A 144179-nucleotide genomic window follows, 5' to 3' on the forward strand; every position below is an offset into this window, starting at 1 on the left:
GCAGGAGATTTTGAGGGGAAATGGTGGCCTCCTTCAAGGCTGTCCCTTAAGCGCATTTTTTACTCAAAAGCTGCTTCAAGACACCATCCTGTCGGTATGGAATGAAAAAGATTCAGGCCTTATTGGTTTCCAATACGCTTGGCTCCCGACATAGGTCAGAGCCTAAATTGATGGTTGTTATCCAGCAAAAGGGAAAATCTTTATACTGAAAGGTGTTAATAGATACCAGCCTTCTAGGCTGGGGAGCAGCCCTGGAAGAAGGTTCTGTCCAGGGGAGATGGTGCAGGTTACAGGACCTTGCCCATCACCTTTTTTTGAACGTTTCGGGCAGTACATCTGGCCCTAGAATCTTGGCGGTCAGACTATGGGACTGTCCTGACAGGATTCAGTCTGACAAGGCCACGGCGTTGGCTTGCATCAATCACCAGGGGGGCACGAGAGGTCATGCAGCCCAAAAAAAGGGGTGAACATTGTTCTAGCTTGGGCAGAACACAACACTCCTTGCCTATTGCCAATTCTAATTTTTCAGGCATACTACTTGAGTCGCCAACAATTATTTCTGGGAGGATGCTCTCTTCACCCCGACATTTTCCTTATATGTCAAAAAATGGGATATGTCAGAAGATGGGGTATTCCATAGATGGAGCTATTCGCATAAAGATTGATTAAAAAAATCGACAACTTTGTCGAACAAGGGGTCTGCTAGGCTAAACATGCATTCGTTTTTCCATGGGATCAGTTTTCACTGATCTATGCACTTCCTCCAGTTCTGCTACTTCCGCGCCTTCTCTGCAGGATTAAGCAGGAACAAAAGGAGGTGATTCTGGCAGCCCCAGCGGGTCCCAGAAGATCTTGGTTTACTGAGATCATAAGGATGTCAGGAGTCCTTCGGACTCTGCCATTATAACCAGACCTTCTTGCACAAGGTCCGGTATTTCATCCTACCTTACGGACGAAAAGTTTAACAGGTTTCACCGTTGAATCCCACTCTCTAAAAGATTGTGGGTGATCTCCTTCGGTAGTGTCTACTTTGACTAATGCCAGGAAGCCAGCTTCCAGAATCACTTACTTTAGAGTCTGGAAAGCATAGGTTTCTTGGTGTGGATCCAGGGGTTGGCACCCCAGGAAGTATAGGCAGGATTCCTGATTTCAGATCCCATATGCAGGAAATAAAGCTGGCCTTGACTTCTATCATGAGCCAGATCCTGGCCTTTGTCAGGGTTTTTCCTATGGCCTCTTGCTTCCCACTCTTGGTGCATATCTTATTCAGGGGGTAACAGTTTATTCTCCCTATCAAGGCACCATTAAATCCTTGGGATTTAAAATTGTTCTTATCGGCTTTTCTGAATCGGCCATTTGAACCTTTACGAGTAATTTCCCTCGTTCTTTTGGCAAGAAAGAGATCATCTTTTCTGGTTGCCGTTTCTTTTGCTAGAGTTTTGGTATTAGCGGCTCTCTTGTAAGAGCCATATTTCATCATGCATAAGGATGAAGTGGTTTCATGTCCTCATCCTGAATTCCTACCAAAATGGTAACAGATTTTCATTTAAACCAAGATATTCTTCCTCCTTTCTCCCAGAGCCTTAATCTGGGGAAGAGAAAGCACTACATTCTTTTGATGTAGTAAGAGCTATCAGTCTATTTAAGGGTGACCGCACAGGTTTGCAAAACTCGGGTTTTGTTCTGCCAGAGGGTCCAAGATGTGGACAGGCTGCGTCAAGATCCACTGTTTTCCAAATGAATGTCAAGTGATCAAGCTTCAGCTTCAAAGAAGAAAATTCTTCCTTCTCAGATTAAGAGCACACTCATCCAGGGCGATTAGTGCCTCTTGGGTGGTGCATAATCAGGCCTTTATGGCTCAGATCTGTAAGGCCATGACTTGGTCTTCGGTTCATACATTTTATCAGATTTTATCAAATCGATATTAAAGGTCAGGAGGATATTGCCTTTGGGCGCAGTAGACTGCAGTATGAGTCCTCTGGCCTCTTTCAGTTGCCATTGCTATGGGACATCCCACATATATACAGATATAATACACACACATCTACCCCTGATGAAGCGAGCATGGTCAAAACATGTAGGATCACTTCCTTTGTCTGTGTATATTGCTATGTACATTTATGTTGCTATACATGTAATACTATTTTACACTGTATGTATCAGCTGATTGGCTTGGTAATCCTTTTTTTTTGTTCATGTATGCATGACAATTTTTATAAACTTTGATGCTGTATTTCCCAGGTACAATGCTCTCCTCCCTCTAGTTTAGATCTCTCCCCTACCCCCCCCCCCCCAGCTTTACTTAAAAACTCTCTCCCAACAACCCAACAACTAGAAAATAAGTGCAGAAGAGCAGCCTCGACTCACATGTCCATGCGGCTGCCAGTCTCTGGAGGAGCTTCCCACCTGTGTGTATGCCCCACCCCCTCCCTCCTCTGTGGAGCCAGGAGCAGTCTGAACAGCTGCACAGAGAGGAGCGCTGTCACTTGTAAATACAGATGCAGCGCTCCTCTCCCAGACAGCAGCGAGCAGCCAGCAAGACTAGTGCTAGAGGTGACGGAACTCCGGCCCCCGACTGTCAGCAGCGTGGGCTCAAGGGGCAGTTGCTTTGGGCCCTCCAACCAATGACAGGGCCCAGGGCTTCTGCCCCTTTTGCACTGCGTTAAAGACTGACCTGACAATTGCAATACAATTCAAGAGGAATCGGAGGTCCCATCTAGTTAGAGATGCAATCTAGATATATAGTATATATAATTATACAGTATCTCACAAAAGTGAGTACAGCCCTCCCATTTTTGTAAATATTGTATCTTTTCATGTGACAACACCCTAAGTGAAAATGTCCAAATTGGGCCTAAAGTGTCAATATTTTGTGTGGCCACCATTATTTTCTAGCACTGCCTTAACCCTCTTGGACATGGCATTCACCAGAGCTTTACAGGTTGCCACTGGAGTCTTCTTCCACTCCTCCATGAGGACATCACGGAGCTGGTGGCTGTATGAAACCTTGTACTCCTCCTCCACCTTCCGTTTGAGGATGCCCCACAGATACTCAATAGGGTTTAAGTCTGGAGACATGCTTGGCCAGTCCATCACTTTTACCCTCCGCTTCCTTAGCAAGGTGTGTTTGGGGTTGTTATCATCTTGGAATACTGCCTGTGACCCAATCTCCGAAGGGAGGAAGTCATGCTCTGCTTCAGTATGTCACAGTACGTGTTGGCATTCATGGTTCCCTTAATGAACTGTCGCTCCCCAGTGCAGGTAGCATTCATGCAGCCCCAGACCATGACACTCCCATCACCATGCTTGAATATAAGCAAGACACACTTGTCTTTGTACTCCTCACCTAGATGCCACCATATATGCTTGACAGCATCTGAACCAAATAAGTTTATTTTGGTCTCGTCAGACCAGAGGATGTGGTTCCAGTCATACATGTCCTTAGTCTGCTTGTCTTCAGCAAACTATTTGCAGGCTTTCTGGTGCATCATCTTTTAGAAGAGGCTTTCTTCTGGGACGACAGTGCTCAGACCATATGCCACACACTGCATCAAATTGGTCTGCATGGCTAACCGGCTGACCCCCCCCCCCCCCCACCCCTTCAACCTCTGCAGCAATGCTGACAACACTCATACGTTTATTTCACAAAGACAACCTCTGGATATGATGCTGAGCACGTAATCTCAACTTCTTTGGTTGACCATGGCGAGGCCTGTTCTGAGCGGAAACTGTCCGGTTAAACCGCTGTATGGTCTTGACCACCATGCTGCAGCTCAGTTTCAGGGTCTTGGCAATCTTCTTATAGCCTAGGCCATCTTTATGTAGAGCAACAATTTTTTTTTTTTTTTTTTTTTTTTTTTTTTCAGATCCTCAGTTATTTGCCATGAGGTGCCATGTTGAACTTCCAGTGGCCAGTATGAGAGAGAGAGATGACACCAAATTTCACACACCTACGACCTTGTAACGCTAATGAATCGCATGATACTGGGGAGGGAAATTGGGCCCAATTTGGACATTTTCACTTGGGGTGTATTCACTCTTGTTAGATGTGGAAGGTAAGTGCAGCGTTAATAATCTCAGAATGAACTGAGAAAAAATATATGTATAAATCACAGTGCACAAATATAACATACCCTTGAAAGGACAATGATAAACCAAATATGATGATAAAGTGCAAGTGTCCAAAAGAATAAATGGTGTAAAAGAATGTCCAAAAGGACAAATCACTAATACTTGAAACGGTGAAGGTGAGCCGAAAAATTGTGATAGAAATATCCAAAACGTGATTTGACATAATTGAAGAGTAGACAGTGTGATGGACAACAAAATGTTTGCAAACTTGCTGATTTGTGGTCCACCACCAGAGAGTCAAAAGGCTTGCCGGAGAGATTGAACCCGAAATAGGTATACACCTAATGAGTCAATTAGGCTTATGGTACAACACACCCAGGAAACACTGCCTCAGCAGACAATCACTTTTGTTGCCAGCGGTTTAGACAATAATGGCTGTGTAAGTTATTTTGAGGGGACAGCAAATTTACACTGTTATACAAGCTGTACACTTGCTACTTTGTTGTAGCAAAGTGTAATTTCGTCAGTGTTGTCAAATGAAAAGATATAATAATATATTCACAAAAATGTGAGGTATACTCACTTTTGTAAGATGCTGTGTATGTGGAGAGGGTTTGAGAGAGAGATTGATTTGCTTTGTTAGTCCAATGTATGCGATTCACTAATTAGCGGTGAATGCTTCTTACACCAGCACAGCACATCGCGTATCTGAGCTTACATATGATTGAGCTTACACACAATTGGTTTCATCAAGAGTTTCCTTGTTCTCTCCTTCCCACCAGATGGCCATTCATGTCCATTACCTACGTGCTAGATGTAGTCCAAATCGTGGTGGAGACACTTGTTACAATGTGTCTTCCTGTTTAGCACTTTGGCGGAAGGAAAGTGCATTATGGCCTTGACAGTGGGAAGGAGAGAAATTCACTTAAAAATTTTTTTCTATCCTTGGTTTGCTTTCCTTTCATATTTCTTTCTTTTGGTTTTACTGTTTCCCTTGCCAGCTATAGACTGTTCAAGCCTTGGCCAGTTCAGCAAGGATTTGAACCATGTATGGGTATGCTGATTGTACCCAAGTTGATAGGCTGATTTTTCATGCGATTCTTGCCAGCAGCTGTAGCCGATGACCACAATCACTGGCTTTAGTGTATTCATTTACATTTTTTTCCCTGCGCCCCCCCCCCCAACCCAAAGCACCTTGTCCCCATGTTGAGCACACGAACCTCTTCCCGACAAGCCTTGCTGGTGGTTGTCAGGGTCTGCGGGTGGGGGGGCTTATCAGAATCTGGGAAGACCCCTTTAACAAGAGAACCCCCAGATCTTGGCCCCCCCACCCTATGTGAATGAGCATGGGGTACATTGTATATTAATATATTAATAGTAAAAAGGTCAAGCCTGAGCATGTAGGCCCTTTACAAAATATCTAGAGTGGGTGCCTGGGGACAAAGAGAAGGCTAATTTATTAAATACTTTCTTCAGCTCTGTGTACACAAAAGAGCATGGGGGAGCTCATGTCCATAATGGGGGTGGTAGTGACACAGCCCCAAATGATCCACAATGGCTCAAAAGTGATATGGTCCAGAAATATTTAGACGGAATAAAGGTGGCTAAAGCACCTGGCCCTGATGGCATCCACCCACAGATCCTAAAAGAATTTGAGCTCTATAATTTCAGAGCCATTGTATCAAATTTTTAGGGACTCGTTAATGACGGAATAGTCCCACTGGATTGGCGCAGGGCCAATGTGATGCCTATATTTAAAAAGGGATCAAAGTCTTTACCAAGTACAGTAACTATAGACCTGTTAGCTTAACTTCTATAGCTGAGAAGATACTGGAGCATTTAATAAAAGACCACATCGACGAGTTCTTGCTGAACAAAAACACTTTAAGCAACAGACAGCATGGATTCATGAAAGACAGAAGTTGTCAGACAAATCTAATTTCTTTTTATGAGGAGGTAAGCAAAACCTTGGACAGAGGGGTGGCGGTGGACGTGGTATACTTGGATTTTGCGAAAGCGCTCGATACAGTTCCGCACACAGGGCTCATGTGTAAGGTAAAATCTACAGGTTTGGAAATATCAGTTTGTAAATGGATAGAAAATTGGCTAAAAGACAGAATTCAGAGAGTAGTGATGAATGATTCTTACTCTGAATGGTCTAAGGTTATCAGTGGTGTACCCCAAGGTTCAGTGCTGGGACCCTTACTTTTTAACATCTTTATAAATGATATTGGGTCTGGGATCAAAAGTAACATTTCTGTCTTTGCAGATGACACCAAGATATGCAGTGGAATAACGTCCTTACAGGATGTCTCCAATTTACAAGCCAACCACAATGCTCTAATTGGGTGACTGTGGCAGATGAGGTTTAAAGCTGATAAATGTAAAGTTATGCACTTGGGGGCTAAGAATATGCATGCATCATACATGCTAGGGGGAGTACAACTGGGGGAATCCATAGTGGAGAAGGATCTGGGGGTTTTGGTAGATAATAAGCTCAATAACAATATGCAATGCCAAGCTGCTGTTTCCAAAGCGAGCAAAGTCCTTTCTTGTATTGAGAGGTATGGACTCGAGAGAGAGATATAATTTTACCCCTGTACAAATCATTAGTAAGACCTCACCTAGGAATATGCAGTTCAGTTTTGGGCACCAGTTCTCAAAAAGGATATCGGGGAACTGGAGAAAGTGCAGAGAAGGGCAACCAAACTGATGAGAGGCATGGAGGAGCTCAGCTATGAGGAGAGATTAGAGGAACTAAATTTATTCACTCTTGAGAAGAGGAGAATAAGAGGGGATATGATCAACATGTTCAAATATATTAGGGGTCCATATAGTGAACTTGGTGTTGTTGTTCTCTGTACGGTCAACCCAAAGGACACGGGGGCACTCTTTACGTCTAGAGGAAAAGAGATTTCATCTGTAAGTATGGAAAGGTTTCTTCACAGAGCTGTGAAAATGTGGAATAGACTCCCGCCAGAGGTGGTTCTGGCCAGCGCAGTAGATTGCTTTAACCACTTGCTTACTGGGCACTTAAACCCCCCTCAGTCCCAGACCAATTTTCAGCTTTCAGCGCTGATGCACTTTGAATGACAATTGCACGGGCATACAACACTGTACCCAAATGAAATTTTTATCATTTTTTTCCCACAATTAGAGCTTTCTTTTGGTGGTATTTAGTTACAGCTCAGAGTTTTATTTTTTGCTAAACAAACAAAAAAAGATGCAAAAAAAAATCATGTTTTAAGTTTGTTATAAAATTTTGCAAACGGGTCATTTTTCTCCTTCATTGAAGTGCGCTGATTAGGCGGCACTGATGGGCTGCATTGGTGGGCACTGATGGGCTGCATTGGTGGGCAATGGTGGGCACTGATAGGCATAGTCTCGGCCGCCGGTGATCGGCTTTTTTTTTTTTCTAGCCGATTACCGGCTCCGTTATGTCACCTGATCAGCTGTCATTGGCTGACAGCTGATCACGTGATAAGGGGTCGGGATCGACCCCTTGCACGGATCGGTGATCAGGCGAGTCTCATGGACTCGCCGATCAGAGCGCGCCGCGCGCGCCCCTCAGGGCGCGCGCAGGCCGCTCGTACACGGGACGACGTCAATAGACGTCGTCCCGGAAAAGGAGATCCGCGCTGTAGCCGTCAATTGACTATAGCGCGGATCTCAAGTGGTTAAGAAAGGCCTGGATACTTTCCTGAATGTACATAATATAACTGGGTACTAACATAGGTAAAGTTGATCCAGGGAAAATCCGATTGCCTCTTGGGGGATCAGGAAGGAATTTTTTTTCCCCCTGCTGTAGCAAATTGGAGCATGCTCTGGTGGGGTTTATTTCGCCTTCCTCTGGATCAATTATGGGCATAAAATTGGGTATATTGGATTGTACGATTATTTTTTATTTATTTGTTTTTGAGGTTGAACTGGATGGACTTGTGTCTTTTTTCAACCTGACTAACTATGTAACTATGTAACCTTACCCCCACTGCACCCCCCCATGGTATGAGGCAATATAGCACCGCAGCACGGAAACACTGGGTGTGGTCAGATTGCATTAGCAGTGGGAGGAGCTTAAGTGGCCAAATGCTTTAATGACTGTGCCACAAGCGAGTATGTAACAGACAGTACGAACCTTAGTATTAGCATCTTAATAAAATAAAACTGTTCTATTGCATGTCCTTTACTACACACAGCTGACCTTTAAAGTGATATGAAAGTCTTGCTTGTTTAAAAAAAAAATCACCTACTTTGTAATGCTTTTGCAGATTAATGGCCACCTGGATGGCAGCTCTCCTCTCCTTGATCCGACTCGGTTGATCGACTGACCTTCATAAAGATGAATCAGTCTTCTGGGTGCCACCACCAGTGGCTAAGGCCCAATTTTTCAGCCCCTGTTTAACAAGGACGTGTAATTACAATTTTTGATGCAATATTTTGCAGGAGGGTTCATTGCTGCGCTCCACTACAATATTTGAGTAGTTGCAGTGTTGTGGCACCAGTGCCTAAGGCCCAATTTTTAAGCCCTTGTTTAACAGGGGCATATAATTATAATTTTTGATGCAATACTTTGCAGCAGGGCTCATTCCTGCTCTTCAACTAGAGTTTTTGAGGTGTTGCAGTGTTGTGGCACCAGTGCCTAAGGCCCAATTTTTCAGCCCCTGTTTAACAGGTGCATGTAATTACAATTCTTGATATATTTCACAACAGGGCCTGTTCCAGCGCCCACCGAGAGTAACTGTGGCACCACCACAACAACCAAAGGCCCAATTTTTCTACCACTGTTCACCAATTGCATATAATTACAATTCTTGATATAATAGTTTGCAGCAGGGCATTCCAGCGCCCACCAAGAGTCACTTTGAGGGCTTACAGTGTTGTGGCAATGCCAACACCTTAGGTCCAAATTTCTGCAGAGCATATAGGGCAAACCCCTACTTTTAAACATCCAACTTACAAACAGAAGGAGACAACAGGAAGTGAGATGAAAAAAGACGGACGGCAAAAAGCTTAAAAATTAAATTTTTGACTGGAGCTACACTTTAAAAATGTACCAGTTCAAATTACAAACAGTTTATACTTAACACAACAAACCTACATAGTCCGTCTGTTTGCACAGCCTGTATACTGCTGTTCTGAGTATATAGGGCCTGGGGGCCCCACGCCTTTTCTTTTTTTAATTTGAGTACGGGGTCCCCCTTAACATCCGTACAAGACCCAAAGGGGCTGGTAATGGGCGGGGGGGGGGGCTACCCATGCCATTTTTCTCAATGATTTTCATCCATATTGCCGGAACCAGATATTACATTAAAACTGCAAGCAGTTTTAAATGACTTTTTTTCCGTTTGAAATGTAGTTTTGTGCAGGGACTGTTCTAAACACGGGAAATGCGCCACTTCACAGGCATACTATAGACACCTCCTAGGCACGATATTTAACCACTTCAGCCCCGGACCAATAAACACCTTAAGGACCAGAGGTCTTTTTCCAATTTCGCACTGCGCTGCTTTAACTGGTAATTGCGCGGTCATGCAATATTGCACCCAAACGAAATTTGCGTCCTTTTCTTCCCACAAATAGAGCTTTCTTTTGATGGTATTTGATTGCCTCTGCGATTTTTATTTTTTGCGATATAAATGGAAAAAGAGTGAAAATTTTGAAAAAAAAAAGATATTTTCTTCTTTTTGTTATAAGAAAAATCGAATAAACAAAATTTTAGTCATATATTGAGGGCAAAATGTATTCAGCCACATGTCTTTAGTAAAAAAAATTTCAATAAGCGTATATTTTTTGGTTTGCGCAAAAGTTATAGCGTCTACAAACTAGAGTGCATTTTCTGGAATTTACACAGCTTTTAATTTATGACTGCCTATCAATTCTTGAGGTGCTAAAATGGCAGGGCAGTACAAACCCCCCCCCCCAAATGACCCCATTTTGGAAAGTAGACACCCCAAGGAAATTGCTGATGGGTATGTTGAGCCCATTGAATATTTATTTTTTTTGTCCTAAGGGATTGAATTATGACGAAAAAAAATAAAAATTTTACAAAAAGTTGTCACTAAATGATATATTGCTCACACATGCTATGGGCATATGTGAAATGACACCCCAACATACATTCTTCTGCTTCTCCTGAGTACAGGGATACCACATGTGGGGGACTTTTTGGGAGCCTAGCCACGTACGGGACCCCAAAATCCAAGCACCGCCTTCAGGATTTCTAAGGGCATACATTTTTTATTTTACTCCTCACTACCTATCACAGTTTTGAAGGCCATAAAATGCCAAGATGGCACAAACCCCCCCCAAATGACCCCATTTTGTAAAGTAGACACCCCAAGCTATTTGCTGAGGGCCATGTTGAGACCATTGAATATTTTTTTTTTTGTCCCAAGAGATTGAATGACAAAAAATATAATTTTTTTTTTTTTTACAAAAAGTTGTCACTAAATGATATATTGCTCACACATGCCATGGTTATATGTGGAATTGTACCCCAAAATATTACGCTACTTCTCCCGAGTATGGGGATACCACATGTGTGTGGGACTTTTTGGGAGTCTAGTCGCGCACGGCACCCCGAAAACCAATCACCACCTTCAGGATTTCTAAGGGTGCAAATTTTTGATTTCACTCCTCACTACCTATCAGTTTCGAAGGCCATAAAATGCCAAAATAGCACAAAACCCCCCAAAATGACCCCATTTTGGAAAGTAGACACCCCAAGCTATTTACTGAGAGGCATGTTGAGTCCATGGAATATTTTATATTTTGCCACAAGTTGCGGGAATATTACAAACTTTTTTTTTTTTTGCACAAAGTTGTCACTAAATGATATATTGCTCACACATGCTATAAGCATAAGTCAAATTACACCCCAAAATAAATTCTGCTGCTTCTCCCGAGTACAGGGATACCACATATGGGGGACTTTTTGGGAGCCTAGCCACGTACGGGACCCCAAAAACCAAGCACTGCCTTCCGGATTTAAATATAAAATGCTACCAAAAGAACTGTTAGCGATTGCAGGAATCAGGCCTGACTCTGCGATCACTGCAGTTATGTGTTTAGTGTTTTGTAAGTGACAGTGATTGATCGATACTGCACTTGGGTGGGCTGGGCAGAGGGGCAAAACGCAGGTGCTAGCAGGTATCTGGGCTGATCCCGCTAACAATGCGTTTTTTTGGAACCCTAAACTGCTGGGGACGCTAGTATAGATCTGATCAGATATTGATCTGTTCAGATTCTATACCACTACGGGAGGTTTATGCTTTGCGTGTGGGTGTTAGCGGTACTGGCACTAACTTAGTGCTGCCTGGGGCGACGCAGACCCTGACCCTAAAACCTAATTGATATCACCCGCCGGGTGATCAGGGGGTTAAACCTTTATTGGGTAATAAATGGTGGGTGCCCTGATGCTATAAAAAGCAAACTAACCAGAGTCACCCGTAACACTTATACGGTGATCACTGGTGAAAGGGTTAACTAGGGGCAATCAGGGGGTTCAAATTTTTATTAGGTAGTATATGGGGGTCCCTGGCGCTATATAAAAACCTGACGGGGAACCTAAATAACTAACTGGCTAACCAGCGTCATCAGTGACACTTGTACTGTGATCGCTGGTGAAAGGGTTAACTAGGGGCAATTAGGGGGTTAAAACCATTATTGGGTAGTATATCGGGGTACCTAGCGCTATAAAAACCTGGCGGTGAACCTAAAAAAAACTAGCTACCTAGCGACAGTAGCGACACTAATGCAGCGATCAGAAAAATGATCTCTTAGTGACACTTGCAAAAGGGGGTGAAAGGGTTAACTAGGGGCAATCAGGGGGTTAAAACCATTATTGGGTAGTATATCCGGGTACCTAGCGATATAAAAACCTGGCGGTGAACCTAAAAAAAAAACTAGCTACCTAGCGACAGTAGCGACACTAATGCAGCGATCAGAAAAATGATTGCTTAGTGACACTGGCAAAAGGGGGTGAAAGGGTTAACTCTAGGGGCAATCAGGGGTTAAACCTAACACTAACTGCCCTGACAGTTTTTACTGTTACAGCTGACACTGAATGCAATGATCAGTAAATAAATAATCAATGCAATCAGTGACACTGTGGCTGGGGGGGGGGGGGGATCGGGGGGAAATCGGGGGGGGGGGGGTTTGTGTACCTATGTGTCAGTGTAGTGTTTTGGTGCACTTACTTTTAGTCTTCTCCTTGTAGTCCGGTCAAAAAGACCGCCCCGAGGAGAATGACATCACTTCCTCCTTCCTGTGTATACAATACACAGTGGGAGGAAGCTTCTCATTGGCCAGGAGCGATCCAGAGGGGGTGGCCAGAAACCAACGGCCATCCCCTCATCACGGATCGCTCCTGAAGTGAACCGGACCGCCGTATCCAGCGGGAGGGGGTCCGATCGGACCCCCCACCCGCTGGAAGGCAGGCACGTACATGTACGTGCTTGTGCCTGCCTGTGCCATTACGATGACGTACAATGGCAATACGGCGGTCCTTAAGTGGTTAAAGGAATATTTCACTTTTTCTTTTCACTTTAAGCGTCATTAAAATCAGTGCTCCTGCAAAAACTGCAGTTTTTCAAACTTTTTTTTGCATTGATACATGTCCCCTGGGGCAGGAGCTGGGTACTAACATAGGTAAAGGACAATAACTTGCATATTGGCCTTTAAAATTAGCACTTCGAGTCACATAGACTTTAATGGGGTTCTAAAGTTCGCGCAAATTTTCTGGTCCGTTCACAGGTTCTGGTGCGAACCGAACTGGAGATTGTTTGGCTCATCCCTAACCACCAGAATTGTAGTAGAAATTGTACACACTTAGATACTAGGGGTGCAACGGATCAAAAACTCTCACTGATCAGAGTCATGGATCGGATCATTTTTCAGATCAGCAAATATACATAAAATTGAATTTGCAAAAACCTGTGAAAATTCCACCACCTTATAGTCCCCACTGTAATATCAACGTAATCTCTCCCACTGTAATATTGGCTGGGTACGACTGAGTATCACCAAGTATGGCTGGTTATTACCGAGTATTGCAGTGTATGACTGGGCATTAGCTGTGACTGCAATTGTCAGAGCAGCGCTGTGGCCACTACAGATCCAGCCCACACTGCTGCTGCCATCTGATCTCTCCCCTCCACTCTACAGATCAGTACATAGAGGGGAGAGAGGACGGAGCGATCACATTGTAAACTGCCACCGGGTGTACAAAGATGGCCGGCGCTCCGGAGCTAGGCCAAAGCCGAGGCAGCAGAGCGCGGCGTGTCCGGATCCGAACAGGGTGACCCGTTCGGATGACGGATCGGTGAGGATCCGTTGCACCCCTATTAGATACTGTGTACACCGCCTGAACTGTATTAGAAACTGTACTAATGCACTGTATTATGTACACTACCAGAAGTATAGTAGAAACTGTACATACTGTGTACACCACCAGCAAAGTAGTAGAAACTGCACTATGGCTGCGCTGTTCTGTGTACACCATCAGAAGTGTAGTAGAAACTGTATACACTGTATTAAATACTGTGTAAGGCCCGTAGCGAGTGTAATGAAATCAAAAGGATAGTGAAGGAACAGCATGACAGGGTGATAAGGCTTGGCAACTGTAGGGTTAAGGAAGTGTGAGTGAAAAAGTTGGTATGGGGAGGGGTAGGGGTAGTTTATGTAAGAGGGAGATGGGGTTCTCCAAGGCATCAGTGGAGGGACAGGTGATAAGGCAGGCAGTTTCCACGCTGCTGCTTGTCGCATACCAGAGGGCATGGCAGACATTGACCGGCTCCTGGTCCAGCTACGGCAGCTGCAAGGCCAGGTCGCAGCTTTGTTGGAGGACCAGACATCTGGATCAGCTGCAGGGGGGCGGCAGTGCACATCTCACACGCGTGGTGGTGTAGGCCGCCAGAGCATTTCTCACCCACGTCGTCCCCCTGAGCTTTGTGCCATGTTAGGCGCCCCTCAGGGGACCCGTCAGGCAAACCCAGGGCTCATACATGGGCTTCCGTGGTTGGCAGAGTGGTATAGAATCCTCAGCAGAGGCAGCGAGTGGGGAGGCAGGTACAGTGCGCAAGCCTCCTCTGCCCTCCCAGCATCACCGGACTCCTCCCCCCTCACATGGTCCAGGATTGAGAGCCTTGGTGAAGGAAAAGCAACACCATTGCTGCCGGGCCGTCGCCTCACGAGGCCAGCAGTTCTGAGGAGAGCGCGGAGATGTCTGCCAGGAAGGACAAAGGGGGGAAATGCAGTAAGAGAGGCGAGACCACGACAAGGGAGCAGCACTGGGAGGCGGAGCCAAACACGGCAGCCAGGCCTACATTACCTGTGCTGCTACAGGAGGAAGACCTGCAAATGCCATAGGAGGGTGAGCTGTCTTGGAGGAAGAGGAAGCTCAGTCAGCCAGCAACAAGGAATTTTGGAGCTGCGGCTGGCGGGACCACCCCAGGTCAGCCTGGTAAGTGTGCCAACTTATTGATGAATGCTGGCAATGTTTTGGGGAACTTTCTGGTAGTTGCAGGTGGGACCATTTTAGTGGCGGGGGAACCAATGAAGGTGGCGGTACGGATGCCCAAATAAGGGATTTGTTGAGGGGGGCTGCGGGACATAGTGCAGCACTTCGCCGGGGGCGAACACGGGGACAGCCCCACAAATGTCACCATGGGTCCAGTCGGGTAGTGGCGCTTTAGCGGGAGTTTCAAATATGGGGCCTGGGGTTCTACCCCCTCCCAGTAGTTACGGTGGGTTCCCCTACTACAACGGGCTCAGTGGTATCCCCAGCAGCTGAAGTAGCTGCAGTTGTGAAGTCAGGGGAGAAGGCCAGCTTGTTGCAGGAGGCTGTGAGAAAGGTGGATGCGGTGCTAATAGCCGACGCTGCAAAATGCAAGGTCTATGTGTTCATTTGAAACAGGATATTGGGAATAAGATTTGCAAATTGAGTATGGAAATCTTTTCCCTGCTGCCCCTGGAAAAGTTTAACCTGGATATGGGTTAAGTCGGATGACATGAAAAAAGAAGATGAAGAAAGGTGGCGGTACAAGTTGATCCCACGAACGTTCGCCAATTGGCTAAAGGCGTTTGCCTCTGGATGCGGCTCATGTCCTTAGCACGGCCCGAACCTTTTTTCCAGGAGGGACTGGTGGTTCTGCTTCCGAGGGACCACCGGCCGGTAAGAAGTGGGGTCTCTGTTGGCAGTATAAAGAGGGATCTTGTAAGTTTGGGGGTTCCTGCCGTTTTAAGCATGAGTGCTCCGGCTGCGGAGGTGACCATCCAGGTTCCCATTGTTTTAAGAAAGGTAAGGGCCAGTCCGGAGAGTCTGCAAATAAAAAGGAGGACGCCAGTGAGTGGGGAAAGGATGCAACCTTTCAGACAGGGAGGTCACACGGCTGCTGAGGGAGGGTTTTTTAGAGGGCTTTAGGATTTAATGTTCATTAGGTTTAGTGCCTCCTATGGTGCAGAACGTGTGCTCTGCGTTTCAACATCATGAGGGTAGTGTCTAAGAAGCTGGTTAAAGAAGTGGCTTTGGGTCAAATGGGGGGCCATTTACTGTCACGCCACTGCCATATTTAGTGATTTCACCGTTGGTGCCTAAGAAGAAAGGAATGTTGGGCCATTGATGTTGCGCAAGGGGTAGTGCCACATCCAGTATTAAAAGAAAAAAGGAAAGGATCCCCTATGTGGTGTGGATTTTAGTATGAGTATGTTTTATGGTCTCGAGCATTTATTTAGAAAATATATAGAAAAAGTGTGTATGTTTATATATGTGTGTATACATATATATGTATGTGTGTGTATATGTGTATATAAATATCCCCACCCTTCCCCTTGATCCTCAGTATTGAGTGGGTTTCTCACGAACACAACTTTTTTTTTTTTTTTTTTTTTTTTTTTGTAAGACCGGTCCCTGTTGAGACAGCTTTTAGGGAGGCTGGGGAGGGCTGAACTAACCTGCAGGCTTGTCCTCTCACAGGTTGCCCCCAAGTTAGCACCAGCGCTCTGGCCACAGGGAGTGCTCGTCATCGCTGAGGCTGTTTGAATCTCCACTGCCAGGCACACGCTCCTCATTGCCGAAGTTTCAGGAAGTCCTGTCTTCCAAGCCTCACTCTGAGGCACGTCCGCGCCAGCTGGAGTTGCAGCGCAACCCGGAGAAGTGTGAAGAGCGACGTGGAGAGCAGAGCAAGATGGTGAGATGCGGTCGGCTTGCTGTACTAGCCCCACCAGCGGTACCAGCAGCCCAGGGCCCTGCTAACCTCATGGAACAAGAGGAAGGGAAAGCAACTACTGCGGGCAGATCCAGGTCAGGTCCCAGTGAATACAACTCCCTTGGAAAGGGAGGTGGGGAAGGGGGTAAGAAAATCCAGATTCTTGGTGTCAAGAATCCTGGGAGAGTCAGGACAGGCTGAACTTTACCTTACCCTTCCTCCCTCCCCAGTACAAGCTTGCAGTCTGGGGGAAGACCTATAATGATATATATTATGTCTGTTATCTTGGAGAATCCCCCGGCAGAGCCCAAAAGGCCCCAGATAAACGCCCTCTTGCCGCTACAGGGCATAGCTCCTCAAAGTGTGGGTATTGTAAGGAAAAACTCCCCAAGTCTCACTCAAAGCCCTTCTGCTATAAATGCATAAATAAATTAGCAGGAAAATAGGCTTCGGCATTGATTAAAAATGTTCTCATCCATGCAAATGGATCGGCATTAACATGACGGTCTGATCACGTGATGAGGGGGAGGAGTCTCATTCGGGAGTGTGTCCACACCTAGTATGCACAGGTGTGGATCGGTTCTCCCCGCAGCAGCCGCTACGTCCAGCTTGATGTTGGCTCTGGCGTTTGTGCTGTAGCCGCTCCCCGCTCTCCCCATGCTGCCTACACATTGTGTCACATACCTCGGCCATCTCCTGGACGCCACACAGAGGCTCCGTACGGCCGTTGTAATCGCCGCCTGTGAGTCACACAGATGGAGCAGAGGTGAGCCTTGTATGCTGTCCCCTGTGAAAGGGGCGGTATCCAGAGAGGTATCCCGAGTGTGGTCAGAGATATTCGGATCTCTGGAGAACAGCGGCTCCAGGCGCCCTCCGGTGGTGAAAGGTGGGAATTGCGTAACTAGGAGAATGGCCTAGGAGATACAGAGTGCACAGTTGAAGACGCCAAAGCTCCACGAGGAATTACTATGTCGAATCAGACACAGCGGAAGACGCCCTGAGAGAAACCCCTGTGAGAGCTCAAAGAAGCGGTATGTTGATTTACACCATAAGGTACGGAAAATATTGGAAAATCCTTTTGATATTTTGAAAAATGGTCGCCAGAAGTCCTTCTAAGTTGTAGAAAGGAGGAAGGTGAAGGTGAAAAATTGTAGAGGAAAGTGCTGCTAATACCTCGCTGCTATTACCTCGCGGCGACTTAATGGAAAATATAAATGCACCACCTTTTAATACCAATATAAGAAATAAGAGAGACTCTGAGTGTTTAAAGTAATGGTATTTTGGTGCTTAATAGACATTTTCAAACAGACTAGCAGAAATCTAGTTTATCGGGGCGGCCCACAATACTAGACGGGGTTATAAGTGCTCAACTTTTAACAAATACTGTTTGCAAAAGGAAAAAAAGGAAAGGGGGGTTTGTTCTCCGGTTTTCCTATCCTTTCCCCTCTTGCATATGTAACAACTCGGTCATATGTGAACGTTTCCAATGGGAGTAAATGTACTGCAAAGACAAGGTGGTCCTTAAGGTTGGAGAAGGATACTGACTACCGGAATTGAATGTATGGTTTTTGTTTGCATTGCCTGCGTATATGGTCCTTGTGTATTGACTTGTATATTAAGAAGGGGAAGTATATACATATACAAACAAGCTATAATAATTTTAGATATAAGAAATTTGGAATATGCCCTTATGGGGTGGCGGAGGACCCTCCCTCTTTCCTTTACATCCTTTTTAGCTGGGATTTTAAACAGATGTACAAGATAGCTCCTGTCTATTGGAGGCTATTGACTCATCCAGGGACCTCAGTTTGTAATCCCCGTAGTGCTTACTTTATAATGGTTCATTGACTGTATTATGTTGATATGCTCGACTGTCAGCCTGCTTGGCAATTTCAGGACTACAAATATTTGTAATTTCGTGTTACCTCCTGATGTACTTCTGTCATCTACAGTGTTTCTGTTTCTTCTTCTTTATGCAAAATAAAATATATTGAAACAAAAAGAAATTTGGAATACGCCGTTATATCACCGTAGTATAAAAGTGTCCCCACTGAGAAATGGGAAAAGGGTTTTGGGGTGAAACCAGATACTATAAATAGACATTATAATAAAAAATTGAGAACAGAAATAGAGATATAACAGTGATACAACAGTGATTCTGGACTGAGTAAGGATACTCGGGCAAATGAAGGGAAAGACACCGAAGACAGGAGCAATCCCTAAATCACCCCGGCAGAGCCTGGTCTCTAGTCCTGGCCCAATGAATAAATATGTCACACAAACGGGGGGGAACAGAGAAACAACAAATAGAAAAGCAACAACAAACAAGAAGTTCCCAAGCTGAAAATAAAGATAAAAAGGAAAAGAGGGATAAAGAAAAAAAACAGACCAATTACTAGAACCAGTGTACGAAACAGAATGTATACAGACTTACCCGACTCAATATGAAAACCCCCTTATCTTTGCCTACAAAAAAAGAAATAATTTCTATGTTTGCAGCTCTGGAAAATTCCATGAAAACGGAAATGGAAAGAGCCCTCAAGAATCTCGCCCATATACTGGATCGGGTAGAAAATATGGGAATAAAAAGCGGAAAAAGAGGCAAACACAATAAAGAAATTAGAAGCAGAAATAGTCTCTCTAAAAAAAAAAATGCAACAAGAACAAGCATATAAAGTAGAGGACCAAGAAAACAGGGACAGGAGAAAAAACATAAGAATACGTGGAGTTCCGGATACTTTACAGCGTGAAGATCTAATAGATAGATATAATAAAAAAGATATGTAACCCATTGATGAATAAAGACATAACAAATCCAATAAATATTGAAAAGGTTCATCGCATAAGGAAACCCAAGGAACTGCCACGGGACACCCCACGGGATATAATAGTGCGCTCCCAAAATGAAGAAGACAAATACCAAATATGGAGAAATATGAGAGCAAATGCACCAATAGTATATGAAAGAAAAGACATATATTTCAGGACTTATCCCCAGATACCTTGAGGAGAAGAAGAGCTCTAAAACCGCTATTAGTAGTTTTGACTGAGAATGGCGTTCAATATAACTGGGGTTTCCCTGCATGCCTAATAGGCAGAAAGAATGGACGGATTGGAAGATTGAGACATATCGAAGATATAACAGAATTTTGCAAAAAAAATCGATATTCCAGTGCCTAGGATGTAGGCTTAGGGTGGGGGAGGGGGGATGGGGGGGAGACGGCCGGGGGAAGAGGTGCTAATGAGAGAGGGGACGGGTTTAAGCGACTGCAATTGGATGGCCGTATTGTTTTTTTTTTTCTCTTCTTTAATCCCCCGGGTCGTCTCCCCTCTCATCCTCCCTCTTGCGCCTCTCCTCCCCTGACGGGGGGGGGGGGGGGGAGACGAGGGGGAGGGGACGGGGCGGTTGTGGGGGGGGACAAGGTCCTCAGGGCATGTCAGGTAATCGTCTCGCAAGTAATAGGCGAGATGTATGGAGACACCGCCGAACAGAATTCCACCCTAGGGTATAGGGGCAAAAGGAACAACGAGGCCCCAGAAAAGTTATCCCAGACCAAGGGGTCAAAATTACAACAAATGATCGGGTAGGGAGGGAGGGAAATTGTGTTGGCCCGAATCCAGTAAGGGAAATAGGAAAGAATATAGATGTGTCGGATGCCAGAGATTAAGATAGTAACATATAATGTGAGAGGAATGAATTCTCCAAGCAAAAGGTTTAATATTTTCAAAGAGTTGGAGGGCTATCATGTGGATATTTTCTTATTACAGGAGACTCACCTAGCCCTGGACACCAATATCCGGATAGATACAGGAAAATATCCAACCTGGTATTATGCCGATTCCCCAATTAAGGGATCTAGGGGGGTAGCTATTGGGATTGCAAATGGTGTTGGGTGGAATCTAGAAGAGATGAAGGTAGACCCAGAGGGGAGGTTCTTACTTTTAAACGGTAACATATTAAGGCAAAAATATACACTAGTCAACATCTACTGCCCCAATAAGGGCCCAAAAAAATACCTAAATGGGATATTGAATACTATAGAGAAACATAAACGAGGTCATGTGATTGTAGCAGGGGACCTGAATTGTACTATGAATCCCGAAATGGATGGCACGTCAGTGGCTCCCCCCCCCCCAAGAAATTAAACAACACAGAATATTAAAAAGAAAATTGCACACACAACAGCTTGTGGATGCATGGAGAGTATGCAATCCGGGACAAAAGGACTATACATATTACTCTTTGGTACACGATGCATATGCAAGATTGGACTACATAATTGTAGATCACGAAACACTGGAAAATCTAGTAAAAGTTCAGATAGGTAATATAACTGTATCGGACCACGCCCCGGTGATAACTAAAATGAGGCAGTATGAAAAAGAGCCTAGAAAGGGGACCTGGAGACTTAACGAGGCACTGATCGAGGATGAGGAAGTTGAGAGCAACATAAAAATTGAGATAGAACAATATTTTTAAATAAATGACACCACAGAAGTCTCTAAAGCTACTTTATGGGAAGCGCATAAAGCCCTAATTCGAGGGAAATTAATTGGTATAGGCTCTGGCAAAAAAAAAGAAAGTGAAGTAAGATATGATAACTTAACCACTTTCAGACCGGACCATTTTGCTGGTCAATGACCAGAGGTCTTTTTACAATTTGGCACTGCGCTGCTTTAACTGGTAATTGCGCGGTCATGCAATGTTGTACCCAAACAAAATTTGCGTCCTTTTCTTCCCACAAATAGAGCTTTCTTTTGATGGTATTTGATTGCCTCTGCGATTTTTATTTTTTGCGATATAAACGTAAAAAGACCGCAAATTTTGAAAAAAAATGATATTTTCTACTTTTTGTTATTAGAAAAATCCAATAAACTCAATTTTAGTCATACATTTAGGCCAAAATGTATTCAGCCACATGTCTTTGGTAAAAAAAAAAGTCAATAACTGTATATTTATTGGTTTGCGCAAAAGTTGTCACATCTACAAACTAAGGTACGTTTTCTGGAATTTACGCAGCTTTTAGTTTACGACTGCCTATCTCATTTCTTGAGGTGCTAAAATGGCAGGGCAGTACATAACCCCCCCCAAATGACCCCATTTTGGAAAGTAGACCCCCTAAGGAAATTGATAAGTGGCATGTTGAGCCCATTGAATATTTTATTTTTTGCCTCAAGCGATTGAATAATGCCAAAAAAAAATTTTTTTTTTTTTTACACAAAGTTGTCACTAAATGAAATATTGCTCACACATGCCATGGGCATATGTGAAATGACACCCCAAAATAAATTCTGCTGCTTCTCCTGAGTACGGGGATACCACATGTGTGGGATTTTTTGGGAGCCTAGCCGCGTACGGGGCCCCGAAAGCCAAGAACCGCCTTCAGGTTTTCTAAGGGCGTAAATATTTGACTTCACTCCTCACTACCTATCACAGTTTTGAAGGCCATAAAATGCCAAGATGGCACAAAACCCCCACAAATGACCCCATTTTAGAAAGTAGACACCCCAAGCTATTTGCTGAGAGGCATGTTGAGTCCATGGAATATTTTATATTTTGCCACAAGTTGCGGGAAAATTACAAACTTTAATTTTTTTTATTTTTTTTTTCACAAAGTTGTCACTAAATGATATATTGCTCACGCATGCCATGGGCATATGTGAAATGACACCCCAAAATTCTGCTTCTTCTCCTGAGTACGGGGATACCACATATGTGGGACTTTTTGGGAGCCTAGCCGCGTACGGGGCCCGAAAACCAAGCACCGCCTTCAGGCTTTCTAAGGGCGTTACAGTTTTGAAGGCCATAAAATGCCAAGATGGCACAAACCCCCCCAAATGACCCCATTTTGGAAAGTAGACACCCCTAAATTTATGGGTACACTAGTGAGACTAGATAATAAATGGCGGGTGCCCTGAAACTATAAAAAAATAACTAACCAACCAGCGTCACCTGTAACAGTTATATGGTGATCACTGGTGAAAGGGTTAACTAGGGGGCAATCAGGGGGCTTTATGCGGTAGTATATGGGGGTCCCTGGCGCTATAAAAAGCTGCGGCGAACCTAAATACCTACCTGCCTAACTAGCGTCACCTGTGACACTAATACAGCGATCAGAAAAATGATCGCTTATTAGGCTGGGTTCACACTGGAGCGATGCGGGAACGCCACGAATCCGCGGCGGGTTCCCGCATCGCATGCCTCCCGGCGGCAGTTCACACTGCCCTATGCGAACTGCTGGGAGTGTCAGTGAAATGTTAATGACACCCCCAGATCAGTTCGCATATCGCAGTGCGATCTGCAAACTCGGATCGCATGGTGTGAACACCCATGCGATCCGATTCTGCTGCGGACCAAAAAAAGGGTCCCGTGCGAATTTGCGGCGGGTGCGGCGCGAATTCAGCCATACTATCTGTATGGCTGAACTCGAATCGCACAGAGATCGGATGTGATTTGCACTGCAGTGCGGTGCGAATCACATTCGTTCTCATAAACCGCTGCAATGTGAACCCAGCCTTAGTGACACTGGCGACGGGGGGTGATCACGGGGTTAAACCTTTATTGGGGGGGTTAGGGGGGTACATTAGAACTAAAGGGGCTAACCCTAACTGCCCAAACAGTTATTACAGTCACAAATGACACCAATGCAAAAAAATAAAAATGCAATTGGTGTCACTGTGACCGGGGGGGGCAGGGGTAATTGGGGGGGTGATCGGGGGGTGAAGGGGGGGGTGTGAGTGTGCCTGGCATGTTCTACTGTGTAGTGTCGTGTTGGTGCAACTCACCGATCCTCTCTCCTCGGTGCCGGAACGAAAAATACCGACACGGAGGAGAGATTACATCACTTCCTCTCCTGTATTTACATTACAGGAGAGGAAGTGATGTCACGGAGCATTTCCATTCGTCGGGAGTGATCGCGAGGGGGTGGCCATGAATGAATGGCCGCCCCCTCATCCCGGATCGCTCCCGAACGAATACCGACCGCCGCAGGCACCGGGGGGCCCGATCGGGCCCCCCACGCGCGGGAAGGCAGGGACGTATATATACGCCCATATGCCTGCCCGTGCCATTCTGTCGACGTATATCGTCGTGCGGCGGTCGGCAAGTGGTTAAAAAAGCACTTCACGAGTTAGAACAAAAGCATAAGAGACATTTAGATAAAAATCTATATAAGCAGATCATTCAAATACGCACACAATTAAACGACTTGATAGAACAAAAACAAAGAAATGTATATAAAAATGGAGCTAAAGAAAGATATGTGGGCGAAATAAGATGGGGAAACATCTGGCCAGAATAGTACGGGGAAAAAAAGCCTTAAATTATATCGAAAAGATCAAAGACGAGCATGGGGAAATGAAATTCAAAACATCGGAGATAGCAAAGGCCTTTAAAACAGCTTGAGCTTTATACTCAATAAGAAGCACTGAGACAGGGGCACAAAAGGAGATTAGGAAAACTAAAATTCAGGAATACCTAAGGGAAACAGCTTTACCTAAAATAACAGAAGAAATGGCCAAAAGTTTAGAGGAACCAATCAGGTTAGAAGAAATTTTATAAAGCACTAAATGAAACACCAAATGGAAAAAGTCCAGGCCCCTATGGCTTTACAATTGGGTACTATAAGAAATTTAAACACCAATTGGTCCCTGAATTATGTAAATATTGGAACAGTCTGGGTGAAGACGAGATCATGAGGAAAGAGTCTCTAATGGCAAATATAACACTAATACCAAAACCAGGTAAGGATAAATCCATCTGTTCCAATTACCGGCCTATAGCTCTGTTGAATACCGACACAAAGCTATATGCAAAGGTATTAGCAACAAGAATAAAAAATCTGATGCCGGAATTAATCAACAGGGACCAGGTAGGATTCATCCCAGGCAGGGAGGGTAGAGACAATAGTCTGAGGACTCTGCTTCTTATAGGTAACGATAGGGAAAATAAACCCCCAATGGTATTTCTATCGATGCCGAAAAGGCATTCGATAGAATAGATTGGTGTTTCATAACAGAAACTCTTCGGAATATAGGCCTAGGTCCAAAGATGCTTAAGTGGATAAATAATTTATATACACAACCAACAGTTAGAGTGGGGGTAAATGGGAGTATGTCATCCACTTTTGAAATGCTAAATGGGACAAGGCAGGGATGCCCACTTTCACCCCTGCTATACGTGATTGCCCTGGAACCATTTTTGGCAAAGTTTTGAAATAATGTAAATATAAGTGGGGTCAAATGGGGGGGAGAAGATCATAAAGTGGCAGCTTACGCGGATGACATACTCCTATTTATAACCAAACCGAGACTGTCCCTACCTAGCTTAATAAATGAAATAAAAGAATATGACGCTCTTTCAAATTTTAAAATAAACCCAATAAAAACTGTTATATTGAATATAGGCTTAGCTAATAAGGAAGAGATGTTATTACAACAAGAGTACCCCTTTACGTGGGGAAAAAAGAGAAATAACATATGGGTATAATAATAACAGAGGGTCCAGGACCTATATCAAGCGAACTATATCCCATTAATAAATGAAATCAAAACAGTGTTAAGGAACATAAAGGGATCAATCTCATGGACGGGCAGAATTAACATTTTGAAAATGGTGGTCCTACCAAAAATGACCTATAAACTCCAAATGCTTCCAATTAATATTCCAAATACTTTTTTTTAATATAATAAAAACACTTTTTCTAAAATTTTATATGGCAAAACAAAAAACCCAGGATAAAGTATAATATATTAGGAAAGAAAAAAGTGGAGGGATGGCGCTACCAGATATTTATAGATATTATAGTGCAATCACATTGGCGAGAATGGTGGAATGGGCAAATGTAGACACTGATAAGAGGTGGGTAAAAATGGAAGAATCACTAATAGGCACACAATTACAAAAAATTATCTGGATCCCGCCAAAATTTAGAATAGTTAGTAATAAGGTTCACGAAATCACGTTAACGACATTAAAAATATGGGACGCACTACACCGGAGAAATGGGTATACAATTCTCCATTAATACCATTAGAGGGCACAGATTTTTTTATCCCAGGAAAGGGCATACAATTAGGTAAACAAATGAAAAACATACAATTAAAACATATCACTATTCGAGGTGATTTGATGTCAAAACAAGATATAATTAAGAAGCACTGTTGGCAAAATCTAAAAGAGTGGGAGTATTTGCAGATTAAACATTTTGTTGGTTCAATTCAAAAAACCCATAAGAGATGAGAACACTTTAACATCCGTAGAAAAGTTGTGTAACTCTAAAGCAAAAGTAAAGCATTGTATGTCTAGAGTTTATGAATTCCTTACGGAAATGGACGTACGAGATGATATACCAGCTATAGTAAAATGGGAACAGGATATGGGTATTAAAATAGAGGGGAGGCAGATGGAGTCAGTATCTAGGCAGGCGTCAGATACAACATCTAGGGAGGTTAATTATAAGTGTATGATGAGGTGGCATTTGACTCCGGATAGACTACATAAAATAGATCCCTCTAGATCCATACAGTGCTGGAGGGAGTGCAAATTACCTGGAACAGCATTCCACATATGGTGGGAATGTCCAGAGATAAAGCAATATTGGCATAAGATCTTGGCCTACATAGAAATAATAACAGGAGAAAAAATACCATGCCGCCCGTGGAATTGTCTGTTCTATGGTGTAGAAGAAAAAAGTGGTAACCCACAAATTTAAAAAAAAATAAAAAATAAACACGCTGGTACCATTTTTGCTTAATGCGGCAAAAGTTCTGATACCCATAAATTAGTTACAAGTTAAAAAACCTCCTATCAGAGAATGGGTACAGAGAATTGAATATATAAACAATATGGAATATTTAATTAAAATGGAGAATAACCAAATGAACAGATATCGGGCAACATGGAAAAAATGGAGATCTTTCAAAAAGACCGAAACCTACATCCAAGCATTAGCAGAATAAATAGGGGAGGATGGGCCAACAGATATTGGGGAGGTAGGGTGGGTGGGTATGGGATATACGGGACAGAGGTGGGGAGAGAAGATAAGATGTATGATGAAGGGAAATAAGTAAGATAAATGCCTTTGAATCATACTGTATTGGACAGTTGTTGGTTTTTCTTTTTCCTTTCTTTTGGCTACCCTGTTAATTTTGTAATCTCCCTGTCTGTTGTTTTAAAATGTGAAAAATAATAAAATTTAAATTATAAAAAAAAAAAATCCATGCAAATGGAAATGCTGGCAACTGTTAAAGCCTTCTGTGATGCTGCCGGGCAGGCAAGAGCTCACCCCTAGAGAGGGCACATCCTTCCAGGAAAGCCTCTCTGGAGGGGGACCTAGTGCCCTTATCCCATCCTTGTCCAGATAGATGAGGAAGAGGCGGATGGGGGGATATGGATAGCCAGGCTAGATCTGAACACTGCTAAAAAATGTTTTGCCCTGGCTTTTCCCTTTGAAAAAGGTTGGGTCCCAGGAGAGGTGTGTGTAAGCTGGTGCAGTGTGAATCAGTCTCTTTGCAGCTCTCCAGATGGGACAACAACTTGGAAGGTGGTGATTTTGAGCACTATTCTCCTCCTTCAGTGTGTCCTGAGGTTGGAAAAGCAAGCCCTGTGGCTGTGGCAAAAAAGGAGAAAGACAACAAAGCAATGAGTACTTCCCTTTGCCTTGGGAGCTTAGCAACAGAATCAATAATAAAAGCCAGGTGGGTTTGGGGTTGAGATAGGACTCCCTCCCTCAATCCAGGGTGCTACTATCCTTTCCCTTGCATCTGTGAACAAATAGCCCAGAAGCTTCAGCTGGACCAATGTACACAGTTTCCTTGTAAATCAGATGCTGTGGTTATTGCAAAACTAGCTTACCAGCCTACCACTATAAACCCTAATATAGTACATCAATATGGTTGAATCTAGTGAAGAGGTGTGATCTGTTAGGCACAGTCACTTACAAGCTGTTCCTGCCACTAAACATTCCTAAACAGTTAATGGGCAGGTTGTGAGGTGGTTTACAGGAACCAGGAATAACAGGTTTCCCCTGGTCAGCAAATGCACACCAGGTAATCTAAATCTAGGCCAGCTGCTATGAATCTAGCAGGTGGCTCCACAATGGTGTATTTAGAGTTTTTTTGGCTCCTAAAAGCCTGCCCCCTAATTTTTTACCCTTTGGGTAGGGGGGGGGGCACCCTTGTGAACATCTCATGTTCCAACCTATTATTTCCTCTACACTGCTGTATCTATCAGTGTGCTAATCAAGCCCTCTTGGGGTTTGGGCTACAGCTCACCTGTGAGCTGTACGAGAAGCATAAAATGCTATCCTGCAACCCTTAATTGATGGGTTCCTGGTGCAAACCTCTATGCTAAAGCTACATAAACTAGCCTGTATCTAGTGTGAAGTCATACAGGTGTCTGATTACCTCCAGGCTAAGATTGTGATCATCTCTTCCTGAGAATGACTTAATTGATTTCTGGGTCTGTGCTCCTTAAGACCTTAGATGCTTTGGAGGCTTGAACTCACTCCCACCTGTGAGTGGGTTAGCTACACCTACTCAGACTTATGCAGTAGTAGGGTAACTACCACTACTGTGGTACAGTCTCACACCTCAGACCTCCATTATTTGGAACTACCATGCTCTTTCACTGGTGAAGAATTGGTATCGGAAGTTCAGGCTATGCCTAAGATAGATTGTCTGACCGCACATCAGAAATGCACACCATGGGAAGTTGTGTCTTTTCTGTTATATAACTATCTTATGGCTCAATAGAAATGCATAATAATTATGTAACTATACACTGTTGCTTATCTGAAACGCATAACATTGAATGGTTAGTGACACTTCTGTTATATAACCGTACACTATTTCCATCAGAAAGGTACAACATAGAATTGTCAGCGACATTTCTGTTATACGTCTGTACAAGTTGCTATTCAGAAACACACAGCATTGAGTTTGTTGCTAGTGACATTTCTGTTATGGGCCTGTTCAGTGTTGCTAATCAGAAATGCACAACATTGAATTATTGTTCGTGACATTTCTGTTGGTTCTTTGACCAATATACCCTGTTAATCAGGAGTGAGTTGGTGTCACTCTGCTGATTATGACTGCACGTGGTCCAGCACCAGCAGTACACAACTGTAGGTCGCAGGTGTCTTGTCTGTCTTGTCTGTTATCATACTGGGCTGGCTATGCAAACACCACATTTGCATTTGGTAGTGTCCTTTCTGTTACATATATGACCTTACCTTGTTGAGCATCAGAAGCACGCATTTGAAGTTTGTGTCCTTTCTCTGTGCTTAAAGTGGAAGTAAACCCACCTGTCTTTTTCCGCCAAAGAAGCTGCCATCTTGGCCTCTGTTTAATCTATAACTGCAATGATGCAGCACATGTGATCAGTTAAGGCACTAGCCATTGGACGATTTGACTGTTTGGTTGAAAGCACAACCAATGGGAGTGTCACATTTCCGTCATGTGCCAGAAATGTAACTTGTGTGGATGGGTTTACTTGCACTTTAAGTTATATGATGGTATCTTGATACACATTTTATGTTTGTGTCTTCTCTGTTCTACATGTGACTGTACATCAGAAAATGCAACAGTGAAGGCTGGGTGTGTCTTCCTGTTTTTGTATTCCATATAAAGCTTGAGCTGGCTACCCTTCAGAAATGCACGGTTTATGGTCTGTAGATCTGTGATGTTATATAATTCTCACTTTTATTCCAGACCTTATTTTCCATGCACATGGAAGGAACAGATGTTCTGACTGCCTGGTTAGTGAGCCCCAGATACTAAAGAGCAAGGACTGCTCGGAGAGTGTAATACCCTCTTCATGGGTAGAAAACCAGTGACTGACTTAAAGGGATTGTGAAGTGTTTTTTTTTTTTTTTAAATAACAAACATGTTATACTTGCCTCCACTGTGCAGCTCGTTTTGCACAGAGTGGCCCTGAACCTGGTCTTCTGGGGTCCCTCGGTGGCTGTCTCTGCTTCCTCCCGCAGGTGCTTCTCACGTTCATGCGAGCTCCCTCGCATGGTGAGAAGCATCTGCGGGCGCGCTCCCGTGATACAGCCGGCGGCTATAGCCTCTCGCTGTATCTCACTGCCCCGCCCCCCCCAGCGCTCCGCGTCAGTGGATGTGATTGACAGCAGTGTGAGCCAATGGCTGCGCTGCTTTCCATCCATCCACTCCAGCCAATCAGCGGCCAGGCTGAATGGTGGAAAGGACGACGGGGGCGAGCGTGGGATTTTCGAGGGTTGAGGGAAGTACAATGGGGGGCTCAGGGCACAGGCACTGTCAGATGTTTTTTCACCTTAATGCATTCTATGCATTAAGGTGAAAAAACAACATTTACCTTTACAACCCCTTTAAAAAGTTTATTCTAAAGTGTGGAAGACCTTCTGTTCCAAGAGTAAAGAAAGGCAGATAACCTCCCCCACTGTTCCAGTTATCCTGGGGTTTCTTCAGGATGGAGTAGACTTAGGCCTACCCTTCGGGTTCAGATAGCGGCCCTCTCGGTCTACCTCGATGTAAAGTTGGCAAAAGAAAACCTTATCTAACGTTTTCTGTTGGCCAGGGAAAGGATTCCTCCTGTCGTCAAAAGTAGTTTCTCTCCATAGGACCCAACGAGGGTATTAGAGGCGTTATCTAAACACCCTTTTGAACCTATAGAAGAGGTTCCCTTTAAGTTTTGTTATGACTGATTTCTGATTGGGACTCTAAAACAAAGTTAATACTGCAGCTGCAGGAACAGATTCACAGGACTCAATCACTGTTTAAAATGTCCGTTCGGTGTCAAAATTTGTTATTACATGTTATTTTATACATAGATAAGAAAGGGGTGGTGTGAGATATTAAAAGCTAACAAATAGAAATATATTATTAAAAGCTAGCGAATAGAACAATTGCAAAAGTAAAACATTGAGAAGGGAGTGGGGAGTAGAGAGTGTTTAGTAGGAGATGTTTCTGTGTGTTAGGTGAATGTTACAGAACACATTTCAGCAGTGAGAACAAAATGGAGTCTCTTGTGCTTAAACGAACAGTACAGTGAATGTTCATGTCATTTCCCTCCTTTTGTTTGACGCCATTCTTCTCCGCGTTATATTCAGCCGATTGCTGGTAACTCCTGTTACATTGGTGCAGAGAGACGGCGTCCTGTTCAGCTCTCTCCTAACTTTCTCACAATAATGGGTTCATCAGGGCTGGTGGACCATTTGTCGGTACAGCGGGTAGTCACACAGAGGCACAGCCTGATGAGGAAGTAAATAACAAATATGAGAAATGGGAACATCACAATGTAAGCGCCTAGTATCTGTAACCATGTTGCTATGCCATATAAAAAGTCACCAAAACCTCCTAAAGCCTTAAAGGGGTTCCATCCATCTTTAGCAATATCTCTGGCCTTATTCTGTAGTTCACTTATCTTAGCAAGATGTCCTTTAATACTGTCCTCATTATCAGAAATGTATATACAACAGTCAGTGCAAAATAACTTACACATCCCACCTTGAGCTGCAGTGAGAAAATTCAGCGTTAATCTTTTCATTGCTTCAATTCCCCATCCTGTCCAGGAAGGGAACCATGACCATGCCATGTCACCTTCAGTGAACAGCTCTCTTCTGAACACTAAAGGGTATTCTGGACTTTGATCTGCTTGCACTGTATCTTTGCGAACAGCCAAAGCAGGTGCTAACTTCCCAATAAAACATGTACCTGTAACATTAGTAGGAAGCCAGGCATAAGCTTTATTTCCACATATATAATATAACCCTCTACGTATGGACGGTATGACTGGGCCTAAAAAACTGGAAGCAATAACATGGAATCTCAGGTAACCAATATTTTCACATGTTGGGAACTGTGAGCAATTTGTACTATAAAGGGTTCTAGTTAGTTCTGGAACTGGGATATAATATTGACCATGGTTTCCTCCATAAACTGTAATCTTTGCTCCGGTGCAATCTGAATTGCCCCACCGTGTACATTTAGTGTTAAACGGCCATGTAATGTTTAAACAAATCTGTGGAGTGCCTATCTGTTTTGAAACCGTCAAAGTTACTGATCTGTGCTCATTGGCTGTGAAGATGACGTATGAGCCATTTATTCTGGTCCTGTTTAGATCAGTGAATTTGAGAGGCATTGCTATCATGGGTATTGTTCCTGTTTGGGGATGTAAGTGAGAACACACCCAGCAGTCACTAGCATTGCTATGGGTTGCATACAATTTTAACATTTGGATGAAAGGGTTACCGTATATACTCGAGTATAGGCCGACCCGAATATAAGCCGAGGCCCCCAATTTACCCCCAAAAAAACTGGCAAACTTATTGACTCGTGTATAAGCCGAGGGTAAGACATGCCTGTCCATCCCTGTGTGTGTGTCCGTCCATCCCTGTGTGTCCGTCCATCCCTGTGTGTCCGTCCATCCCTGTGTGTCCGTCCATCCCTGTGTGTGTGTGTCTCCATCCATCCATCCATCCCTGTGTGTGTGTGTGTATCCGTGTGTGTGTGTGTGTGTGTGTGTGTGTGTGTGTGTGTGTGTGTGTGTGTCCAGCCTACCTGTGTCCTGAGCCTTTGTCCCGAGCCTCCGTCCCGTGCCGAGCCTCCTTGCCTCCGTGCCTCGCCGCCGTGCCTCGCCGCCGTGCCTCGCCGCCGTGCCTTGCCTCCGGTCCCGTCCCGTCCCGTCCCGTGCCGTGCCGTCCTGTGCCTTGCCTCCGTCCCGTGCCCTCTTCGTTCGTCGGCGGCCATTGTAAAATTCAAAAGCTGCGCCGCCGCCTTCGCCTGTGATAGGCGGAACACTGAATTTCCCAGCAGCCTGTGTTCCGCCTATCACAGACGTCGTATCATCCTCGTCCGTAGTACGAGGATGATACGAAGTCCGTGATAGGCGGAACACAGGCTGCTGGGAAATTCAGTGTTCCGCCTATCACAGGCGAAGGGGGAGCCGGAGGCGCGGCTTTTGAATCAGAATGGCCGCTGTCTGTCTGCTCGACACGCTGATCGAGCGGGCAGACAGCGATGACTCGAGTATAAGCCGAGGGGGGCACTTTCAGCCTCAAAAAAGAGGCTGAAAATCTCGGCTTATACTCGAGTATATACGGTATGTTTCCATGTCTGTTCTCACAAACAAGAAAAAGAAAAGGAACAACATCATTTTTTTTCAAAGGATATCATCACTTCAGGATTTTCTTGCAGTGACTGGTGTGAATCCAGGAGGGCTTTCCTTCCAACTTGACAGCGGACCCGGTTGTCAAAAGCACCATATGTGGTCCGTAAACTTTTGGTTCTAGTGGCTTTCTGACGTGTCGCTTGCCCACCACCCAGTCACCTGATTGGATTCTGTGAATACCTGAAACAGAATCTGGGTCGGGGATAGATTTATGAACACCTTCATGTATTTTATTCAAAGTTCTTTGCAAAATTTGAACATATTCTAACAGACTAGTGAGAAGCCTGCAACTGTTGGGGAAAATATAGCCCTGTTTTGGGTGCCCCTCCAAATAAAAACTCATAGGGGGACAGCCCATGTGGTTGTTTAGGGGTAGTTCGTACAGAATATAGGGCTAATGGCAAAGCTTCCACCCATCCTTTTCCTGTATCTGCTTTAATTTTTGCACATCTGTTTTTCAAAATTCCATTAAGTCTCTCAACTTTACCACTACTTTGTGGATAAGGTGTATGGAAAGCTTGCTGTATGTGAAGGGCTCCCATTACCTCTTTCATTACTTCCCCAGTAAAATGGGTTCCTCTGTCACTCTCAATAGTTTCAGGAACTCCATATCTACAAACTATTTCATTCAAAATTTTCTTTGCTGTTGTTTTTGCATTTTCTTTGGCTATGGGCCAGCTTGAGAACATATCGATACAAACTAAAGCGAACTCATAGGTGCCTATTCTGGGCATCTGAATGTAGTCTATTTGAATTCTTTGTAAAGGGAAATCTGGCTTAGGGGAATGCTTTTGGGGAACATGGACAGGCCTCCCTGCATTGTACAGAGCACAAGTGAGACATGAAGCACAAAACCTGACTGCAAATGCACAAAATCCAGGTGCTATCCAATAGCAGTCAGTAAGTGCCACCATCGCGCCCTTAGCAAGATGACTGACGCCATGTGCCAGTTGTGCTAAAACTGGGTACAATCTCCTGGGTAGACACCACCTGTTAGCGCTCCACAGGCCCTGCTGATTTTGGATAGCATTACATTTGATCCACTAATCCTCAAATAGCCGCTCTATGAGTTTTGCATGTCTCACTGGCTTCCCTGCACTAGTCAGGAAATTCCGTGCTTTCCAAATAGGCCCAAAATCGTGAGCGATTCCAAACGAATATCTGCTGTCAGTGTAAATGTTTCCCCTTTGATTCTCTAGGAGATAACATGCTTTGACTACAGCACACAACTCCGCTTCCTGTGCTGACATCTGGGGTGCCAATGCCTCCTGGTGTAAAATGGTGTCTGTAGTGGTTACAGCAAAACCTGTGTGTGGCTGACCATCATCGGTGTAAAATCTGGAACCATCTACAAATAAGTGTGTGTCACAATCTGATAAAGGCTCATCTTTTGCTGGTGTTACAGAGGCCCTTTCTACCTCCATCAGAGCCATACAATCATGAGAAAAACGCTCTGATTCTACATCAGTACCATTTGTTGCATCTTCCTCATCAATTATAGGAAGAAGAGTAGCTGGATTTAAAGTACTGTATTTATCGGCGTATAACACGCACTTTTTCCCCCTTAAAATCAGGGAAAAATCGCGGGTGCGTGTTATACGCCCATACTCCGCGATTTCCACACAATTTTTTGGGCTCTCGGCCACTCTCGTACCTTCTCGGCGGCTTTCGGCCGCCTCGGCCCTTCTCTGAGGCTTTCGGCCGCTCTCGGACCTCGGCAGCGTCCGAGAGCGGCCGAAAGCTGCCGAGGTCCGAGAGCGGCCAAAAACCTCCGAGAAGGGCCGAGGCGGCCGAAAGCCGCCGAGAAGGTCCGAGAGCGGCAGAAAGCCGCCAAGAACTTCCGGGTGCCGCCGAGATACACGGGACATCTCTGCGACGCCATTTTTAAAAACCTAAGCGGACAATGCACTAAGGACAAGCTGCATGTCATGGCTGCAATGACGAGGCTGCAATGAGGTCAGGCTGCATGACAAGGCTGCAATGAGGACAGATTGCATGACAAGGCTGCAAATGACGATGACGAGGCTTCAGATGGACACTGATAAGGCTGCATTGATGGGCATTTAAATGTAAGTTTTTTTTTTTTTCCTTAAATTTCCCTCCTAAAAGTTTTTTCCACAAAATTCCCTCCTAAACTTGGGGTGCGTGTTATACGCCGGCGCGTGTTATGCACCGATAAATACGGTAACACACCGTTTGATTGTTAAATTCGATGGAGCAAAAAGAGCAGACTGGTACTTGTCAAATCTACTGGCAGACACATGTCTGGTATTTACTTGATTCACGATTTCCTGTACTGCATGTGGCACATACAGGATCAGAGCAGAATCTAGTACAAGCTCAGTTACTTTGTCTAGCAGCAAAATGCAGGCTGCTATGGCTCGCATACAACTGGGGGAGCCTTTGATGACAGGGTCTAATTAGGCTGATACATACATCACAGGCCTCTGTTTCTCTCCATGTAGCTGGGTGAGTACACCTGCAGCAAATCCATTGACTTCATGAGAGAACGAGAAAGTCTTAGTATAGTCAGGAAGTCCAATGGCGGGAGCTTCAGACATCATTTTAATAAGCTCCTTCATCTGCAATTCATTGTCCCATGTGAGGTTGAAAGGGATTCTAGTGGTAGCCTCATATAGAGGAGCCATAAATTCTGATGCATTTGGAATCCAGTCCCTACAATATCCCACTAACCCCAGGAAGGCACGCAGTTGCCGTACATTTCTTGGCTTTTCAAATTTTTGTAGAGTTTTAACTCTATCTGGGGTTAGGTGACTGATTCCATATGAAATGCAGTGACCCAGGAAGATCACTTTCTCTTGGCAACATTGTAGCTTATCTTTGCTAACTTTATTGTTACTGTTATAGAGAAACATGAGAAGGCTTACAAATGTCTTTTGTATCAGAACAAACAAATCATCTATGTACTGAAGCAAGACTGTGTTTGGGTGTGAGGGGGACCATTGGTCCAATACTTGCTTTAACGCAGTATTATATTCAGAGGGGCTACTCACACAGCCTTGGGGCAGTCTTGTCCATGCTAATTTTTGGGCATCATTGGTAAAAGAAGAAAGGTGCCAGCAATCTGGGTGCAGGGGCACTGAAAAAGCATTTGCAAGATCATTCGCTGTAAAGCAGGTGCTGGAGGCAGGTATTCCACTTAGTAAAGTGTGGGGATTGGGCACGATCGGGGTATCTGCCTCAATTATATTGTTAATGGCTCTCAAATCATGCACCATGGGGTATGTCACCTGCCCACCCTTCTTGTCTGGCTTCTTTGCAATTGGGAACAGGGGTGTATTGACTTGGGAGACTTAATTGGTACAACAACCCCTGCTGCTCTCAGTTGAGTGATTTGATCCTTTATCCCCTCAATCTGAGCAATAATCAGTGGGTACTGTTTAATCTGTGGGAGATGGGCTCCTGGTTTCATTTTTATCATGCCTGGGGTGCAATCCAGCAGACCTAGATCATATTTGCTGGTGGCCCATAATTTGGCAGGAATCACTTTCAATTCTGGTGGAAATGACGGAGTGGAGTCTTGAATTAAAAATACTCCACACGGAGTATTTAAAACTTCTCCTGACAGACTACTGACCACTTGGACTCCTGTAGGAGTTTAGTAAAGTTTGCTAAAATTTGATTCAAAATGTCAGCTCCCAAAAGATTGGTAGGAACTGTGTCTGAAACTAACACTTTAGTGACAATTTCTGTTTGCTGTCCTAGCCTGAGTTTAAGTGGCTTGGACTCAACCAAATCGGTAGATATCCCGGTTAGGCCAACACCAGAGATAACATTTGTAGATAATCCTGGAGGTAAGTTCTCTATATTAAAAACATTTGGCTTGCACCAGTATCTATTAAACAGGTTAATTCTGTTTCTCCTCCAGGATAGGGGAGTTCTTTTAAAAATACTTTTACTCTGGCCTCGGGACCATTGTCTCCCCTATTTAACATGACTGATACTGGCATGCCATTTTCCTATGCCTGATCCACTGCTTTTGGCAGAGAACTGGGATCAGCATGAGGTGCCTCTAAGCTCTTTTCCAGTCTACGGTCAGGAGGATGGCAGAATTTGGCTGTGTGTCCTTCCCCATCACAATTGTAGCATATGATTGGTCCCCGATTGCCACAATTTCTGAAATTGCCTTTGCCTATTCCTTTACCTCTCTGCTTCCCCGCGTACATAACCTTGGGTTTGCTGTCTTTTTGGTTAATCCTGTTTTCTATGGATAACCGGATAGGCAGGACGTCTCAAATAGACATATATTGTCTGCCTCAGGCCTTGCTGTGAACAACTTTTCTTTCAACTGGGGTCTTAAACCATCAATAAACCTTTTTCACCAGTTGTGTAGATGGACTTGCAGTTTCTCCTGCCTTCTCTTCCTCTATTTTAGTGCCTGCTTCCTCAGCCATATCACTTAACCTCCTCCAATAACCCCCTGATGCCTCCTCTTTCCCTTGCTTAGCATTCATAAATTCAACATGTCTGGTTTGTCCATATATTTGGGGCAATTTTTCCTTCAATTTCTCACAAACCTCCCGTCCACTAACCATCTTACCTAGATTTTTGACATCTACACCACATTCTTTAAGTATATAGCCAGACATGTTGCTTCCCACTGCTTTAATAAGAAGCTGATGAATGTCAGTAGCAGAAGCCTCATATACTTCCTGTGCAGTGCTAAGTTTGTTTGCAAACAAATTGGTTTTGCTTCTAGGATCTCCCAATCCCACTAATATGGATCTTATATCTTGGGGACTAAAAGGTACATGCCATTTAATTTGAGACTTGCTGTCAACAGCATTACCTTCAAAAAATAAATTGGGTTCTGACAGGATAAACTGCAACAGATTGCTCTGTGACCAGGGCAGAAGGGGTGACATCTCCCTTCTTTCTCTCTTCATCTTGCTGCCACAATTTGGAAATTATGGTTTGCTCCGGAAGTTCAGACTCTCTTTTTCTCTGGCCAAAGCTTTAAGTTCAGAGAGATCTAGTTTTGCATATGTGCTTTTGGATTTATGCCAATCATCTGTTTCTAGGATACGAGCCAAATCCCTCTTTGTAGGTTGATATGGGGCTGTTAAACCTCTGCTCTCTACTATATTGCCCAGCTCATCTTTTGTGTGTTCCATGTAATCTAATTCGTTTGCTTTTGTGCGTGGACCCCTTTAAAGCCAAACTGGCAGCCACATAAGGTAGGGGGTCCTCCTCTATAGAGTCTTCTGGCCAAACTTAGTAAATTTGTGCAGTACTTTTATTAAACGTCTCCATCAAGCCAGTTTGATTTGCTACTTTAGCTTCTGTCTCCCATGTGCAAGCTATTCTCCACGTTCCTTCACTGCACAGTAGTGGGCCATAATCGTGCAGAAAAGTTTGCCATACTTGTAAATCAAAAGTCCCTTCAGATTTTAAAGGTTTAGCTGTTCCCTTTGTCCATTCTACCCCTTTTATCTAGGGGCTCAGTATAGGCGGAACCGTACCTTCGGTTCATATATTCTCTAGCGCTCATATTGCGCTGGGCATTTTCTGAAGGCCTCTCTCCCTTCATTCCTTTAATTTAATGCCCATAATGACTGGCCAGTCTTCTCTACTTGTGCCTATACACTCTTGCCTCTAAAACAAATAGTACAGCAAATCTGCAGATTTACAAGAAAAGTCTCCACTTATCTACGTGGATAGAAGGGGTTTATGACAATAGACAAAACACTCATTAAGAGACCCTCCTCGTCTCTTCTCTTCTCCTTGAGTTTTATCTGACCCTACCATGTGCCTCTGACCCAGGTCGCCCACAAGGAGTCAACACAGGGAACTGCAGAGGATTCTCCCTATCCACACACAGTCCAAACCCGTGAAGGGGGACACAAACACATTCACGCACACACGCTACCCAACCAGGAAGGTCCGAGAGTGGTCTGGTTTCCTTGAGAACCGACAGATAGGATACATGGGAAAGGCAGAAATATAGCAAGCTTAAAGACAGCTTACCTATCCGGCATTTAGATGACTGCGTTCCCGATGATCCCGATCAAAGCGCGGTTCCTTCTGGAAACTCTGCCAACCTCCTGGCTGGCTCGCCAAATCTGTCATGACTGATTTCTGATTGGGACTCTAAAACAAAGTTAATACTGCAGCTACAGGAACAGATTCACAGGACTCAATCACTGTGTTTAAAATGTCCGTTCAGTCATATATATTAAACTCGTCTAAAATGTATACATTGTCAAATAAACATGCAAGAGTACTGATGCCTTCAAGTGCACACCCCAATGACCCCCAGTGGTATGAACGTGTGTAGATGTTCACAAATGTCGCATCGAGGAGGGAGCCCGCCGCTGGCCCAACACCCCCCGACCCCGGTAAAATCCGAGTATTGTTTGACTCCAGCTCACGGCATCAGGGGGTCTCATTAAATGATGTCCTAAAGGGACCAGATCTCAACAACACACTTCTTGGTGTTCTTATCAGATTCTGCAAAGAAGCAGTTGCCATAGTTGCAGACATTCAGAAAATGTTTCACAGCTTCCAAGTCAAGGAAGAACAGAGGAACTTCTTGAGATTCCTATGGTTGAAAGACAACGACCCTACTAAAAACATTACAGAATACTGCATGAAAGTGCAAGACGTTACACAGTTTGTTGAAAGAGACCTTCATGTAGACGATGGTCTGAAATCGCTTTCTTCACCCGAAGCTGCAATAAGTCTACTCAAGAGGACTGAAAGCACACTTGCCTCTTCAAATCTCAGACTGCATAAATGGCGTCAAACAGAAAGGTCCTCATGGAGGCCTTCCCTTCCCAAGATTATACCAGTGACTTCAAAGATCTTGACTTGGCTACAGACTCCCTTCCTGTGCAATGCAGCCTAGGACTCAAGTCTGACACCCTTACCTTTCAGGTTGACCAAGAGCCAAAACCCTTCACACGGCGAGGTCTCTTATCCACCATCAACAGCCTATATGATGGGTGGCACAGTGGTGTAGTGGGTAGCACTTTCGCTTAGCAGTAAGAAGGGTCGCTGGTTCAATCGCAACCATGACACTACCTGCCTGGAGTTTGCATGTTCTCCCTGTGCCTGCGTGGGTTTCCTCTGGGTACTCCGGTTTCCTCCCACACTCCAAAGACATGCCGGTAGGTTAATTGGATCCTGTCTAAATTGTCCCTAGTATGTATGAATGCGAGTTAGGGACCTTGGATTGTAAGCTCCTTGAGGGTATGGACTGCGTAAATTGATGGCGCTATATAAGTAACTGAAATAAATAAATGATCCACTCAGGTTTGCAGCACTGGCTACCGTCCAAGGTAAGATTCTGCTTAGAGAGCTTACAGCAGACACATGTTGTTGGAATTCTCCACTACCTCCTGAGAAAGAGACATTATGGGTAACATGGAGAGACTCTTTAAAGACTTTATCCAACCTACACGTACACATAGACCATACTCCCACTTTCCTCCCACAAGGGTTCAGTTTAGAAAGCTATGTGTATTCTGCGATGCTTCAGTTAAAGCAATAGGAGCAGTAACCTACCTCAAGTCAGTAGACATAGAGGACCAAGTTCATATTGGGTTTGTTATGGGCAAGGCCAAGCTAGCACCATGTGCTGAAACCACCATTCCAAGATTGGAACTGTGTGCTGCTGTACTAGCAGAACTTATTGCATCCAAGATGGATCTAGAGCTCAAGGACACAGTTTTACACAGACAGCAAAGTAGTGTTGGGCTACATTTACTTCTAAAGTAGGAGATTCTATGTCTACGTACACAAGAGTCCTAAGAATCAGGAAGTTGACACAGCCCACCCAGTGGCATTATGTCTCAACTGATCATAACTCAGATCATGCTACAAGATCTGTGCCAGCATCCCATCTCAAAGACACTACATGGCTCACAGGACCACGCTTCCTGTACAAGCCAGTGCCTACCACTCCAGTAAGGGAGACATATGTACTGTTAGAACCTGAATCTGACTCGGATATCCATCCTCAGGTTTCCACACTACATACAATTTCTAACCAACTGTTGGGATCCAAGCGCTTCCACAAATTCTCCACTTGGGAGTCCTTACAAAGAGCTACAGCTTGCTTGGTTAACATAGCCAGATCCTTTAGAGGCACTCCTACAAGACCAAGTTGTTGCAAAGGTTGGCATTACTGCCACAAGCCATATACAGTAGATGAGCTCACAGAAGCAAAAAATGCAATCATCCGCTGTGTCCAACAAGAGACTTATGCAGTAACACTAGAATGTCTTTAAAATCACAAGAACATTCTAAAGAACTGTCCTATGAGGAAACTCAACCCCTTTATAGACAATGAAGGACTGTTAAGAGTTGGAGGACGTATTTCAAATGCAGGACTTTATAGTGGTGAAAGCAATCCTGTCATAATACCAAATAACCATGTTGCGTCTTTACTTGTGGAACTCTACCACACAGACAAAATGCCAAGGACGTTTGTTCACCGAAGGAGCTTTGGGTGCAGCTGGACTCTGGATAGTGGGAGCCAAGAGACTTGTGAGTAAAACCATTTTCAAATGCATCACCTGTCGTAAGCTTCGTGGTATGTTTCAAACCCAGAAAATAGCCAATCTTCCTGCAGACTGACTCGGTACAGAATCCCCTTTCACAAACGTCGATTTGATGTGTTTGGGCCTTGGGCTGTCATCACATGACAAACCAGAGAAGGCAGTGCTAACAGCAAAGGTTTGGGCTGTCATGTTTACTAGTATGTGCATCAGAGCCGTACACATAAGTTACTGAATCCTTAGACACCTCCAGCTTCATCAATGCCCTGAGACGTTTCATCTCTATTAGAGGCCCTGTCAAGCACATACACTCTGATAGAGGAACCAACTTTGTTGGAGCTTGCAAAGAATTGAATATATCCATTTCAATGTAGTCATTTAGAATAACTGGTTACATTTGGTACATGCAAGCCTCCGTACTTTCAGTCCCATCAGGCCTTGCGCCAGCTTCTTCAGCCTTTTCCTTTTAACCTTTCACCTTGGAAGCAATCGCATCGGCTGCTAAGTTCTACGCTAGCCATCTGGATCCATCTTCGGTATGTTTACTATTTGTGTCGTCAGCTAGATAGGGAGGCACTAATTGTATGATCTTTTATTAATAGCATTTTGTTTGTATCTGTTACAGTTTTACTCTATCTTGTATCAATAAACGTTCAAAAGGATTCTGCGCCTACTGGAATGCATTGGTATGAGAGGAGTTATCAGTGTGCCCAAATACACCTCAGTCACGTGTAGTGAGGGGCATAACCTATACGTTAAATATGACTAAGCCTCAGACGCTGGGTGAGTAAAATACTCCAATTAAAAAACACAGTGAGAGGCTTGTTTATATCTGTTATATGGAAAGGTAATTAATATATATAAAGTGTCATATTCAAGCTTTATGGTTTTTTTTTAAAAAGGGGAGAAGGAAAGATTACTCCTATACCCAGAAGTGTAATTACTAGTGCCGAGACACATTTTAGATGTACAAAGTAATCTTCATTAACAAAGGAAGCCTAAGCTATTGGAGAGGTTGACAGGAGAGTAAAGTCTTTTACCTTTGCAACAGACGTTCGTAGTGACAGCTCGTCTCCACATCCAGGAATACAATGAAGGGGAAGTGACAACGAGCCACCACAGGTGAGTATATATTACCCTCCCTCCCCAATCAGCCATCAAGAGCACAGCTGATTGTACTGGGAGGGAAACAGGGCTGCAACACCCAGACCCCTGTGCGATGTGCTGACTGAAAAGCCGCACATCTGAGCCCGGCCACGCCCACACTGTGTGAAGCAAGATGGAGGCCTGGTGCCGACGAGGGTGCTACAGACCCCACATGATGCCGCCACAGATTCACTCGAACTCGGGATTCATTTCTGGAACGCTATAATGGACAATGGGTGTGGATGTCAGGGCCAGCGAGTAATTTTGAACTGGAACTGTTTAGACGCGGCTGGGTCTTCAGGCTATGGGGCTTTATACCAGGGACATTGTATCATGGAACCTTGGGTGTGTTCCTGGATAGCCACGGGTTTGATTGGTAACCTGGTACTCCTGGAGCTTTTTCCGGTAGTGCTGGCCTTGGAAATATGGGGCGAGTCATTTTAAAACTCCACAATCCTTTTGAATTGTGACATGGGAGTGGTTCAGGTTATTAACCCCATCTCACCATCGTCGCAACCCGGCATCAGTCTGTTAAGGCACATGGTGTTAACGCTGCCTTCAGTTGAACATATTTGTATGCTGCACACCTCCCGGGGGTAGAAAATATTATAGCTGATGCCTTGTCTCAGTTTCAGTGGGACAGGTTTCGGGAACTTGCACCGGCGGCAGTAAAATCGGGGGTCCCTTGACCCAGGTGGCTGGGGGGAATTGCCTTGTAGTCATCGGATGGATCAGAAGGTCCGTGAGTGAGGCTACATGGTCCTACTCCAAGGTATGGTGGGGATGGATTGAAGTGTTAAGCTTAGTTGGGGTGGAGTAGGGAGATTTGGCAGTAAGGTTGGTTCTATATTTTGTGTCTAGGAACATGGAGCAAGGAGTGTCGGTGTCCGCTCTGAGGCGAAAACTGTATTTTCTTTGTTATAGGGTGGGGTGGATTTTATGAAGGATTTTTGGGTTTGGCAGGCAGTAAAAGGGCATCGTAAGTCGCAAAGACGCAAGGCGGCCCGAGTCATTTAGTATTTTCAGGCCATTTTTGAGGGATTAGGCTCACTATATGTTGCTCTGTATACGAGGTTGCATTATTCAAGGCGGGCTTTTCCCTTGCATTTTTTGGAGAGTTCTGGATCAGTGAGCTTGTCAGCTCATCTTGTAGGGTCCCTGGGGGAATATTGATTCAAGATGTACTCTGTAGCAGGTAACGGTTGCAAGTTTTGCAGTTCAGGTCGAAGACGGACCAGGCGGGCAAGGGAGTGAGGGTTGAACTGTTTACACTGCCAGGTTCTCCGGTCTGTCCAGTACGGGTGGAGCGGGAGTTTGTCAATAGGCGCCTGCTCGTTAAGGGTCTCTTTCTAATACATGGGGATGGGTCCCTGCTGTCCAGGTTTCAGTTCATAGCCATATTAAGGAAGGGACTTCGGGCAGTGGGTTTGGAAGAATAACCGTACGCTTCGCACTCCTACCGCATCAGGGAGGCCACAGAGGCCGTGCTGTGCGGGTTGGACGAGGTGGCTGTTAGGCGGATTGGCAGATGGGACTCCAAAAGGTTTCGTTCCTACATTTGCCCACATTTGTTAGTGGATTGAGCATTTGATCAAGGGGTGGTGTCCTTATGGACAGCTGTTGTACAGTGTGGTTTTTGTCATATGGGGTGAGTGTTACTGAGGAGATTGATTTTATCCAGTGGTTTCTTTTCTTTCAGATGGCGTGCAGCCACATCTCTTCTGGATCTTGGGCCACTCCAATGTTTATTTGGGGGGGACGGGTGGATGTTAGACGTGATGGGAGGCAGCTGGGGATTTCCAGGAGGGAGGCATGTATTCGATGGTTGGGGGTACCAGGGATGATGTGGAGCAGGGTCGGGCCTGAAGTACATTATTTTGCATGCCTGAACAGGCCACCCGACATACTAGTGCTTCATGTCGATGGGAACAATGTGGGTGTTCCAGTAGGGAGCTCATTTTGGACATCAACATTGATCTCTTTAGGCTCTGTATGGCCTTCCCCAGTATTATGATGGTTTTGTGGTCCGACATGGTGGCTCGGACGTCTTGGCGCATGGCGAGGTCAGTTGTCCAAATCTACAAGACTTGCATAAAGGTTATTAAAGTTGTGGCGCGTTTCTTTATTCAGAAAGGTGGCATGGTTATCTGCCATTTGGAATTACAGCCTAATGTCAGATTCTATTTGAGAAGGGATGGTGTCCATTTATACTGCAGTGGGAATAGATTTATGGTCCCTGGGGTTGCGAGATGGAATTCAAAGAGCATTGCGGGTGTGGAGGGTTGGTCTTTTGATGGTGTATGAAGATACTTTAGAGATAGAAGTGTGTGGGATTCATTGGTGGTATGTGCCCCTCTATTGTATTCCAGTTAAATAGGTTAACTGGAATGTGGTAATGGTTGCACTACAGGTAGTGGCGATTGTCTCCAAGCTGGTGTTCATGGCTGGAGGCCTATTATGTTAAAAGGGCCCGCAGTGCATGAGTGGAATAGTTTTGGATTTCTGGGTACCGTCAAAAGACCAATCAGGCTGAGAATTGCTGTTTTCAGAGGTTTATGTGAAAATGTTAATTTAAATAAGTGTTTGTTTAATAAAGAAGGCTGCTATGGCCATTTGTACTTTATTACAGGTGTGGTCTCATTACATGGGTATTAAGGTGTAAGCTGAGTACAGTGAGGTTTATGTGAAAATGTTAATTTAAATAAGTGTTTGTTTAATAAAGAAGGCTGCTATGGCCATTTGTACTTTATTACAGGTGTGGTCTCATTACATGGGTATTAAGGTGTAAGCTGAGTACAGTGGTCGGGCAGACATAGAAGGTTGTGTATACCACCAGCAGTGTAGTAAAAACTGTGCACACTGTATTCGATACTGTGTACACCGCCTGCACTCTATTAGCAACTGTACTATGGGTGCACTGTATTTTATACTGTGTACACCACAAGAAGTGTAGTAGACACTGCACACACTATTACTGTAGATACTGTGTACGCTGCCTGAAGTGTTTTAGAAACTGTACACCACAGAATGCACTGTAGATATAGGCTACATTGGATGCTGTGTGTGTGTGTGTGTGTGTGTAATATATATATTATTATATTCATTCTCAAATACACTGCCACTAACTGAATAACCTGACACCATATCTAACTCTTCACTAACACCACATAATAGTGAAACATAGTGGAAAAAATGGCTACATGAAACTGTGTATCCAAAATATTAAATACTGTATTTTTGTATTTAACTTGTGTACTCCTTTCTTATTAATATGCAAAGTGATGTTTCATGTAATTAACCGTTTGCCGACCGCCTCACGCAGATATACTGTGGCATAATGGCACAGGCAGGCAGAGTATAACGTATGGGTAAGTTACTCTCCTCTTGCATGCACCCCCCCGCCCCCCAGTGCACGAGTCGGTTGGCATCACTGCAGGAGCAATCTGTGCTGAGGGGGGGGGGGGGGGCACTGATTCATGGCCACCCCCTTGCGATTGCTCCCGGCGAATGGAATGCTTCCTCTGCTTCTGTAATGTAAACAGAAGCCGAGGAAGTGCTCATTGCTCCCCGTGAAGCATTTGGCTTCCGAGGAGAGAAGACATCCAAGTGAGTTTGCACCAACACTACACTTACAGTAGAACACGCAGGCACATTAATCACCCCCTGTTACAGTGACACCAATAGCGTTTTTTTGTTTCTGATTACTGCATTGGTGTCATTTATTACAGTTATAAATGGTAGGGAGGTTAGTGGTAGGCCCCTTTAGGTCTAGGGTACCCCCAAATAAGTTTAACCCTTTGATCACCCCCTGTCCCCAGTGTCACTAAGCGCTCTTTTTTTCTGATCGCCGTATTGGTGTCACAGGTGACGCTAGGTAGCCAGGTAAGTATTTAGGTTTCCCATCAGGTACCCCCATATACTACCTAATAAAGGTTTTAACCCCCTGATTGCCCCCTAGTTAACACTTTCACCAGTGAGCACTGTATAACTGTTACGGGTGTCACTGGTTAGTTTATTATAGTGTCAGGGCACCTGCCATTTATTACCTAATAATAAAGGTTCAACCCCCTGATCACCCGGCGGGTGATATCTGTTAGGGTCAGATAGGCTCTGTGTTGCCCCAGGCAGCGTCAGGTTAGTGCCAGTACTGCTAACACCCACGCATGCAGCATACACCTCCATTAGTGGTATAGTATCTGAACGGATCAATATCTGATCAGATCTATACTAGTGTCCCCAGCAGTTTTGGGTTCCCAAAAACACAGTGTTGGCAGGATCAGCCCAGATATCGGCTAGCACCTGCATTTTGCCCCTCCGCCCAGCCCACCCCACCCAAGTACAGTATCGATCGATTACTGTCTCTTACAAAACGCAACACGCATAACTGCAGCGATCAGTCAGGCCTGATCCCTGCGATCGCTAACAGTTTTTTTTTTTGTAGTGTTTGAATCAGTCGCTAACAGTCAAAAGCTTTTTTTACCTGTGAGTCTCACTAGTGTACCACAACATTTAGAGCCCAAAATGACAAATTGAAGGTACACTAGTGAAGAGAAAATAATAAAAACAGTGTAGCGCTTCAATAATACTAAGTGTAATCAACACAAATTATAAAAATAATAATAGCAAAACAAAAATCGCACAAAACCAAATGCCTGGAAATAAAAGTCCAACATAAGGCACTCATTCCACTATGTTGATGGCATAGGAGTGGCCAAACCGTCACATGGAAGGAAAATGGTGTACTGGACGAATATGTTCATGCAGGTAGACTTGATTGTAAACATCAGTGAATAGTAGATAAATACTTCTTACCGGAACAGTTGGACTCACACAGTCATATGACGGCTGAGTCTGGAAGGCTTGGGGTCACAGTCAAGGACCAAGGAGTGTGAGGAGAGAGGTCAGTTGAGCTGGTGGAGGAGCTCCAGGCGGTTGTAGGCTCAAAGATGGATCCTTTCAGATGGAACATCAAAGGTCGAAGTAAAAAAAGGATCCATCTTTGAGCCTACAACCGCCTGGAGCTCCTCCACCAGCTCAACTGACCTCTCTCCTCACACTCCTTGGTCCTTGACTGTGACCCCAAGCCTTCCAGACTCAGCCGTCATATGACTGTGTGAGTCCAACTGTTCCGGTAAGAAGTATTTATCTACTATTCACTGATGTTTACAATCAAGTCTACCTGCATGAACATATTCGTCCAGTACACCATTTTCCTTCCATGTGACGGTTTGGCCACTCCTATGCCATCAACATAGTGGAATGAGTGCCTTATGTTGGACTTTTATTTCCAGGCATTTGGTTTTGTGCGATTTTTGTTTTGCTATTATTATTTTTATAATTTGTGTTGATTACACTTAGTATTATTGAAGCGCTACACTGTTTTTATTATTTTATCTGTTGAACTTTGTTTGTTTTTAGTGTTGGCTGCTGTTTTGGCTGTTGTGGCCATCTTTTCACAAACTATAGCGCAGTGTTTTCCCCTTTTATATTTACACTAGTGAAGAGGCCTACACGTTTCTGAAGAGGAAGTCACTCATCTGTCAGATTCAGGCTCGAATACGATCCTGTAGACAGCGGCTCCATGATAGCTCTGATGACGGAGGTGTGGTCTAGACCCAAGATCTTCTGCTGTTGAGGTGCAAGAACCGCAGGACTCTTGTATGGAGCAGAGAAGTACTAGCGCCGATATTCCTTCTGGTGAACTGGCAAGAACCAGCGGCCTAGTAAACTCTGGTTGTAGTCAAACCAGCACTGCAGTAACACGTGGTGATGTGGCGAGTCCCATAAGTGCAGTTCAAGCTGGTGAGGTGGCAAGCACAAGTAGGGTCCTGCTGCCACCAAGAAGACAGACAGGCCCGTCGAGCCCATAGTGCCCTTCCTGCTGCATTAGCCAATCCTAATTGGGAACCTGCCACTTCTGCAGCACCCATACTTCCCCCATTCATTGGCCAACCGGCATTCAGGTGGAAACAGTTGATTTTACAACACTTAATTTTTATTGGCTGTTTTTCACCGAAGATCTCTATAGAGCTATTGTGGACCAAAGCAATTTGTATGCTGGTCAATACATTGCCACTATTCCCTAGTCCACCCTTGCCAGATATTGGAAACCAATTACAGTTTTTCAAATTTAAGATCTTTCTGGGCCTATCCCTCGACATGGGCATAGTTAAAATCAGTACGTTGCAGTCATATTAAAATATGAACGCTGTTGTCCTCATGGAGACCCTGGATACAATCGGCTCTACAAAATTTGGCCTTGTAAACCACTCTAGCCAACGTTTTGCAGACTTGTTTACTCCCCATAAAGTTGTCTGCGTTGATGAGTCTCTGATTACGTTTTCTGGCCCCTTGTCTTTCAAATGCCCCGTACACACGAGCGGACTTAAATACGAAGGAGTTCCCAACGGAATTCCGCCGGGGTTCCGCCGGAGTTCCGACAGAGTTCCGACGCAACGGACTCGCCTACACACGATCCTACTAAAGTCCGCTCGTCTGGTACGCGGTGACGTACACCAGGTCCGACGAGACTATAAAACGGAAGTTCAATACCAAGTGCGCCACCCTTTGGGCTCCTTCTGCTAATTTCGTGTTTATCTCGTGTTAGTAGAAGTTTGGTGAGAGACGATTCGCGTTTTTCAGACTCGTATTTTTCAGAACGTTTTTCACTGCTTTTCAGTTTGTGCTTGTGAGGTTTGTATCTGTTTTTTAGTGCGTGTAGTCAGTTCGTGTCTGTATTTTGCAGTGCGATCTAACTGCGCTCGCTGACTTTCAGCTCGCTCTTCACAGGCCTTGCTGTTCTTCAGTGACGTCTGTTAAGTTCGTTTTTTGACAATCCGACCGTTTTGAAGCCATGTTGCGTGTACGTACTCGTCGTCGAGTTCGTGCTTTGCTTGCGCTTGGTGTTGTAGTTCATTCTGCAACCCAAGAGCAGTCCTTGGACGGGGTGTTGAGGCGTTCATGGACGAAGAATTGGTTGCTCCAGCGTGACCAGTTCTCGCACATGCCTTTGCTTCGTGAGATCCGGGAGAATAATCCTGATGATTTCAGGAATTATCTCCGGATGACGGACCCCGTTTTTCACCGTCTGCTGGCTTTGCTGACCCCTTATATCAGCAGGCAGGATACCTGCATGCGGCAAGCCATCACTCCGGAGCAGAGGCTCGTCGCCACGTTGCGCTACTTGGCGACAGGGAGAAGCCTTCAGGACCTGAAGTTCTCGACAGGCATCTCCCCCCAGGCTCTGGGGATCATTATCCCAGAGACCTGTTCTGCCATTATACAGGTCCTGCAGGAGGACTATATTAAGGTAAGATTTAGCATTTAACATCACATTTTATTGTCTTTAATGTTTGCTAATGCCTTGTATTTCTTTCCTCAATCTCGAATTACCATGATTGCAATATGCTGTGAATGTCCCCTTTTTTTCCTCATGCATGCTGCAATCTTTTACTGCTCCTTTTTTGTTTTTCATGCATATTTGCCTTCATTAAACCTCACCAACATGCTATGGTAGGCCCATATCCACCTAGTCTAGTCACTTAAAATGTCTTTTGTCAGCTCCATTCTATTGCTTTATCCTCAAACCAAACATTTAATATTATTCCAAATGGTCTGTGTCCCCTTAACTGAATCCCCCCCCCCCCCCCCCCCTTAATAGTATCCCAAATGGTCTGTGTGTCCTTTAACTGGATCCCCCCCCCCACACACTTAATATAATTCCAACGAGTCTGTGTGTCCTTAAATTAATGTTGAATTATATATTGTAGTTTTTAACACACTTCAACCCTGGAATGATTTTCCCCCCTTCCTGACCTTCATCACTTTTTAGGGTGATTTGGCAGTGCGTTGTTTGAATTGACAATTGTGCGTCCTTGTAACATGGCTCCTCCTAGTAAATTATCTTCATTTTATTAGCACAAAGCGATTTTGTATTTGGTTGTCTTTGATCACCTCTGCTTTTTTAGTTTTGGTGATTAACCACCAACAAACCCAAAATGCATTTTTCAAAATATGCTTTTTTTTCTCTCTTTTCACTCTAAAGAAAGATAGGCACAAAAATATATCACCATGATTTTTTTGGACATCATTTGATGCTGATACGTATTCTTTTAGTAAACAAAAATGTGTTAAAATGAATCACAATTTAAGCGTTTCTTGATTGTTTGGGTTAAAAGTTCAATCGTTTCGGAAATATGGTCTATTTTGCTGGCATTTGTAAAATCTTGCCATTTTTGAAAATAGTAATGGCGTTGCCTAACCGTTTTTTATTATTTTTGTGGTTTTTGGTTTTTCTGGTGACTGCCACATTATGGCGGACACATTGGCCAATTTCCATACATTTTTGTGACCATTGTCATTAATACAGTGATCAATGCTGTCAAAAATTGTCTTGATTACTGTAAAAATGTCACATGCAGTGAATGTGTTTTATTAAGCACAAGGGGGCCAAGGAATGGTTTAAAGTGTGTTCTGGGTGAGTGTTTTTCTTAACTGTCTGGGGGATGGGCTAGCAGTGACATGACCCTGATCACTGCTCCCAATGACAGGGAGCAGACGATCGGTGTCATGTGACTAGGCAGAAGCGTGAACTAAAGTTTGTGTTGTAATGTACAATGTTTAATGTGCAAAAGTACTTATTTTGTTTTTTTTCTGCTTTTTGCCTCCCCAGTTTCCTTCATCGCCACAGGAATGGCAGACTGTGGCATCCCATTTTGCCACCCGGTGGGACTTTCCTAACTGCGGTGGTGCCATAGATGGGAAGCACGTACACATTGTGCCACCACCCCATTCGGGGTCATACTTCTTTAATTACAAGGGGTTTCACAGTATTGTGTTAATGGCGGTGGTGTCGGCACAGTACGAATTTCTATATGTGGACGTGGGGAAGAATGGCCGCATGTCGGACGGAGGAGTCTTCGCGACGACGGAGTTCTACCGACGTCTACAGACAGGTGGCCTGGGCTTGCCACCTGATTCGGAGAATGTGGAGGAACTACCATTCGTCTTCATCGCGGATGAGGCTTTTGCTCTGGACAACCACATAATGCGGCCATTCCCCCAAAGAGCCCTCACCCCGGAGAGGAGGGTTTTTAACTACCGGCTGGCCAGAGCGAGAAGAGTGGTGGAGAATGCTTTTGGAATAATGGCCAGCCGGTTCCGTGTATTTCTGACGGCTCTAAACCTAGCCGAATACAAACTGAACTCTGTCATCCTCACATGCTGCATTCTGCATAATTTTTTAAAACAATACTCCAATACGTATTTATCGGGAATAATGCCGGAGGCTGGAGTTTGGACAGAATCCATGACAGGCCTGGATACTGGCCGTACTGGCTTGGCCCCCCTAAGTGCACGTGAAGTGCGTGAAAGATATGTCACTTATTTTAATGGTAGGGGGGCCATTGCAATGCCACCCAATCTTTAAATTTTAAAAAGAGGAAAAAAATAAAATAACCTCAAATCTGAAATGTGTTTTCTTGCTTGCTTTTGGTTTGTGCTGTCTCCTATGTTATCCTAGTGCACTTGTAGTGCCAAGTGTATTTTCATTAAATTCAATAAGGCCCATTGTCACTGGATACACAAAATCCCTTTTCCCAAACTGGTATTAAGCATTGAAAGAATACGCCACACATTCTTGATGATTCAAAATTTTAATTTGGCCACATTCACATGTGCCATGGAATATTTAGTGATCTTAAATGTTTTTTTTGGGTTTATTTAACTTTCTTTGGCAAACATTTTTTGGTTTCCTTTTTTTTCATTTTGTCAATTTTTTTTTGGGGTTTTTATTTTTCGCTAAAAAATATGAAAAATGTATAACAACAATCAGCCACAATCGTAAAAATTGGTGAAGTAATAACAATCTTTGAACTAAAACAAGGGAAATGAAGAACATGATCGATATTCTGGAGAAACGGATTATATTCTCCCCAAAATATCGATCATGTTCTTCATTTCCAGCTGCATATTGTCAATCTGAGTCTTCATGAGATCCAGGCTAGTCCGCATGTCATCTAGTTCCCCATTCCAGCCCATTATCTGGCCAATCAGCCTTTGTGCGCTGTCACTGGAAAATGGGGCCCTTTCCACAAACAGAACATCACCTACAATAGATGGTAAAAATTGGGTCACAAATTATGCAGTCATACATGGATTTCAACAAGCTGGGGTGTCAGACACTCACCTGGTGGGGTGCCCAGCTCCCCTACTTCCTCCACCTCTCCTTCCTCCACCTCTCCTTCCTCGACATCCTCGGGGGGGGCACTGGTGCTTGGAAATGTGTCGCTTTCCATAACCACAACATCACCTAAAATAGATGTAAAAAAATGTGTTGGGAAATATGCAGGTATACATCGATTACCTGAAGCTGTGATGTCAGACACTCACCTGGTGGGGTGCCCATCTCCTCTCCTTCTTCCACCTCTCCTTCCTCCACATGCACATCCACGGGGGGGATGGGGCTAACCTCACATTCCTGCTGGCAAGGGTGGCGGTCCCTGGGATCCTGCTTTGTGAGGCTTTTCTCCCCTATGAGAAATTAACAAACAAAAAGGTATACTTTAGCACACAGATATTTAAGGCCAGAACTAGGAAGATGAAACCTTGATTAAAAGTGTTGTAGAATTGTCGGTTTATGAAGAGATGCAAAATGTGAAGACATGAGAAATCAATTCACTTTGCCCAAAAAAGCAAATAATTAGCTTTTTGTGCCAAGGTTCACACATGCCCCACCCCCCCCCCCCCCCCCCAAGTATACCAGGGAACCCCGTGTGGCGTGTGGTTTACCCTAATAAATGTTCTCTGGTGTCCCACACCTTTGCTCGTGAGTGCAGATGTGTTTTTACCCAGCTGCCAAGTGTCCTCTCCTTCAATTACACTGAATGTTCTTTTCTAGTCATTGTATTTTGAAACACATCTAAACCACAATGTCCTAATCATTTGTTGTGTCTTTATAAATTACACAGCCAAAAAATGCTGTTCAAACCCTGTATCAAAAACGAGGTTTACAACGAACACTTTACGAGCGGTTGAAAACGATACGATTCTTTTAACTGTATACAACATTAAAGCAGCAATTTTTGACATTGTACAAAGGTAAAGCATATGGATCTGTATTGTATGCAATAATCCTAAAATAGGAACACACGACAAGTACTTACTTTTTTTCAGAAGTTTCTTGATCCTTCTGTATTGATCCGGCTCCCTCAATTTCAGGTCGGACCACCGCTTCCTTAATTGGTCTTTTGACCGTCGTACCCCAAAACGAGTATGCAGGGTCTTTACTACTTTGGCCATGATTCTGGCCTTGCGCAAGTTCGGATGGGTGTATGGTCCATGCTTGCCATCATAATCCTTACTTCGCAAGATTGCCACCATCTCCACCATCTCTTGAAATGCCATATTTGAGGCCTTAAATCTCCGCTTTCCGGATCGGGACGTTTGTGGCTCCGGGGATTCATGACTACTGGAGTCATTAAGATCAAGCACCTGTTGTGTTTCCGCCATGTTTCTCCTACTGCGCACCGTAGAGAAAAAGGGGCGGGAAATATTCTTGTAAAAGAACGTCATGGGCGGGCAAAGCAGGCGTAGTTCTACGCGTACGCACTGGGTCTTACGACAAATTTCACACGTCGTACGTACGTTAAGTGCGCAGAAAGGGCGGGAAGCCATGAACTTGACTAAAAGAACGTCAGGGGCGGGCAACGCAGGCGTAGTTCTACGCGAACGCACTGGGACTTACGCCAAAATGCACATGTCGTACGTACGTCAAAGTGCGCAGAAAGGGCGGGAAGCCATGAACTTGACTAAAAGAACGTCAGGGGCGGGCAACGCAGGCGTAGTTCTACGCGAACGCACTGTATATAACGACAAAACCCCACATGTCGTATGTTCGTTCGCGAAAGTAGGAGCAGAAGTTGGGAGCAAGAAAAACGAAGGTAAGTTTAAACCATTTCCCCAAATAAGTGGCAGATCCTGGAGTCTATCTTGGGCTAAGATTAGGAGAGTCTGAGCTAACATTATGTTTTTTGGCTTGTGTATTGTCTTTCAGAAAAATGAATCAAAAATTCAAAGATCCAGAATTTTTAACTCTGTTTATTGACAAGTATAGAGAGATGTCAAATCTGTGGCAAGCCAAGCACAGGGATTATTTTAATAAACCCGTAAGGAGGGCAACACTGGGGAGACTTTTGACATTTGTGCAGACTTGGATCCCAGAGGCAAACGTGGACTTTGTGGAGAAGAAAATTCAAATATTGCAAAATATGTACAGAAAGGAAAAGAGGAAAATCGAACAATCCAAGACATCAGGAGCAGCACCAGGTGATGTGTATGTACCCAGGCTGTGGTACTTTGAAAAGCTACGGTTCCTGGACGACCGGTGTAGACCCAGGGAGTCGCTTTCTACTCTTCCCTCCACCCTTCCCTCCACCCTTCCCTGCAGCATTCCCTCCACCTCAGCAGAGGCTGATGAGCCTTCCATCCTGGAAGAAGCCGATGCACCCATCTGGAGCCAGGTATTTTCCGTACAAAAATAGTGATATTCATAATATTAATGATGTTAACTAGATGTTATTCGAATTTGTACGCTATTATTGTTGTTAAAAAATAGTTAAAATTTGGACATATCAATTTACAGTAGTGGCCAGAAATGTTTGTCACCAGCAGAAACAAGAAATAGTGGTGTCATAATGATACTCTTTTATATGTATTAACAGAATTTTGAAGTCAGGAGCTGAAAAATGTTTAGGATTGATGAACAAAAAACTAAAACAATGTCCCTTTTTTTATACACAGGAGGAGCTCAGCCAGGAGGAAGGTGGGGAAAGTGGCAGGCAGGAGGAGGCTATGCCCACTCTCAGCCAGGAGGAGTCCATGCCCTCTGTCAGGCAGGAGGTGGCCGGGCCTAGCAGAAGCATGACGACTTCTCAAGTGCCTCCCCTCCGTCTTCCATCCAGAAGGGCCCAAAAAAATATGCAGGCACAGGAGGAATCCCTGCGACTAATTAGAGAGGCAACTAATGTTTTAAACAGCCCCCCTGACGCAGAAGAGGCCTATGGCTGCTACATTGCCAGCCGGCTCCAGCAACTAGAGATGGGCCAACGCCTCCACTGCGAAAGGATCATTTTCCTGGCATTACAGAAGGGGTTCAGTGGAGAATTATCTGCCCACAGTAATATTGTGGAGCAGGTTCCTCCTGTTCCTCCTCCTCCTCCTCCTCCTCCTCCTGCCACGAGTCCACCACCGGAGACACAGCCTCCCAGGAAGGCTACAGGGAAGTCTGCAGGGAAGGGTGCAGCGAAGGGTGGAGCGAAGAGAAGAAGGTGATGACCTGGCTTCACTCTGGTCCTACCAAAAAGATGCAGCCTGTTGTACCACAGCCTGGGGACATATATACCATCTGATGCTGCTCTTGATGTCTTGGATTCTGGGACCATATTTGATTTTGTAATATTTGAATTTTCTTGTCCACAAAGTTTCACGTTTGCCCTGGGGCCAAAAGGCTACACAAATGTCACAAGTTTCTCCAGTGTTGCCTTCATTTTTTTGTTTGTTAAACCAGAATAAATGGTATTTTTTGTTTGAAAATATAATTGCCTATGTGTTTTTTGGTCAAATACCTTTCTATAAAAGACAATGTGAAATTAACAAGGGACACTAACCTCCTTGAGGTTATAAACAAAATAAAAATGTTCTTGTGGTAACTTGTCACCAGAATAAAATTCAAAAGGTTATTGTGGTAATGAAAAAAAAAAGAGAATAAAAAAAAGTTTTTGGTTTTAACTTGACGGAAAAATTAAATATGGAGATCACAATTTAAAAAAAATGCTAAAGAATTGTACCAAAAATATGTAGGCAAAAAATTAGTCACCAACATTTTTTCTTTGTTTTTTTTACTTTTTTGGAGTAATTTTTTCATCAATATTTTGGGGTGAAATCATGAACATTTTTTTTTTTTTTCTTGTGATCTCCATATTTAATTATTCGGTCAAGTTAAAAAATTATTTTTTCTGGAAATATGTCTTGTCTGTTCAAATTTTGAAGTTTGGTTCTTGTTTGCTTTTCATGATGCTTGTCTCCTACATTGTCCTAATTCAGGGATATGCAATTGGCCAACCTCCGGCTGGTGCAAAACTACAAGTCAATCATGCCTCTGGGTCTCATGCTTGTGGCTGCCAGTCTTGCTATGCTTCAGGGGACTTGTAGTTCTGCAACAGCTGGATTTCCACTAATTGCATATTCTTGTCCTAGTGCATTTGTATAGCAAAGTGGTTTTTGACAATAGGAAATAAGGCCCTTTGTGACAGAAAACACAAAATGACTTTACAAACTGGTATTGAGTATTGAAAGAAGTAGACACACACCTTTTTTATTTTTTTTTATTATTTTTTATTTTTTAATAGTGCACATTAAAACCAGTGCTAATTCTTATTTAAAGTCTTATTTAGATCTTTTTTGTTTTGTGTTTTTTTTTTTTTTAATTCGTTTTTATTTTTTTTATTTTTTTTTTTTTTTTTTTGGGAAATTGGTTTTTAAAATTTTATTTTTTATTTTTTTTTTTGGTTTTTAATTTTTTTTTTTTTTTGGTAAACATAGAAAAATATAAATATATCAAAAATACAATTAACATTAAAATTTAAAATAATAAAATCAGATTTTGAACTATTTACATCAAACAAGGGGTAAAGCCAAATTTTGAAGATGCACACCAAAAATTGGTAATGTCAACATGTGCTATGTGCCATCATGAGTGATCAATGGACGTGTTTGGTGTGTGCAATCCCTTCCTCTCTCATACTAGAAGGAGGAAGGGTTTGCAAACACCAAATGCGTCCATTGCGATCCTCTGATGGCACATAGCACATGTTGACACACCGTGTGCATCTTCAAAATTTGGCCTCTAAAAAACGAGTAAAAACATTAATAAACTTTTGGGCAAGGAAATGAAGGACATGATCGATTCTGGTTTAGGGGAAAAGGGGCTTATATTCTCCCTAAAACATCGATCATGTCCTTTCCTGCCTCATAGTGACCATCTGCTGTTGTATGGCCTGGATATTGGTCTCCATCAAATCCATCCTTGCATTCCAGGCCATGATCTGCCCTATCAGCCTCTGGGCACTCTCCGATGTAAATGGCTCGGCTACCACAACCAGATCATCACCTAAAAACATGTGTAGAAACAAAAAATTGGTTAACATATACAGCCATTAATTGTTTAGCTTAAGCTGGGTTGTCAGACACTCACTTTCACTCTCCTCCACATCTAGCCCTGGGCTCGGCTCATCCAGTGGAGCTACGGAGCTTGGTCCAGCGGAGGATACCGAGCTCCGTAGCTCACTCGCAGAGACAGGACTGGGCAGCTCCAATACCGATGCAGGGCTGGGGTTGGGGCTGGGGCTGGGGCTAATTGCCCAATCAGGCTGGCGAGGTCGGGGGGTCCTGGGCTGCTCCGCCTCTTGTCTGAGTCGTTGTTCCCCTATGAGAATGACAAAAAAAAAAAAAAAAAAAAAAACACAAAAAAAAAAAACAAAAAAAAAAAATTGAAGCATAGTGATATTTGAGTTCAGAAATTGGAATATGAAACATTGGTTTGAAGTGGTGTAAAATTATTAGCTGCTTATTACAAGCTCCTAGTTTAATACATCCTTAAAATTACTTTTTTTTCAGTTTAGGCTGTGTTCAGACTGCTGCGATGTGTGAACGCTGCAAATCTACTGTGGTTTCACGCATCGCATGCGCAGTTCGCACTGCCCTATGTGACCTGCTGGGAGTATCAGTGTAAAGTTTTATTGACACCTCCAAATTAGTTCTCATATCACAGTGCAATCTTTAAACTCGGACAGGAATCGGACCACATGGTGTGAACACCCATGTGATCCGATTCGGCTGTGGACTAAAAAAAGGGCCATGTACAAGTTTGGTCCGGATGCAATGCGAATTCAGCCATACTATATGCATGGCTGAAATCGCATCACACAGAGATCACATGTGATTTGCACTGCAGTGCGGTGCAAATCACATTTGATCTCGTACATTGCAGCAATGTGAACCTAGCCTTTAACCAAACTGTGATACTTTATATCTTTTGTCCAAGTTTCACAGACGGACACACTTGAATCATCGCCTGGAGTACCTGTGTGTGATTATGTCAAAAATGTTCTATGATGTCCCAAAATCCACTTATAAAAGTTCCCTAGTCCAGATGTTGAACCAGCATTTTATCTATCTATCTATCTATCTATCTATCTATCTATCTATCTATCTATCTATCTATCTATCTATCTATCTCATTTTTTTTATTGAGTCTACATTGCACTGAATAAATTTATGAAACTTTATTAAAAATTTATTTCCGATAAACTGAGCGTGACAATTCAGTTTATCATGAAACAAAAAAAAAATAAAAATAATAACTAATTAAAATCTAATCCAACACCAGATAAAGTTTACACCATACACAAATTCATGCTATTTACGCCCACATATACGAACAACCATATGCGCCATATTTTCATTGACAACCTACACGAACGATTACGATCCACCAGAGGTTCAGTCACTATTTACAGCACTATCTATACGAAAGATCATGATTCAAATCGCCAGTTTGACATATACGATCTACACGAACGATTACGGTCAAATCCGCCAGTTTTACATACTATCTACACGAACGATTACGATCTCATCAAAGGATTATGTCCGACAGTCACGGAAAACGCGGAGTTTACTCACTTTTTTTAAGGACCTTTTTGATGCGGTCATATTGGTCCGGCTCCCTGGACTTGATGTCCGACCATCTTTTCCGCAGCTGGTCCTTTCCTCTCCGTACCCCGAATTTTGAATCCAAGGTGGTGACCACCTCGTCCAAGATGGCGCTTTTTCGTATGTTGGGTTTTGGGTAAGGGCCAAGTTGCCCATCATAATCCTCCCTTTGAAGGATAGCTACCATCTCCACCATCTCTTCGAATGCCATATTGGTGGCCTTATATCTCCTCCTTGCTTGGGGCCCACGCCTTTCCTCCGCGGTGCTCACGCTGCTAATTGAGCTCCCATCCGCCATTTTCCACTCTCATACACCCACAGCGGAAGGAGGGTAAAAGGGGCGGGGAAACACGGTCGCAAGGAACGTCAGGGGCGGGCGACGCAGGCGGAGCCTGAGCGCATGCGCCGCGTATAAAGCTGTACCGCGAGCCCGTACGCTTGTCCGAACGGGAGCAGCGACTGCTACATGCGAAGGGAAGATAGTTATCATTTTATTTTCGGTTAATTTAAAGCCTGCGTTAGGGATGTACATATTGAATTTTATTCTTATTGATGTTACAAAACACATGTTCATGGAAATATGCTAACTTCAAGTGCAAGTTTTAAAGCACTGCAAGTGCACTTGGAAGTGCAGTCGCTGTAAATTTGCGGCTTAACATTTGAAATGAGGGGAAGCTCTGCTGATTTTGAACATGCAATCATGTGTAGGCCAAAATGATGGTTTGGGTATCTATCTATCTCTCATCTATCTATCTATCTATCTATCTATCTATCTATCTATCTATCTCTACTTGCATAGTCCTGCTTGGCCCAAAAAAATGAAAATCCATCTTGTTTCAAACCCCCGTCCCCCCCACCCGAAAAAAAAAAAAAAAAAAAAAAAAATAGTAGTTCCAAAAATATATAGTAATAGATTTTTTTTTTTCAAGAAATAAATAAATATAAATAAATAAATAAATATATATATATATATATATATATATATATATATATATATATATATATATATATATATATATATATATATATATATATATATATATATATATATATATATATATATATATATTCTTTTTTTTTTTTTTTTGTTATATAAATTGGGAAGATATTTTTGCTATAATTGGAAGATTAATCATAGGATGAGGATGAATAAAAACATGTAGTATTAACTCTGTGTGAATATAAGCAGCAAAGCTACTTCACTTTCCGAAAAACTTTGTCCGTCCAAACTGTCCGCTGAAAGCCCACACACGAGCGGACTGTCCGCCCAAACACTGTTCAGCCGACAAGGACAACATTATAAATAAAAAGGCTTCGTTCTTCTAGCATTATAAAGAAGATGCGCTATACATTTAAACGAGCACAGAATTTGCAGCATGACGAATGTGCTACTTCCAATACGAACTGGAGTTTTACAAGACCGAGCACTTCCGTCTCGTACTTGCTTCAGAGCATGCGTCGTTTTAGGACTGTCGGAACAGCATACAGACGAGCGGACTTCTACATCGGACCTGGGTCCGGCGGAGTTCCGACGGGAAAATTTAAAGCATGCTTCATTTCTAAAGTCCGTCAGACTTTAGTGAAGCTAAAGTCCGTTGCAGCCCACACACGATCGGATAGTCTGACGGACTCGGTCCGTCGGAGTTTGGATGTCGAAAAGTCCGCTCGTGTGTACGGGGCAAAACAGTATCTTCTCAGCAAGCGTGCCAGATACGGGGTCAAGATGTATAATCTCTGTGACAGGGCCACAGGCTATACATGTAGTTTATGGTTTACGAGGGAAAAGATAGTCACGTAGAGCTGCTAAACTGCCCAGATTGCATAGGGAGTGCTGGCAAGATTGTGTGGGACTTGGTGTCGCCCTTATTTGGAAAGGGGTACCACTTGTACGTGGACAATTATTACACGAGCGGACACTTTTTAGCGACTTGTTTGATCATCAGATTGGAGCATGTGGCACCGCGCGATCTAATCGCCAGGGCTTTTCCCAGCGGCTTGTAGATTCCCGTCTTATACTGGCCATACACCTATAGATTATCTGCAGATTTTCTATGGTCAGATGGAAAAAGTGGGAGATTCATCCATCCACACAGTTTAGCGTACATGGAGTTGCACTTTTTCCATCTAACCATAGAAAATCTGCAGATAATCTATAGATGTATGGCCAGCTTCAGGCTGGGGGAGAGAGCCTGCTTCAACTGTAATAATTTGCTGTGAGGTGGAGGGATAAGAATGTTTTCCTTCTTACCTCCCTTCATGCAGATATGACGGTCCAAATTACTACGGCGACTGGTGTTGTGGAGAAACCCCTCTGTGTCCACGAGTATAACCAAAATATGTAAGGGGTGGACCTCAACGACCAGTTGTTGGCGCTGTACCTAGTTGCCCATAAAGCCAGATGCTGGTACAAAAAAGTGTTTATTTCAATTGGCTTTGTTGAACGCTCATGTGCTATACAGAGCTTCAGGACACACTGAATCCTTACTTAAATTCCAGCAAGAGATCGTTAGAGCCCTTCTGTTTCCAGACAGTGTTCCACCTCGCCTTCCTAATCCAAATGCAGCAAGCCGGCTGCATGATAGGCATATTCCTTATGTCCTCCCGAGTACCCCTGCACAACGAGCCCCCCAAAGAAGATGTTGTGTCCGCAGCATGCGCGGATATAGGCGTGACACGCGCTATTATTGTCCCTCCTGTGCTGACAATCCTGTTCTTTGCATTGGTGAATGTTTTGAATGCTACTGTACACTAGTTGAGTATTAGTGTAGGGTACAGCACTGCATAGACTAGTATTGTAAAAAAACAATTAAAACTTAATTGTGCAAACTCCGCGCCATGTGCAAAAAAATATATATATTAAAAATATAACAAATCTATAAAGAAATTTTAAATAAAAAAATATAAATACAAAACTGCACCCTATATATGAGGTAGGAAAAAGGGGCCTCCTCAATAATGGAATAGCAGATTTAGGGGCGCTCTTAATTACCTTAATCAATTGGTGAAATTCTTAAAAATAAAAAAACTCACTATTCAACAGTTAGCAACCAATACGTGTAACACCACTGCCATGCTTTCTGAAGATGTTGATGACGAAACGTACGACGGCCATATCCGGTAACTTGGTTGTCAGCTTCATGGCTTGGAATGCATGCAGTTTTGACAATACGGAGGGAATTCAATGCAATACCGGATTGTTCTATTCTGAAGGCGAGCAGCCCCAGTGCCGGGTCGGGCACATACAAATGTAAGGAGCCACTTGGCTGTGTTTTTTATTCATTTTTTTACTAATAAAATCGGTATTACGCTATGGATCTTCTATGCTTTTTTTTCTACATACCACCTGAAAGTCTTAAAGGGGATGCACTATCCTATGTATCCATGTCATATGTGAACATAACTGTACAGGCGTTGTTTGACTTACTTTTTAATTAAAGTGGTCAAGCAAATCTGGTAAGCAGATTATATTTGCATATCACGATTGGGTGTCGGTATCCTTTGGCGGTATATGCAAGTTCTCTGGATTTATCACAGTTTGCAAGATTTTGCACAGAGTTTGGGATTATCTATCAAAGAAGCTGGAGTGGCACATTTATGAGACTTTTTTGACTGAATTAATCTGTGAAGAGTTTATTTCCATTTATTGGATCACGAGTGGGAATTTAATAATGTTTGTTATATATTATTGATCAATAATTTGTGGCAGTGTTACACATATTGGTTACTAACTGTTGAATAGTGAGTTTTTTATTTTTAATAATTTCACCAATTGATTACGGTAATTAAGAGCGCCCCTAAATCTGTTACTGCACAGACTAGGCACACTTTCACAGGGTCTCCCAAGATGCCATCGCATTTTGAGACCCGAACCTGGAACCATTACAACAGTTACAAAAAAAAGTAAAAAAAACTAAAATGGCTGTTTTATTCTCTCTATTCTGCTCCTTTTTTTTTGTATTCTATACTGCAATATTTTGCTTTTCAGGTATGTACATTTTTATATATGTAATATATTTTTTTTTTTTACTGAGTTTCATTGTTAACCATTTTTTTTGTTTTCAGTACGCCATTCAGCTGCAGCGAGGATTTATTTATCTTGACAGGAACAGCGTTTGCTATGTATTCTAATGGTGGGCATACTCGCAATCAATCTTTTTTTTTTTCTTTCAGCCCACAGGCTACATGAAAAAAAATTACACTATATGCCCAACTAGTACTGGCATGTTGCTAGATTTTGAGTGGTTATACCAGAATGATGCCTGCGGGTTTAGGTATCCTCTTGGTATCATTCTTTTCAGCCAGCAGTCAGCTTACATGTAAAGGCAATCCTAGCAGTTAACCACTTACAGACCCGACCATTTTGCTGGTCAAAGACCAGACCACTTTTTGCGTTTCGGCACTGCGTCGCTTTAACTGACAATTGCGCGGTCGTGCGACGTGGCTCCCAAACAAAATTGACGTCCTTTTTTTCCCACAAATAGAGCTTTCTTTTGGTGGTATTTGATCACCCCTGCAGTTTTTTATTTTTTGAGCTATAAACAAAAATAGAGTGACAATTTTGAAAAAAACGCATTATTTTTTACTTTTTGTTATAATATCCCCCAAAAATATCTAAAAAAATAAATAAAAATTTTCCCTCCGTTTAGGCCGATACGTATTCTTCTACATATTTTTGGTAAAAAAAATCGCAATAAGCGATTGATTGGTTTGCGCAAAAGTTATATCGTTTACAAAATAGGGATAGTTTTATAGCATTTTTATTAATAATTTTTTATTTTATTTTTTTTACTAGTAATGGCGGCGATCAGCTATTTTTATTGTGACTGCGACATTGTGAGGGACCCATCGGACATTTTTGACACATTTTTGGGACCATTGTCATTTATACAGTAATCGCTGCTATATAAATGCAGTGATTCCTGTGTAAATGACACTGGCAGTGAAGGGGTTAACCAGTGGATGGCAGTGTAGGGGTTAAGTGTTCCTAGGGGTGTGTTACTAACTGTGGGGGGGGGGTTGGGCTTTCATTTAGTGAACACTGATCTCTGCTCCAATCACATGGAGCAGAGATCAGCGTCACTAGTTGCTAGGCAGAATAGAGAAATGCTGTTTACATGGCATTTCCTCCATTCAGCCGTCCCGTGAGACGATCGCGGGTATGCCCGCGGCGATCGAGTCCGCGGGTCCCGCGACCGGACTCACGGGGGTCTCGACCAGCGCGGGAGCGCGCCGCCGGTGGCGTGCTCCCGATGGCAGGGCGGCATTGAAGATTGGACGTACATGTACGCCAATATGCCTGCCCGAGCCATACTGTCGACGTACATCGTCGTGCGCTGGTCGGGAACCGGTTAATTAGCCTCGACTGCTTTTAAAGGCAGTAGGAAGGAATGTCCCCCCTCCCCCCCCCACCGTATTCCATGGTTTTCTCTGGCTCTCTTGTCCCAACAGGGAACCTGAGAATGCAGCCGGTGGTTCCCACAGCTGACCATAGAGCTGATTAGAATGGCTGCAATCATCTCTATGGCCTAAGAAACCAGAAGCTACAAGCATTTCATGACTTCGATTTTGTCGGATACAAACAGCACCATTGGGAAAGCATTTTATCACACCAATCTAGGGTCTAATAGACCCCAATTATTTTTTTTAAAGAGTACCTGTCACCAGTGGTATAGCGTGGTTTGTCAACACCCGGGGCAAGAAAGTAATTTGCGCCCCCTAACCTGCGGACTTTTAGCACTCCCTAGGCCCTTCAAATACAATAGTACTGACCTACTTGATTCCTATACTGACCACTACACTAACCTACCTGATTTCAACACTGACCAACCTAATTCATTTATTACTGTCCACTACACTGACCCCCATGCTACACTACACTGACCCCCATATTTTCTACTACATTGACCACCATACTACACAAAGGGTGTTTTTTTTTCCCCCCCAAAAAAGTGTTTAAAAAATCGCTGCACAAATACTGTGTGGGGGGAAAAAAAATGAAACGCCCACCATTTTAATCTGTAGGGCCTTTTCTATATATATATATATATATATATATATATATATATATATATATATATATATATATATATAATATGTTTAGGGGTTCAAAGTAATTTTCTTGCAAAAAAATTTATTTTTCATGTAAACAAAGTGTCACATGGCTTTGTCTTCAAGTTGTTAGAAGAGTGGGTGAGGTATGACATAAGCTTCTAAATGTTGTGCATAAAATGCCAGAACAGTTCAACCCCCCCCCCCCCCCTCCCCCCCCCAAATGAGCATTTTGCAAAGACACCCCAAGCTATTTGCTGAGAGGTATAGTGAGTATTTTACAGATCTCGTTTTGCCACAAAATTTTGAAAATTGAAAAAAGAAAAAAAGATACATTTTTCTTTACTTAATTTTCAAAAACAAATGAGAGCTGCAAAATACTCACCATGCACCTCAGCAAATAGCTTGGGGTGTCTACTTTCTAAAATGGGGTCATTTGGGGGGGTTGGTTTGTGCCATCTTGCCATTTTATGGCATTTGAAACTGATGGGTAGTGAGGAGTGAAATCAAAAATTTACCACCTTATAAATCCTGAAGGCAGTGGTATACGTGAGCAATATATTATTATTTAGTGACAACTTTTTGTAAAAATGCTTTTTTTTTTTTTTTTTTTGTCATTCAATCTCTTGGGACAAAGTAATTAAATAAACTAAAAGCTGTTTAAATTGCAGAAAACCCTAGTTTGTAGACGCTATAACTTTTGCGTAAACCAATAAATATACGCTTATTGACTTTGTTAAAAAAAAAAAAAAAAAGACATGTGGCTGAATACATTTTGGCCTAATGTGTGACTAAAATTGAGTTTATTGGATTTTTCTTAGAATAAAAATTAGAAAATATATTTGTTTTCAAAGTTTTCCGTCTTTTTCCATTCATATCGCAAAAAATAAAAATCGCAATCAAATACCATCAAAAGAAAGCCCTATTTGTGGAAATAAAATGACACAAATTTAGTTTGCGTACAACATTGCATGAGCGCGCAATTGCCAGTTAAAGCAGCGCAGTGCCAAATTGTAAAGTCCTCTGGTCTTTAGGCAGCCTAATGGTTCAGGGCTTAAAGAGGAAGTAAACCCTGATGGGTTTACTTCCTCTTTCATTCCCTGCAAAGGTAAAGCATAATGGACTACTATGCATCACATAGTAGCCCATTATGTGTCACTTACCTGACACAGGAGCCAGCAAAATCACTGCTGTCCCCTGTAGTCCAGCGCATCCATCTTCTCGGTGGGTCTCGCTGCTCCGTCGCTGTCATTCAGTGAAGCTGCGATGTCACTCCCGCGCATGGGAGCCGCCATGCGCGGCATATTTGTCGTTGACAGCGGTGCCTGTCTTTCGGCAAATATCTCCTTAACCGTGTAAGTTTAGGAGATATTTCTTGGACCTACAGGTAAGCCTTAATCTAGGCTTACCTGTAGGTCAAAGTGTGTTGTAAGGGTTTACAACCACTTTAAGTGGTTAAATTAGTGAAAAATCTTCTTATACACTCCTAAACTTCCACCACACCAATTGAGATTGTGATCCACTCCTTTGAAACCACATTCGCCACAAGAATTTGCCTTGCACTCTAAATGCTTTTCAAGCCCACAAGGGTTAATCACATTTTTCAAATTCCAAGTGTCCAACAGAAGATGATGTTGTTTCCATATGTAAACATGAAATAAAGTGCCTCCAATAGTGTGATACCGCAAAAATTTGTTAAAATAAATAAAATTCTCAATCATTGCACTCGCATCACTTCAATCTTTGTAAAGGCACTCGGGGAACACTCCTATAACTGAGCCATAGCGGTGTACTGTGGTCATGGCGGACCCCGGATACAGCTTTTTTTTCTCTCACCCTCCACTCGCTCGCTCGTCTGTATCGGAGCCCCATCACAACCAGAAACAGCAGAATGTTGCACGTCACAAATTGTTGCCATACAGCCACGCCCGACATGTTTCGTCACTGCGACTTATTCATGGTATTGGCTGTATGGCACGGCAACCCCCTCTTTATACTCTCCCTTCCATCTACCGGTGGAAGCGATTCCAGAGCGCATGCACGCATCTCGTGTCCCCCAGACTACAATAGATTTTTTTTTCCACCGCTCATTTTGATTCAGTGAGGATAACAATGTAATAAATCAAAATATATTAGGTCTTTCTGCAACATAATTCATGCATATATCACATCTTATAAGTATGACACAATTGCATACAATCTTAATATCTCACTCTGCATAAGAAATACAACAGTTAAAATACTATAAAGTTAAAACAAATACAGAATATACACATTGAGTGGTTAGAGCCATATTACTAAACAAACAGAATACAAGTAGAGATTCCCAACATAGTAAAGTGCACATGTTATTAAGCAAACCTATATAATCTAACAAAGCAGTTATTCTATATTAGTGTTACATACCTAAAAAATTATTAATAAAGCAATTGAGATCTAGCTCAATATTTAACCCTCTCGGGTGAAGACTCTTTAAAAGAAAAATCAATTTTGTTTCTCTGAGCCAAATCACTAATCTGATTGGACCCTCTCTATAATGGAATAACATGGTCCCTTCCACAAAATTGGAGCTAAGTGGGAAATTTAAATCCATGTTTAATATTGGCCAAATGCTCAGCTATCCGAACCTTTAAAAGTCGTTAAAAAGTGGTTCTTCCCACATAATATTGCATGCATGGGCACCATAACAAATACACCCTATATCAAGAATTGCATGTGATAAATGTATCAATCCAAAATGTTTCATGGTCTATATTAGTGATACTGGTCATGCTCCTATTACTTACACTCACAGTCCTACAGCAAATACATTTTCTGCAATAAAAAAAAGCCTTTCAGATCTATTTTTAAGAGCTTGTTTATCAGGTGGGTCCAAAATCTTCCTTACCACTTGATCACCAAAATTTTGGGCCCTTCTATAAATAAACTTTAGTTTATCAGGTGAAGTATCACATAAATGCCTGTCCCTGCATAAAATGTGCCAATATATTTTCGCTCTCCCTATATTGATAATGAAAATTGTAGATAAATCCCCATTGCTGTTGATCATTTAATATTTTAGCATCTTTATTCCTCAAACATTGTTCCCTTGGTATTTTTACTATTTCTGTGAAAGTGTTATTCAATACATCCTCCCTGTATCCTTTTTGTACAAATGTATCCCTAAGCATACCGGCTTATGTGAGATTTAATTCAGTGCAATTACGCCTGACCCTCAGCATTTGTCCCTTAGGGATGTTCTTGATCCAAGCAGGATGATGACCACTCCTAATAGACAAATAACTTTCTGTCCGTTGGCTTCAAATAGACGTTGGTGCACAGACTGATTTCAGATTTGGTGATAGGAATGTGTTTTTTTTTTGTATGCAACTATCACTAATGACATTTAGCACAATATTATTCATATTATTGTTAAGATGTTGGAAAAACTGTATCACAGATTCCTCAGATCCCTCCCGTATAAACAGGAGGTCATCAATGAACCTGCAACAAAGTTTTAGCTGGGGTCTGTCTTGGTTGAAAACACGCCTATCCTCCCATTCTGCCATAAACAGGTTGACTAGGCTGTGAGCATATTTTGCTCCCATTGCTAAGCCAACCTGCTGGGAGTAGAACCGGTCATGGTACCAAAAGTAATTGTATGCCATGCAAAAGTCCAGAACTTTCCCCAAAAAGCACTTCTACATATGTGGGATATCTTCCAGTTTGCTTAAGGCCCAGTTTAGAGCCAGCAGGGTGTCGTCATGTTGTATGTTGGTATGCAAATCGAAGCATCAAACTACTAAAGGTAGGAACAACACCCAGAGAGGCAATCGTAATAATACAGCCCAGGAATATAGGGGAAATTATGATAATCCATATGGTGGAAACTATATGACTTCTAGACATCCTCAACATAATAGGCATAGTTATCCATATAACAATCAACCTGTCAGCGCTGGCTTAGCCCTTCCTCCGCTGGGCTGGCCGCTCAGCTGTTGGCTAATTGCCAGTTCTCTTCTCTTTACAAAGTTACCAGCTGTTCCCAATGATGCTCATCTGACCTGCCTATTTAAAGCCTTCCTGTTCACTTTTTCATTTGCTGGGCTGGCCGCTCAGCTGTTTTTATTAATAAACAAGTGCGATTAGATTGTACTTCTGTCTCAGTCTGTTTCATGGTTTCTGACAGTACGTGAAGGCCATGAATTCAGAAGATGGTCAATCCACTTGTTGGTAATAATTTTTCCAGATTGGATGAGCAAGATCACCGCATGGATCAGTTTGCCTTGGCGTTACAAACGCTCCTGAATCGCATGGCTCACCTGGAATCCCCCACGGTGGCTGCTCCGGTACAACCTGAGTCGCAGGCCGTCCCTGCTGCTGTGCCAGTCTCTGTGAGGGCACCCGCCTTGAGTATTACCTCTATAAGACGTATGTCTGGTTCTGCTCCGCTTCCCCAGCGATTTGGGGGTGATCCAGTTCAATGTAGAGGGTTTCTCAATCAGGTTGAGATATACTTCGAAATGCTGCCCCAGGCGTTTCCCACGGACAGAAGCAAAGTAGGTTTTGTGATATCTTTGCTTTCTGAGAGAGCCTTGGCCAGGGCTAACCTTCTATGGGAGACGCAGAAACCTGTTATCTTGAGTTACCCTCAGTTTGTGGCCTCCTTTAAAAGGGTTTTTGACATTCCCGCACACGCTCTGCTTCTGCTGCCAAGTGCCTCATGTCCATCAGAGTACGAGAACTGTTGCCGACTACGCCATTGAATTCCGTACTCTGGCAGCAGCGGTTGCTTGGAACAATGAGGCCCTCGTGGCTGCTTTTTCTCATGGTCTCTCGGATTCCATCAAGGATGAGATAGCAGCCCGAGATATACCCACTGAGCTGGAGAACTTGATCTCGTTTGCCATCCTCATTGACTCCAGACTCAGAGAAAGACTATCTCTTAAGGCGCGCTTGCGGAAGCCTCCTGTACGCTTGCCTCCGAGCTTTGAAGTCCCACCCATGCCTCCCTCACCTCCCATGCCTCTTGGTACAGAGTTGGTCAGTGAAGATGAACCCATGCACCTGGGCTTCACGTGTCTCTCTGTGGATGAGAGAGCCTTTAGGAGGAGGGAGAGATTGTGCCTTTATTGTGGTCAGGCAGGTCACTTTTTGAAGTCTTGTCCTACCCGTCCAGGGAACGCCCGAACCTTGAGGTCCTGTCATGGACAGACCTTAGGTGGCGTTGTTTCGTCCCTAGTTATCCAGAAGGATAAGCCCCTGGTTTTGGTCACCCTTTCTTGGGCTGAGTCATCCATCAAGATACAGGCTCTAATCGACTCTGGGGCTGCATTTGTTTCGAAGCACTCGATTCCGCTGCAGCTGCGTGACACTCCACTTGCCATTGAGGCTCTTGATGGGAGACCTTTACAGCCTGCCCATGTGACTCATGAGACGGTTCCGTTGTCCATGGCCGTAGGGGCTCTTCACCATGAGATAATCCAATTCCAAGTTATTTTCTCAGCCAGATTTCCGCTGGTTATTGGTTATCCTTGGTTAAAGAGGCACAACCCCTCTTTTGATTGGCTCCGTGCTGAGATTCTCTCCTGGTCATCACAATGCAGTGAGACATGCTTCCTGAAGGTATCAAAGGTCCTGTGCACCGCTTCACTCCTCTCCTTGCTGGAGGAGTACCGTGATTTTGGTGATGTCTTTGATAAAGGTCAAGCTGGTAGTTTGCCTCCACACTGGCCTTCTGATTGCACAATTGACCTTCAACTTGGTGCCATACCTCCTTGTGGCCGGGTTTACCCTTTGTCGGTCTTGGAGGCTAAGGCCATGGAGGAGTATGTTGCTGACGCACTTTCTCAAGGTTTTATTCACAAGTCCTCGTCTCCTGATGGTGTTGGTTACTTCTTTGTGAAAAAGAGCTGTGAACTGAGACCTTGTATAGATTATAGGGGTCTCAATCGTGTCACGATTAAGAATGCCTACCCAATTCCATTGATTACAGAGTTATTTTGACCGCCTCAAGGGAGCAACGGTTTTCACAAAGCTTGACCTGAGAGGGGCATGCAATCTCGTGCGCATTTAGGAGGGCGACGAGTGGAAAACTGTGTTTAATACCAGAACAGGCCATTATGAATACCTGCTAATGCCTTTTGGACTTTGTAACACCCCGGCAGTTTACCAAGAATTTATTAACGATGTCCTCCGCGATTTGTTGCAATTGTGTGTGTGTGTGTGTGGGGGGGTTTATCTGAATGAGATCCAAGTCCCTGGTTAGCCACCACACAGATGTCTGTCGTGTACTTCAGAAACTAAGAACAATCTCTATTGTAAACTGGAGAAGTGCGAGTTCCATCGTGAACAGGTTAAATTCCTGGGCTATGTAATTTCCACTGCTGGTTTTTCGATGGACGCAGAGAAACTGTCGGCAGACCTACAGTGGCCTCGACCCGTGGGTTTATGTCCTCTGCAGTGTTTCCTGGGCTTTGCCAACTACTATCGGAAGTTTATTCGTAACTTCTCATCTCTGGTCAAGGCTGCCTTTTTGTTTCTGCTCCTGTGTTGACACATCCTGATCCTACGTTGCCTTTTATCCTAGAAGTTGATACTTCTGAGACGGGAGTTGGCGCCCTTCTGTCTCAATATCCTAACTCAGAGTGCTATGCATCCGTGTGGCTACTTTTCCAAGAAATTGTCACCTGCTGAGTGCAATTGAGATTGCCAACAGCTCTCTGTCACCAATCATTTTAGCCCTGAAAGAATGGAGACATCTTGAAGGTACCACTATGCCCATTCTTATTCTTACTGACCATAAGAATCTTACATTCTTGTCGGAATTCTTGACTCTCTCCCAGAAGGGTGCGATGGGCTCTTTTCTTGTTGAGCTTTAATTACATTGTCTCATTCTTACCCGGTACTAAGAATGTAAGGGCTGATGCCTTGTCAAGACAATTTTCCCCCACTTCTAAGTCGGAGTCGGTTCCGGTTCCTATGATTCCTCCTGATCGTATCTTGGCTACGGTTCGCACCAGTCTTCTCCTTTTGGGTGACAATTCTTGCTGCTCAGGTCCATGCTCCTCCTGATGAACCTTGTGACGGCTGCTTTGTCCCAGAGAGTCTCCGTACTGCAGTGCTCCAGACTTACCATTCCCCCAAGGCAGCTGGCCATCCTGGGAAGAATCAACTCATTTGGGCCATCTCCCAACAATTCTGGTGGCCTAGTCTACGGGCTGATGTTAGTGCCTTCATAGCTGCCTGTCCCGTGTGTGCTCAGAGTAAGACTCCACAACACCTTCCAGTGGGTCTCCTACAACCCATACCCTATGGAGAGAGACCCTGGACTCGCCTGTCTATGGATTTCATTGTGGAATTGCCCAACTCCCAAGGCAACACTGTTATCCCTATGGTGGTTGACCGGTTCTCAAAGATGTGTCATTGTATTCCACTTAAGTTGCCCAGCGCTAAGGAACTGGCTTCCATTTTTGCTCGGGAGATCTTTCGCTTACATGGACTACCCAAGGTGATTGTCTCGGACAGGGGCAGTCAGTTTGTCTCCCGGTTCTGTCGAGCCTTTTGTGCACAGTTGGGAATCCAGCTTGCGTTCTCTTCTGCGTATCACCCGCAGTCTAATGGGGCCACAGAATGAGCCAATCAGTCCTTGGAGCAATTCCTACATTGCTATATTTCTGACCATCATAACTGGTCTGACCTATTACCTTGGGCAGAGTTTGCTCACAACAGTGCCTTGAATTCTGCCTCCCGATTGTCTCCATTTATGGCGAATTATGGTTTCCAACCTTCCATGTTGCCTGACTCGTTTGTTCCGCAGAGTATTCCTGCATTAGAGGAGCATAGGCGTGGCCTATGGTGTACACGCTCTCATGGCGGCGGTGAATTCAAACGCTGTGATCCGCATATACACTGAGGCGCTGTTTTATCCTTCACCTTTGTGAGTAGCATTTCATGCACATAATAAAATTTGGTTTTAAACGGGATTACACTATGTATGCTTCATTCTATTTTTAAAGAGGAAAAATACTGGATGGTAACCGGAGCATCTCTATATAGCGGCACAGGGGCTCACACTGTGGAGGCGCATTAACCCCTTAAGGGGCGGGGGAGCTGGTGAGTGCGGATTATTGTCTTTAAGCACGGAAATCGCACCGGTTGCAATCCAGGAACCCACTAGCATTGAAGCACACTGTCACTTTTGTTCCAGAGGGACTTTCTGATATTCATTTCTGCTGTTGGACTTTTGTATCAACTTATATTTGTATTCTTCCATTTAGCGACTTTATAAAGTGTAAAGTACTGTATTTACATATTGTGGCACTTATAGAAGCACGTAGCACTTTTTTACAGTATATATTGAAATTGTGGCACCTTTATAAGCACTTAGCACTTTTTTCATTATATGATTTGCACATATGCACTTTTTAATACTGTAGAAAGTGTATTGAAGTTTCTGCACTAACACACAGAGTTTTTGTGATAATGTAAATCATGATTTCTACAATACCTTCATGCACGTTCCATATTGCCATCTGTTATTTTATACTGTATATATTGCACATGTGGAATATTTATTTATATTTTTATATATTTTTTTATTTATGTGTGTAAAATTACTACTAAGTAATTTGACAACTAGGATTCACTTTAGTTACACTTTTTGATTTTAAATAGATCCCCGCAGGGACTAGGTATAATTAATAGCAGGTGAGTCCCCTGCAGGTACTAGGTATAATTAACAGCAGGTGAGCGCCGTAACTACCTCCTTAGCATTTGTTTGTCTTTTCAACCTCTTCGGTTGAATATGTAAGGTAGTGGCAGCCCATCCTCTTATCACTAATTGATTAGTTTATACGTTTTCACATTTTTGGTTTTCACTTTTTGTATGGTCTTTTGATCTCAAATTTTTTTTAGCAATAATTTAGTGTCCACAGCGCACCTTAACCCCCTTTTATATTGGTCGGACCTATTACCTTGGGCAGAGTTTGCTCACAACAGTGCCTTGAATTCTGCCTCCCGATTGTCTCAATTTTCCAACCTTCCATGTTGTCTGACTCGTTTGTTCCGCAGAGTATTCCTGCGTTAGAGGAGCATCTCCGTTCCACTTGGGTATAAGTGCAGGAGGCTTTGCGTCATGCTAATGATAGGTACAGACTCCATACTGACCGCAGACGCCTGCCTGCACCTTCCTACCAGGTTGGGAACAGGGTCTGGCTGTCATCTCGCAACCTCCGGCTTCGTGTTCCCTCACTGAAGTTTGCACCTTGGTTTATTGGGCCATTCCGTATCCTTCGCAGGATTAACCCAGTAGCTTTCGCGTTGGACCTTCCTCCTAGTATGCGCATCTCTGTGTTTCATGTCTCCTTATTAAAACCGTTGGTCTGTAACCGATTTACCACCTCAGTGCCACATCCTCACCCTATTCTGGTTGAGAACCATGAGGAGTATGAGGTAGAATCCATTGTTGACTCCCGTAGGTTCCGTGGGCGCATACAGTACCTGGTGCATTGGAAGGGGTACGGTCCGGAGGAACGCTCCTGGGTTTCATCCTCTGACGTACATGCCCCTGTTCTCCTCCGCAAGTTCCATAGACTGTTCCCCTCAAGCCCGGTGGCCCTCCGAGGGGAGAGGGGTCATGGAGGGGGGGGTACTGTCAGGGCTGAATAGATTAGAATATCCCCGCGCTATCATAAAAACAAAGCTATCACTAGAGAGAGGTTTCAGCAAACCACCAACAGAGGTACAAACCCTACCAACAAAAATTGTTTGGAAAAATCAAATAAATGGTGTTGCGCTACCTCAAAGATTAAAACTAAAGTGCCTAGTGCATAAAAATCCAGTGTAAATAATCCCTATCCCTAAATTCCATTTGTTTGTGACTACCCTTTCATTATTTTTAAACCAATAAATATACTTACGCACTTCACTATTGGAGCCTACTCTTTCCTTCATGAGATCCTTATGAAAGCTAATGAAGTATTAACACCAGCCGTGGGGGACAGCATGATCTGCCAGGAATAGGGATACATTCCCTGGATTTTTTCTCTACTTTTTGATCTGTTTACCTTACAGCAGTAAGGTAAGGGGCCACTCCACCTGGTGTGCTGTGAGCACTGAAGCGGCACAAGAGGGCTATTACCTGTTTTTTCACCTTTCACTTGGAGAAGCACTAAATGAGTCACTATTCATCTAACTCATTTTAGTTTGCGTATAGACTCTACGTTTTTGTTTATTTGCACTGTGTGATTCACGCTTTTATGATTAATTTCTATTTATTTTATTTTATTGTGTTTTTATTAAATTTCAAAGCAAGTACAATATAATCGAGCAATGAGATACTCGATAAGCAGAAGTAAACATGGCGTATAACATAAACGTTAACTAGAGAAGTTAGATATTAATGGCCACAAATGCAGCCACAAAAGTGAACTGCATAACTATAACAGTTAAAAAAAAATAAACAGTTTATGAATGACAAAAAAAATCCGTATGACAATAGGCCGGAGGCCAGAGAAAAACAAAGCAACAAAACATGCATAAGATCGTCATGGTGAATCTCAGAGGGGGTAGTGGGTTACCCGGACTAACACATAACGAGGTTTATTGGGAAAGGAAAGGACGGGAGCAGAAGCCGGAAAGGAGGTGCCCCTACCGGCGGCTGCGGCCGTTAAGGGTGTACAGACGGGGAGCCCCATATTCCGACCGATCCCAGGGTTCCCAGACTTTATCAAACTGGGAAACCAAGTCAAGTACCAAGGCCGTCAGGTACTCCATTCTCCGTATCTCGGACACCAGTTGGAGAAATCTAGGCCAGGGGGGGTTGCGCCAGACAACCAGCTTAACGGGTTAAGCCTCTTAGCAGCTAATAGAATATAGGAGATCAGCGGTTTGTATTTTTGGGTAGGCCTGGGATAGGGAGACCTAATAAGCAGTGTAGGGGGTCGGTTGGAAGGGACATTCCCATCACCTCCATCACCAACGATCCCACCTCCAACCAAAAAGGACGTATCGGGGCACTTCCAGAAGATGTGGAACAGTGACCCGACGTCAAGCCAACAACTCCAGCAGCGCGGCAAGACTGAGGGATCAAATTTGTGAATGACATCGGGGGTCCTATACCAGAACATGAGAATTGTTATTGCCATTTCCCTTTGCGTAACACACTTAGAGGATTTAAAAGTAGAAGCCCAAATCTTATCCCAAGTCTGTAGGGGATAGGTTTATCCAACAACCTGAGACCATTTACTCATCTACAGATGTGTAGATTCATTTAAGGGGGTCGACTCATGGAGGATTCGGTGGATAGAGGAGATTAGATGTAATTGGTGGGGACCCTGGGTGCAAAGGTGTTCAAAGGCCGTGGGGTTGTCAAGGGTTTGGAGCTGAAAAGGTGTCTAACCTGTAAGTAGAAGTAAAACGAATGCTTGGGGATATTATATTTGTCACGTAAAGTTTCGAAAGCATGAAGCCTACGCGAGATGGGGTGCACCAGATTTCTGAGTTGGGAAAGGGGGGGGTCCAGCCACGTGAAGGCCCTTCCCAAAGACAATCCATCAGGGATACTAGGGTTAAACAACACATTCGTGAGGGGGGGGCAGCGCGAGGAAAGGGAGTACTTTTTGTTGCACTTTAGCCATAAGTCCAGGGTAAAGGACATTGGGGCCGTACATTGACGCCTAAGATTAGGGTGAAGAGGGGACGGGGCACCCCAGATCAAGGAGCATGGGTGCACCGGATATAGGACCCCCTTCTCAATAGCAGCCCACTGACTCGTGGCGTAGAGAGAGGACCAAGAGGTAATAATTTGTAAATTAGTATGGTAATATTTCACGATATGCGGAGCACCCAGACCTCCCCGACCCAGAGGCGCAAATGCCACTGAACTGACAAGGCGGTGAGATCTGTCAGCCCATATAAATTTTAAAAACAGTCTTTGGAGAAGTTTAAGCTGTGGAGCTGGAATGGCGACTGGCAGTGTCTGAAAATGATAGAGCAGTCTGGGCAAAACTGACATTTTAAGGACGTTGATCCTGCCCAAGAGTGACAGGGGGTATTTGGACCAGGTCAGTAAGGAGTTATTGATGTCTTGGAATAGGGGAGGGAAGTTTGCACGGAACAGATAGGAATACGAAGGAGTCAAAAAAAACACCCAGGTATTTGAGTGAGTCATTGTACCATCTATAAGGAGGTTTCTTTAAGCCTAGAGAGTTGTGTCATGGGTATGTGTATGGGTAAAGCTTCAGTCTTTGAGGTGTTCACTTTGTAACCAGAGATCCCCCCAAAGGATGAGAGTAGTTTGTGCAGTGAGGGGAGAGAGACCAGTGGGTTAGGAATAGTTGGCAAGATGTCGTCCGCGAAGAGTGATAATTTATACTCCCCCTGTCGCATCACCACCCCACTGATATCTGGATGAGAGCGTATGGATTTGGCTAGGTGTTCAAGACATAAAATAAATAACAACGGTGATAAAGGGCACCCCTGCCGAGTTCCAATCATCAAGGGGAAGCAAGGCGACATGAAGGACGACATCTGTACCTGGGCAGTAACAGTTGAGTATAAAGCCTCAAGCGCTTTTAAAAAGGGGCCATTAAAACCATAGACTTTAAGCGTGGCGAACATATAAGGCCAGCATAGCCTATAGAAGGCCTTCTGTGCATCTAAACTAAGTAGCAGTGCTGATTTGTTGGTCCTATCCAGAAGATCCACTAGGTTAATTGTGTGTCGGGTGTAATCTCCGGCGTGTCTGCCAGGGACAAACCCCACCTGGTCTCTGTGAATAAGTTTGGGGGCAAGAACTGACAATCTAGAAGCAAGAATTTTTTAGTAAATATCTTGTAATCCGAATTTAAAAGGGCTATGGGCCTATAATTGTCTGGGATGGAGGGGTCCTTACCCGGTTTAGGGATCACTGAGATGTAGGAGTGTGAAAATTGGGGGTGGGGGGTGTGCCCTCTAGTTAAAAATCGAATAAAGTGAGCATGTGCAGTCCCAAGATATCCAGATAGGTTTTATAGTAGAAATAGGGGAGCTCCCGTATAATAGCTGAGAACTCATCTGCCATTTTACATTTTACATTTTACATTCTGTCTTTTGTCAGTGTAGGGACAGGCCGCTGTGTGGAGAAGGGGCATTCAGTCTATCACTAGCTATTACTATTAGGTCCACAAAAGTCCTTTTAACCACTTAAGGACCGCCGCATGCCCATGTACGTCAACAGAATGGCATGTACAGGCACAAGCACGTACATGTACGTGCTTGCCTTCCAGCGGGTGGGGGGTCCGATCGGACCCCCTCCCGCTGGATGTGGCGGTCCATTTCGCTTCAGGAGCGATCCGGGATGAGGGGATGGCCGTTGGTTTCTGGCCATCCCCTCTCGATCGCTCCTGGCGAATGAGAAGCTTCCCCCGCTGTGTATAGTAAACACATGCAGGGAGGAAGTGATGTCATTCTCCCCGGGCGGTCTTTTTGACCGGACTGCGAGGAGAAGAGAGAAAGTAAGTGTGCACCAACACTACACTGACATGTAGGCACACATAGGGGTTTTGTGCTATTTTGGCATTTTATGGCCTTCGAAACTGTGATAGGTAGTGAGGAGTGAAATCAAAAATTTGCACCCTTGGAAATCCTGAAGGCAGTGATTGGTTTTCGGGGTGCTGTACGCGGCTAGACTCCCAAAAAGTCCCACATATGTGGTATCCCCGTACTCGGGAGAAGCAGCAGAATATATTTTGGGGTGCAATTCCCCATATAACTATGGCATGTGTGAGCAATATATCATTTAGTGACAACTTTTTGTAAACTTTTTTTTTTTTGGTGTCATTATTCAATCACTTGGGACAAAAAAAAAATATTCAATGGGCTTAACATGCCCCTCAGCAATTTCCTTGGGGTGTCTACTTTCCAAAATGGGGTCATTTGGGGGGAGGTTTGTGTTATTTTGGCATTTTATGGCCTTCGAAACTGTGATTGGTGGTGAGGAGAGAGATCAAAAATTTGCACCCTTAGAAATCCTGAAGGCAGTGATTGGTTTTCGGAGTGCCGTACACGGATAGACTCCCAAAAAGTCCCACATATGTGGTATCCCCGTACTCAGGAAAAGCTTTTTGTAAACTTTTTTTTTTTTTTTTGTCAATCACTTGGGACAAAAAAAATATTCAATGGGCTCAACATGCCCCTCAGCAATTTTCTTGGGGTTTCTACTTTCCAAAATGGGGTCATTTGGGGGGGGGGGGTTGTACTGCCCTGCCATTTTAGCACCTCAAGAAATGAGATAGGCAGTCATAAATTAAAAGCTGTGTAAATTCCAGAAAATGTACTCTAGTTTGTAGACGCTATAACTTTTGCGCAAACCAATAAATATACGCTGCTTGACATTTTTTTACTAAAGACATGTGGCTGAATACATTTTGCCCAAATGAATGACTAAAATTGAGTTTATTCGATTTTTCTATAACAAAAAGTAGAAAATATCTTTTTATTCTCAAAATTTTTGGTCTTTTTCCACTTATATCGCAAAAAGTAAAAATCGCAGAGGCAATCAAATACCATCAAAAGAAAGCTCTATTTGTGGGCAGAAAAGGACGCAAATTTCGTTTGGATACAACATTGCATGATCGCGCAATTAGCAGTTAAAGCAGTGCAGTGTGAAATTGTAAAAAGACCTCTGGTCCTTAGGCTGACAATTGGTCTGGGGCTGAAGTGGTTAAGGACTGGTATAGGTGTACAGTATATAGGGTTGTAATGCACTTAGAATATACTTTCAAGTATATTATGGTGCATTGCTGGTGATTGCTGTGCTGCTGAGTGCTTTCTGAACGATTCTGCAGCTGTCTTTTATCAGTGTAGGGAGGGACATTTTGGTGTTTGGAGCAGGGACAGTCTGCAAATCACTAGCTACTAGGTCCACAAAGGTCCTTTTTAAGGACTGGTATAGGTGTACAGTATATAGGGTTGTACACGTATAATATACTTTCTTTCAAATATAAAAGCATATTATAGTGCACTGCTGTTGCTGACCGATTCTGCAGCTGTCGTTTCTCAGTGTAGGGAGAGACAGTTTTGGTTTTTGGAGCAGGGACAGTCTGCAATTCACTAGCTATTAGCTAGCTACTATTGGGTCCACAAAGGTCCTTTTAAGGACTGGTTTAGGTGTACTATTTGGTGTGCAGTATATAGGATTGTAATACACGTATAAAATACTTGCACATATAGAAAGCATAGTGTAGTGCATTTCCACTGTGCAGCATTGTGACTACTGAGCGGTTCTGCAGCGATACTACAAAAAGTGACAAATGCAATTTAAAAAAAGTATAACTGGTGTGATAGACCAGTGGCCCCCAAAAACAGATTAAAGCGGGGTGTTATATACCTTCTTCCACATACATACTGCACTTCTCTAGAGACTTTTATCAAAGGGTCATTTAAAAAATGACAGGCAAAGGAAGAGGCAGGCCCTTCAGCAGGGGTGGTAGGGGTAGGGCAGGAGCAACAGGCTTGAGCCAAAGTGGCAAATTGCAGAAGGTGCTTACGATTACGTCAAAGGACGCACCAGACTTAGTTTAATGGCTCACTCAGCCTTACTCTTCTGCACTCTCCTCATCCTCTCGATCTGCACCCTCTTCACTCTGCTGTGTGCACCCCCAAAGACACTACCACCAGCACCACCACCACCACCGTACACCCTCCGCTTGAGTCGCAGGAATTATTTTCCGATCAATCACAAGACATTTCCGATGCGCAGCCATTTTGGCATTGGATCAGAAAGAGGAGGTAGCAACAACCTCCACTCAGCAGTCTGACGACAGTACCCAGATCAGCCCAAAGAGGTTGGTCCCTGCTGTTGCTGCCTACTCCGAGATCTCTAATCTCTAATTCTCTGAGAAGTGATGAACTACTGGGTGGGCAGGCTTTGGCCAAAGCTTGCCCAATTTGCAATGGAACTGTTGGCTTGCCCCTCGTCCAGTGTCCTGTCTGAAAGGACGTTCAGCGCAACATGGGGGATCGGGACCGATAAGCGCACTCGCCTAGCTCACGACAGTGTTGACTACCTCACATTTCTAAAAATGAATGAGGCATGGATCTCAGAGGAATTCAACACATTAGACCAGTAGACCATGTATATGCATTACTCTATAAACAATTTATTTAATTGAGCACACGGACCTTTTTCTACCTTTTGGCAGAAAAAGCACACTACTATATGCCCGTACCCTCCTGTTTGAAAAGGTTGAGCGGTGTCATATTTTTGGTTCCTGCGGCGAGTTTCTGTTATCTGTTTTCTGTTATCTGTTTCTGTTATCAGTGCTGGTGTCGGTGCTCTCTCTATCTCGGTGCTGGTGTCAGTGCTCTATTTCGGTGCTGGTGTCAGTGCTCTCTCTATCTCGGTGCTGGTGTCAGTGCTCTCTCTCTCGCTCTCGTGCTCTCTCGCTCTCGTGCTCTCTCGCTCTCTCGGTGCTGGTGTCAGTGCTCTCGCTCTCTCTCGGTGCTGGTGTCAGTTCTCTCTCTCTCTCTCTCTCTCTCTCTGTGCTGGTGTCAGTTCTCTCTCTCTCTCGGTGCTGGTGTCAGTGCTCTCTCTCTCTCTCTCGGTGCTGGTGTCAGTGCTCTCTCTCTCTCTCTCTCTCTCTCTCTCTCTCTCGGTGCTGGTGTCAGTGCTCTCTCTCTCTCTCTCTCTCTCTCGGTGCTGGTGTCAGTGCTCTCTCTCTCTCTCTCGGTGCTGGTGTCAGTGCTCTCTATCGCGGTGCTGGTGTCAGTGAGAGATATAGCAGTGGAGAAGCCAATCGGCAGGCAGTGCCAGCACTATGGCTGAGGATCAGCACTGGACTGGCACCTCTGGACCACCTGCATAGGTGGAGGTAAGGGCCGGGCAGAGGAAGGGGCTCAAGCGCAGGTTGGGACACTGGCACAGGACTGCACTTCCCTGACTGTGGCACTGATCATCTCCTGCACCCCATTCATAGCCTGCCCTGACCTTTTCTCTCCTCCATGGCCTTTATGCGCTCCTGAATTGTCAACATTTTACAGATAAAAAAAAGAATGATTGTCCTTGTTGATCCCAGATTCACTTAATACTTTTGTTATGTCATATTCCATGTTGTGGGACTATGTGCACAGCTAGTAAGTATTTTGTGGCTGAAAATATGACCTGGAGGTTTTTAAGGTTTGCCTGCCATTAAAGTCAATGGGGTCTGTCGCAAACTTTGCGGTTCGCAAATTTTTGGCAGCGTTCACGGTTCGTGTTCGCGAAATGTCCTGTCGGAAGTTCGTCCATCACTAAACCTTCCTACTAACGAAGGAATCGGTATCCCCCTAACCATTATCCTGATTCTAGATATCGGATTCCCACGCAGAATAGATATCGGCCTTTAATGTATGATGGATACAGTGAGAATGGCCAGCAACAGGATTCTTCTTTTTTAGAACAGCGTGGGAATGGGGGGAGAGGAGGGGGACACTGCGAGGGAACCCCTACCCTATGAACAACAGAGGGAGGGGGAGAAACTCAACCCCCTATTATCCAAACAGGAATCCAGCGCCCTTTGAAAGAGAAGTAGAGGGTACAGGGCAGGGAGATGAAAACGACCCCAGAAAAAGGAGGGACATGTAAATATGGGTATTTATAATTTAAGTAAAGTTGAACTCAATCCTAATGAAATTAATAAATTAAATTTAGGTTTGAAGTGTGCACCCAGGAAAACCATGAATAAGTTTGAGGTGTATATAGACACGCACAAATTTATTTGAACATTTAAATATGAAAAAATATTTAAGTCACCCAGCTTATACATCTAGGAGAGTAGTGATGGATTCAGGGAAGGTAGATAGCAGCCTGCAAAATAAATACGTTTTTAACCCTCAGAATTCTAATAATTTTATTGAGGTGTTCAAGAACATGGTGCTTGGGGATTATTGAAGAACTGCCTCTGAAAAAACACGTAAATCCAGACCATATCAGGGAAGGCATTAAGTCCTTGGAAGACAGGAAAGATATAGTTCGACCGGCAGATAAGGGGGGTGGGGTTGTGGTGTTAGATAAATCTTTGTACCGTAACCAATTGTTGGAACTGCTGGGGCGCCAGGTGACATAAGAAATTGCACTCTGATTAAACGGGTCCATACAAAGATAAATTAAATGTACTTGTTGAATGGGGCTTTGGAAATAATGCCCTTAAATCTTAAGGAAAGCAGATATCTGAATCCAAGTTCTTGTAGCATTCATATACATAATATATACATTGCCTAAAATTCATAAGACTATAGAGAAACCACTAGCATGTACGATTGTCAACAGTATTGGATCAGTAACTGCGAGACTGGGTGAATACTTGAATAAGTATTCAGAGCGTAAAAATGACCAAGGCATATCTTAAGGACACTACTGACATCCTGCAATTACTGGATGGGGTTAGGCTTAATCCAGCCTCTACAACCTATCTAGTAACCATAGACGTTTGCTCTTTGTATACTACCATACAACATGATGATGCCCTACTGGCTCTAAACTGGGCCTAAAGCAAACTGGAAGATATCCCACATATGCAGAAGTGTTTTTTGGAGAAAGTTCTGGACTTTTGCATGGCACACAATTACTTTTGGTACCATGACCAGTTCTACTCCCAGAAGGTTGGCTTGGCAATGGGAGTAAAATATGCTCACAGCCTAGCCAACCTGTTTATGGCAGAATGGAAGGATAGGCATGTTTTCAACCAAGACAGACCCCAGCTAAAACTTTGTCGCAGGTTCATTGATGACCTCCTGTTTATATGGGAGGGATCTGCGGAATCTCTGATCCAGTTTTTGCAACATCTTAACAATAATATGAATAATATTGTCCTAAATGTCATTAGTGATAGTTACATGCAAAAAAAATGATATTCCTATCACCAAATCTGAAATCGCTCTGCGCACCAAGGTCTATTTGAAGCCAATGGACAGAAAGTTATTTGTCTATTAGGAGTGGTCATCATCCTGCTTGGATCAAGCACATCCCTAAGAGTCCATTCACAAAGGAGCAACTTTGGATCCGACTTGAAGTCCTCCCAAGTTGCCTCAAGTCGCGCAACATGATAAAATCAATGTAAGTGAATGAGAGCTGTCTACTACTGAAGTCGCTCTGACTTCAGAAAAGGTTCCTGTACTACTTCAATCTGACTTCTAGGCAACTTGTACCCATTGATTTCAATAGAAGTTGCCTCCAAGTCTGATCCCTGTCTTAACTGAAGCAACTTTCCAGGAAGTAAAAATAGTTTTCTAGGCAAACCCCTCTCTCCCACAGAGCTGATTATTAGGTGATTGACCACTGGTAAAGTCCCCTGTCCTGGAAGCAACTTCAAGTTGCCTTTGTAAGTTGCCTCAAGTCGTGCTGTGATTCATACTCATGTCCAAATTGCCTCCCAAAGTCTCGCTCAAAGTCGTGTTGCCCCTGTGTGAATGGACTCTAAGGCCGCGTACACACGCGGGGACTGTTCGCTCAACTTTGTCCATCAAACAGTTTCAGCGGACAGTCCGCTCAAAATTAGCATGGACGAACTTGGCCACACACGACGAACGAACAGTCCGCTGAAACCGTGCGCGATGACGTGAACGGCACGTACGATGGGACTAGAAAACGACGTCCTATACACTGCAATGCAAACTTCGGCGTGTAAATCCTTTCTGAGCATGCGCTGAACTTAGTTTGACGATCAAGCCTACACACGAGGGGACTGTTCGCTGAAACAAAGTTTCAGTGGACAGTTTTTCGGAATTTCCGAAAAACTTTGTTCAGCAGCCTGTCCGCTGAAACTGTCCGCTGAAAGCCCACACACGAGCGGACTGTCCGCCGAAACACTGTTCAGCGGACAAAGTTGAGCGAACAGTCCCCGCGTGTGTACGCGGCCTTAGGGACAAATGCTGAGGGTCAGGCGTAATTGCACTGAATTTAATTATCTCACACAAGCCGGTATGCTTAGGGATAAATTTATACAAAATGGATATAGGGAGGATGTATTGAATAACACAATCACAGAAATAGCAAAAATACCAAGGGAACAATGTTTGTGAAATAAGGATGCTAAAACATTAAATGATCAACAGCAATGGGGATTTATCTCTAATTTTCATTATCAATACAGGGAGAGCGAAAATATATTGGCACATTTTATGCAGGGACAAGCATTTATTTGATACTTTACCTGATAAACCAAAGTTTATTTACAGAAGGGCCCCAAATTTTGGTGATCAAGTGGTAAGGAAGATTTTGGAGCCATCTGATAAACAAGCTCTTAAAATAGATCTGAAAGGCTTTTTTTCTTGCAGAAAATGTATTTTCTGTAGGACTGTGAGTGTAAGTAATAGGGGTATGACCAGTATCACCAATATAGACCATGATTTCAGATTGATACATTTATCACATGCAATTCTTCATATGTGGTGTATTTGTTATGGTGCCCATGCCTGCTATATTATTAAGGTTCGGACAGCTGAGCATTTAGCCAATATTAAAAAAGGATTTAAATTTCACCCTGTTTGCCCACACTTTAAGGAAAAACATAGTCTGGGTCCCTCTTTGCTCCAATTTTGTGGAATTTACCATGTTCTTCCATCATGGAGAGGGTCCAATCAGATTAGAGATTTGTCTCACCCGAGAGGGTTAAATATTGAGCTAGATCTCAATTGCTTCATTAATAATTTTTGAGGTATGTAACATTAATATAGAATAGCTGATTTGTTAGATTATATAGGATTGCTTAATAACATGTGCAGAGTACTATCTTTGAAATCTCTACTTGTATTCTGTTTGTTTTATATTACGGCTCTAACCATTCAAAGTGTATATTTTGTATATGTGTTTTTTTAACTTGACAGTATTTTAATTGTTGTATGTATTATGCAGAGTGAGATATTAAGATTAGGTCGCATGCCAGGGCTCGACAATCCCCGGGCGCCAGGTCGCATTTGCGACTAGAATTGGCGACCTGGCGCCTGGGGTGGCACAGCTGGCAGGTATCCTGTCTTCCCCCCCGGTGTGATCACGTTGGGCCTTTGAGGCCTCCTGCAGTCCTATGCTTTCTTCTGTGATCTGGCGCCCTCTTGTGGTGGCCGTTGGTATGACAACAAGCAATGCTAATGGAGCTTCCCCTGCCTGTTTTTTTTATTGCCTGCCCATCTCCTTTACTTTACTTAGAACAAAATATATAATGTTTAAGGGTTATAACACCCTAGAGAATAAAATGGCGGTTTTTGCAATAATGTCTGTCACATCGTATTTGCGCAGTGGACTTTTTTGGGTTAAAAATTTATTTGAAAAAATACAACAGTAAAGTTGGTCCAATTTTATTTTTTTTTTATTGTGAAAGATAATGTTATGCCGAGTAAATTGATACCCAACATGTCACGCTTCAAAATTGCGTTCACTCGTTGAATGGCGACAATGTTTACCGATTAAAAAATTCTACAGGTTGCATGTTTTGAGTTAGAGGTCTTCTAGGGCTAGAAATATTGCTCTCGCTCTACTGATAGCGGCGATACCTCACATGTGTGGTTTGAACACAGCTTTCATATGCGGGTGCTACTCACGTATGCGTTCGCTTCTGCGCGTGAGCTCGGCAGGACAGGGCCCGTTTCAAATTTTAAATTTTTCACTGTTCTTTAAAAAAAAAAAAATTGTCACTTTTATTCCTATTACAAGGACTGTAAAAATCCCTTGTAATATAAAAAAAATTACAGGGCCTTTTTAAATATGAGCTCTGGGGTCAGATCTCATATTTACACTAAAATGCAATAAAAAAAAAAAAAAAAAATTGTCATTTGAAAATAATAAATAAAATGTCCCTTTTTAAGAGCTATGGGCAATGACCTGGAGACAGGTGGGGGGCCATCTTCCCCTCACTCGTCTCCATGTCGGGCCAGGGACAGGTCCGGTTCGCTGTTACCAACCTGGCTCCTAGCTTTTTTTAGCTGACTCCTAGATCCCAAGTAAATTTGTCAAGCCCTGTCATATGCAATTGTGTCATCCTTATAAAATGTGATATATGCATGAATTATGTTTAAGAAAGGCCTAATATATGTGGATGTATTGCATTGTTATCCTCACTGAATCAAGATGAGCAGTGAAAATAACCTATCTATTGTGGTCAGGAGGACACGAGATGCGCACATGCGCTCTGGAATCGCTTCCGCCAGTAGATGGTAGGCAGAGTATAAAGAATCGATTGCCATGCTGTACAACCAATCCCATAAATATGTCGGAGTGACAAAGCATGTCGGGACGTGGCTGTAGGGAAACCATTTGTGACGTTCTGCTGTTTCCGGTTGTGACGGGCTCTGATACAGACGAGCAAGCGGGTGGAGGGTGAGAGGCAAAAGCTGTATGCGGGGTCCACCGTGACCACAGTACGCCGCTATAGCTCAGTTATAGGAGTGTTCCCTGAGTGCTTTTACAAATATTGAAGTAATGTGAGTGCAATGATTGCGGATTTTGTTGTTTATTTTAATTATTTTAAGGTATCACGCTATTGGAGACACTTTTTTATTTCATGTTTACATGTGGAAACATCTTCAATTGGACACTGCTGGAATTTGAAAAGTGTAATTAACCCTGGTGGGCTTGAAATGCATTTATGCTGAGCATGAGTGCAAGGAAAATTCTTGTGGTAGGTGCGGTTTCAAAGGAGTGGATTATATCCTCAATCGTGTGGTGGAAAGAAGTTTAGAAGTGTATAAGAAGATTTTTCACTAACTGAAACGCATCACTTTGCATGGACTTTATTTTTGTATTTCACTTGCGTACTCCTTTGTTATTTATATACAAAGTATTTAATATTTTGGATACACAGTTTCATGTAGCTATTTTTAGTTTCACTGTTATGTGGTGTTAGTGAAGAGTTAGATTTGGTGTTGCTTTATTTTTGTGAACACAGCGCCACTATTTTTTTCAATTTAAAATACGCTCTCATTCAATTTTCAATCTAAGTGGCAGCTTTAGGGGATATAGCGTATGTACATGAGTACAGTGGTGGGACACTTAGTTCAGGTGTGCGGAACTTGTTAACTGTCATTGTTACAGATCAGTTGCTGAGTGGCTTTACTTACCTTTACTGCTGTAAGTCGTCTGGCATCTGTTCCACTAGCTGGTGTTCAGCTCTGTGCACTCTGCAGCTATGGGTGTCACCGCCCATCACCTGTTGCCTAATATGTTTCCTTCCTGCTACTTTCTGTCCAGCCCCTCATGTGCTTCTCTAGTTAAATCCCTTTCAAACCAGCTACTGATTGCTTGAGCGACGTTTGTTTCTGAGCTCCCTTTGTGTAACCTGTTTTACCTGACCTCTTGTGAACTGATCTCTTGTGTCCCGACCCGGCTTGTTCTGATTACATTGTCTGCAGCCTGCCCTGACCTTGGCTCACTATCCGGCTCTCCTTTGCTTCATCCATCCACCCATCCTTGTCTACAGTGTCTTCTGGTACTTCCCTAGCGAGCAGGGTGAACTCGGGGGTCGTGACCTGGGTTCAGCACGCAGCTAAGCCCAAACCCTCGTGAGGGGGTGCCTGGCGGAACACCAGCTGGCTCTTAGATTCCACGCCCTGCTCGTCTGTGGGCTCACTGTAAGTAGTACCGTGACAGTCATTTTAACTAAATAACCTGCTTGCTTAATGTAACTCAAGCTATATCTCTGTCCACGTCAACACTACTACACAGGGCCACCATGTAAGCTGCCTTATATAGTGTGGGGCATAGACTTGGTCCCCCTGAGCCATGATTGGCCAAAGGCACCCTGCTTTTGGCCAGTTATGACTCTTGGCAGTTTCTGGATGGACCCTCTGCTGTACATCCTTCCCATTAAACTATGCAATGACAAACAGGAATATTTAGTTCCCAAATATTGCAATACATGTTTAAACTTTCTCTGCTGTAATGCAGGTCAGTTACCAGACCAGAACCTAGTGGCTCTCCCCCACCTTGGATCTTTATGCCCCATGTTGGCATAGTGTTGACCTTAGCATTTGCACTGGCAAGGCAGAGTAGGATTGGCCATAGAAGGATTACTTTGACGCAGTTGGCCAGCTTAAACATGTATTGCAATATATGTCAAATATCCCTGTTTGTCATTTCATTGAATTTGTAGTGTTAAGATGCGAACATGAATTTAGCACCCTATAGTTTAAACACATGTACAAGCTATTGGGATTTAAGCACAGGTATAGCTTTTCTCTGTTAAGTTAACATTGAAATGCACACAGAACCCGGGTATTCTGCACTCACCCTGTGAACTGGCCCTTAGTTTGGATTTGTGGGATTTTGTTCCTCTCTGAGAGGTCCCACAGTTGGGAAGTCTTGTTGATTCATTTGTAAAAGCCCTTGTACACACGGTCGGAGATTCCGACAACCAAATCCGTCTGAGTTATTCTGACAGATTCATTCCGGACGAGGTCCGGAAGTGATGTTGCATACACACGGTTGGACCAAGTTGTCGGAATTTCCAGTTGCCAAGAACGCGGTGGCGTAAGCCGTGTACGGCGGGACTAGAAAAGGGAAGTTCGGCACCCTTTGGGCTCCTTCTGCTGATCTCGTGTGTATCGCGTGTTAGTAGAAGTTTGGTGAGAGCCGATTCGCGCTTTTCAGATTAGTGATTCAGTTCGGTACTGCTCTTCAGTTTCTGCTTGTCTTTGCATATCTGATAATCAGTGCGTGTAGTCAGTATTTGTTTCTCATTGTGGACTATATCTTGGTATAGTACGCTTTGATTTGCATTGCTTATTGTCTGCTTGCTTCTGCTATTCAGTTCGTTCTTTTAGGCATTGCTGTTTATCTGTGCTTTCTGTTGTCCGTTCTGAGCAGCCGACCATTTTCAAACCATGTTTCGTCTACGTACTCATCGTAGAGTTTGTGCTGTGCAGGGGCTTTGTGTAGGGGTTCTTACTTTGAAACAAGCCCGGTCCATGAACAGGGAGGGGAGGCGTTTGTGGACCAAGAATTGGTTGCTCCAGCGTGACCAGTTCTCGCACGTGCCTTTGCTCCGTGAGATCCGGGAGAATAATCCTGATGATTTGAGGAATTATCTCCGGTTGACGGACCCCGTTTTTCACTGTCTGCTGGCTTTGCTGACCCCCTTATATCCCCAGGCAAGATACCTGCATGCGGCAAGCCATCACTCCGGAGCAGAGGCTCATCATCACGTTGCGCTACTTGGCGACAGGGAGAAGCCTTCAGGACCTCAAGTTCTTTACAGGCATCTCCCCCCAGGCTCTGGGGATCATTATTGCAGAGACCTGTTCTGCCATCATTCAGGTCCTGCAGAAGGACTATATGAAGGTAAGTTTTCTCCTTTGACATCACATTCTATGTATTTCATGATTGCTAATGTCTTGCATTTCTTTCCTCATTCCCTAATTGCCATCATTGCAATATGCTCTAATTCATATGCTCTGCCCCTTTGTCCTCATGCATATTTGCCTCACTAACTTCCCCACCATGCTCTTCTTGGCCCATAAAACTATAGTCTGGTCACTTACCAATGTCTTTTGTCAGCTCCATAGTATTGCTTTCCCCTAAACACCCCTTAAAATGTCTACAAATGTGATGTGTGTGCTTTAATTCATGCAGAGTGAATTTTTTTTTTTTTTTGGTTGTGCCAAACACATTAGGAACCCCCTCCCCCCAACTGCTAGCTCAGCTGATAGCAATCCTCTATCTGCTGACTTTACCAAACCCAATACACACTATATCTACCTTTTTGATGCTCACATTTATGGATGAATTCCCCAAAGCATGTAGTGCAAGGGCCTGCCTCAATACTTTCAAATGCTATAATTTTTTATTTCGTTTCCATTTTGTTTTCTTTTTGTTATTGTGATTTTTCCTACCTGTCCCGTGGGCTGCCAATAGTGTAAGTAAGGAGGGGCTTCCCAAAGTATCACACATTTAGGAATTCAGCTCTCAATCAAGTGGAGAGGGTTACCTGTCCAAAACATCCCCCCTCATTTTTTAGCAAGGCCCATCGGATGGGGGGGATGGGGGGGTGATGACTCTGATAAGGGGACCTTATACTTTAGGCTTTAAATACTATGTTCCCAAAATGTTATACTGATCTTGGCCAAAAATGTTGGTGTCTAATCTGCTTGCAATGTTGATTTGCAAAATTACTAATTTTTGTTCTTGTTTCACTCCACAATGTCCTTCAACGCCACAGGAATGGCAGACTGTGGCCTCCCCCTTTTCCAGTCGTTGGGACTTTCCCAATTGTGGAGGTGCAATTGATGGGAAGCATGTCCGCATTGTCCCACCACCCAACTCGGGGTCGTACTATTTTAACTACAAGGGGTTTAATAGTATCGTGATGTTGGCAGTGGTGTCTGCGACCTATGACTTCTTGTATGTGGACGTGGGGCAAAATGGACGGATGTCAGATGGTGGAGTGTTCTCACGGACGGAGTTCTACTGGCGTCTCCAGAGTGGCAGTCTGGGCTTGCCACCCCCAGAGGAGAATCAGGAAGGACTCCCGTTCGTCTTCATCGTGGATTAGGCGTTTGCCCTGGCAAACCATCTGATGTGGCCTTTCTCGATGAGGACCCTCACCCCGGACCAGAGGATTTTTAATTTCCGGCTGTCCAAAGCCCCAAAGAGTGGTGGAGAACACCTTTGGAATACTGGCCAGCTGGTTCCGCCTTTTTTTAACGCCTATCCACATGGCGGAATACAAAATAAATCACATTGTGCTGACGTGCTGTGTTCTGCACAATTTCCTAAAAAGACATTCTGCAAACTATGCGGTCTCAGTTGTCCAAGAAGCAGACTTGCTGGAAAATGAGAACCTCACGGGCCTTGAAGCTGCTCGTCCTGGCTTGCCCCCCCCCCCCCAAAGCGCCCGTGAGGTTAGAACCCAATACATGGACTACTTTGTGGGTAGGGGGTCCATTGATATGCCAGACAATGTCTGAGCGGCATTTTATGTATAAATTATTCTTTGAAACTCCAATATTTCTTTTCATTTACTGCTTGGCTTAGTTTTAGGTGTCTCCTAGGTAAATTTATGTTTTTTCTTGTTGTGCCTTTTTCACCAACAGTGCAAACCCAAGTTCTGAGCGAGATGAGGGGACAGTCTCTTCTTCTGATAATCTTATTATGTTGTGGGTCTGCTACACACACACCTTGTTTTTGGTAACTAATGTATGTAGTGCATTACTGACCAAAATCTTGCTCATTTTCAGCACCATGGCAGGAAAATGGCATGATTGTGAAAATTAACACATCACTGTGGTTATTTACTAAAGGCACATCCACCATGCACTACAAGTGCACTGCAAAAGTGCACCTGAAACTGCACTTGGAGTGCAACGTGGAGTTACATTCAGTAAATAACACCCATTCTCACCGAAAACAACAATTTTACTCCAAATGCATCTTTTGCGCAATGAAAAAGGAAGCCACACATTGTTCATAATTTAAATTTTTAATCAAAGCACACTCACATGTGCGTTTAGAAAAGGGTTTTACAACAAACCAACAAATTGGGTGTATTAAAAACATTATTTCAGGTATTTTTTTGTTTACTTAGTGTTTTTGTGTAAACAGGTATGTATCAAAGCGTAACATACAGAACACAGGAACTTACAAAGTTCAACTTTGAAAAGTGAAGACAATATCAGACATGAGTATGTACAAACTGGGCTGATATTGCCTTCATCACATGGGGTGTCACCCCTGGAAAATCCAAATTTGGAAGATGCACATAGTGTGTCAACATGTGCTATCTCCCATCATGGGGGATCAATGTACATGTTTTGGGGCTGCAACCCCTTCATCTCAGCCACTTTCCACAAAACATGTACATTGATCCCCCATGATGGGAGATAGCGCATGTTGACACACTCTGTGTATCTTCCAAATTTGGATTTACAAAAAATACAAAAGTTGTGGTTTAAAAGCCAAAAAATAAAACCCTAGCTAGTTTGGGCTGTTTCACAATCTCCCCAAAATATCAATGATGATCTTCATTTTATTTTTAACATCATTGATGTTTTGCTGTATATTTTCTAAATCCTGATTGCACCCCATTATCTCCCCAATCAGGATCTGGGCACTTTCACTGGTAAAATGGGGTGGTTCTTCCACATCACCTACAAAACAAAGCAAAAAAACACACCATGTATTACAAATATGGTGACATACATTGATGAGCTTACCAGAAGCTGTGTTCTCCGACACTCACCTGTTGTGGTGACAATTTGTCCAACTTCAACGATCTCTCCTTCCTCCTCCTCCTGCTCCTCTGCTTCTGGTTTTGGAATTTTGCCTTCTTTGGGAGGGGTGTGGTCCCTGGTGTCCTCATACTTGCCGAGTCTTCTCTCCCCTATGAGAATGTAAAAAAACAATAATTGGCACACAGAGGGCAGAAATAGGAATATGAAACATTGCTTGGAAGTGTTGTACAATTGTGTTTTTTGGCCGAGTTCAACAGTGAGAACATTGTGGACACTGTTAAGCTGCAATACTTACCTGCAGAACGATGTTTCTTATGAACGAATGAAACCATAAACTAGCCATTTTAAACTGCACAACATGAAATCAAAGCACATGGAGCAGTATGCAAGCAAGAATAATCATATGAACACACAACTACTTACTTTTTTGAAGAACACGCTTGATCCTTCTGTACTGATCGTGTTCCCTCAGTTTCAGGTCTGACCAGCGTTTTCAGTTGATCCTTGGATCGGCGTACCCCAAAATTCTTCTGAAGACTCTTCACAACTTTAGTCATGATCTTGGCCTTTCTGATATTTGGGTAAGGTCCATACTTCCCATCATAGTCGGTCCTGTTCAATATGTCCACCATCTTCAACATCTCTCCAAAAGACATATTTGAGGACTTAAATCTTCTTTTCTTGGATCGGGACGTTTCAGGCTCCGGGCTTTCCTCACCCTCCTCCTCGTTAATGGAACTCTGATTGCGCACCTGCGTTCTCTCTGCCATGTGCTCTCCCCAATGCGCCGAAAACGAAGGGGCGGGGAATAGGCTAGAAAGAACGTCAGGGGCGGGCAGAGTTTAACGCATGCGCACTGTATATAAAACGCAACACGCGTGTGTCGTCTGTACAATCTGTGAACAGAGTGAGGAGCTGACGCGACGATCGTGCAAACGAAGGTAAAATTTTGAACTTGGTACATCACTAGACTAGACTGCTTCTATCTAGGCCGATGTTGGAACAGGATTAGGAGGGTTTATCATGGCATTATTAGTATTTTAGGGTTTGTCTTGTGTTGTGTCTTGCAGAGAAGATGGATCCCTTCCAAAACCCCAATTTTATGGGTCTATTCCTGGAACTGTACAGGGAGATGCCCTGCCTGTGGCAGATCAGCAACCCGTTTTAGCACGACCGAAGAAAGCGGAACACAGCGCTGGAGAAACTTCTTTCTTTGGTGCGGATCATGGTCACCACGGCAAACATGGCCTATGTGAAGAAAATTGGTGTAATGAAGAGTATATATATCTCAGGGAGAGAAAGAAGCACCTGGAGTCCTTGAGATCAGGAGATCCAGATGCCATTTATTTACCCCAGGATGGTTTACTTCCAGAGGCTGCATTTTCTGGTAGACCATAGGGTACCCAGGCCACCACTCTCCAGTCTTCCTTCAAGGCTTCCTTCACCCCCAGCTGAGGCTTCCAACGTCCAACCTGGGCCTTCCAGGCAGCAACATGTGGTGGGGCCCAGCTTGAGACAGGTATTGCATTGTTGAACATTTCTTGTCATGATGTTAACTAGATGTTCTTATTGGTCAGTAAGTTGTGATTTAACAAAGTGGTTTACATATCAATAGACAATAGTGACCAAAAATGATTGGAACGAGAATGAAAAATGCTGGGCTCAGAATGATGGTCTGTTCTATTTGGTAACATTCAATTTGCAAAAGTCATGAGCTAAAAATGGTGTGATTGATGAGCAAAAAACTAAAACTATGTCCCATTTTCATACACAGGAAGACCTCAGTCGGGGGGAGACTGTGGCAAGCAGCAGCCAGGAGGTCGACCAACGCCCTCCTTCTCCTCTTCCTGCCACAACTACAGGAGCCCAGCCACAGCCTGGAAGGACGCCTGGTGGGAAGTGCCTAAGGAAGATGAGAGAGTGATGGCCTGGGTTCAGTCTGGTCTGACAGAAGATGCAGCCTCTTGAAGAACCACATCCGGGGGACATAGATGGCATCTGATTTTCCTGATCTCTAGGACTTCTGGACCAGACTTCTCTCCCTGAGATATGTACTCCTCAGGCCACCAATTTTTCTTTTTCAAATTAGTTCATGTCTGCACTGGGGGCTAAAGGCTTCGCCAAATTAACAAGTTTCTCGAGCACTGCCTTCCTCTTTTTAGTTGTTTGAGACCTAAATAAAGGTTTTTTTTGTTTGCAGAAATACTTGCGTATGTGTTTTCCTTCCAAAAGGACCATTTATTTGTGAGCAGGCAGGTACATTTCAAAAATACAAAGGGGCACCAACACTAAACAATCTCCTGTAGATTAAAAAAGAAAATCTAAAAAATATAAAAAATATAATAATGTTGTTGTGGTAAGTTTACAAACAAAACACACCCCAAAAAATGGAAAGATGAGCAAACTGTCAAAGCAGATGTTTATGAAAAAAAATTGTATTGCTGAAATGAGTAAAAAAGTGTCAGGAAATACGTTCGGGAGAAGTGTGTGTGACTATGAGCAAATGAGTAAAGAACAAGAGTGCGCTTCATGAAAGAATTTTTAACATTGCAGCGTGATGAATGTGCTATATCTATTACGAGCAGTAGTTTTACCTGAGCGAGCGCTTCCGTGTCCGAATTGGATTGTGAGCAAGCGTAGCACCTTGGCCGGAGTAGGCTACACATGATTGGAGTATGTCCAATCGGAGCATTTTGACGGAAAATTTTTCTGGCAAGTTGGAAAAGTTGGTCCGTCCGATATTCCGACGGAAACAGTCCGATGCAGACCACACACAGTCGGAATATCCGACAAAACGCTCCGATGGGAAACATTCCGACGCAATCTCCGACCGTGTGTACAAGGGCTAAGAAGGGAGATGATTATGCTAGAAGGGGGAGGAGAGAATTTTTGGTGGGTGAAGGAAAAATTTGGGGGCATTTGTTGTGCTAGGGAGGGGGAGGATTTGTGCTGGAGGGATTTGGAGAGGTTGGATTGGGTGGGGGAGGATTTGTACTGGAATGGGGGGGGGTGCTGGGATGGAGGATATGGTGCTAGTTCAGCCTAGCTCCAATTTTCAATGCTGTGTAACTTCCTTCATGCTGCGCCCCATCACATTATGAGTGCAATGTTACAGCGATACCAGTAAGGCTGTAGAGTGGAGGGTTACCACGTGGAGGAGGGAACCAAGATTCACCTTGCCTGTGTAGACTAAAATGCTTGCACTGGCCCTGGTAACACTGCATAAGCTTTGGTCTGAAATGCCCGGCATCGATGTAACAAGGTACTGCCTCCTAGACGGAACACTGATCCAATACAGTGAAGTTGAATTAGTGTGACCTCTATCATAGGAGCCGCGAGACAGTCTAGGGGGTGGGACTTTGTTACAGTGGCACCCGGGAGATTCAAATCCAAGCTCCGTGACAGCAGGGGATTGTCACTGCTCTGTGTGATCCAGTGGCACTGGCTGCAATTGGTGGGCACTGGTAGGCTGCAATTGGTTCATTGATCTCTTTTCCACAGTCTGACCTGCTCCTGTAAAATGCCTGCAGTCTCTGACCATTTCCTGTACTATGTCTGCAGTATGTCTGGGAGCTCTTTTTCTTTTCAAATATTTTATTGAATATAATGCAATAAAGAGTCATACAATAGATTTATAGTTAAGTAGAATGTATAAAAGTGTGAAATTAGGCTTCTCAGCATATTAACAGGAGGTGAATACTATAATAACAGTCATGTAATTTGGGATATATTAGTTTAACACATTTTAGCTAAAGATAAACATGTATAAAGTTTAATAACTTGATTAGATACATAGTAAAAATTGTAGTTTCAAAGTTTAGGGTTGGAGGAGATTTGGTATAATAAAGGGTAAAAGAAAGGTTGTTACCAGGAAGGTATAGAGAGGTAAGTAGATAATTCAGGGCCAAGATCCAACCATGTGGCTTGGTTATTCCCTGAATAAAAGATACTTAATTAAACCATCCCTAAAATCTCCTCTATAGTAATGACATTAGGAAATATATAACTCATTAATTTAGCTTGTACATCTATATATAGTAAAAGGAGAGGGTGCGGGGAAAGCAAGGGTTGGGGAAGCATATATAAGGGTTGTGGAGGGAGGAGACCACTCCAAAAGAAAATGGTATGTTAATAAATTCTACATGTAACATAGGGGGTAAGATATATGTTTGATTAGTTGTTTCATGAGAATATAAGAGATTGGTCTAGACCATGTGGTAAGTAGTGTTCAATCCAAGGAAGCCATAATGATTCGAACATGGGAACTTTATCGGTTGCCTCTATTTTAGCGTGAATCATGGTTTGCGTTACTCTATGTTTGAATGATACCATGCATAAAGTGGGTGTTTTCCAGGCTTTTGCAATATTTTGTTTGGCAGCCGTGGTTATCGATAATAGAAGTTTAAATTGGTGGTGAGTTAAAGTTTGAGGTTTATTATTCAGGAGTGCTACCGTAGGGTCTGGTTCTACTGTGGTTTTGAAAATGATAGAAAGAATTTTTAATATTTCTGACCAAAAAGCTCTGACTATGGGACAATCCCACCAAATGTGTAAGTGTGTGCCTAAGTCAGCACATCCTCGAAAGCAGTTAGCTGGGTATTGCGGGAGGAATTTTGAAATCCTAGCAGCTACTAGGTACCATCTAGAAAGCACCTTATAGTTAGTTTCTGAAGCTACTATATTCGGGGAGGCCGATCTAGTAGCCTGCCATATGCGAGTCCAGTTTAGTTTGTCTGGTTGAAGATTTAAATCCTTTTCCCATTTAGATGTATAGGTTGGAGGGGAAGAGGTTGTATGCGATAATAGTTGGTTGTACAGATTTGAAATGAGCCCTTGTTTGTGAGGATCAGATTTGCAAGCTTGTTCAAAGAAAGTGAAGCTTGGGGTAGATGGATTTGAAGGAGTGTTTTGGATTAGAAATTGTTTTATTTGTAAGTATCTAAATGTTTATTTTTGAGGTATAGCATGTGTTTTTTGTAATGCAGCAAAAGGGGTAATAGAAGAGGATTCATAAAAGTGATGAGAACGGGTTAATTCTGCATTTGACCAAGTAAGGAAAGATGATGAAGTCCAGGCAGGATAGAAAGATGGGTTATTAGGAAGGAAAGAAGGGGGTTATGTTCGGATTGGAGACCAAAACGAGCTCTTAGTCTGTCCCAAATTGAAAGGCTATGCTTAGTAATAGGGTTAGTAATTGCTCGGCATTGTGCTGGTGGGAGCCAAAGAAGGTTTGCAGTTGATAAAGGATCACATTCTACTGATTCAATTATAACCCAAAGGGGAATTTCTTTTGTAGCGTGGTATTTAGGTAACATGGCTAATTGGGCAGCATAATAATATTTAGAGAAATTAGGAACGCTCAATCCACCACCAATACGAGGAGTGTGAAGGGTAGATTGTGGGAGGCGGGGCTTAAGTTTTCCCCAAATGAATTGGGAAACTTTCCTCTGTAATATGCGTAAGAAATATGCTGGAACCTGTATTGGAAGCACTCTGAAGAGATATAGGATCTTAAGAAGTATTGTCATCTTAATTGCAGAAATTCTACCCATCCATGCCAATGGGAGAGAGGACCAGGTTTTCATTAATGTTGAGAGGTGAGTTAGCATGGAGGGGTAGTTTGCCGAATATAGATTAGTTGGGTTAGCTGTAAATATAATTCCAAGATAAGCAATTTGTGTTGATGACCATGTGAATGGGAGGGAGTCTTGCAATTGCGCCTGCAAGTCAGGTGAAATAGAAATGTTTAAGGCTTTGGACTTATGAGTATTTATTTTGAGTCCTGATATTGATTCAAATTTGGTTAGGAGATCTATAAGATTTGGGGCTGAGGTAAGTGGTGAAGTTAGGAAAATAAGAACGTCGTCAGCAAACATACATAGTTTGTGTTGATAACCTCCTAGTTCGAGGCCTTTAATATTTATATTGGAGCATATAAGCTGTGCGAGAGGCTCGATTGCATAACCACTTTCAGACCGGACCATTTTGCTGGTAAATGACCAGAGGTCTTTTTACACTTTGGCACTGCGCTGCTTTAACTGGTAATTGCGCGGTCATGCAATGTTGTACCCAAACAAAATTTGCGTCCTTTTCTTCCCACAAATAGAGCTTTCTTTTGATGGTATTTGATTGCCTCTGCGATTTTTATTTTTTGCGATATAAACGTAAAAAGACCGCAAATTTTGAAAAAAAATGATATTTTCTACTTTTTGTTATTAGAAAAATCCAATAAACTCAATTTTAGTCATACATTTAGGCCAAAATGTATTCAGCCACATGTCTTTGGTAAAAAAAAAGTCAATAATTGTATATTTATTGGTTTGCGCAAAAGTTGTCACATCTACAAACTAAGGTACGTTTTCTGGAATTTACGCAGCTTTTAGTTTACGACTGCCTATCTCATTTCTTGAGGTGCTAAAATGGCAGGGCAGTACAAAACCCCCCCAAATGACCCCATTTTGGAAAGTAGACCCCCTAAGGAAACTGATAAGAGGCATGTTGAGCCCATTGAATATTTTATTTTTTTGCCTCAAGCGATTGAATAATGACAAAAAAAAAAATTTTTTTTTTTTTTTACACAAAGTTGTCACTAAATGATATATTGCTCACACATGCTATGGGCGTATGTGAAATGACACCCCAAAATAAATTCTGCTGCTTCTCCTGAGTACGGGGATACCACATATGTGGGACTTTTTGGGAGCCTAGCCGCGTACGGGGCCCCGAAAATCAAGCACCGCCTTCAGGCTTTCTAAGGGCGTAAATTTTTGAGTTCACTTCTCACTACCTATTACAGTTTTGAAGGCCATAAAATGCCAAGATGGCACAAAACCCCCACAAATGACCCCATTTTAGAAAGTAGACACCCCAAGCTATTTGCTGAGAGGCATGTTGAGTCCATGGAATATTTTATATTTTGCCACAAGTTGCGGGAAAATGACAAACTTTTTTTTTTTTTTTTCACAAAGTTGTCACTAAATGATATATTGCTCACGCATGCCATGGGCATATGTGAAATGACACCCCAAAATAAATTCTGCTGCTTCTCCTGAGTACGGGGATACCACATATGTGGGACTTTTTGGGAGCCTAGCCGCGTACGGGGCCCCGAAAACCAAGCACCGCCTTCAGGCTTTCTAAGGGCGTTACAGTTTTGAAGGCCATAAAATGCCAAGATGGCACAAACCCCCCCCAAATGACCCCATTTTGGAAAGTAGACACCCCTAAATTTAGGGGTACACTAGTGAGACTAGGTAATAAATGGCGGATGCCCTGAAACTATAAAAAAATAACTAACCAACCAGCGTCACCTGTAACAGTTATATGGTGATCACTGGTGAAAGGGTTAACTAGGGGGCAATTAGGGGGCTTTATGCGGTAGTATATGGGGGTCCCTGGCGCTATAAAAAGCTGCAGCGAACCTAAATACCTACCTGCCTAACTAGCGTCACCTGTGACACTAATACAGCGATCAGAAAAACGATCGCTTATTAGGCTGGGTTCACACTGGAGCGATGCGGGAACGCCACGAATGCGCGGCGGGTTCCCGCATCGCATGCCTCCCGGCGGCAGTTCACACTGCCCTATGCGAACTGCTGGGAGTGTCAGTGAAATGTTACTGACACCCCCAGATCAGTTCGCATATCGCAGTGCGATCTGCAAACTCGGATCGCATGGTGTGAACACCCATGCGATCCGATTCTGCTGCGGGCCAAAAAAAGGGTCCCGTGCGAATTTGTGGCGGGTGCGGCGAATGGCTGAACTCGAATCGCACAGAGATCGGATGTGATTTGCACTGCAGTGCGGTGCGAATCACATCCGTTCTCATAAACCGCTGCAATGTGAACCCAGCCTTAGTGACACTGGCGATGGGGGGTGATCACGGGGTTAAACCTTTATTGGGGGGGTTAGGGGGGTACCTTAGAACTAAAGGGGGCTAACCCTAACTGCCCTAACAGTTATTACAGTCACAAATGACACCCGCCGGGTGATCAGGGGGTTAAACCTTTATTAGGTAATAAATGGCGGGTGCCCTGAAACTATAAAAAAATAACTAACCAACCAGCGTCACCTGTAACAGTTATATGGTGATCACTGGTGAAAGGGTTAACTAGGGGGCAATCAGGGGGCTTTATGCGGTAGTATATGGGGGTCCCTGGCGCTATAAAAAGCTGCGGCGAACCTAAATACCTACCTGCCTAACTAGCGTCACCTGTGACACTAATACGGCGATCAGAAAAATGATCGCTTATTAGGCTGGGTTCACACTGGAGCGATGCGGAAACGCCGCGAATCCGCGGCGGGTTCCCGCATCGCATGCCTCCCGGCGGCAGTTCACACTGCCCTATGCGAACTGCTGGGAGTGTCAGTGAAATGTTACTGACACCCCCAGATCAGTTCGCATATCGCAGTGCGATCTGCAAACTCGGATCGCATGGTGTGAACACCCATGCGATCCGATTCTGCTGCGGGCCAAAAAAAGGGTCCCGTGCGAATTTGCGGCGGGTGCGGCGGGTGTGGCGGGTGCGGCGAATGGCTGAACTCGAATCGCACAGAGATCGGATGTCATTTGCACTGCAGTGCGGTGCGAATCACATTCGTTCTCATAAACCGCTGCAATGTGAACCCAGCCTTAGTGACACTGGCGACGGGGGGTGATCACGGGGTTAAACCTTTATTGGGGGGGTTAGGGGGGTACATTAGAACTAAAGGGGGCTAACTCTAACTGCCCTAACAGTTATTACAGTCACAAATGACACCAATGCAAAAAAAAACAAAAAAAAAAAAAAAATGACATTGGTGTCACTGTGACTGGGGGGCAGGGGTAATTGGGGGGGTGATCGGGGGGTAAAGGGGGGGTGTGAGTGTGCCTGGCATGTTCTACTGTGTGTGTAGAGTGTTGGTGCAACTCACTGATCCGCTCTCCTCCGTGTCGGAATGAAAAATACCGACACGGAGGAGAGAATACATCACTTCCTCTCCTGTGTTTACATTACAGGAGAGGAAGTGATGTCACCGGGGATTTCTATTCGTCGGGAGCGATCGCGAGGGGGTGGCCATGAATGAATGGCCGCCCCCTCGTCCCGGATCGCTCCCGGACGAAAACCGACCGCCGCAGGCACCGGGCGGGGGCCCGATCGGGCCCCCGACCCGCGGGAGGCAAGGGACGTACATGTATGTCCTTATGCCTGCCCGTGCCATTCTACCGACGTACATCGGCGTGCGGCGGTCGGCAACTGGATAAGCAAATATAAGAGGGGCATCCTTGTCTGGTTCCTCTCTCAATGGCAAAGGATTCGGAACGGTATCCAGAATATGAAACATATGCTTTTGGCTTTTGATACAGAGAAGAGATCCAACCTCTAAATTGTGTTCCGAATCCCCATCGGATTAGGATGGTGTTGAGATAGGACCAAGAAATAGAATCGAATGCCTTTCTTATGTCTATTGAGAGGAAGCAGGTAGGTATACGACGGGATCTTGCTATGTGGGCTAGGAGGGTAGCACGGCGAATGTTATCACCTGCTTGTCTAGAGGGAATAAACCCTGTCTGATCTTTGTGAATGAGGGAGCCTATTATTGGATTTAGTCGGTTAGAGAGGATCTTGGCTAGAATTTTAATATCTAAATTAAGTATTGAAATTGGTCTATAATTGGACCAAGAAGTGTCATCAGTGTTCGGTTTTGGAATCATGGCTATGGATGCTAATAAGGATTCATCACGAAAGGAATGGTTTGTGAGAAGGGAGTTAAAGGCCTCTACCATAAGGGGAGATAGTATAGTAGTAAAATTTTTATTAAATATAGCTGAGAAACCATCAGGGCCTGGACGCTTGTGGAGTTTTTATTGCTGTTTGGACTTCAAAATCTGAGATTGGTTTATCAAGAAGTTCTTTTTGAGCAGTCGAAAGGGAGGGGAGTTGTATAGAGGAGAGAAGGGTATCAAATTTTGCTTGGTCAAATTTATGAGTATCTCGGTATAGGTCAGTGAGTCCTTTACTAAACTTATGGATAATTTTGAGAGGGTTACTAGAATAATAATCTTTGGATAATTGGAGGCGGATCGGTTTAGGGGTATAGTTTGCCTTGCGTAGGGCTAAGGCTAAGAAAGTAGTCGGCTTATTGGCTTTCATATAAAAAGTATGTGCTGATTTTCGGAGAATCTTTTCAGCGGAGTCTGTTAAGAATAGGTCGAGTTCTAATTTGGCTTTTTCATATAATTGTTTATTTTGCTGTGAGGGTGAGTTTTGACAATTCTCAGAGGCTTTATAAAAAGCATCATCAAGTTGTGCATGTAGTTTTAGTTTTTTCTGATGATATGTTGCTTGGCTAATGCAGACCCCTCTGATAGATGGTTTAAGGGCTTCCCAAAGTGTCAAAGGGTTTGTATCTAAGGGATTGTTAGCACTAATTTGAGAGTTAAGGATAAGGGGAGAGGTACTAGTGTTTATAAGGAGATGATCAATGCGAGAGAATTGTTTGTGAGGATGAGAATAGTGCGTATATTGTTTCCTTATAGGGTTATGTTTACGCCAAGTATCTAGTAAGGAATGCTGATTAAGAAGGTTTTGGTATGAAAGGCGCTGAGCATTTATTGGAGTCGGGGATTTGTCTAGGAATGGATATATCACTTGATTAGAGTCTCCACAGAGCGTTAGGGTACCAGTTTTATGTGTATACACTAGTGAGAACAAGTGAGAGAGGAGGGACAATGGATTCTTATTCGGGGCATAGTAAGAGACTATGGTAACTTTGCAGTCTAGCAAGTGGCCAGAGAGTAGTAGGTATCTTCCCTCGGGATCTTTAATTTCTTTTTTAAGTATAAACGGTGTGGTACGGTGAAAAGCTATTAAGACACCTCTCTGTTTGGTAGAGGCCGAGGCAGTATATGTCTGGGGGTATTGTTGACTGAAGAATTTTGGGAAGGATTGTGTTGAAAAGTGTGTTTCCTGTAAACATACCACTTGTGCTTTAAGCTTGGAAAAGTATTGGAACGCTTTAGTTCTCTTTGAGGGGGAGTTGAGTCCCTGTACATTGAGGGTTAGAATATTTCAGGAGAGTTGTGGGTATTTGGTTAGGGCAAGGAAGGGTATATGGGGTAATGTAGATAGGAAATGAAAAGTATGAGTTGAATCTGGTAGTTGAAAGGGGTATGAGAAGCTTTGGTATAGAAAAAAGGGTGGCTCCTATGTGGAGCAAGTATTCAGTGGGTGGTAAAAATCACCAACCATTGGATACTGTAGGTCCAAAGAGTATCCGATTAAAGCATCGGGTACTCGAGGATCAAGTTGAATGCACAATACGTTATGACCGGGATTATGACAGCCCTTCAAAATAGTCTATAAATTTGTAAACAAGCAAGTTTTTAGAACTATTATATAACTATATAATTCTACTCGGTACATTAACAAAAGTACTAAAAAAAAAAAAAATAATAATAATAAAAAAAAGGTGTATGAAATAAAAATAGAATTGGTGAAGCATCTCTGAGGTCGATTTTAAGATGATTTATAGTGCTTGTCTCATTAATTATAGCTGTCCTGTACCCATTAATCTGAAGTAAAACCCCCGACAACAGGTCCAGGAGAGGATAATAATATATATAATTTCTTATGAAATGAAGGTGTTGCAAATATACAGAGTATTGGCACTATATTAGCATTTAAATTAAGAACGTTATATTATGTTAGGGTGTAAGACCCATCGCAGTGTTATTTACTGATGATGTCACTGAATATATGATTTAAGGCAGAACATGCCCTAGGGGTTCTATATCACATACCGTATATACTCGAGTATAGGCCGACCCGAATATAAGCCGAGGCCCCCAATTTACCCCCAAAAAAACTGGCAAACTTATTGACTCGTGTATAAGCCGAGGGTGAGACATGCCTGTCCATCCCTGTGTGTGTGTCCGTCCATCCCTGTGTGTCCGTCCATCCCTGTGTGTCCGTCCATCCATCCCTGTGTGTGTGTGTGTCCATCCATCCATCCATCCCTGTGTGTGTGTGTCTCCATCCATCCATCCATCCATCCCTGTGTGTGTGTGTCTCCATCCATCCATCCCTGTGTGTGTGTGTCTCCATCCGTGTGTGTGTGTGTGTGTGTGTGTGTCCAGCCTACCTGTGTCCCGAGCCTCCGTCCCGTGCCTTGCCTCCTTGCCTCCGTCCCGTGCCGTGCCTTGCCGCCGTGCCTTGCCTCCGTCCCGTGTCGTGCCTTGCCTTGCCTCCGTCCCGTCCCGTCCCGTGCCGTGCCTTGCCTTGCCTCCGTCCCGTGCCCTCTTCGTCGGCGCCTCGGCGGCCATTGTAAAATTCAAAAGCCTCCGCCTTCGCCTGTGATAGGCGGAACACTGAATTTCCCAGCAGCCTGTGTTCCGCCTATCACGGACATCGTATCATCCTCGTCCGTAGTACGAGGATGATACGATGTCCGTGATAGGCGGAACACAGGCTGCTGGGAAATTCAGTGTTCCGCCTATCACAGGCGAAGGCGGAGCCGGAGGCGCGGCTTTTGAATGATAGAATGGCCGCTGTCTGTCTGCTCGACACGCTGATCGAGCGGGCAGACAGCGATGACTCGAGTATAAGCCGAGGGGGGCACTTTCAGCCTCAAAAAAGAGGCTGAAAATCTCGGCTTATACTCGAGTATATACGGTATAAGAATATTAACATCAGTCCATCTGTTCTTCTTGAGCTGATGGAGGTGAAGCAGTATGGCACCTTTTATGCATACTGGGATGATCTGAAAGATTAGACGTGTCCTGTGGTTGTTTAGGAGAGTTAGATGTTGCTCGACGTTTGGATCCTTCAGCTGTTCCCTCTGATGTTGACAGGCGAAGATCTTGAATTGCTTCAATGAGATCATCTTCCGTTTTACAGGTGAAGGTAGAACCTCGGTGAGAAAAGCGGACAGCAAATGGGAAGTTCCAGCGATAAGAGATGCGATGAAGTTGGAGAATCTGCAAATGTGGCTTCGCCTTTCTTTTCATTAGTTTGCTGTGAGAGGTCTTGAAAAAACTGATATTTATGCCCCTGAAAGATTAAGGAATCTTTACTACGGGCTGCTTCCATTATTTGTGCTTTAGTACGGAAGTAGTGTAATTTTATTACAATGACCCATCCTCTTTTCTGGGAGCCAGGGTTCTATGAATCCTGTCCATTTCCAGGCGCTCTATAGGAATTGATGGGACTAATTCCTGGAAAAGCGCAGTAATAGTGGATTGGAGATCTTCTATAGCCTCAGGGATGCCACGGATACTAAGATTAGATCTCCTGGCTCTATTTTCAAATTCCTCGAGTTGGCTGCTGAGGGAAGAATTTTCTTCCCTAAGGGCTTCGATTTCTTCTTTTTGATTATTTATAATAACTTCCAATTCATCCATTCTCTGTTCTAGGACAGATGTGTGACTGCCCACCTCATGAATCTCTCGTGTAAGTCTCTCAGTACCGTATATACTCGAGTATAAGCCGAGATTTTCAGCCTCTTTTTTGAGGCTGAAAGTGCCCCCCTCGGCTTATACTCGAGTCATCGCTGTCTGCCCGCTCGATCAGCGTGTCGAGCAGACAGACAGCGGCCATTCTATCATTCAAAAGCCGCGCCTCCGGCTCCGCCTTCGCCTGTGATAGGCGGAACACTGAATTTCCCAGAAGCCTGTGTTCCGCCTATCACGGACATCGTATCATCCTCGTACTACGGACGAGGATGATACGATGTCCGTGATAGGCGGAACACAGGCTGCTGGGAAATTCAGTGTTCCGCCTATCACAGGCGAAGGCGGAGGCTTTTGAATTTTACAATGGCCGCCGAGGCGCCGACGAAGAGGGCACGGGACGGAGGCAAGGCAAGGCACGGCACGGGACGGGACGGGACGGAGGCAAGGCAAGGCACGACACGGGACGGAGGCAAGGCACGGCGGCAAGGCACGGCACGGGACGGAGGCAAGGAGGCAAGGCACGGGACGGAGGCTCGGGACACAGGTAGGCTGGACACACACACACACACACACACACACACACACACACACACACACACACACACACACACACACACACACACACACGGATGGAGACACACACACACAGGGATGGATGGATGGAGACACACACACACAGGGATGGATGGATGGATGGATGGAGACACACACACACAGGGATGGATGGATGGACACACACACACACAGGGATGGATGGACGGACACACAGGGATGGACGGACACACAGGGATGGACGGACACACACACAGGGATGGACAGGCATGTCTCACCCTCGGCTTATACACGAGTCAATAAGTTTGCCAGTTTTTTTGGGGGTAAATTGGGGGCCTCGGCTTATATTCGGGTCGGCCTATACTCGAGTATATACGGTAATTGTATCTGAGGTGTTTTGTAAAGCCTTTTGTAAAACTCTCTCAAATTGACATAAGTCGGAGCCAGGAGGAGAGTTCTGTAAAGTAATGGGAGTCATTCCAAAATCAAAATCTGTCTCACCTTTCTGTGTAGAGGGAGAAATCCTTATTTGTGTCTTTTTCTGTGAGGAAATATTACAGGGGGATGATGTTCCCGCCATTTTAGCAGTAGTTCCAGTCAGCGATGTTAGGGCTTTTAAAGTTTTAGATTTAGATTTTTCCCACTGTACATAGTATCAAAATGTGCCCCGATGTCTCAGTGACAAATGTAACAGTTTTGTAAAGCGGTGTGCTGCTATAACTTGCCGTTATTAGCTGTCAGGTCCTGGTATCCACGGAGCTCTAAGCAGCCAAGTACTGCTCAGTTAGCCGCGCGCATGTTCTGGGAGCTCTTTTTAACAGACTCTCTAAAGGCCCCATTCACACCTGAGTGTTTTGTAGCTTGTAGCTTGAAGCCTGAAGCTAAAAATTGCTGGAGGGGAAAAAAATCTATCATTCTCAATTGAGATGGTTCACATCTCCACTCCAAGCTGAATGCCTGAAGCTCAAACAAGTTCTAGACCCTTTTTTGTCACTCAAATCGGGCAGATTTGGGTATTTTTCTTTTACATTGGTGACTTTTTGACCTGCACAAAATCGCGGTAACATCGCATGATTTTCTGCCTGAAAATGCTATATTCAGGTGTGAATGGGGCCCAACAGAAGCCCTCTCCAGGTTCCATTAGTGTTCTCTCTTCCTGTATTTTGTTAAGAGATCATCGGAGGATCCCAGAGTAACGAAGACTCCTTAGAGGACCATCTCTGTTTGAGTTGCCATAGAAACATTTGTAAAGGAGAGGAGTTTGTAAAATGACCATGTACATGTGGGGGCACCAGAAATATTTCTTCACCTTGGCGTCTGTGACCCTAAGATAGGCCATGATCACCGACAACCTGCTGTAAGTTGAAAATGGGTCACAGGAGTGCAAAGCAATCTGCACCGCTGTGATCCACAGGAGAAGTACAGACAAATAACATATAAATCTATCACAGGACATGTCTCTCTGCTCCTCTTGTAAAAAATTGATAAATCTCACTATTTATGTTGTGAACCCCCCATCCAGGAGCCTTTGCCATACCAACCACCATTGCCTAATTGAGGGCTTCCTCTGCACTTCCCTCCTAGTTCAAGGCCTCCCCTACAGCCAACCCCCCCAGTTCAGAGCCTCTTCTGCACCCTGCCTTTCGAATTCGGGTCCTTTGGCACACCAATACAACTTTTCAAGTCCAGGGCCTCCTCTACACTCCCCCCAGTCCAAGGCCTCCGGCGTACTCCCTTTCTGGTCCAGGGCCTCCACTGCACCCCCCCTCCCCCCCAGTCCAGGGCCTCCTCTGCATCACCCAGTCCACAGCCTCCTGTGTACACCCCTCCTAGTCCAGGGCCTCCTCTCCTAATCCAGGGGCTTTGATACACCAACCATTTTCTAGTCCAGGGCCTCGTCTGAACCCCCCCTCCCCCAGTCCAGGGCCTCGTCTGAACCCACTGCCTGTCCATTACACTTGATCAGGCAACAGTGACACCCTTAGAGCAGCGTGGGGGTGACAGAACCCCTGGTGTGTCTCGGTGCGTGTGCCCCCCTAGTTTTGGCGTTGTCAAGATCTGTGTAGGACCCAACCGATCATCTGAGACTGGGCTTCCCTGGAAAAGGGCACTTTGAATTTGAGGGGTCATCTTTTCTACAGTATTCTGCAGTTTGTAAGTGGACAGTAATGCTTATGTTTGCATGTGTAACCCAGGCTGATTATCTGTTTTATTACAACAATGCTTTTTTTTTTTTTTCCTTTCTATCTTTATTAAATCTTTCAGGAACTTAAGCATGTGAAATCTGAACTGTCAAAAAAAAATCAAAAAGAAAAGCAGCTACAGGCCCAGCTGAATGATTTAAAGGGAACAAAGAATTTTGATCCAGCCTTTTCAGCATGTCAAAAGGAACGTTCACCGGAGCACCACTAAAAGATGGTAAGAACGGCAAAATTAAAAAAAAAAAGTAAAATCTGCACGCACAGGAAGGGACAGCCAAGATCCGTCTTGCTTTATAGTTGTAAAGGTCTTTTTGTTAAACTTGAACAAAATTATTCAACATTCTCCTCTTTTGAATTGGCTACTAAAGAGGTTACAAAACTTTTCTCAGATGCCCACCTAACCAATTGTCCCTTGGATCCTGTTCCCTCACAGCTATTACGGTCACCCTCTTCTTCTATGCTATGCTCCTTCACTCACATCTTCAATATCTCCCTCTCTAGTGGCACCCCCCCCCCCCAAAACATGCGCAGATCACGCCCATACTTAAAAAGCCCTCACTGGACCCCACCAACCTGAAAAACTTCAGACTCATCTCATTGCTCCCATTCACCTCTAAACTTCTAGAACACTTAGTCTACAACCGTCTTGGCTTCTACCTCAGTGAAAAGAACATTCCTGACCCTTTACAGTCTGACTTTCGCTCACAGCATTCCATGGAAACTGCCTTACTAAAACTCAATAATTTACTAACTGCTAAAACCAACAGCCAGTACTCCATACTCCTATATGACCTCTCTGCAGCCTTTGATACTGTTGACCACCCACTCCTTCTCAATAAAACTACATTTCCTAAGGAGTCTTTCAGGACAGCACTCCTCCCTCACCTTCTTCCTCCAAACTTTAAAGGGAGGCACCTCCCTACCAAACCTCAGTTATTGTGTTTCCTCCGGCCTGGAGGGCACATCTTTTTGGGAGGGAGTCAAGGTCTCAAGTGCTCCAGAGGGACAAGGCTTCCTTCCCTTTTTTTCCTCCTCTAGGGACCCACTGTCCTCCCGACCTACCTAGGCCTCGGCAGCGGTAGCAAGCGGGCTCCTCTTCCCCTCCTAGTGCTCGGAGAGAGCCAAAGATTTGGTGGCCCTTACGATCGTAGGAGCGGTGGCACGCGTGCGCCACCTCCATGTTTTTCGGCGGTCATGCCGGAAACAACAAAGCAGGTCACTGAGTCGGCAAAAAAATTGTTTCCGGAGTGGACGCAGGGGGAGGAGGGAGGACAGGAGCTGGTGCCTATTTTCGCTTCCGGTCCGGTGCAGAGGCATTATGAGAGTCTGGAGGCGGTGTGTGAAGCCACAAGTGGAATACTGCACGCCTGCTATGGGGGAGTCAGCGTCTGCAGCAGTGGGGACAGGCACCAGCAAAGTCCAGGTAGGAGGCAGCGGTTAGTCTGCTTTTTCTCCTATTTCTGGCTTTTGGTCTCTTTTCCTTTCCCCTTGGTGGCAAGGGGCCTGTCTGGGCACTAAAGGCTGACTGGTTTCTTATTAGTGCACCTGTGTGGTGATCCTTATCAAAGCAGAGACTAGGTCTCACTAAGGGCCCCTGTTTATTTATTTTTTTCCCTTTTTGTCTTTTTTTCATAGGCTAAAAGCTCTGACCCAAAGAAGAGATGTCCTTCTTGCAGGGCCAAATTGGGAGAAAGTTGGAAGAAAACCCTATGCAGTGCCTGCATTACTACTTTAGTTAAAGAGAAATCAACCTCTGTATGTGAGGACCTGTTTGCCTCTGTAAAGAAGGAGCTATACGCCATGATTCAGACTTTTCGTGACTCACTAGTGAACCCAACTGCTAGTCAGCCTTCCACTTCAGAGTCCTCCCAGGGGTCTTTCTCTATCCCAGTGTTGGAATCTCTGGCTGAAGACCCTTCAGATCGGGAAAAGCCGCCCCCTGCTCCTTCTGTTAAAGATTCGGAAGAGGAGATTGAGGAGACTGAGGGAGTCCCCTCTAAATTCAAACTGTCCCTTGAAGAGGTAGATGGGCTCCTTAAGGCTATTCATGCTACGCTTGGCTTAAGTGACTAAAGAAAGGAATTATCACTCCATGACTGCATGTATGCTAGGTTGGATGAGCCTAAGTGACGAACGTTCCCAGTTCATTCGGTCATCTGAGGCCATTAAGAAAGAATGGCAAGATCCAGAGAGAGAGCCTTTTTTTTTCAAAGCCCACAAGAGGCGTTTTCCTTTCGAGGAGGACCCTGCTGCGTTGTGGAACAAGGTGCCCAGGCTGGATGCCAGGTTTCAAGGTCCACAGACCTGTCTTTTGAAGACATGGGAGTTTTGAAAGATCCAATGGACAAACGCATGGATCTTTTGCTCAAGAGATCATGGCAATCGGTTATGAGCAATTTAAAGGCAGCAATGGCCACAACGTGTGTAGCCAGGAATTTGGAATACTGTGTTAACCAGCTAAAGTTGCATATAGTGGCAGATTCCCCTAAACAGGAAATCTTCGATTATTTTCCTACCCTGATTGCTGCAGTTGCTTATATTGCAGACGCCTCAGCTGAGGCAATTAAGATGTCAGCCAGGTCAGCAGCTTTAACTAATGCTGCAAGAAGAGCCCTATGTATAGAAACAGAACGAAACTCTGGATAGCCGCACTCCGGATTGTGTAAAAATTAGATGCCTTTATTTCTTCAAAATGCAAGTGCAAAACTTCATTGAACAAAACGTCACAGCAAAAAGGGAACAAAAAAGGATTTTTGAATAAAATAGCTAACGCGTTTCACGCTACAAACAGCGCTTACTCATAGCTAGCTTATGTTCTGAATAACAAACAAATATATACTGTTCATGTATAAGCACACCACAGTGAAATCAGAGGTAAAACCATGACAGCTGATAAGGCTATCATCATAGATTCTCCACACATGCATTCCACACCCAGTTGTTGGTTGGTGAAAATAACTGGGAAAGGAAAGAAGGGGAAAAAAAGGGTGAACATGTCTGTGTGTTGAAACGTAATTAGATGAAAAGTATAAATATGTAAAAAATATATATATATACATATAGAGGTGAAAATAACAAAGTGTGAAAATAAAAAGAAAAATATATATATATGTATATAGGCGTGTATAAATGTGTGTATATAAATATATTGGTGTAAAGGTGATAATAATACATATAATTGTGCACTAGTGCAGAATAACCTTTTAATGCATAGATAAAGAATATGAATAAATGTCATGAGATTCAAAGTAAAACAGTATTGAATGTTTATATGTATGTAAATAAACTCAAATATTTAGAGAATGAACTGTGTTATAACAGTAACAGGGATGAACCTGCACTAAACAAAATCACATCAGATCGATGGCCATATTTATGTGAACTATTGGTGAAAAAAGAAAAGAATGATAAGCCGGATCAGCTGGAAGCCAAAGAGATGGCCAATAGATTCAAGGAAAGAGGATATACACCCGCCAATATACAAAAAGCCCTGGTTTCAGCTAGTACCATCCCAAGAGATACTTTGTTACAAAATAAACGTTCCTCCAGTAGAAATGGCAATAAAAGCAAAATTTCTTCTTTAGGGACAAACATCCCTGTGTTCTCCACGTCTTATAGTTCAGAATTTAATGACGTGAAGAAAATAGTGACTAAATATCTCCCTATTTTATTTAGCGATTTTGCATACAATCAAATCCTTTCCAGAGGTATAAAAACGGTTTCTCGTAGAGCACCTACTTTAGGACATACCTTATCCCCCAGTTTATTTACAAGTAGCAAATCCGACCAACATTGGTTAAGATTTACAGGTAACTTTAAATGCGGTGGAACAGGCTGTGCTTACTGTTGCCATATTATGAGAGGTACACAGATTACTTCTTGTGTTAATAATAAAATTGCTGACATTAAATCTTTCATGAATTGCAACACTAAGTATTTAATTTATGTCATCACATGCAATTTTTGCCATATACAATATGTAGGACGCACTACACGCAGACTCAAAGATCGCTTATATGATCATTTATATGACATTGAAAAGAACAAATCCACTAATGTGGCTAGACACTGGAACACTGTACATCAGAAGGATGTTTCAAATCTATTCATACAGGGGATTGAGAAGGTGGTGACCCCCAAGCGAGGAGGTGACAGATTTCTCATACTCTGTAAACGTGAGGTTTTCTGGATATTCTTTTTAGAAACCAGAATTCCGACAGGGTTAAACTTTGATTGGGATGTTTCATATTATTATGATTGAGAAATCTTTTGAAACACTGCAATTCCCCTTCAGGATTAAGATTACCCCAATTTAATGTTACCTTTTATGATATACTAGTGTTCCAGTTCTGTTTCTTATTTCCCATCAGCTTTTTCAGCCATCCCAAAATCTAACATTATAATAGTCATAGGTTCATTCACAATAACACCCTCTATAAGCTTGTCACATGGGATCAAAATGATAACATCCATGTGAATGTCTAAAATTATACATGTGTGCGCTAGTCAGACACACCAAGTGGGTGGTAATTGACATTTCTTCCCCATATTTACTAAGATTATAGAGGGGGGTTTTTGTCTAGTTTGTGAATGTCACCCATATATAGATATTTTCAGATACAGTATATATTATATGGGTATAGTCTCATAGATATGGGACACACTCACTATTTTACATGTATGTGGTTTACTGATATAACCCAGATATTGGGGATTTTGTATATACCGCATTACACACTTTGCGGTTTATGCAATTTATTGATGCGGTTTATACACAGCACATTTCACATTTAACCATTGTACAGATCTGGAAATATTCTTTTTCCGCGACTATAGTCTTTTAACAAGTAAATCTTTATATATTTTTTCACTTTACATAATCTAGAGAGGTGTCATTTACATTTGGTTAATAAATAATAATAAAAATAAGAAATAGAAATCAAGAGATCTCAAAGCATTGTAGCGTGATCCCTTCTGCATATATATAGTCCACAAACCGTGTTCACATGAGTTTATACATATTGTGGTTATATATATCACCATTTTATCTTATGCGGAATTGATAATGTTCAATCACCCGTTATAGCCATTGCATCCTTGCCTCTATTCCATCATAGACTTTCTTATACTATTCACTCAGGTCATTGGTCTTCAAAGAAAAGGAGATGTTTCACAGCATTATAGTGAGATATTTCCTTTTCATATTACACAACCTATATAAAAATGTCTAAGTGACTTTATATACACTGCGATTACACACTATATATCACTATTCTATGTAGAACAGTTGGTGTCTGTACACTAGTTGCATTTATTGTATTACAGACATTTCTGCACGTCGCTGTATTGGTGTTTTTATATGGGCGACCCGTGTGAACAAGATGAGTTAATTATAGTTTAGGAAGGAAGGGGTTAAAATGTTTGTTCCTTTTCTTGCCCATTAATCGTAATATCTATGGAATATTCAAGTAGATGGTTGATTGCCTAAAGCATACGCCTGATTTGGGTACATTTACTGTTTTAGGCACTTGATTGAGGCGTCTAGGCTTATTCTAGTGTCCGTGAGGGTTCTAAAAGGTTTTTTGTTTTTCTCTTTTGTTTCTGTTTTTATTCAACTATTTTATATGTTATATTTGTATATTTGTGTGTTTTTATAGTGGTAGTTGCAGGTACATACTTTATTTTATGCATTGATTGGTGTATTTACATTCATTTACACATCGATAAAAACACGAGATTGGTTGGTGTATGTACAACTTTAGAAATATTTGGCAATTGTGATCTGCTTCTGAATCTTGGATTTTCCATGCATGCATACTACTTGTCATCGAAATAAGTCCATCAATTGTATGGTTTCATATTGGTTCTTTCATTATCATTCTTTTCTTTTTTCACCAATAGTTCACATAAATATGGCCATCGATCTGATGTGATTTTGTTTAGTGCAGGTTCATCCCTGTTACTGTTATAACACAGTTCATTCTCTAAATATTTGAGTTTATTTACATACATATAAACATTCAATACTGTTTTACTTTGAATCTCATGACATTTATTCATATTCTTTATCTATGCATTAAAAGGTTATTCTGCACTAGTGCACAATTATATGTATTATTATCACCTTTACACCAATATATTTATATACACACATTTATACACGCCTATATACATATATATATATTTTTCTTTTTATTTTCACACTTTGTTATTTTCACCTCTATATGTATATATATATATTTTTTACATATTTATACTTTTCATCTAATTACGTTTCAACACACAGACATGTTCACCCTTTTTTTCCCCTTCTTTCCTTTCCCAGTTATTTTCACCAACCAACAACTGGGTGTGGAATGCATGTGTGGAGAATCTATGATGATAGCCTTATCAGCTGTCATGGTTTTACCTCTGATTTCACTGTGGTGTGCTTATACATGAACAGTATATATTTGTTTGTTATTCAGAACATAAGCTAGCTATGAGTAAGCGCTGTTTGTAGCGTGAAACGCGTTAGCTATTTTATTCAAAAATCCTTTTTTGTTCCCTTTTTGCTGTGACGTTTTGTTCAATGAAGTTTTGCACTTGCATTTTGAAGAAATAAAGGCATCTAATTTTTACACAATCCGGAGTGCGGCTATCCAGAGTTTCGTTCTGTTTCTATACATTTGGCTTATGCAATCAGCCTGCACCTGGAACCCCATTTGGAGAGCTAGCAGCCTGTCAGTGGTTTTGACTTGGAGCGGTGACATCTTTGTTTGTTAAGAAGAGCCCTATGGCTTAAAACCTGGCCAGGTGATTCAGCATCAAACAGCAAGCTGTGTGGGATTCCCTTTTCCGGTGACCTTCTTTTCGGCCCTGACCTCGATAATATTCTTGACAGGGCGGCCGATAAAAAAAGAGATCCTTTCCGGTCAAAAAGAAAAAGCAAGTGCCAAAATGTCTTTTTCAACCTCAAAAAACCCAGGATCAAGACAGCAAGTTGCAGGGGAGAAGAAAAAATTGGTCCGCCCTGAAACCAAAAGTTAGAGGCGGAATTCTCATCCGTCCTCCTACACAGGCTGAGAAATCTCAATGACTCGTCCCTGCGGGTGGGTGGAAGGCTGCAACAATTTCCTGCGCAGTGGTCACGGATAACTTCAAATCAGTTTATTCTGACCACTCTCTCGCAGGGTTACACACTCGAGTTTACCAAAAACCCCCAAGAAGGTTCTTGATTACAAACACCCCACAGGACTCGTTAAGGGCCCTGACCATGAAGTCCTCTCTCGAGGAACTAATGCAGCAGGGTGTAGTAGTCCAAATACCGCTACAGGAACAGCAGGAGGGGTTTTATTTGCATGTCTTCCTGGTAAAAAAGCTGACCGGAACATTTCGGTTGATTCTTAACCTAAAGCCTTTAAACGAATCCACGAAGGTTCAAGATGGACTCGATTTTCTCAGTCAGGAATCTTCTGACGCCAGGTTGTTTGATGGCGTCAGTGGATTTAAAGGATGCATACCTGCATATCCCGATCTCGCCCCAGTCTCAAGCCCCATACACACTATCAGATTATCTGCTGAGTTTTTCCTTCAGATTTACCAAAACCATGTAGTAGAAGGGCCTGCCTGATTGCATACACATTGAAACTCCTAAGGTTTGTCCTCATATTATATGGTTTTGGTAAATCTGAAGGAAAAACTCAGCAGATAATCTGATAGTGTGTATGGGGCTTCAGAGGTTCCTCAGGCTGGCGGTGAGGTTGGGGGGCATGGTTCATCTCCAGTTCAGAACCTTACCCTTCGGTCTCATTGTCCCCCCAAATTTTTACCAAAGTGATGGCAGAAGCGTTAGCTCCGCTGCATCTTCAGGGAATCGCAGTTATTCCTTATTTAGAAGATCTGCTATTTTTCGCCCCATCCAGCGAAGAACTGCAGATCAATTTAGGCAAAGCACACAACCATTTGGAGGCTCTGGGGTGGATTTTGAACCTCAGTCTTCCCTAAAGCATCCCAAGAGATTCGATTTTTAGGGTATCTAATCAATTCTGTGGATCAAAAGATCTTTCTTCCCTTAGACAAGAAGGACAGGATTCACAGTGCAGTGTCTATGATGCAGACCAGTCAACATCTGACGGTAAGACAGGTTATGTCAGCTTTGGGGGTTCTGACCTCAACAATGCCGGCTGTCCAGTGGGCAAGGCTGCATTTCAGGTGTCTTCAGGCTTTTCTTCTGAAATCTTGGGATCACACGGTGGCATCCCTAGAGACAGAGGTAAGAGTGCCAACCCAGGTGAGCAGGTCTCTATTGTGGTGGAAGAGACAGGATGTCCTATCGGAGGGGTTAGTCAGTCTTTTCTCGACTGGAAAAAACGCAAACAACTGACGCCAGTTCCTGGGGGTGGGGAGCCCACCTAGGAAAGTTTTTTTTTCACTCAGGGAACCTGGTCCAAAGAAGAGGCAGTAAGGTCCTCAAACTAGAGGGAGCTCAAGGCGATTGCCTTAGCTCTGGTGTCGTTTGCTCAGGATCTTCAGTCCCAGCATGTTCAGGTCCTAACAGACAATGCCACGGCGGTGGCCTATTTAAACAGGCAGGGGGGTACAAGGAGCAGGTTGCTGCAGGTACTGGCCCCAGAGATCCTTCGTTGGGCAGAAAGGCATTTTTTGTCGCGATCAGAAGTCCACCTAAAAGGGGATCTAAACAGGGTGGTGGATTTCCTAGGCAGGTACCACATTCAGGAAGCAGAATGGTCTCTAAACCCAGAGGTTTTTGCGATCATTGCCAGGAAATGGTGGCTACCAGCGGTAGACCTGTTCGCCTCAAAAGAGAACGCCCAGGTTCCCCAGTTCTTCTCCCTGAACAGTTGCGACGGGTCGCTGGGGACAGATGTGCTAGCATATCCAAGGGAATTCCGTCTATGCTACGCATTCCCCCCATTTCAGTTCTGAATTTTCCTTAAAATTATACGGAAGGAAAAGGTACCAGTCATACTAATCACGCCCTTTTGGCCAAAAAGGGCCTGGTCTTCGACCGTTCTAGGACGGACAATAAAGCCTTGTTGGCATTTGCCCCTCAGGCACGATCTGTTACAGAGCCCAGTAAATCATCCAGGAGTGGCCAACTTGGCACTCACAGCCTGGTTTCTGAGAAGCAGCTCCTTAGGAGCAAGGGTTTTTCCAGCCGTTTGATCTCAACTCTTTTGTCAAGTAGAAAAAGGGTTACAAGGGTCATTTACTCTAAGGTTTGGAAGGTTTATAATACATGGTGTATTTCATACACCCAGGTCCCAGGGAGCCTTGTTTCCATCCTGGAGTTTTTACAAGATGGAGCAGACAAGGGACTAGCAGTTAGTACTCTGAAGGTGCAGGTGGTGGCACTAACTGTGTTTAGAAAGATCTGTGGCCTCAGATCCGCAGGTGATCAGATTCTTTAAAGCTCTTAGAGGTCTAGACCAGCACCTCTTAAGATTTTTCCTAGATGGTATCTGTCGGTAGTCCTTCAGTCTCTAACAAAGGGGCCTTTTGAGCCTCTGGATGAGGCACCCCTTGGGTTTCTCACGTTAAAGACCATTTTTCTGATTGCCATTGTCTCTGCACGCAGGATCAGTGAGCTAAATGCTCTATCTATCAAAGAACCGTATCTGTCTATTTTTCCTGAGTCATTCTTAGAACAGATGCAAAATTCTTAACGAAAGTAGCTTCAGTACAGAACCGTACTCAGGACATAGTACTTCCAACCTTCTGCGTCAACCCAGAAGGAGAGAAGGAGACCCTTTTCCACATGTTGGATGTCAGGAGGACTCTGTTGTGTTACTTAGAAAGGACAAAGCCTTTCAGACATTCAGATTCACTGTTTGTACTCTTTTCAGGTAATAAAAAGGGTTTCCAGGCTTCTAAAGTTTCTTTAGCAAGATGGCTGAAATTATCTATCTCAGAGGCATATTCCCAGGCAGGGTTATCCCCGCCAGCAGGGATTTGTGCACACTCAACCAGGGCTCTGGCGTCTACATGGGCAGAGAGAGCTGGTGCCACCCCTGAACAGATCTGCAAGGCGGCGACATGGTCGAGTTTTCACACATTTGTGAAACATTATAGGCTGGACCTCACATCTGCCAGCGGGTTTGGCAGGAAGGTCCTGCAAGCTGTTGTCCCGCCCTAAGGGGTAAGTCTCTGTTATCCTCTCAGGTGCTGTCCTGAAAGACGCCTTGGGAAAAACCAAGTTAGACTTACCAGTAACTTGTTTTCCAGAAGCCTTTCAGGACAGCAACATCCCACCCTATTGTATTTTATTATGCTACGCTGTGATTAACATATATGTTTGTGTTCCAGCCGGGGCCAGAGGATCTCTTCTACAACTGAGGTTTGGTAGGGAGGTGCCTCCCTTTAAAGTTTGGAGGAAGAAGGTGTTTCCTAAGGATGAGGGAGGAGTCACTATCTCTCAGGTGCTGTCCTGAAAGACTTCTGGAAAACAAGTTACCGGTAAGTCTAACTTGTTTTTTCCTTGGCCTCCAATTCTGTTTATCCTGGTTCTTTACCTATCTATCACAGCGCTCCTTCAGTGTTACCTACAACTGTCCCCTCCTCTCCATTGCCCCTTTCTGTGGGGGTCCCCAAAGGCTCTGTTCTTGGACCCCTTCTCATCTCTATCTACACCTTCTTCCTTGGTCACTTGATAACCGCTCACAGCTTCCAATACCACTTATACCACTTATAACACACAAATCTATCTGTCTACTCCTCGCCTCACTCCTTCAGTCTCCTTTCGCATTACTGGCATATCAGCATGGATGTCGCACCACTTCCTTAAACAAAATCTCTCTTAAACTGAACTATTACTATTCCTCCCCCCTGTGCCCCCCCTCCATGGCTTTTCCATCAAAATCAACAATGCAACTATCAGTCCCTCCCCTCCCGCCAGGGTACTCGGTATAATCCTAGATTCTGACTTCCAATCCAATCGTCATCAAAAGTTTGTAAATTCACCTCTGTAACATGTCTAAAATTTGCCCGTTTTTAAGAAATTAAACCACCAAGCTCCTCATTCACTCCCTTATCTCTCGCCTTGACTATTGCAACTCCCTTCTCATTGGCCTGCCTCTCCATAGGCTATCACCTCTTCAGTATATCATGAATGCTGCTACCAGACGTATACACCTTATGGAACCACTCTGTGTCTGCCAACCCTCTCCTCCAATTCCTACACTGGCTCCCAATCACCCAGCGAATTAAATTCTAAATACTAACCACAACATACAAAGCCATTCACAACTCTTTTCCGAGCTACATCACCAATCTTGTCTCCAAATATCACCCAAATTGTCCTCTCCGCTCTTCTCAAGACGTCCTACTCTCAAGCTTTCTCGTCTCCTCCTCCCATGCTTGTCTCCAGGATTTCTCCAGAGCCTCTCTCATCCTCTGGAACTCGCTACCTCAACCTGTCCGGCTATCCCCTACTCTTGCTACCTTCAGGCGATCCCTGAAAACTCATCTGCAGGAAAGACTATTACATCCTCAACTAATCTTTTACCACTTACATCAGCTCATTTCCTACAGTTACCTCTCTCTCTTTCTCTCTCTCTCTCTCTCTCTCTCTCTCTCTCTCTCTCTCTCTCTCTCTCTCTCTCTCTCTCTCTCTCTCTCTTTCTCTCTCTCTCTTTCTCTCTCTCTCTTTCTCTCTCTCTCTTTCTCTCTCTCTCTTTCTCTCTCTCTCTTTCTCTCTCTCTCTTTCTCTCTCTCTCTTTCTCTCTCTCTCTTTCTCTCTCTCTTTTTTTTTTTCTCTCTCTCTTTTTTTTTTCTCTCTCTTTTTTTTTCTCTCTCTCTCTTTCTCTCTCTCTCTCTCTTTCTCTCTCTCTCTCTTTTTCTCTCTCTCGCTCTTTTTTTCTCTCTCGCTCTTTTTTTCTCTCTCGCTCTTTTTTTCTCTCTCGCTCTTTTTTTCTCTCTCGCTCTCGGGCTCTTGCTCTCGCGCTCTTGCTCTCTCTCTTCCCCCCCCCCCCCCACCCCAGGATCCATCCGGTGGTGGACACCAGTACTGCAGTCCAAAGATGACATAACAGGGGGAAAAGCTCTTCTGACAGCTCCAAACTGCTAGGAGACACCTGCTGGTGGGCCTCAGAACTGCACACTAAATGATCAATATTACCAGCAGAGGGAACCTTTTCTGACAGTCTCTCTTAAAGATGAAGTAAACTCTCCCACGCTGATGCTTTTTTTCCATTTAGTCCATTTATAATAAGTAATTATCAAACTCAAAGTATTGTTTTCTGAGTCCACAGTGGAATGCATTTCCGCCCTTACATTAAGCACTTCCTGTACTGTTAACCAAGCCTCCTTCTCAATCCAATGTTTCTATGGCAACCCTGCTTCCCTGTTCATAGCTGACTTGTTTTATTTCATAGTATTTACTCGTGCCAATTGTCTGTTTGCTTTGTTCCTCTTATCAGCTTCAGCTGATAAGACTGCAGTAATGGCCAGGTTTACACTGCATGTGATGTCACATGGTCACACGGTGTGTAGGAGGAAACTATGATTTTGCAGCCTCCTGGGGTGTTATGTGCTGTAGGAAGTCCTAATGAGATAGGCAAGCACATAGAGTGTTCCGTAAATCAGGGGAGATCTGGGCATGCTCAGTGATGTCATTCTAAAGAACAAAAAGGATTACAGCAATACTAAGCAAGTAAGGAGATATCTACAAGCAGTGTTGATTAGGGTTTATGCTGATTTACATGGGACAAAGTGGTAGGGAAGAGTTTACAACCACTTTAATCAAGGCTGCATTGATGCAAGGCCCCCAAGCAATGTCAGAAGGTGCTCCCAAAATCAAATCGCCCAAACCTAACATATTTCACTCTTCAAATAGAGATTCGTCTGAGGTAAAAACAAAAACAGAAGTGCAGAAAATGAGCAACCAAGAGTAGCTGACTGTCGCATGGTAAAAAGAAAATGGTGTCTTTTGTAGTCCATCTGTTTATAACTTGACCGTCTAAGATGGCCGCCGACAATGCTTATTGCAGAGGGGAATCCACCATCTTGTGGGTGAAAATCAAAACTTCAAGGCAATTACTTACTGATAGGCTCCTGTCCCCCATATCATAGTCCTGCGCAAATATATAATTCCTTTTCACTAAAAAGGATTAGAAGTAAATAGATTTTTATTTTCTTACATCAGGGGACACAGAGCCATAGTAATTACTATGTGGGTTATATCGGACCGACAGGTGCTGGACACTGGCACGCCCCTAAAGGCGTGTACTCCTCTATATAACCCCTCCCATTACTGGGAGTCCTCAGTTTTTTCTCCAGTGTCTAAGGTGTTGGTCACGAGTAATGATGTGCTGTGCTGAGCTCCACGGGTCCACGGGCATCCTTGATGAGGGTTAGCCATGCTGACCGGATCCGTTCTGATGTCTTTTCATGGGCTAAATGAATGGTACCTGGGCCTCATATCCAAAGAAACAAGGTTTTGCTTGCAAACGCTTCTCTTTGGGATCCAGTACTTTTTGGTAGTGAGGCCATAAAGTTTTACTGGCAGGGTGCTGTCGCAGGTGCAGGATTGTGGGATAACCTGAGAGTTCCCCGGTTCCTGAAGGTTTCCTTTAAGGTCTCGGAGCCTACCGTGAAGGGTGAAGATTGGTTCTTTATTTCTGATAAAACCCTGCTGTGAGGATAAGGTAAGGGAGATTTTCTCAGGAAATTCTCCTCCTATGTATAGTGTTGTCATGCCTATGTGTCGCCACTGGGGGCTGTATTGAGCAATCACCGTCCTGACGCTGGAAACAGCAGAAGCCTTCTCTCTTCCAGCTGGAACAGACCCTCTGGTAAGGAAAGGGAAGTCTGGTCTCTTCCTGTGCCCCCAGATTGGCTTTATTTCCCTTCGGGGGGCATGCCAAGACAGTTGCCTCTCTTTTGGGGAAAAAAAAAGAGAAAAATATAAAGGGCAGACCACGGCCGCATCAACTGAGGATTAACCCCTGCCATGCTTTCTGGTCCACAGGATGCCACTAGCATGGGAAAACACCTTCCTTGAAAGGAAAGGGGGGACGTAGCTAATGGCGTCAGACGCTGGCCCCACATGGAGGAAGCTGGTCTCAGCGCTGTATGTGTGAAAGCTGCTACTGGCTGTGGAGGGACAGAGCAGGTGGATGGCTTGGTCAGGTTAGTGTACACAGGATTACCCCTTTGGCACATTATACTTTTGCTGTAGCTAGGGTTAGTAGCAGCTAATGGCACTGAACTATAGCCTAGCAATGTACATTCTTTGGCATAGTGCCTCTGCTTTATGCTTCAGGTTATGATTGGTAATGGTAAAAGAAGTCTCTTTCTGGCCTCTGGATAAGCTGTTATCCCAGTCGATGATATCAGAGGTTCCCTTAGTGGAACAGTTTTTTTTGGCTCAAACCTTTTAAGGTTCCAGAACCAAACCGAGATCAATCACCTGGGGGGCACAAGAGGTCGCGCAGCCCAAAAAGAGGTGAATAATGTTCTAGCTTGGGCAGAACACAACACTCCTTGCCTATCGACAATTCTCATTTTTCAGGCGTACTACTTGAGTCGCCAACGATTATTTCTGGGAGGATGATCTCTTCACCCTGACATTTACCTTGCGATATATCAGAAGATGGGGTATTCCGTACATGGACCTATTTGCATCCAGATTCATTAACAAAGTCGACAACACTGTCGAGAACAAGGGGTCTGCTAGCAGGCAGAACAGACTCATTAATTTCCCCATGGGATCATTTTTCGCTGATCTATGCATTTCCTCCAGTTCTGCTACTTTCGCGCCTTCTCTGCAGGATTAAGCAGGAACAAAAGGAGGTGATTCTGGTGGCCCCAGTGGGTCCCAGAAGATTTACTGAGATCATAAAGATGGCAGTAGGAGTCTTCGGACTCTGCCATTATAGCCAGACCTTCTTTCACAAGGTCTGGTATTTCATCCTACCTTACGGATGAAACATTTAACAGGTCTGACTTTTGAATCCCACTCTATTAAAGATCGCGTGGAATCTCCTTTGGAAGTGTCTACTTTGATTAATGCCAGGAAGCCGGCTTCCAGAATCGCTTACTATAGAGTCTGGAAGGCATATGTATGTTGGTGTGGATCCAGGGGTTGGCACCCCAGAAAGTAGATCATAGGCAGGATTCCTCATGTCCTGCATATGGGATCTGAAATTAAGCTGGTCTTGACTTCTATCAAGAGCCAGATCTTGGCCTTGTCATTGTTTTTTCCTATGGCCGCTTGCTTCCCATTCTTGGTGCATAACTTATTCAGGGGATAACATTGTTTATTCCCCCTATCAAGGCACCTCTAAATCCTTGGGATTTAAAATTGGTCTTATTGGCTTTGCTGAATCAGCCATTTGAATATTTATGAGAAATTTCCTTGATTCTTTGACAAAGAATCTTTTCTGGTTGCCATTTCTTCTGCTAGAAGAGTATTGGCACTAACGGCTCTGTCTTGTAAGAGCCATATTTCATCATGCATAAGGATGAGGTGGTTTGATGTCCTCACCCTGAATTCTTACCAAAAGTGGTACAGGTTTTCATTTAAACCAAGATATTATTCTTCCTTCTTTCTCCCCAGAAGCCTTAATCTGGGAAGAGAAAGCACTACAGTCTCTTGATGTAGTAAGAGCGATCAGAATCTATTTAAAGGCGACCGTAACGCAGGTTTTTGTTACATTAGAGGGGGGCGAGGTCACCCATACGTCATTGGGGAACCCCTGGCTTCCCTCACCAGTGTCAGAGGGGGCGGGGTCAGGTGACGGGTGGCCCCGCCATCCTAATATAAGAAACGTCAGCGCTGGGATCCCCGCAGTGTCTCCTCAGTGGAGACAGAAGACTGATGCATGGACTGCGCTGGACTGAAAATCCCCCGTCGCTGGATCAGATCAGCCATTGCTGGACCCCGCAGAGATGATCATCCATCGCTGGATAGCAAGAGTGGATTACCACCGCTGGAATCTTTTTTTTATTTTTTTTTTTTTTTTTTTTTTTTTCGAAAGGAAAGGAATTTTTCAAAAGTGTGTTTGTCTTATTTAACCATTTTTTACACTTTCTTTGTGAAATGGTAGGGGTACTTTTGTACCCCCTTACCATTTCAAACGGGAGGGGGGGGGGATCTGGTGGTCCCCTTGTTAAAGGGGGCTTCCAGATTCTGATAAGCCCCCTGCCTGCAGACCCCCACAACCACCGTCCAGGGTTGCGGGGTGAGGCCCTTGTCCCCATCGACATGGGGACATGGTGCTTTGAGGGGTCACAGACCCCCAAAGCATCCTCCCAATGTTGAGGGCATGTGGCCTGGTATGGTTCAGGAGGGGGGGTGATCCCTCGTCCCCCCCTCTTTTCCTGCGGCCTGCCAGGTTGTATGCTCGGATAAAGGATCTGGTATGGATTTTTAGGGGGACCCCCACGTAAAAAAAAATTTCATTTGACGCGGGGTTCCCCTTAATATCCATACCAGACCTGAAGGGCCTGGTAATTGAATTCAGGGGAACCCCATGCTTTTTTACTCATTGAGTGTTCTCTGTATTACGGGAGCCGACAATTGAAAGTGATTTTAAAAGATTTTTTTTTCCTTGCGAAATGACACTTTGTGCAGGGACAGTTCTAAGCACGGGAAAAATGCGCCCCTTCACAGGCATACTATAGACACCCCCCCCCCCCCGGTACGAAATTTAAAGGAATATTTATTGTTTCACTTTAATCATTATTAAAATCACTGCTCCTGAAAAAACTGCAGTTTTTAAAACTTTTTTTTGCATTGATCCATGTCCCCTGGGGCAGGACCCAGGTCCCCAAACACTTTTTAGGACAGTAACTTGCACATTAGCCTTTAAAATTAGCACTTTAGATTTTGAACGTTCCAGTCCCATAGACTTTAATAGGGTAATAAAAGTTCACACGAAGTTTAGGTCTGTTCACAGGTTCTGGTGCGAACCAAACGGAGGTGTTCGGCTCATCTTTAGTGGTGCATCATAACGCCTCTATGACCCAGATCTGTAAGACTGCCACTTGGTCTTCGGTGCAGACGTTTATCCGATTTTATCAAATCAATATTAAAGATCATGAGGATATTGCTTTTGGGCACAGCATACACTGCAGGCTGCAGTACGAGTCCTCTGGCCTCCTGTTTCATTGATTCTGCCCCCCTTCAGTTGCCATTGCTATGGGACATCCCACATAGTTATTACTATGGCTCTGTGTCCCCTGATGTAAGAAAAGAAAATAGGATTTTTAAAACGGCTTACCTGTAGAACCGTATTCTTTGATGTACATCAGGGGACAGAGGTCCCTCCCTTCTTCTTCTTATACACTTTGATTGGCTACACAACTGAGGACTCCCAGTAATGGGAGGGGTTATATGGGGGAAGTTCATGCCACATAGTTATTACTATGGCTCAGTGTCCCCTGATGTACATCAAAGAAAAGGATTTTTACAGGTAAGCCGTTTTAAAAATCCTATTTTTTTCCTTTCCTAAATGCCAATATGATCTATACAAATATTGATAGTAGATAAGGCTATTGGACAATAAATCCAAAAATTTTAGCCATGTATGACAGGTAGAAATGTAAAGTCTTTGGGGCCAGATGGAGCTTGAGATTTGAGGGAAGATCCATCTCACTTCCAATTTCAATAGATGTTTATTCAGATCACCTTTTATTGGGCCCCATTTAAATTGTTCTATGGCCTAAAATTTTAATACCTCTGCTTTACCACCATGTTTTTCACGCACATGCCTAGCAATTGGTCTCTTGTTTTGTGCGATGTCATTAACATGCTCCAATCCTCTGCTTCTAAATTGATGCATTGTCTTCCCACATGGGCATTTCATAACATAAACGATTCCCTCTGTACTACAATTGAAGAATTGATTGTATTTTAATATATGAAAAATTTCACCAGATTGATTTGCATATGTCCCTATAATGCGCATAACTGTGTTATCAGCCTTGGCCCATTTTTGTCCAAGTAAAGTATCCCTTGGGACAGTGCCCGCCTTTTCATAAGACTTTAAGGCCCTGAGAATTATAACCTTGTCTACTGAACTGCTCAACCAATTGAAGACTTTCATTTTGAAAGGCTGCATCGGTAGAGCGGTTTCTTTTAGCTCTTGTAAATTGCCCAATGAAATGCCTTTTTTTAAGGGATGTAGTGCGTTGGCTCTGCCAATGTAGCAAATTATTAGTGGAGGTAGGTTTCCAGTAGATGATTTTATTAATGGTACCATTAAGATCTCTCCCAATCCTAATATCTAGGAAATTGATGCTGTCAAGGTTAATTTCACTGGTGCAAAACATGCCAATATTATTGTTTAGATGTACTACAAATTCCTCAAATCTCTCCCTTTTGGCTCTGCCAAAGGATAAAAATGTCATCAATGAAGCGTACCCATAACAAAATATGTATAGTAAATTGTTCTAACTTTTCTGAACATTATGGTATGCTCACACCACCCAAGGAACAGATTTGCATATGTTGCACAGGGTGAACCCATTGCAGTGCCTTTACGCTGTCTGTAAATTTTGCCCTAAAAAAAAATTGTGTTCCAACAAATTGTAGAAGTTGAAAAAAATCTGTGTGTTTTCTGAAAAAGTATACCTCTATCATTCAGAAAGTATTTACATGCTTTAAGCCCCAAGTTATGTCTCTTACTATAGAGCACCTCCCCATCAAGGCTTGCCAGCCAAACCGCCTCCTCCAGAGATATGTCCGAATGTTTATTAACAAAGTCTTCTGTATCCTCAATATATGAGGAGAAACTATGGACATATGGATGAAGGATGTAATCGGCATACAAAAGGTTTGTACACCTATACCGTAGTGTAGGATGGGAGCAAAACATGAAAACTTGTTTGCTTATAGACCTAACCAACAAGGAAAATGTAAAACGCACAGTAAAAAATTTGAATAAATGGTTGTACATCAAAACATATTTGTCAAACCCAAAAAAGCATGTATGCCCTGTGCTGCCAAAGACTAGCTGTGGTCAATCAATAGGGATTTCTTTTTTTTTTTTTTTTTTTTTTTTTTTTACAAATATAAGTTTATTCAAGGTTTTCACATACATGGGGTAGAGCCCCCAGGAAAAAAAAAAAAGAATAAAAAATGACAACAAAGACAATGAAGGTCGCAGCCTCCACAATGTGCAGCATAGTAACAGGAAATGCGACTATCAACTACATAATACACCGTAAGCATGGAATCGACCTCATCAGGAGTCCCCCCTCTGCCAAGGCCGGCAAGGGGGTCCACAAATATACCAAGTACAGTGAATAACTCAAGGTCTAGATCCAGAGGCCGAACTCGCGGCCACTGTAAATAGTCATTAGGTCGCATACATAAGGAAAAGTTTTGCAACGGTGCATAAACATAAGAAAAAGAAAAGAGGGGGGGAAGATGAGAAAAGCAGAAAAAGATGGGGGGGGATGATGTAGAGGGAAGAAATAGTGAAAAGAGGGGGTGGAGAATTTAAGGAAAAGGAGGATGAGGGAAGGAGGGGGAAGGAAAAGATTAGGGAAGGGAAACGGAGGAAATTCGGAGTCCCCCGCTCGAATGCCTGTCAGCCCCCCTGACTCCTCCTAGTGCCCTAAAAGGGCTCTACCTTCTGTCGAGTACACAAACACCAATAGGGATTTCTTGCGTATAGCCCAACATGTTTTGGAATGAACAATGTATTCTTTCATCGGGGAAGATTGTCTGGGTGACTTGAATTCTCATTGTCTGAAATGTAAACATAGTCACATGATCACACTGTAAAGCACAATGTGAATATGGCAAGCAATATAAGAATATAAATTTGGTATATAATATATGTAACCATTAGAATACTTGCATGATGAGCCACAGTACAATAAACAAAAAAACACATGGAATAAAATTAATGGGGACTCCTAAAGTGACTGAAGCAGTCCGCAGAGCAGCAGATGGGTGTGCGTGCATCCCAGGATGAGCAAGCTGCAAAAATCTACATGAAATGCCTTGTAGGCTACACCAGCCAAAAAGGTATCAATATCTAAAGCAAAAAAAAAGAAATTGGAAGCGCTTATTAACACACATTTCCTAAACTTAAACCTCAGCACACAGGATGAATGTTGCATAGAAATATGGCTATCTCATCACCCCATCATAGAGTACATTACCTTTCAACACACCAATGTAGGTAACCACACCATGGCAGCAATGCCCAATCAGACATGCCTCTTGGGTGTGCCTACTTATATAGGGATTATTCCTCAGGGAGAGCCAAATAGCCATGTGGAGGAGGTGCTGGAACCCTGACATCAGACGCAGCCATTCAGGACAGGGACCAGCTCCTATGTAACAAGATGTACTACAGTGTGTGGAGTTTTTTGTATTTTTTTTTTTTTTTATTCTGCATCCGAATACCTTTCTTTAAGTCGCCAATGTGTGGTCACGTGACTGCCCGCCTCTTTCCTTCCCCGATCCAAGGCCTTCAGTGGGAAGGGCAGAGCCTCGCCTCTGACGGCAGCTGGGCGGTCATGTGACTGCACATTGGCGATGTGAAAAAAAGGGTATTTGGATGTAGAATTTTAAAAACAGAGGCCAACATGAATTGTAATCACTAACTTTACTGCCAGAAGAAATAGCAATGGGGAGGGCAGAGACGGCTCGCACACAGACTCCCGAGTTGACATTCAGAGAGGGAGAGCAGCAGGATAACTAAGACACGTAAAAGGACCACGGTATCGTGAATCAACAGCCATTATTACCGTGGTCAGCACACAAAGGAAGGCACTGGAGCTGACAGGATCAACCAGGCATATTACAACTTAGAAAGGGACAAATTACACAGCACAAGCACTATACAATTGTACCATGCTTAAGGCTGGGTTCACACTGCTGCGGGGGGAGATCCGGATGTGATTCGCACCGCAAATCACATCCGATCTCCGTAGCGATGCGAGTTCAGCCATACAGATAGTATGGCTGAATTCGCATCGCTCCCGCAGCAAACTCGCACGGGACCCTTTTTTTGGTCCGCAACAGAATCGGATCGCATGGGGGTTCACACCATGCGATCCGATTCCTGTGCGAGTCGGCAGATCGCACTGCGATATGCGGATGGATCTGGGGGTGTCATTAACATATCATTGACACTCCCAGCCTTCCGCATAGGGCAGTGTGAACTGCCGGCGGGAGTAATGCGATGCGGGAAAACGCCGCGGATTCGCGGCGTTCCCGCATCGCAGCGGTGTGAACCCGGCCTTAAAGGAACAGGATATTTATTTTTTGAAGTTTGCGTGAATTTAGACCTTACTAACAAATCACTCAAGTTCTGTGCCATTCTAGCCACTATCTTGGGGAATCCCCCTACCATATCTCATAAACATTGGAATATATTTAACAGTGTCCATTGTTAGAAGTGGCATGTACATCTGGCCATTGGGCATGAAACTGGGTTATGACCCTCGGGCTCAGCTTTTTTTTTTTTTTTGGGGTCCAGTTCACACTTTAACTTCAAAAGGAACAATATCCTTTCACATTGCCAGGCTTTTGCTTTAGCCTTCCTTAATTGTCTGCATACCCCCTCTCTCTAAATAGAGAATACAAACCTCTAGATTCTTTCGTAAAAAGTCCTCCGTGTTTGTGCAGTTTCTCCGAATTTCGATGTTCAAGAAATTCCTATGTGAGGGTCGCGCTGAATTAACATCAGCTAAGAGTGCTCAGCGGTGATCATCAAAAAGAATGATCCAGATAGCACATTGGCACAACATTACATGGTCTGAAGGTGAAAGAGTAACGCTATTCCAAAAAAGTTCTGGATATAAGTTGAGAACATTGGCACCAAAGGGGTTAATAGGGATCTGAATCTCCAGATTTTTTGGAACAATGAAACCTGGGGAAGGCAAACCATCTCGTGTTGAACTAGGCTATTGAATTTTATTCTTAGTCCCAACACTGAACAGAATTTTTGGTAGTTATCTCTACATTTCTCCTCCTCCCCCCAATTTCCTCCCTCCCCTCCCCTCCCCTTACCTTCCTTCCCTCTTCTATGGAGCTACTGGTTTCATATTATGAAAAAGAGAAGAGCAGCCCCAATCGAAGTGTAGCAATGATACAATTGGCTTTAATTGAAGGTAATACACTAACTGGAATGCTAATAAGTATAGGCACAGCAATAGTGAACAGCCATGTAGGGAGCAGAGATCCATGACTGCAGCTGGGAAGCATCGTGTCATCACTCCCGACGGTGCCAGTGGTTTCCGGAGTCTCAGGCTGGATGGAGGAGGTGCCAAAGGAAGCTGTCAGGAGTCCTCTGGTACATCACCGGTTCTGTCAAAGCAGGTGTTCGGAGCATGCTTGCTCCTTCGTCACAGTGCAGGCGGCCATCTTTGGTGAGGTTAAATAGAGGTGAATGGGGCAGATCACAATGACCAGCAGACTGGCCCTGCCTCTTCAGCAGAGGCACACCACAGGCAGCCAGCAGTCTAGTATACAAATGCCATAGGATCCCATCACAAAACCTATAGTAAAAAACAAACGGTAATAATTAAAAGCCATAATGATAAACTAAGATTCACAACAAACGAGGATACACAACAGACATAGAGCAATGTACAGTATATAGAGATTTTATATAAAGATACTTACTGGTTTCATATTATGAATTGTACTGCTGATAGGGCATGATGGGGAGTATATTTTTGATGGGCCCTCCTTTCTGAGAGAATTACTCTATATGTAATCAATTTTTATTGTAGTTTGAGTACTCCCTTAAAGCAGTAATAAACTCTTTAGTTTCCAAGTTGCAAGGCAAAGGCATAATGTGCTAGTTTCCATCACATACTAGCACATTATGAAGGATTTGCTTTAATTAAGCCCCCCAGCATTGCGCTGTCACTGCTGCAGAGGCTTCCATATTCACCTCGTCTTCCTTCTGGGTTCACAGGCTGCCGCCGCTTGATTGGCTGAGCCACGGTGATGTCACTACAACACATGCAAGCACAAGTCTCGGCTGTGGTGCACAGCTCTGAAGGAATGGCACAGGTATGCCATTCCGTTGGCGTGCATGCGCCAGTGACGTCACCAGCTTCTTTCTGCTCAATTGAATATCTCCTAAATGGTACACATTTAGGAGATATTAATTTTACCTACAGGTAAGCTTTTATTGTAAGCTTATCTATAGGGAAAAATAAACAATGAGAGTTTACTAATGAAGCTTGAAGATGACTATATTGCTCATATTAACCTAAGAATTGGGTGCCTAATCAGAGAGTCCCCAAAGGTTTTCTTTAGATTAGAGAGAGGATGGTTATATCGATATAACAGATCGATGTTTAGGAGGAAGTTTTCTTTAAATGAATATGATGAGCGGGAGGTTTTCCTCGTTTAAAAGATGGAAACCCCTGTTTATCCACCATGTCCTGATGAATCCGTAAGTACTTATACTTGGTGAAATGCGTTGATGTCACAGATGTGACGTCCGATATGACCCTGTCCCATACCCACAAGTTCCAGAACAGAGCTATGTAGCCTGGGGTGAGGTACAGCAGAGAGACGGAGGGGGGATGCTTCCCTGTCTATAAGGGAAGGTGATTCACTGGTTGTGGAGGAATATACAGGCATGGTCTGAACAGTGGAGGCAAATGTCGGCAGAACAACGAGCAGGCTATAAATGGGTGAAAGCGATACTTGAGCAAAGACCTTGTACAAGTGTATATTATCTTCTCGGTTTAACGTTACTATGGCAGTCTACTCTGTGTGTGAATTCACATACTCTAATGTTTATCCACTCAGCATGCATGCACTAAAAGAAGAGTGATCAGAGGCATAGTTTGTCCCTGTTTAACTACCGTATATTTGTCTGCCGCTTCAGATTATGCTTGTGCTGCTTTGCTGCTGGAATGATATTTAACCTGCACACAAGCTGAGCTTTAACCTGCCTGCTTTCCCACTGATGCTCTGTACTGCTTAAGGCCTGGTTCAAACCTCCTATGCAGCTTGATTTTGATTCATTCCTGCAGTGCTTTCTGAGGTGTGTTTTGCATTTTTGCACATGTGTTTTTTTTTTTATGTTTTTTCTTTGGAGAATTTGTTGGACAGATAAAAAAAACTCAACTCACTAAATGCTTTTCTGTAGTGTCTCCATTGAAGTCTAGTGAATCAAAACATTGCACGATTTTGCATTTAACAAAGTCCCTTACTAGGGATGGCCGAACTGTTCGCCCGGCGGTCGGTTCGCGGGAATTTCGGCAGTTCGCGGTCCGCCCGATCGGCGGACTGTTGCCGCTGTTCGCCCAGCGGACTTGCGTGTTTACTGTGTAAAAGAACTTTGACCTATGATGACACATCCATCATGTGGTGCAGGACAGCCAATTGAGACATTACAGCACATGGACACTTGGACATTCCCCATAACTTATAAATAGACCCGATCCGGCGGCCATTTTACATTCTTTCTACTGTCACTATAGGGAGAGGTTGCTGTGTGGAGCAGGGAGAGACTGCAGTGACCCAAATCGCTAGCTATTAGGTCCATAAAAGTCATTTTAAAGACTGGTATAGTGTAGATGTAGTTCAGGATATAGGTTTGAGGCACTGCTATTCAAGTCATTGTTGCAGCAGATTGTCTCTTGTCAGTGCTGAGAGAGGGACAGACAGGACGCTGTGTGTTGCAGAGAGGGACAGTCAGTTTAATCATTAGCTGTTACTATTAGGTCCACAAAAGTCCTTTTCAGGACTGGTATGGTAATAGGGTTGTACACGTATAATATTCTTTCTTCCAAATATAGAAAGAATATTATAATTGACTGCTGCCCTTCTGCTGCAGTAGTCCATTATGAGTATAGGGACTGAGGTACAGTCTGCTAATCACAACCTACTGGTTCCACAAAGGTCCTTCTAAGGACTGGTAAGGTATAGCGTACTACAGTATATAGGGTTGAGTGAGGTACAGTCTGCTAATCACAACCTACTAGTTCCACAAAGGTCCTTAAGGACTGGTATAGGTGTACTATTTGGTGTGCAGTATATAGTTGTGTAATACACGTATAAAATACTTGCACGCATAGTATAGTGCGTTTCCACTGTGCAGCATTGTGACTGCTCAGCGGTTCTGCAGTGATACTACAAAGAGTGACAAACGCAATCCAAAAAAAAGTATTGTAACTGGTGTGATAGACCAGTGGCACCCAAAAACAACAGATTGAAGCGGGGTGTTTTATACCTTCTTCCACATACATACTGCACTTCTGTAGAGAGTTTTGTCACAGGGTAATTTAAAAAATGACAGGCAGAGGAAGAGGCAGGCCCTTCCGCAGGGGTGGTAGGGGTAGGGCAGGAGCAACAGGCTTGAGCCAAAGTGGGAAATTGCAGAAGGTGCATGCGATTACGTCAAAGGAAGCACCAGACTTGGTTGAGTGGCTCACTCAGCCTTACTCTTCTGCACCCTCCTCATCCTCTCGATCTGCACCCTCTTCTTCACTCTCTGCTATGTGCACCCCCAAAGACACTACCACCAACACCACCACCACCACCACATACCTTCCGCTTGAGTCACAGGAATTATTTTCCGATCCATATCAAGACATTTCTGATGCGCAGTCACTCTTGGCATTGGATCAGGAAGAGGAGGTAGCAACAACCGCCACTCAGCAGTCTGATGACAGTACCCAGATCAGCCCAAGGAGGAGGTTGGTCCCCGAAGTTGCTGCCTACTCCGAGATCTCTACTTATAGCGGTGGGGAAGGTGACGTCGATGACGTGTCTAGTGATGTCACGTGGGTGCCCACAAGAGAGGAAGAGGAGGGGAGTTCAGAGGGAGATATGGACCTACAGATAGGGAGAAGCAGGAATAACTTACATTGCACAGGAGGGACAAAGCAGACTGCTATTATATCAGGAGCGAGTCATCGACCCTTTACGGTCACATCTGGCGCTCCCAGGACACCGGCACATGGCTCCGCAGTGTGGGCTTTTTTTAACGTGTCCGCTGCTGACAATAGTGTTGCCATCTGCAATCTTTGCAGTCAAGGCATTAGTCGCGGTAAGCCCAACACTCACCTAGGGACGACCGCCTTAAGAAGGCACATGAGCTTCCATCACCGAGCCCAGTGGGAGCAACGGAACACACAAAGCCACACTCCAGGCTCTCACCGTCCAGCCTCGTCTTCTTCTACTTCTCCTCTCTACTCACAATTGTCCTCCACTCCACCTTCCATCATGCCAAGCTCACGTTTTTCTGCAGAAAGGCAGGCTTCCATGGGCCTAATGTTCGAGCGTAAAAAAATGACGCTGGATAACCCTCTTGCCCAACGGTTGACGGCTGGCTTGTCAGAACTGATAGCCCGCCAACTACTGCCATATAAACTGGTGGACTCGGAGGCCTTTCAAAAATTTGTGGCCATTGGAACACCACAGTGGAAGGTCCCAGGAAGGAAGTATTTCTCACAGAAGGGCATCCCAGAGCTATATGGCCATGTTCAGCGGAAAGTGAATGTATCTCTGGCACACAGTGTCGGTGCCAAGATGCATCTGACCACAGACACGTGGTCTAGCAAACACGACCAGGGAAGGTATATCACTTTTACTGCCCACTGGGTGAACCTTCTAACGGCCGTCAAGCATGTAACCCGTGGCACCTGTGTAGATTTGGTTTTACCGCCACGGATTGCATGCAGGCCTGGCTCCTCTTCTCCTCCTCCTACTCCATCCTCCTCCCTCTCCTCCTCGGCTGACTCCTCCTTTTCCGCTGCTAGCGTCTCTTCCGCTGCGCCGCCCAAGCTCCCCAGAACCTATTCGACATGCCAGGTGAGACGTTGCCATGCCGTGCTGCGTCTATTGTGCCTGGAAGCCAAGAGCCACACTGGCACGGCACTCCTTTCAGCTTTGCGTTCACAGGCAGATCAGTGGCTAACACCGCTCAATTTGACAGTTGGTAAAGTGGTGTGTGACAACGGTGCCAATCTGCTTAGCACATTCAAACAGGGCAAAATTACGCACGTGCCATGCATGGCACACGTCTTAAACTTGGTCGTGCAGCGATTCGTTGTCAAATACCCTGGGGTCCAGGACATCTTGCGGCAGGCAAGGAAAATCTCGGCCCATTTCAGAAGATTTTACACGGCCATGGCTCGCCTTGCTGACATTCAGCGGCGACACAATCTGCCGGTCAGGCGTCTTATTTGCGATTGCCCGATGCGATGGAACTCAACCTTCTATATGCTTGATAGGCTGCTCCAGCAGAAACGTGCAGTTAACATCTACCTGTATGAGCTCTGCGGCAGAACAGGTTCTGGGGACCTGTTTTTTTTTTTTTACCACACCAGTGGCTGCTCATGCGCGACGCATGCAGACTTCTGCGGCCATTTGAGGAGATCACCAAACTGGTCAGTCGCAGCCATGGCGCCATCAGTGACATAGTACCTTATGCCTTATTTATGGAGCGTGCATTGCATCGTGTCATTGATTAAGCCGTGGAGGAGCAGGAAGATTAGGAAGTCGTAATGCTGGATGAATTCCCAGGGGGGGCTACTCTATCTGAGACAAGTCAACAACAGGAGTCTGAAGAGGAGTCAGAGGAGGATGGTGCCGGGGCGGATGAGGAGGAGCAAGAAGAGCATGCTTTAAACCTTTCTGGGATCCCTGTTGTCTGTGGATGGGGGGAGAAGGACGACATTATCCTAGATGATGAGCAGGAGCAGGCCACCACACCACTTCCAGTTCAGTGCAAAAATGCATGTTCCAGTGTTTTAAGACGGACCCCCGTATAAAAAGCATAAGGGTCAAGGACCAGTACTGGGTGGCAATGTACTTAGACCCCCGGTACAAACACAAAATGGCGGAAATGTTACCACAGTCACAGAGGGCCATCAGAATGAAGCACTTCCAGGCCTTGCTTAGAGAAATGCTGCATTCTGCTTTTGCGTGTGCTGGCAGAGGAATTCCCACTCCCAGAGAAAGAGTTGTGGGTACCAATCCAACAGCGCCTGCAAGAAGAGGGCGGTTTGAAGATGTGTTGGGGACTTCTGATATGAGGTCATTCTTTCAGCCGACCCATCGACAGGTGTCATCCGGATCCAGCATCAGGGAACGCCTAGACCGGTGTCCGACTACATTGGGTTAACAGCCGATGTGGACGCTCTGAGAAGTGATAAACCTCTGGACTACTGGGTGGGGTGGGCAGGCTTGACCTCTGGCCAGAGCTTGCACAATTTGCAATGGAACTGTTGGCTTGCCCCTCGTCCAGTGTCCTGTCCGAAAGGCCGTTCAGCGCAGCAGGGGGGATCGTGATGGGTTTACTTCCTCTTTGATTCCCTGCAAAGGTAAAGCATAATGGACTACTATGCATCGCATAGTAGTCCATTATGTGTCACTTACCTGACAGAGGAGCCAGCGAAGTCACCGATGTCCCCTGTAGTCCGGAGCGTCCATCTTCTCAGTGGGCCTTGCTGCTCCGCCGCTGTCATTCGACGAAGCCGCAATGACATCACTCCTTCGCATGCGCACGGGAGCCACCACTCGCGGCATATCGCCGTTGACAGTGGAGCGCCGCTGTCTACGGCACATGCGCCGTAGACAGCGGTGCCTGTATTTTGGCAAAAATCTCCTAAACAGTGTAGGTTTAAGAGATATTTCTTGGACCTACAGGTAAGCCTTAATCTAGTCTTACCTGTAGGTCAAAGTGGTTTGTAAGTGTTTAGTGCTCTCTATCGCGGCGCTGGTGTCAGTGCTCTCTATCGCGGCGCTGGTGTCAGTGCTCTCTATCGCGGCGCTGGTGTCAGTGCTCTCTATCGCGGCGCTGGTGTCAGTGCTCTCTATCGCGGCGCTGGTGTCAGTGCTCTCTATCGCGGCGCTGGTGTCAGTGCTCGGTCTCTATCGCGGCGCTGGTGTCAGTGCTCAGTCTCTATCGCGGTGCTGGTGTCAGTGAGGGAGATAGCAGTGGAGAAGCCCATCAACAGGCAGTGCCAGCATCATAGCTGATGATCAGCACTGGACTGGCACCTCCGGACCACCGAAGTAGAACCCTGCATAGTAAGGGGTAAGGGCCGGGCAGAGAGGGGTCGGGGGGGGGGGGGCTCAAGCACAGGCTGCCACACTGGGATACTGGCACAGGACTGCGCTGCCCTGACTGTGGCACTGATCATCTCCTGCACCCCCTTCATAGCTTGGCCTAACCTTTCCTCTCCTCTATGGCCTTCATGTGCTCCTGAATTGACAAAATTTCACAGATAAAAAAGAATGCTTGTCGTTGTCGATCCCAGATTCACTTAATACTTCTGGTAGGTCAGTGTCCATGTTGTGGGATTATGTGTGCACTGCTAGTAAGTATTTTGTGGCTGAAAATATGACCTGGAGGTTTTTAAGGTTCGCCTGCCATTAAAGTCAATGGGGTCTGCTGCGAACCTTGCGGTTCGCAAACTTTTGGGCACGTTCGCGAAACGTCCCATCGGAAGTTCGTCCATCACTACTCAAGTACTCATATGGACTGTGACAGGTACTCGGGTACTCGAATGGACTGGGACAGGTACTTGGGTACTATGATGGACTGTAAGTGACAGGTACTATGATGGGTGGTGACAGGGCCTCTTTATTAGGGGGGGCAATCAGTGTGATTTGTGTGTACTGTAATCGGTAACGAGATGTTACCGCAATCTCCTCCTCGCACACGATCGGTGTGTGAGGAGGAGAACCCGGTAACATCTCGTTACCGCGGTTTGTTTACATTTGGTGATCGGCTGTGAAAGGATCACAGCCGATCACGTGGGTAAACAGCCAGCCAATGGCTGTTTACCAGCATCGGTGACGAGCAGTGTTCCGAGGATCACGCCGCCACCGACGTGCAGTGCACAGTGGGGGTGTAGCCATCTATGATCACATGGTAAACAGCCATGCCCAATGGCTGTTCACCCCCCTCGGTGGCGAGCGGTGTCTCCGGGACACGCTGCCACCGAAGGAACAGTGATACACGCACATTCCCTGTTTAAACGGGAGGACGTCATATGACTCCCTCCTGCCACAAGAGATGTGCCGCCTGGCCATCATTTGATGGCCGGCGGTCAATAACTAGTTAAAAAAGTAGACATTCCAAGGTATTAAGTAAGTAGCATGGTGAGTTTTTTTTAAGTTGTCATTTTTTCCCACAATTCTTTGCAAAATGATTTTTTTTACATTTCTTTTTACAAAATTGTCATATTAACTGGTTATTTCTCTCACAAAGCATATGCATACAACAAATTACACCCCAAAATACATTCTGCTACTGCTCCTGAGTATGGGGATACCACACCTGTGAGACTTGCACAGCTTGGCCACATACAGAGGCCCAACATTAAAGTAGCACCATCAGGCGTTCTAGGAGCATACATTACATAATTTCCTGGCAACTTATCATTTTTGGCCCTTCATATTTCTAACACATAGCATGTACATACCAAGAATTACAATCCAAAATAAATTCTATTGCGGAAAGGGTAAAAAAAAAAAGTATTACATGTGCTTTTAGTAGTGTCCACGGAAGAGAGCACTGGTCCAGGCAGCCGCCAGGGATGTGCTTAGCGACAGCAATAGTAACTATGCAGGCAGGAATATTGTCAGCACAACCAAAGCATTTGTCCATAGAAATTGTCCAAGCAGAGACAGCCAGCACAGCGATATTGGTCCTGGTACACTGTTATCTGAAGACATACATTATTGTACCTCTGTCCAGCCCTTCATAAACATACTGCCTCTTGCTACAGCTAATTATTTGCATAGTCCAGAGAGCAGGCAGAGGTACGGTCCGTTCATGCGGCAGGCAAAGGCATGATGGCAGAAAGTCAGCAGCAGACTGAGGGCCGCAATTGGGTAAGACCTGTGCACAGGGGTAGAGGCTTCTACCCACCCAAATCTCTATGAAGCCTCCAGACCCTAGTCTGGAAATTGCCAAACCCGGAGAAAAACAAAACAAAAAAATAGCTTTCTCCATCCGGAAAAAATATTTTGCAGTCCCTCACTTATGGGAGACCTCTGTACTACAGTAGCAGGGCAACAGATCAGTCCAAGCGGTAGGCAAAAGCATAGTCAAAAAGCAGGCCAGGGTCAGTTCATGTGGAAAGCCGTGGCATGGTTATTTGGGGAAGCATGGAAAATGATCAGCACAGATGATGAAAATGGGGAAAATATGGGCTAATGTTTTAAAGATGTATGATAAAGTTTAAAGCATTCACCAATGCAAAGGCCAGGTTGGGAGTGACACTGGGGACAATGGTAGCTGGTATCTTTTAGAAATCCTCTTCTGCTGCACACGCGACATCTTTTTTGTCCTCTTCGGCCTGCTTCAGATGGTGGAATGTTGTACGGAAAGTGGCGTTCATGAAGTCGGCTAACAGCATCAGAGCGAAGGTCTTCTGGGGGGGGGGGGGTCTTTGTTGATGGATGAGGGATGTGACTACTACTTCTATGAATTTTAGGAAGGGGGCGGGGCTTTCTGTGGCTTTGGTGTAATGGATGAGAGGAATTGCTACCACCTTGTACCAGAATCGGGACCTCCTTATTAACAAATAGGGCTGAATCATTTGATCATTGAAATCCACCCCCCATTTAGAGATTATAATCTTGGACGCGTCAGCTTTTTCAATGGGAAACAAAATACAAATAAGAACTCGCACTAAGGAGATGTTTTCAAATTAATGGTGAAAAAACAAATAAAACTGCAGCTACTGTTACAAAGGTGATAAACCTTAAAAAATAAATGACAGAAAAAAACGGTGCTAGCGGAATAAAGTGCTTGTTCAAATAAGTGCTATAACAAGTAACATAATAAACTTATGACGCCATAATATACCAAGTGCTAACAAACGTGCTTAGACAAATAAAAGCGTGAGCGCTTTAAAAAGTGCTTTCGATGATGATAAAAAATAACTATTCCTTGAAGCGATGATCCCCCTCTGATAACCCCACTCACCAAATTTGCTGGACCCTCAGCTTTTCAGTCCAGGGGTCAAAGAGCTTAAAGAGTGGGGGAGATGATGCATAGACCATCCAGATACTTAATCCATATGTTCTCAAAAGAATACAGAATGTTGGAATATGCCAGAGTAAAAAAGAGAAAATTTACATGTGAAGTACCTCCGATACATACACACACACACACACACACACACACACACACTGCGCTGCTAACATATGTCACTCACAAGACGTTTAGATAAAACAGATATCGGTGTGTTTCCAAGACCGCACCTTCAGCGTGCGTTCCACGGAAACCGGAAGTAGCGTCACTGATTCTCGATACCAGAAATGCGTTGATGCGTTTCGCCCCTCCTCCAGAGCGTCATCAAAGACATCCTGAAGGTGCGGACCAGGAAACACGCTGATGCCTGTTTTATCTAAACGTCTCGTGAGTGACATATGTTAGCAGCGCAGTGTTTGTGTGTGCATCTCCCCCACTCTTTAAGCTCTCTTTGACCCTTGGACTGAAAAGCTGAGGGTCCAGCAAATTTGGTGAGTGGGGATATCGGAGTGGATCCTTGCCTCAAGGAATAGTTATTTTTTATCATCATCGAAAACGCTTATTAAAACGCTCAGCACTTTTATTTGTCTAAGCACGTTTGTTAGCACTTGATATATTATGGCGTCATAAGTTTATTATGTTACTTGTTGTAGCACTTATATGCACAAGCACTTTATTCCGCTAGCGCAGTTTTTCCGTAATTTATTTTTTGACCACCTCAATACAGTGCACTTAAACCCCCTTCCTGACCAGACCAATTTTAAGCTTTCAGCGCTCTCACAGTTTGAATGACAATTACTCAGTCATGGAACACTGTACCCATATGAAAGTTGCGTCCTTTTTTCCACACAAATGGAGCTTTCTTTTAGTGGTATTTAATCACTAGTGGGTTTTTTTATGCTATACATTTAACAAAACATAAATTTTGGCCAAAATTTATACTGCTACATATCTTTGGTAAAAATAACCCACATTAGTGTATATTATTTGGTCTTTGTGAAAGTTGTACAGTCTACAAACTATGGTGCCAATCACTGAAAATGGATCACATCTGATAAGGCCTTCAGTACTTCAGTGTATCTAATTTCTTGAGACACCAACAAGTCAGGAAAGTACAAATACCCCCCAAAAGACCCCTCTTTATAAAGTAGACATTCCAAGGTATTAAGTAGCATGGTGAGTTTTTTTAAGTTGTAATTTTTTCCCACAATTCTTTGCAAAATTAAGATTTTTTTTTTTTTGTTACAAAATTTTCATATCAGGTTATTTCTCACACACAGCATATGCATACAACAAATTACACCCCAAAATACATTCTTCTACTCTTCCCGAGTATGGTGATACCACGTGTGAGACTTTTACACAGCATGGCCACATACAGAGCACCAACATTGAAGTAGTACCTTCAAGCGTTCTACGAGCAAAAATGACACATCTCCTTTCACAGCCACCTATTACAATTTTGAAGGCCCGGGAGAACCAGGACAATGGAATTGCCCATAAAATGACCCCATTTTGGAAAGCAAACACCCCAACATATAACCTGTGCGGCATAATGAGTCTTTTGAACGGTTCATTTTTTCCCAGAAGTGGAATAAAATGAAAAATTTTTTTTTTTTACACAGTTGTCAATTTATAAGATATTTCTAACACATAGCATGTATATAGCAAAAATTACGCCCCAAAACACTTTCTGCTACTCCAGAGTATGGCGATACCACATGTGTAGGACTTTTGCACAGCCTGGTCACATAGGGAGGCCGAACATTGAAGTAGTACCTTCAGGCGTTCTAGGAGCATGAATGACGCATCTCATTTCATTTCTACCTATCACAATTTTGAAGGTCCTGGAGCACCAGGACAATGGAATTACCCACGAAACAACCCCATTTTGGAAAGCAAACACCCCAACGTATATTCTATGAGGCATGGGCTGCAAATATGTATTCTGGTACTCTGATGGCCTGGTGACAGGTACTCGGGTATTTTGATGGGCTGGGACAGGTACTCGGATACTCTTATGGGCAGGGACACGTACTCTGATGGGCTGTGACAGGTACTCGGGTACTCTGATGGGCTGTGACAGGTACTCGGGTACTCGGACTGTGACGGGTACTTTGATGGGCTGTGACGGGTACTTTGATGGGCTGTGACGGGTACTCGGATGGACTGTGACAGGTTCTCGGGTACTTTGATGGGCTGTGACAGGTACTCAGGTATTTTGATGGGCTGGAACAGGTACTCGGACTGTGACAGGTACTTTGATGGGCTGTGACGGGTACTCTGGTACTTTGATGGGCTGTGACGGGTACTCTGGTACTTTGATGGGCTGTGACGGGTACTCGGGTATTTTGATGGGCTGGGACACGTACTCGGGTACTCTTATGGCCTGGTGACAGGTACTCGGGTACTCTGATGGCCTGGTGACAGGTGCTCTGATGGCCTGGTGACAGGTACACGGGTACTCAGATGGACAGGTACTGTCAGGGCTGGCTTAGCCCTTCCTCCTCTGGGCTGGCCGCTCAGCTGTCGGTTAATTGCCAGTGCTCTTCTCTTTCCACAGTTACCAACTGTTCCCGATGATGCTCGTCTGACCTGCCTATTTATAGCCTTCTAGCTCACTCCTCCTTTGCCTTCACGTTGGTCACATCACAAGGAGCCATCTCCTGTTTCAAGACTGGATTGCTGACATCCCTCCTGGCTTCTTATTCTGCTTGCAGTTGCTCTCCTTGGATCCCTGACTTTGGACTAGCTGATTACCCGTTCTGGTTTATGAACTTTGGACTGGCTGACTACCCGATCTGGCTATGCTTGACTACGCTTTTTCTATTTTACCTTTTTATTTTTATTAATAAACAAGTGTGATTTAATTGTACTTCTGGGGGGGTGGGGGGGGGGCGTGTCCGGATGTGAGAGCAGGCAGACGTCTGTGTGAGGAGCTCCGGCCATCCGAACTATAATCCTTCTCCATCCTGCTAAACCAAAGGCATCT

The sequence above is a fragment of the Lithobates pipiens genome, unplaced genomic scaffold (genome assembly GCF_037356315.1).
Source record: "Lithobates pipiens isolate NorthernLeopardFrog02 unplaced genomic scaffold, aLitPip1_a1.2 Scaffold_8, whole genome shotgun sequence".
Taxonomy (NCBI): domain Eukaryota; kingdom Metazoa; phylum Chordata; class Amphibia; order Anura; family Ranidae; genus Lithobates; species Lithobates pipiens.